Source organism: Sesamum indicum, linkage group LG1, assembly GCF_026168435.1.
Source record: "Sesamum indicum cultivar Baizhima isolate 11 linkage group LG1, ASM2616843v1, whole genome shotgun sequence".
In the NCBI taxonomy this organism is placed as follows: Eukaryota; Viridiplantae; Streptophyta; class Magnoliopsida; order Lamiales; family Pedaliaceae; genus Sesamum; species Sesamum indicum.
In genome coordinates this window covers 13362115-13483701 of record NC_142657.1, presented here as the reverse complement: position 1 = coordinate 13483701, position 121587 = coordinate 13362115, and the positions used below count along the sequence as shown (strand labels likewise).

At 35.7% G+C, this 121587-nt stretch overlaps 17 protein-coding genes, 2 long non-coding RNA genes and 1 other non-coding gene across 46 annotated transcripts; 9 read left to right on the top strand and 11 right to left on the bottom strand.

Moving 5' to 3' along the window:
• Window positions 1-2282: 2282 nt before the first annotated feature.
• LOC105160040 (DEAD/DEAH box RNA helicase family protein) lies at window positions 2283-13581 on the bottom strand. Of its 3 annotated transcripts, none has more exons than XM_011077314.3 (18): window positions 13426-13581; window positions 12608-12697; window positions 11804-11886; window positions 11641-11719; window positions 10682-11245; window positions 10485-10597; window positions 9940-10174; window positions 9166-9329; window positions 8367-8448; window positions 7264-7353; window positions 6149-6382; window positions 5553-5624; window positions 5317-5469; window positions 5100-5243; window positions 4327-4485; window positions 3701-3784; window positions 2876-3448; window positions 2283-2585 (listed from the first exon to the last, which is right to left on the bottom strand). In XM_011077314.3, the coding sequence occupies exons 2-18, from the start codon at window positions 12644-12646 to the stop codon at window positions 2493-2495; spliced, it is 2961 nt and encodes a 986-aa protein (XP_011075616.1). In that variant the 5' UTR covers window positions 12647-12697; window positions 13426-13581; the 3' UTR covers window positions 2283-2492. The 3 variants fall into 3 exon arrangements, with proteins under 3 accessions (XP_011075616.1, XP_011075609.1, XP_020551678.1); XM_011077307.3 differs by lacking the exon at window positions 13426-13581 and adding an exon at window positions 12092-12197 and having other exon boundaries at window positions 12608-12703; XM_020696019.2 differs by lacking the exon at window positions 12608-12697 and having other exon boundaries at window positions 13426-13567.
• A 2134-nt stretch (window positions 13582-15715) lies between these two features.
• On the bottom strand, window positions 15716-20834 carry LOC105160034 (mitogen-activated protein kinase 9). Its single transcript, XM_011077299.3, has 11 exons — window positions 20168-20834; window positions 19005-19413; window positions 18792-18919; window positions 18574-18633; window positions 17793-17942; window positions 17516-17671; window positions 17293-17430; window positions 17134-17207; window positions 16628-16726; window positions 16277-16539; window positions 15716-16163 (listed from the first exon to the last, which is right to left on the bottom strand). Exons 1-10 carry the CDS (start codon window positions 20174-20176, stop codon window positions 16278-16280), a joined length of 1485 nt encoding a protein of 494 aa, XP_011075601.1. The 5' UTR covers window positions 20177-20834; the 3' UTR covers window positions 15716-16163; window position 16277.
• A 166-nt stretch (window positions 20835-21000) lies between these two features.
• On the top strand, window positions 21001-21870 carry LOC148789474 (uncharacterized). The gene is made up of 2 exons (XR_016064651.1): window positions 21001-21335; window positions 21532-21870. It is a non-coding gene; the product is annotated as an uncharacterized LOC148789474 (long non-coding RNA).
• A 1462-nt stretch (window positions 21871-23332) lies between these two features.
• On the top strand, window positions 23333-25556 carry LOC105161938 (L10-interacting MYB domain-containing protein-like). 7 transcript variants are annotated; one of them, XM_088878584.1, is made up of 5 exons: window positions 23333-23708; window positions 24219-24356; window positions 24444-24511; window positions 24596-24803; window positions 24891-25556. In XM_088878584.1, exons 1-5 carry the CDS (start codon window positions 23613-23615, stop codon window positions 25041-25043), a joined length of 663 nt encoding a protein of 220 aa, XP_088734710.1. In that variant the 5' UTR covers window positions 23333-23612; the 3' UTR covers window positions 25044-25556. The 7 variants fall into 7 exon arrangements, 4 of the variants coding, with proteins under 4 accessions (XP_088734710.1, XP_088734708.1, XP_088734705.1 ...); XM_088878582.1 differs by having other exon boundaries at window positions 23334-23589; window positions 24444-24803; XR_016064650.1 differs by lacking the exon at window positions 24219-24356 and having other exon boundaries at window positions 23335-23708; window positions 24619-24803.
• Window positions 25557-28919: 3363 nt separating this feature from the next.
• LOC148789473 (uncharacterized) lies at window positions 28920-30145 on the bottom strand. Its single transcript, XR_016067337.1, has 2 exons — window positions 29991-30145; window positions 28920-29895 (listed from the first exon to the last, which is right to left on the bottom strand). It is a non-coding gene; the product is annotated as an uncharacterized LOC148789473 (long non-coding RNA).
• Window positions 30146-33599: 3454 nt separating this feature from the next.
• On the bottom strand, window positions 33600-39644 carry LOC105160009 (uncharacterized). 6 transcript variants are annotated; one of them, XM_011077270.3, is made up of 4 exons: window positions 39346-39644; window positions 37333-38532; window positions 34879-37076; window positions 33600-33935 (listed from the first exon to the last, which is right to left on the bottom strand). In XM_011077270.3, exons 1-3 carry the CDS (start codon window positions 39565-39567, stop codon window positions 34926-34928), a joined length of 3573 nt encoding a protein of 1190 aa, XP_011075572.1. In that variant the 5' UTR covers window positions 39568-39644; the 3' UTR covers window positions 33600-33935; window positions 34879-34925. The 6 variants fall into 6 exon arrangements, with proteins under 6 accessions (XP_011075572.1, XP_088741699.1, XP_088741697.1 ...); XM_088885573.1 differs by lacking the exon at window positions 33600-33935 and adding an exon at window positions 38900-38993 and having other exon boundaries at window positions 34484-37076; window positions 39346-39486; XM_088885571.1 differs by lacking the exons at window positions 33600-33935; window positions 39346-39644 and adding exons at window positions 38900-38993; window positions 39185-39320 and having other exon boundaries at window positions 34484-37076.
• An 878-nt stretch (window positions 39645-40522) lies between these two features.
• Window positions 40523-44357, bottom strand: LOC105160000 (nudix hydrolase 25). The gene is made up of 6 exons (XM_011077245.3): window positions 44138-44357; window positions 43415-43465; window positions 42909-43001; window positions 42513-42607; window positions 40887-40998; window positions 40523-40798 (listed from the first exon to the last, which is right to left on the bottom strand). The coding sequence occupies exons 1-6, from the start codon at window positions 44201-44203 to the stop codon at window positions 40697-40699; spliced, it is 519 nt and encodes a 172-aa protein (XP_011075547.1). The 5' UTR covers window positions 44204-44357; the 3' UTR covers window positions 40523-40696.
• Window positions 44358-45908: 1551 nt separating this feature from the next.
• On the bottom strand, window positions 45909-54764 carry AST91 (sulfate transporter 91). Of its 9 annotated transcripts, none has more exons than XM_088880935.1 (21): window positions 54285-54764; window positions 54146-54194; window positions 53815-54022; window positions 53523-53694; window positions 52906-52971; window positions 52172-52285; window positions 51972-52088; window positions 51692-51818; window positions 51314-51600; window positions 51027-51217; window positions 50862-50950; window positions 50701-50777; window positions 49732-50614; window positions 49170-49278; window positions 48410-48560; window positions 48018-48076; window positions 47802-47898; window positions 47386-47460; window positions 47184-47295; window positions 46613-46883; window positions 45909-46343 (listed from the first exon to the last, which is right to left on the bottom strand). In XM_088880935.1, the coding sequence occupies exons 1-13, from the start codon at window positions 54582-54584 to the stop codon at window positions 50456-50458; spliced, it is 1956 nt and encodes a 651-aa protein (XP_088737061.1). In that variant the 5' UTR covers window positions 54585-54764; the 3' UTR covers window positions 45909-46343; window positions 46613-46883; window positions 47184-47295; window positions 47386-47460; window positions 47802-47898; window positions 48018-48076; window positions 48410-48560; window positions 49170-49278; window positions 49732-50455. The 9 variants fall into 9 exon arrangements, with proteins under 9 accessions (XP_088737061.1, XP_088737066.1, XP_088737059.1 ...); XM_088880940.1 differs by having other exon boundaries at window positions 49170-49262; XM_088880933.1 differs by having other exon boundaries at window positions 49736-50614.
• A 2954-nt stretch (window positions 54765-57718) lies between these two features.
• On the bottom strand, window positions 57719-57800 carry TRNAS-AGA (transfer RNA serine (anticodon AGA)). The gene has a single exon. It is a non-coding gene; the product is annotated as a tRNA-Ser (tRNA).
• A 2988-nt stretch (window positions 57801-60788) lies between these two features.
• On the top strand, window positions 60789-61593 carry LOC105159976 (10 kDa chaperonin, mitochondrial). Its single transcript, XM_011077215.3, has 2 exons — window positions 60789-61180; window positions 61304-61593. The coding sequence occupies exons 1-2, from the start codon at window positions 60933-60935 to the stop codon at window positions 61350-61352; spliced, it is 297 nt and encodes a 98-aa protein (XP_011075517.1). The 5' UTR covers window positions 60789-60932; the 3' UTR covers window positions 61353-61593.
• Window positions 61594-62915: 1322 nt separating this feature from the next.
• LOC105159966 (protein ESMERALDA 1-like) lies at window positions 62916-69633 on the top strand. Its single transcript, XM_088879798.1, has 10 exons — window positions 62916-63510; window positions 64579-64648; window positions 64954-65021; window positions 65127-65215; window positions 65655-65852; window positions 66824-67028; window positions 67106-67273; window positions 68510-68677; window positions 68767-68957; window positions 69061-69633. The coding sequence occupies exons 1-10, from the start codon at window positions 63151-63153 to the stop codon at window positions 69221-69223; spliced, it is 1680 nt and encodes a 559-aa protein (XP_088735924.1). The 5' UTR covers window positions 62916-63150; the 3' UTR covers window positions 69224-69633.
• Window positions 69634-70600: 967 nt separating this feature from the next.
• On the bottom strand, window positions 70601-73391 carry PFS2 (Homeodomain-like superfamily protein). Its single transcript, XM_088879799.1, has 5 exons — window positions 72817-73391; window positions 72441-72690; window positions 72014-72340; window positions 71861-71937; window positions 70601-71130 (listed from the first exon to the last, which is right to left on the bottom strand). Exons 2-5 carry the CDS (start codon window positions 72679-72681, stop codon window positions 70717-70719), a joined length of 1059 nt encoding a protein of 352 aa, XP_088735925.1. The 5' UTR covers window positions 72682-72690; window positions 72817-73391; the 3' UTR covers window positions 70601-70716.
• Window positions 73392-74342: 951 nt separating this feature from the next.
• On the bottom strand, window positions 74343-77904 carry LOC105159950 (fold protein). 2 transcript variants are annotated; one of them, XM_011077193.3, is made up of 7 exons: window positions 77611-77904; window positions 76432-76735; window positions 76242-76297; window positions 76043-76121; window positions 75814-75952; window positions 75097-75210; window positions 74343-74909 (listed from the first exon to the last, which is right to left on the bottom strand). In XM_011077193.3, exons 2-7 carry the CDS (start codon window positions 76599-76601, stop codon window positions 74718-74720), a joined length of 750 nt encoding a protein of 249 aa, XP_011075495.1. In that variant the 5' UTR covers window positions 76602-76735; window positions 77611-77904; the 3' UTR covers window positions 74343-74717. The 2 variants fall into 2 exon arrangements, with proteins under 2 accessions (XP_011075495.1, XP_020547739.1); XM_020692080.2 differs by having other exon boundaries at window positions 76432-76681.
• A 15901-nt stretch (window positions 77905-93805) lies between these two features.
• LOC105159942 (uncharacterized) lies at window positions 93806-97029 on the top strand. Of its 2 annotated transcripts, none has more exons than XM_088875503.1 (7): window positions 93806-94310; window positions 94941-95182; window positions 95281-95415; window positions 95592-95708; window positions 95788-95973; window positions 96208-96349; window positions 96694-97029. In XM_088875503.1, the coding sequence occupies exons 1-7, from the start codon at window positions 93899-93901 to the stop codon at window positions 96858-96860; spliced, it is 1401 nt and encodes a 466-aa protein (XP_088731629.1). In that variant the 5' UTR covers window positions 93806-93898; the 3' UTR covers window positions 96861-97029. The 2 variants fall into 2 exon arrangements, with proteins under 2 accessions (XP_088731629.1, XP_011075478.1); XM_011077176.3 differs by having other exon boundaries at window positions 93807-94310; window positions 95293-95415.
• Window positions 97030-99065: 2036 nt separating this feature from the next.
• Window positions 99066-99981, top strand: LOC105159933 (kirola). The gene is made up of 2 exons (XM_011077165.3): window positions 99066-99337; window positions 99413-99981. The coding sequence occupies exons 1-2, from the start codon at window positions 99151-99153 to the stop codon at window positions 99691-99693; spliced, it is 468 nt and encodes a 155-aa protein (XP_011075467.3). The 5' UTR covers window positions 99066-99150; the 3' UTR covers window positions 99694-99981.
• A 2351-nt stretch (window positions 99982-102332) lies between these two features.
• LOC105159925 (protein C2-DOMAIN ABA-RELATED 7) lies at window positions 102333-104118 on the bottom strand. The gene is made up of 4 exons (XM_011077153.3): window positions 103757-104118; window positions 103575-103670; window positions 103199-103466; window positions 102333-102695 (listed from the first exon to the last, which is right to left on the bottom strand). Exons 1-4 carry the CDS (start codon window positions 103862-103864, stop codon window positions 102568-102570), a joined length of 600 nt encoding a protein of 199 aa, XP_011075455.1. The 5' UTR covers window positions 103865-104118; the 3' UTR covers window positions 102333-102567.
• Window positions 104119-105475: 1357 nt separating this feature from the next.
• On the bottom strand, window positions 105476-106788 carry NDHL (inorganic carbon transport protein-like protein). Its single transcript, XM_011077141.3, has 4 exons — window positions 106328-106788; window positions 106117-106224; window positions 105933-106027; window positions 105476-105703 (listed from the first exon to the last, which is right to left on the bottom strand). Exons 1-4 carry the CDS (start codon window positions 106574-106576, stop codon window positions 105556-105558), a joined length of 600 nt encoding a protein of 199 aa, XP_011075443.1. The 5' UTR covers window positions 106577-106788; the 3' UTR covers window positions 105476-105555.
• A 488-nt stretch (window positions 106789-107276) lies between these two features.
• Window positions 107277-114710, top strand: LOC105159907 (ARM repeat superfamily protein). 3 transcript variants are annotated; one of them, XM_011077129.3, is made up of 10 exons: window positions 107495-107735; window positions 108753-108819; window positions 109064-109414; window positions 109510-109725; window positions 109944-110593; window positions 111404-111506; window positions 111601-111654; window positions 111740-111843; window positions 112872-113098; window positions 113810-114710. In XM_011077129.3, the coding sequence occupies exons 1-10, from the start codon at window positions 107635-107637 to the stop codon at window positions 114445-114447; spliced, it is 2511 nt and encodes an 836-aa protein (XP_011075431.2). In that variant the 5' UTR covers window positions 107495-107634; the 3' UTR covers window positions 114448-114710. The 3 variants fall into 3 exon arrangements, with proteins under 3 accessions (XP_088739977.1, XP_088739966.1, XP_011075431.2); XM_088883851.1 differs by lacking the exon at window positions 108753-108819 and having other exon boundaries at window positions 107277-107735; window positions 112890-113098; XM_088883840.1 differs by lacking the exon at window positions 108753-108819 and having other exon boundaries at window positions 107278-107735.
• Window positions 114711-114804: 94 nt separating this feature from the next.
• CRR3 (chlororespiratory reduction 3) lies at window positions 114805-116235 on the top strand. Its single transcript, XM_011077107.3, has 3 exons — window positions 114805-115189; window positions 115375-115514; window positions 115924-116235. Exons 1-3 carry the CDS (start codon window positions 114942-114944, stop codon window positions 116046-116048), a joined length of 513 nt encoding a protein of 170 aa, XP_011075409.1. The 5' UTR covers window positions 114805-114941; the 3' UTR covers window positions 116049-116235.
• A 303-nt stretch (window positions 116236-116538) lies between these two features.
• Window positions 116539-121376, top strand: LOC105159900 (putative clathrin assembly protein At2g01600). 2 transcript variants are annotated; one of them, XM_088883859.1, is made up of 15 exons: window positions 116539-117029; window positions 117143-117212; window positions 117557-117654; window positions 117782-117920; window positions 118083-118210; window positions 118731-118823; window positions 118966-119016; window positions 119277-119342; window positions 119449-119514; window positions 119660-119740; window positions 119838-119918; window positions 120049-120228; window positions 120362-120437; window positions 120550-120665; window positions 120818-121376. In XM_088883859.1, exons 1-15 carry the CDS (start codon window positions 116907-116909, stop codon window positions 121169-121171), a joined length of 1722 nt encoding a protein of 573 aa, XP_088739985.1. In that variant the 5' UTR covers window positions 116539-116906; the 3' UTR covers window positions 121172-121376. The 2 variants fall into 2 exon arrangements, with proteins under 2 accessions (XP_088739985.1, XP_088739989.1); XM_088883863.1 differs by having other exon boundaries at window positions 116541-116926.
• Window positions 121377-121587: the final 211 nt, after the last annotated feature.

Genomic DNA, 121587 nt, shown 5'->3' with positions numbered 1-121587 from the left:
ATTAATAAGTTAAAAGAAATATATTTTTAATTTTGGGTTTAATTTACTAATTAATAATTGTTAGATTAAAGCAAGCAGCAGCAGGGGGCAGGGGGCAGGGGGCAGGGGGTCCCCTTGTTAATTTGAGCCCGATTTGTCGGTTCAGAAGTCAGCTGCTGAAATGATTGGCAATGGATACACCCTTACAACTTTAATTTATTGCCCTACCCCTTCATTTCATGATCACTGTGTGTGTGTCTATGTGTGTACATATCTACCTACCTCTATAGTAGCTTCATATTGTATGTATAGGTTATATATATATAGTAACCATAATTAATTCGCTTAATTTAATTATTACTATATATAAGTACATAATTGTTATCATTGATATATGAAAGAGGAAATTGGAACACCTCTTTTTGCATTAACATTGATGTCGAGGTTATTATTTTTCGTAATATTTGCTTCAATTGTTGGATTGTTTCTTAGTCTTTTTATGCGAATTAAATGTTTCTGTTTCATATATAGACTAATATATTTTTTTTTTTTGGAAATTCTGCTTTCAATTATATGTCTTGTTTGAAACGCTCATGAGTCATCATGGACGACATTTTTCTAAGCAATTTGCAACTCTTTTGGTACTCTGATGCGACATAAGTTTTACTTTTGGAAAATTAACCTACAATAAATATAAATGGACCAAATTAAGTAGTAGTAAAGTCAATTTAAATAATATAGAATATTACTAAAAAAATCATAAAACTGCAATACCATTAGTATAATTAATTTATGTTAAAACTTAATTAGAACCCCATGTTATAATAAGTTTGATTCTTCAAGACTAAGTAATTAATAATTTTTCAATAATGCATGACTAAGTATGGTCCGCATCCACCAAAGGAGAAAAATACTGCTCCACAACATCCACAAATTAAACAACTAATCCACTCTATTTAATTACCAAAAAAATGAAAGAAGAATAATAATTTATTCATGTGTAGCTCATTCATATAATTCTCCTAACATATATACATTCATAGAGTATGTTTATGTATACACCAATTAAATCCCATGTAACATTAGTTCGATTAGTATATGTACAGACACACACTTTTTGTTGTCATATATACTCAAGTTGAAATACGATTTTGTAATATTAACACATATACTTGTTTCGTGATTCATTTTTTGTGTGATGCAATGAGCTATAGTAATGGTATTCAAATTTTTATTTGACCAAAATAAAGCATGCAAGTATTAATTGACGAAAAAAATAAAAGAATTAAATACTTATCAAGTGCAACATTATTTTATTAATATGAAGGTTTGAACAAAATGTTGACAGTTTGAACAGAAGAAGGAGCATTCTAGAAGAAACTGAAGCAATGTTGACCCTCAAGATCTATAAAAATGACCAAGAAATTAAAAGGAGAATTTTGTAGCCAACAAATTAAGACCAATTCGTGGGAGTCCAACTTTGGTGGTTCTGTTGTTCAGATTGAAGATGCAAGTACCACTGCTACTTAGACCAAACAAATATTTCAATCTTTAATTTGAGTCAAACAAGGAATTCTATTTTCTTTCATTTTTTTCTTGGCCAATTTATTAATTAACTGTGAACCGTACAAACTACTTTTTATATGTTTTAAAACTAATGTGTATTTCCATTTTCCACTTTGAAATCCACCAAATTGCTATTTCACGAGACAGGGAAGGGTGTGTGTATATATATAATATTATAACCCGTAGAATAGAAACACACATTAATGTGGGTCCATGTTCACAACAAGGTAAGGGACACCGGGGCCCACATTGAATGCCATGGTCTTACACAGTTTTCATTTGCCAGTCGGCAGCTCACATCTGTAGTGCCAGTGGATGGCAAGTGGGTCCTCCTGATTTTTCATTCTTTGCTTGATCAGGCAGCTCAAAAGCGTGATTTTCGGTTGACGGCACAAGACAAATAGTCGATACCTTCTTCTAACCTTGCCAAAGCCATATCGCATTTTTGCTCCATAGCTGCTGAATTTTACACTTTAATAATGCTGATGTTGGTATTAAAAAGTTGTGTGTTTTTAACATGCTTTCAACACAATTAAGAGACCACGACCCGGACCAGACCCAATATTGCTGAATAAGCTCGGGTAGGTTGGTGGTTTTGACCCATTTTATTTACCCATCCATATTATACTTTTGTGAGTGTGTGTGGGTGGGTGGTGTTACTTCAAAATGGATTGGAAGACAGGGTGAGTTGGAAAAGCACCAATGCCATTGGTAAAACTAAAACAGCACACCCCACATTTGAGGCTGAGGGCAAACACACACTAATGGTAATTCTCATCAATTTTACATACAATCCATTAGCATCAGATATAACCAGTAATCTTGAAGCTCTTTCCACTTGCTAATACAAACAATTTACAGAGTATACTCGTCTGCTTTCTTCCTTTACTATTATGTACAACATATGTCCTACAGTTTAACATGGTGGTGAAGCTGTACCTGATGCATCAATCTCCTAGAGGACACAGCGGCTGTCGCATGCTAAGCTCAGCTTTCAGGTCCGGAAATTTCTCCAGATCATGTGAAGTTTCCAAGACTTTCTGCAACCACAACATATAATTCAATTCATTACAACAGATTGCTTTTATTCTTCATTACTTTTTCCACATTAGGAGAAGGAGGACGACCATGCGTAGAGCTATAGTGTCATCAGGGTGCAATAAGAATAGAGAAAGTTCATAAATAATTTTGGTGTCTGCAGCAAACAATATCAGAAAAGAAGAAACAATTGAAGAAAATATATCCACCAAGTATTGAGAAGACCAGCATCTGGAGAAAAGTTTCCCATAATGTGAAACTTTATAACCAAGGAATGAATTTTCATACTCACCAGTGCCGCATGATGTGCATCCTGAAGAATATTCCCATCTACCTCTAACCTAGCCACAGGAAACTCTGGCAGGTGACCTGACTGTTTTTTACCTAGCAAGTCACCAGGTCCACGAAGGACAAGGTCCATATTTGCTAGGTAGAAACCATCCGATGACTTCTCCAGCACCTTCAATCGTTTTAGGCTAGAGCTAGTAGATGCTAATAATATACACTTGGATTTCCTCTCTCCACGTCCGACTCTACCTCGAAGTTGGTGCAGCTGTGCCATCCCAAATCTCTCAGCATTCATTACAACCATCATGGATGCATCTGGTATATCGACCCCAATCTCAATTACTTGTGTCGACAGCAATATATTTGTTTCTCCAGATCGAAACATCCTCAGAGCTTCTTCCTTCTCATCACTTCTCATTCTTCCATGTAACAGTCCACATTTATAACCAGAAAACTTCGTCGAGATAGTTTCAAGATCAGCTGAAGCAGCACGGAGTTGAGGCAGTTGTTCAGACTGCTCGATTACAGGATAGACGAGATATACTTTCCCTCCTGCTTCTAAGTCCTCCAACATCATCTGCAATAGTTAAACCACTTAATGTCTAATATGACCAGAAAAATGAATGCAGTAAGAGTGAAGAAAAGGTGCCAGGCTCACTAAAGATATTTGTATAAGAAACTAATGTCCTCTACAACAATTAGAGAGGTAGCACATAGCCACATCCATTAGCATTAATAACACATACTCCACGGCGTATTAAGGTATTTGTACTATTTTAGACTTAAATCTGCTCCATGTTGAAGAATGTCATTGTGTTATAGAGTTTACCTGATAAGCCCTCTCAAACCCAGCCTCGTTTCCTTCAATAATGTATGTCTTAACTGGTGTTCTTCCCGGAGGTAAATCAGTAATCTGTCAGGTTCATGACATATGACAAAAATATAAACATTCACCATCATATATAAGAATTGTGAAATGAAAAAAAGTAAGCAGTGCTCAAATCAAATACGCATAAAATCATCAGGTAAAAACTCCTGATGAAACTAAAATTTTATAGTCACAGCGCTCTGCTCCTTATTGACCAATTCAATTTATAGTATTTTATTCTATTTTATTTTAATGTATAGGAAGGTAATTAAACCAGGGAAACAAGTTTCTTCAAATGCAAAAATACAAGCACCGTCCACAGTCAATGCACTGTTCTGCCAGAATTTAAGGAACAAAAGAAACATCTTCCTTGGGCCCTTAAGAATTCGTTATTAAAACATTAGATAAATGTATCTATAAGAACTAGCTAGTGCACAAGTAGAATCAGATTCAGGTTTACATCTTCCATGTTAATCCCTTAATAAAGAGCAATGAAAGTAGTTTAGAGAAATGATAGCTCTTTCACAGGCATTTATGAAATCAGTAACAGCTATTGATGATTCAGACCAGACAAAAGACCCACATACCTGAGTCAGAGACATGTCTCCGTACAAAGCCAGGGCAAGTGATCTTGGAATTGGTGTTGCAGACATTGCCAGAACATGTGGAGCCATGGCAACATCATTCTTTGCAGAGTTATTTGAACTAGTTGACACCAGTTGGGAAGTTATGCTGTTAAAATATAACTGCAAAATTATGAGCTTTATCAAAAGCATGAATATTATATAGTATAAGTCGACTTCTCAGAACATCCAACATGATCAAGAAACAGAATAACTTTTTCTGTTATCAAGAAAAAGAGGGTAGATAGAGGAATGAACACATGAAAATAAACACTAAGATCATAGTACCCAGAATTAACCCCCACGCCACCGCACCCTGGGAAACAAATAAATGATATAAGAGGCCATGCACATCATTTTCAGATTTTGTAAATTGATTTTTACGATAATAGCTCCTCTATAAATGCTTAACATAAAAAAAAATTAGAAATTAATAAAGATGGATCTTTCAAGGTTAGATTGATTCTGATTAGTGATTGACATTCTTTCACAAGAAAAAGAACCTATGCAGCAATCTCATTCCGGATCTCAAGCTCTAGAATCAGTGCACCAGTTTTACATTGGAAACTAGAAAACTGGTATCACAATCAAAACTTAGGTTAACATGAGAAAGGACGGGGAACTCAATTTCTACTAGCAAAATAAGTTGTTTCCTCATAAACAAAGACATATATACACACAGCCTATATTCTATGAATCCAGCAAGCGTTTCACATAGTCCGGAAGCCAAGAGCTACCTTGCTGTTGAAGCGTCCTCTTTGAACGACACCAAAACGATGTTGCTCATCAACAACAGCAATACGCAAAGCTGAAAATTCCACCTTTTCAGCTATTAAAGTATGAGTTCCAATGACCATAGAGATATCTCCAGTTTGAAGACCCTACGAAAACAGTTAGTATAAGATGAAAACATTGATATGCTAGGAATAAACAAGGACAATGTGGCCTTACTACCTTTCGAATAAGTTGGGCTTGCTTTGACGGGGTAGAGCCTGTCAACAGAGCAACAGAAGGTTTTTCATTGGTCGCCTCTATTTTCTCAAGTAATCCAAGAAGATGCTCATAATGCTGGAAAGCTAGAAGCTCAGTTGGAACCATAAAAGCTGCCTGGTGGTAAGTAATACAGTCAAACATACACTTAATTTTGAGTAAGCAATGCTAAACATAAAGTAAAAGCAGTAATTGATCACCTGATATCCGGAGCCAATTACCTCCATGCATGCTAGAAATGCTACCACAGTCTTACCGCATCCAACATCACCCTGATGAAGGGAGGAAAAAGGAAGAAAGAGAAAAGAGACAAACAAGAATCCTTCAGACCTTATAGCTGCCAAGGGCTACTAAGTGATAGTTAAGCAAATGGTCTCACATCTAGCAACAGTTTCACTTACCCTCAGATGCCAGCAAGCCTCGTATCTAACTATACGAGGAATTGCCTTGACTAGGATTACAACGGGAAAAGGCAAAAAGTAAGGCAGGAGATTGAATATTAACTGCTCAACTAGGAAGCATCAAAATATTGAGCCTAGCTACCCATCAAAATGATATTTGAACCCCAAGATATGTAAGATGCTTGGACAAAGTAAACCATTTCCTTTACCTTAGAGGCAGGTTCAATAGCCGTAAGACTGGAAGTTGGATTTTAGGATCAGAACAGTAAAATAGAAAAAAGTGCAGAACCTACCTTAATGGTGGGATCAGTGCCCTTATAGATAGGGAGTAGGATTTCAGGAATCAGAAGAGGAACACAAAAAAATTAACTTCAATGAAAAGGATAAGTCCAAACCTGTAATAGTCTATTCATTGGAACTGGTCGTTTTAGATCCCATATTATTTCTGAAGTGGCACGCAGCTGACTGGATGTAAGTGTATATGGGAGAACCTTCATGAATGTTTTGGTGATACTTGACCATTCTTCCATAAATATTGTGTTCAACTCAGGTTTCGTGTACCTCTTCAGTAATCCATCTTTTTCTACCTTTGTACCAAGACCCTCAAGCATTTGGAATAACCTTCCCAACTGAGAGGTAAACATTTAAGAGAAATATATTACAATAATCTGGCCAACAGATGGCCAAATAATGCTGTGCATCAATATCAGCAGAAGAGTTTGAAGTAGGCTTTAACAGATCTATACAAAGGGCAGAAAGAATAGCAAGAAACATTTCATAAAGAACTACGTTATTGCATCCAACTCATCAAGTTTATGTACTTGGTTGACTCATGCATATTAATTCTGCTGGACTAGTGATCCTTTTGAAAATAACAGATGTGAGAACATACCCAAAAGCCAGCAGTAATTGACGTTTTCCCAAAATTTTTCGCAAACCTCTCTTGAGATGAGGAGTCTTTTTTGTGTAATTCCAAATGTTAAGTAAGTCTCTCCTTATTTTACTGGTGAAACTGAATACTTGAAATTCAACAGATCCTCTGTTTTCTTCGTTTTCTTTTTGAGAAATAACCGAACTGAATGAATTATTGACCAAAAAAAAAAATTCCCCCTTCTCTTTTTACAGATATGGATTTTACCGATCAGTAATAATAATGCCATTAATTTGAATGTGGTATATTCTAATCTGAATTTTTTTATGAACTCCTAATTTTCTGAATTCAAATCAATCAATCCAATTTCAAGATAGGGATAGAAAAGGGTTGATACATTTTCGCATTGAAGAATTTAGACCTAAAATGAAGAGGGTTCTGTTGATTCATTTAGAGATCTAATTGAGATCGATGATAACTTAGATGGAGCAACTGAGTCCTCGGATATCTTTCAATTTCCAAATTCCGTCATCTTATGCGAGACAGTAATACAGACTTTAGCATAAACCAATAAGAACATGGCTCAGTAGTGACCGTGACAAACAGTTAGAAATGGATAAAACAACCTGTCACCATTACCTGAAGATAAAAGAACTCATCAAATATAAGCCTTCTGCGAGCTAAATCAGCCTCGTTCAAATTAGCTGGCTGGTGAATTCCAATATATGCCTGCGGTCATTTACCAAAAAAAAGGAACTTAGGATTTCCAAGAGTATCTACGCATTAAGGGGGATGGCAGTTCATGCACATGTGCTTATGAGGCTACATAGAAATAAAATTTGATGGAGTGAGCGGAACTAGCAAATTTAAAAATCAAATAGGTAAAAGCATCTCCAGAAGAGGTTGGCAACTTAACACATAAATAGGTCTATCCTGATTTTGTTGTTTCTTTCAAGAGGAGTAATAACAGATTCCATAATGTAGGGTAGCATTTATAATTACAAACATCATCACCAGGGCTAAAACCGAGAAAGCTAGTGATTTTCACATCTGTTCTTGACCCCTTGCAAAGCATGGTTTATACTTCCTGTTCATTCACCAATGATCATGTGTAATTATTATAAAGTCATCGCCCAAGCCTGATGATGATATATCACCTTCATATAATATGCAGGAGCAATGAACTGAAGCGGCTGCAACAGGTGACAGGGAGGGAGACGGAAAAAAGATAATTATTTTGCCCCTTTTGAAACACCTACTAGCTTATAAATGGGGGAAGAATTCAAGAAAATAACAGGACAGCTACATGAAGCACCAGTTGATAGCTGAAGGATACACTTTGAAAACTAAAACAAACTTTAAAGCTAGTTTGCATATGTCAGATAGGAATAAAAGTCCAAAATCCTAAGTACCATCTCCCATAAAGACACAATGCCATTAACCTAGCTTTAATTCTCTTTTATGGCTTTTGGTTCTTTTAGCATCCCAACTCCACAACCAAGGGAATGTGTGGTGCCGAATTAGTATCAACAGCATACAAGGGATGATCTCTTTGCATGCACCAATCAGAAAAGGTACCAGCTTTCGTATATTTTTTATTTATTTTTAAAAAAAAAAGAAAAAGAAAGACACAGGATATGCCCCAAATGGCAATAAGTGTGATATCATTTCATCTAGAAACACCACTCAGTAATATTTACGAACAAAGAGAAAAAATGTACATATAAAGCCAGCTTACGTACATCAGAAAGGGATGGAAGGCATATATCCTGAGTAACATCTTTAGGGAGAGGATCAAGTTCGACTGGCAATATCTTTAAAGATCTGAAAAATGCACAAGACCACTGCATTAGAGAATGAACACATATTTTAACCAAATAAGCATATATTTTTAAAACAACAGACTCAAGAAACATTACTGCCATATCTACCATCTTTGCAAAAGCAGCATTAATAGAAGGCCATTGAACACACTATGCACATGGTGATATAGCATCAACATATGATCATTGGACACAGTATAAACAGGATGCCATGTAGGGACAAACTGGAATCCAGCAATAGGTGTTTATTATCCCCGTCACTGGTTATATGGATACTCCTCGTTACTTCAATAACACCACAATTAAAAATCCTTGATTTGTCCACTACCATAGGAGTCAAAAATTCAAGTTCCATTAATTAATAAATCCCTAGTTCAGAAAATAGAATCCTTCTCCTTTTCGCAATCTTTAAGTATTTAAAATGGCTAGATTCATTTCTCAACTAATATCTGAGTCTCATCTATAAATCAAATTAGTTCCTGAAACTATAAGCAAAATAATGGCTAGAAAGTCCAAATTTTGACCACTTACCAGGCATATATTACTCCTGCTGTACTATATAGGACAAATAGAAATGCCAAGAAAACTAAAGTGGAAGCTAAGACAAATCATGAAACACCAACTGCAATCGACAAACAAGTAGCCAACCTAAGGATAGATAAGTGGAAGCTAGCCACATAGAAAAGTTGATAATGAGATAATGGTTCATGATGCAAACCTTGAAATAATATCCCTAAGAAACTCAGGGTTAAGACCTTTTTTTGAAGGATATATTGGATAAGGCCTCCCTTTTGGATAAACACATGAGTCGTCTTCACCTTTAAGCACGTCGATATTGTACTCCCTCATTTCAAAGTGATCTTTACCGCGCATTGTCCGCACCTTTGAAAATTCATAAGTTATGCATAACAATCAAAACTATTGAGAAATAATTCCCAAGCCATCAAACAGAAAGAGAGGATAAAAGGAAAAATTAAAAGACTGAAAAGAAAAATAGACCTCTACAAGAAACAACAAAACATGAAACAAAATCAAACAAATGTGTCTTTTCTGTTATAAGACTTGCTGGGACTAACTCAGCTGTATCAAAAGTTATAAGTCATGACTGTGTCTGAAAGTGTTTATAGAACATATAAAACAACCAGCCCATGCAAATCACTGGAATAAGCTTAAGATCTAGCCACCCTTCTAACTTTTGCAAGATATGGAAAGTTCAAATGTTTGGAAAGTAGAACTATTGACCCACCATACCCTTGATCTTCTTCCCCATTTAACAGACAACAAAGTCATTATAGATGTATTTCATCTCAAGCACCAGTTAGCTTCTCAATCAGAGGGCATCAACTCCCACAAGACTTTATAATTGACCAATAACTACAATTTCTCACAAAATTCATCATTTAACTAATTTGAATTCAACATGTGCAACAGAAAGTTTGCTACTCTAAGAGCTTCAACGGAGAAAAGTATATTGAAATTTAAGAATACCCACCTTCCCACTGACACAGACAATATCTCCCTCCCTGTGCTTTTCCTGAATACTTCTTAGAAAAGGTGAGCATGTGAAGCGGGTACCACGGAAAAACTTCTTCAAATGCAAATATATTGTCCTTTTCTGTCTTTCTTCAAGTTTGTTTGGCGTGCACTCAGGATTTGGGTCAGCATCTGCAACCTCACAAGCCACGACTACCTCCAGAAATGAGAATGAAGAACTAGCCCGGATTGCTCTGAATGAAAATGGTTGCAGCATTAAAAATCAAGTTTAGCACTGTGGTATAGAACTTTATGGAAAAATGTGTGGTACATTAAATAACATAATAACAAAAAGAAAAACAAAACAAACAGAGAGATATGTGGTTTGCAGCATTGATTTTAATAAACAGTACAATGTTAACAAACTAAATCTACATCATAATTATGAAAATAGTTCAGTTTCAGTTGGAGCACCATAACTGGAAAGGCAGAGTAGACATATTCAACAATAAATACTTCATATGAAGGACGAGATAGATAAATCAGGAACAGTAGAAGCTTTACCTTGATGACATTATTTTCCCCACAAAGATCAAGTACTGTCCATCATCAATTTCCATCTCAGCATTCTGCAAATCGACATAGGTGCGAGGAAAATGATGTAGCAGTTTCCGCAGCTACAAGCAGACAAGCAGATCCATCAGACATCCACATCTAAAATGAAATGCAATGGTCTCCAAGTATTTCTTTAGATAGCGCACCGTGTGAAAACCACAGTTTTCTAGCTGACTGAGCTGGCGTTTGGTCAGCCCAGTTAAGCAGTTGATATGTTTATCAAGAATTTCTGCCACTGAGGTTGCAGTTTGTTGGGTCACAGAGCCAGCATTGCTGCAAGGTTTATCTGCAGTCAGTTGTAAAGCATTTCTTGTCTCCATCTTCCAATCAGGTGACTGAGAATGAATAAAACATTGGTCGACCTTTTCTTCCAGGATATAAGGGGCATTCATATTCGACATCTCTGAATATATAGACTGCAGATTTTGGTACAAACATTTTGGATCCACCCAATTTGCATCAATATGACTGGGAATACTTCCTCCAAGAATTTGAGGCACCAGTGATTCTGTGATTTGAGAATAGCACGCAGGTCCATCATACAATTCCACGGTTGGGAAGCAACCCAAGGTAATGGAAGGGAATTGTTTGCATGCCAAGGCGGCATCAAACTCAAAATTTTCGCCTTTAAGATTCTCAATGAACTTTTCTCTAGATCTACTGTTGCCAATTAATTCATCAAGACCACTGTAGCCCATAAAAGCCGATTCCTACAAGAAAATCAAGTTGCAAGACCATGTGAAACCCCCACCATAGTAGGAAAAACCAAATTTCCAAGGTTTCAAAGCAAACACCCCAAATGAGCATTTCACTACCATAACTAGTTATATACACTATTCAAAAACAAAGTCCTGTGACTTTTCTATCTATACAGAAAGAACAGTATCAACAAGCAAATACAAATATCACGAAGCAAGAACCCGGTTTATTTACATAGATTGCAACAGAAAGAAAGTCATTGAAAATGGGAAAAACTTAAAACAAGTGCTGCAATAGGTCAAAGTGATTAAGTCAGCGCATTATCAAGCTACATAAGCTTTATATGTGTACATGCTATGAATTGCCAGACCTTGTCTAGCATCTTTGACTGCTTTGAGACACTTACCTTTTCACAACCATCAACACCCTTCAACAACTTTTCTGGAAACTTATGCTTTGATCGGAAGCCTGATGATAAACAAAACCTGCATAGAATTGCAGAAATTTCAGAAGATATCCATGCTAGATCATTAAAAGGTATAAATATAACTTAATAAAGTCAATGATACCTCAGCCTTCTGCCGAATATATTCCTGTATGCTCTCTCGGCTTCAAAATTTACAGCATGTCGCAAGCATTTCTCACCGAAACCCTGAGAAAAGGATTTTTATTTTGGAACCTGTGATGCTTACTTAATAGCTTGGGCAGAGAGCCAACTGAAAATTCTCATAAGAAAATTTGAATCAAAATAGAACCAAACTCAGAGAGTAGTATCCAAAGTAATTACTGAATCCTTTTCATTATGATATCAAACTGAGAGTTTATTTTATTAAGGACATTAACAAGGTGATATTGACCTCTTTCAGGCTAAGTTCAGCTTGGTTGAGCACCGATGCAATACATGAACAATCTGCTTGGAGCCCAATATGGTCTATTCTCATTTTCTATGGATAGACTAATGGCCTACAAGATGAGGCTCCATGTCATATTCTTCTTAACTACGCCAAAAGAAAATTATTTAAACAATAAGGTAACACTAGCTTTAAGAACTGTAAATGTTAGGAGGTCCAAGAAAATCTCAGATATGAACTTTCTCAATAACATGATTTGATTATTTATAAATATTGAGATATTGGCATTGGTGTCTTGAATTCCTTGCACTGTTATCCAACAATGAAATATTTTCAGATTATATTTGTTTCTTATCCATGCATAGCCAACTTATGATAAATGTTCACAATTTTAACCATTAACTTATTCCTGTCCTCACTATAACAGTGAAATACATTAGAGCCGTTCTCTGTTTTATTATAATTTCATGTATTAATGGACATATGCATCAAAACATAGTGAAATATAGTGAACACCCATACCATGCTGCACATATGAACAGCTAATGTCGTCACTGCCATAAAAGGATTACAGCATTAGAAATAGCTGCCTAGATGATACAGCCATGAAACCTGTAAAACCTTGTCTTAGTCACTTTACAATGAAATGGAGCAGAGCTTATTCTGAAACATACAAACCAAAATGATAAATTGACTTAGCAGAAACTAAAAACAGGCAGCATTTACTGATATCAGCACTAGCCGCCACAGAAAAAGCATACAAAATCCAAACCCATAACTCAATTGGATAGGAAACACAAGTAAAATTGACAGCCAGCTGTCGTTAGTAGCTTATTACAAATAAAACAGTCAATACACCTCAGTCGGCAAACTTCAACCACAATTCTTTGGACTCAATCAGGCAAACAGTATTGATGCTATCTGCAGTACCCTTTGCTGTGAGATGAACCAAGATTTTCGGATGCAAAGAAAAGTTAGATAAAGAACTCTATAAATGGACGGTGTAACCAGAAAATGTAACAGGTCCCAGTTTGCGTAGTCAGGCAAACCACACATAAAATTGCAACTATGGTCCGCCTAGTTGCTCCTCCCTGATCACTCTTGAAACAACTTGGTACTGCAGAAAGATCACTAAAAAGTAAAACTCAGAGCAAAGGCTGCTCATTTCATATGATAATTGCTGATATAACACATGGTAAGTCAGCAACAACTCCAAAGAGTAGCAATTTTCCGCAGGTAAATAAATTCAGCGAAGGTGAAGCAAGTCATGCAAAATGAAGAATGAATATACTCAGTAATGGAGTTCAATTAGGCACATCAAAGAAGAAAAAAAAACCCACAGAAATATCAGAATCGCCGTGGCAGCCAAGAGTTCAGAAATAAATCCTTCTGTTGAAGCTCAAATGACTGTTGAGAGGGACTTCGCCTGGAGGATAACGGGTTTGAGAATCGGCAAAGAAATGGGGCAGTCGTTTAATATGTTCAAATTGAGAGCAAATATATCTTTTCGAAAATTGTGAACTACCCCCTATTCTTTCAGAAACTAGCAAAAAGAACCCATTTTTCACAAAATTATTAGATTGCCCCTAAAGGGGACAAGAGGGAAAGTAAATAGCACTGAGTATAGGGATGTTCAAGCAATTATCCCGTTCACATCACACTCTCTATAAATACAAGCCCAAGAACACACATTGAACACCCACAAGTGATTAGGGTTTTTTAGGTTGCGCCACCTCCTCAGCATCTCGATCACCATCAAAATCCCGCTCTAAACACCCCCTCAGTCCGTCGCCTGAATTTCTTTGTTTTCTTCCATTTCAAGCAATTACTTTGTAAAAGAGATATGGGCTGAAATGCAAAAGGGGAGAGCTTGAGCAAATTCCTTGTTCGTGGCTCTGAAAATACCTGCAGGTTTTCTGCGGGCTGCCCTGCAAATTTCCAGCCTTGACATCAATAATGGCATCATAGTACGGGTTTCGTGCTTTCAAATGGGTTTTTTCCAGTGGAAAGTAAAGATTTTTCTTGGCCTATTTTTGGGCTGAGCTTTGCTTTTTGCAGACTGCTCATTTTGCTGATCGTCACAAACCCGCCTCCAAACGCCATTACATTCACTAATTTTATGAGTTTCTTTCGATTTTTCATTGGAATTTAGAATGCATATAGTATTGGATATTGGATTTCTGGCGGAAAGGACAATATTTTTAATTGATCTAATGTTGATTTTTAGTTGAACTCTAGACCCGAATAGAGCATCTTATTTCAATTAAAGACTCGATTTATTTTAATCAATACAATTAACAAACATAAGCTCGTACGAGTCCTGGATTAAATGCATGAAATAAGATCGTTCATGTGCGGAAATTTGGTTCTGCCTAATAAGATCAACTTTCGAAAATTGGTTCTGCTTAGTAACATGAATTGTTAGGGGTGCATAATTTTGAGTCGCCTAGATAATGTGAAGCTAAACTTTGATATCTCAATGAGAAATAAAATTTACTACAAATGCCATGTAAAAGGAACATTTTTGTGGGTCAAAGTCTCAATGGCGAAATTGAGTACACTGCTATTAGTAGAAATGGCAATGGGTTTGGAATGGGTCTGCCAAAATTTTGGATCCCAGCAATTAAGAAATTTTTGAATTTGGAATTCGTCTTGCCATAGACATGGGATCTAGCAGGTTCAACCCAATGAATTCGAGTTTAATATTTTAAAAATATAATTTTTAAAAAATAATATCCTCATAACTTTATGAATATGAGATAATAATTTTATTGGAATGTCAATTGTGTTTTTACATTTATATATGCATGTTTTTAGATTTTAAAATATGTGTTGTATATAAGTTAAAATCTCTATAAATTATTTATATTATTATTTTAATTTATAAAACTACTAATTCTATGTATTATGTGTAACTATAAATGAGATATACACATTCTTCTTTAAATATACATTCACATATATAATATAAAATATATATGATTGGGTTCGAATCAAATTTTGAACACTAGAACGGATTAAGACTTCAAAACCCACCCCAAACCAAATGAATTTAGATTCTAGTCCGAGTCTAAGCTAGACCTATTGCTCACTCCTACATAATGCTATAACATTATTTATGTGAGTTCCATTTGTAAGATTAATGTAATTTAATGAATATGAATTTTATTGTTATATTCTAAAATTCACTACAATTAAATGTATTTATTTTAAAAATTCATCATATACTAAAATTATTAGTCACTATTTCATATTTTAGTTTAAGATGATAGTGAGATTAAACAAACTCCCTACTATTAACTAAATTTTTTTTATCATACATTTAATTCCAATTTCTTCTTTCACCTATTTAATCCATACGAGAAAGTAAATGGAGCCAAAATAATTATTATCTTTGATCTTTCATATCTCTTGTGAACGAAATGTAATAATTTCAATAAAATTGTTAATATGATGTATGAAAATATAGATTCTATATTAAAATAAAGATGGTTAAAATGATATTAATATGTGACTTCTAAATTCTTATCTTGATTGTTTATTCATATTACGTTGATTAAACCATGTAAACTATTACAATTATTTGACTCTATCCACTCCTGGATATTGAAACATGATGGAAAAATCAGATGAAATCAAATGAACTTCATAAATATACACAAATTATCCTTTGGCTCCTGTACTCGTTCTTTCCCTGCTCTTAGAAAGAGAGTCAACCCATGTTCTTGAAACGAGTTAGCTGGCGACAGCGAAATGGCTATTCCTGGGTCTGCCTCAGCCAAGTCTTGATAACTAGAAATTAAGAACTTACAACTGAATGCATGTTTCCAAACAAATGTTAGGTGATTACAACAGTAAACTTGTCACACAATTACATAAAATACACACCGTCTAGCTCACAGCAAGAAGAAGATGATGAAGAGAAGAGAAACAAGAAAAGAAAGCTTGAAACATTGTGCCAGGCATAGCTCAAGAATCTCGAGCATGTTTGTCTCACAGATATCTTTCTACCTGGAATCTTGGTAAATATAGATAAGGGAATGAAGCAACTTCTTCCACTGTTTGAGAGCATCTACACCTGCTCACACAAGAATAGAGAAGGGTTTATCAGTAACAAGATCCAAATCTCAGAAAAACGGACGATTCATAACACTATGATTTTAATCTTATATAGTAGACAGGACAGCTAACCTCACAAGTACTCTGCTCCTTCAACACCAATACATTTCGAAGCACTAATGCTATCACTTCTTAACAAGCAACGCGCGCTGCAGCTTGATTTCCTGCAATCATTTCTCTTTGCTTTTGTGCCTGTATTACTAATTTCTGATGCTTTGACATCCAATGACTTTTTTGGGCTGACAAGGCATGGCCGTGGAATAGCAGCCACTGTTTGATTTGTAGAATCACTATTTTGGTCATGATCCTCATCTATGAGCCCACAGACCCGCTCCCTGCAAGCAAACAGTGATGGCTGTTAAGCTATTGATGTACCAAGAAAATCAAATAAACAACCTGTAAATCGATTCCAAAACCCCTCACCTGGGCAAGGAGGCATAGCGCCTTCTCAGTGGAGGCTTGTCTGCTTTACCCGGCTGTCCCTCCAGACGGAAAAATTGTTGCTTAAATTGGTCAACTCCACTGAAACACCAAAAGGTTTGATTAAGAGGGCCGACTAGATAGGAAAGGAATACAGATTCACTTTCAACAGATAAACTCACGAAGTGAAACAGATTGTATTATAACATGGTAAAGTAATGAGGTTGAAGCAAATGAAAATAAACAGATGTTGCACAAGTAGGCAATCGTCATGATCCAACATTCTTCTTTGCATAAACCGAATGGAAGCATATATGAAAAGATTGAACAGAGTGACAATATCCGATGTAAAATACCAAGGAACCATCATAAGAGAAAAGACAGACTTGAATGGAGGAAAACAGAAGAAAGTGAACAGAGATGATTTTATTTGATGAAGAAAGATAACCAAAGCGTGTGGATTTTTTATCTCAAACCCGACTTAATAAGGATTGTTTTAATTGCCCGACCTTGGATACATAAAGTGAATCTGGTCCACGCCACGGAGGTACTCCTGGAGCATCTGGGGATGATACTCCAAGATCTGTTTGCTTAATTAAGATACAACGTAAGTACAACTAATTTATGCAAGGATAAAAGCGTCAAGACATTACTAGTGATGCTCGTACCTCCCTGTAAATCAGCTCCCTCACGTCGTCTTTTGTTAACTTTCTCCTTTCAAACTCAAACTCGAACTTCGAAATGTGCTGAGTTGACGGCTCATCTTCTACATTTGCCAGTCCATAAAAATATGGATCTGCCAATGCCTGGAGTAACAAACAATCGCAAATGTCAAGAGATGACAACGAATTGAGTGAGAAAACAATGAATACTTGGTTACAGTAATCTTACTTCTTCAGCAGATGGACGATCTTTAGGATCAAATGCAATTAAACGTTCAAGTAAACGAAGAGCCAAGGGGTCAATATTTGGGAACCTTTGGGATAGAGGTACAGGTGGTTTCTTTTTCATGCTACTCAAATATCTCCGAGCCTTTTCATTTCGAATCTGCACGTACCAGAAAAACCCAATTACTCAAATAGTTTGTGCAGCATGAAAATCCAATCTCTAGAAACTCCAAGGTGTTTCTAAGAGATGAGTTAGCTGAATGATTACAACAGGAACAAACCCTTGAAATGGCTTCAGCAGAAGGTGAACCAAGAAGATCAGTTATAAGATCTAATTGGTGGACAACATTCTTCCCAGGAAACAATGGTTTACCAGTGAGCATTTCTGCAAATATACATCCAATGCTCCAGATATCGATAGCAGGGGTATACTGCAAAAACCGCAAGTTTTAGGAAATCTACTACATAACTTGCGCATAAAAAACAATTCTATCTGTATATTTCAGAGACTAAATTTGATTTAAGAACCCGTTTCCTACTTCTGCAACTGATCTAAACACTCAACCCCAGAGTGATCTTTCAAGATTGTAGGAAATCCAGGGATTATTTCAGCTATTAGTATCCACCAGAATACATAGACCTGGCAATCGACTATCTTAGAAAGGTAGCTTACATTACTCAGTACACCTAAAGTGGATACCGACAAAAGAACTCATATAACCCCTTACATTCTCCAGCAAACCAGGTGACCAATGTATCATTGAAATGCAAGAGTGAAATCAAAAATTCATATGAGCCATTAGCAAAGTCCCAACAGAACTAATGTGAAGAGAGAATAGAACAAGCATCACACAACCTAATAAATGGTAAAAGCCTACTTTTTTCTGATAAATTTTGATAATGATGGAGATTAACCACCATGCCATATATATGCATCCAACTAAAACAAAGAAAACTAGTTCAATCTACAGCAACATACAAAAAGTGGTATAAGTAGAGACCAAAAGTGACAAAGCTCAAACATGTATTTGAAAACTCTAAAGTGCAAACATGGAAACTTACTTTGGAGAAAAAGGAACCACAAAGTTCAGGAGCACGATACCACCGAGTTGCCACGTAATCCTACAGATAATCAGCATTTCAGTAAAAGATTACAATATTGTAAGCAATATGTGTAATAAGCAACAACACTGAGATTACTGCTCCGCAAACTAAGAGAAAGATGGAAAGATTTAGAGAATTCAATGTGAATCCTTCACATCTCTACACAAATCACATACAGTCCAAAAAACAGCAGATGGGGCATCACCAAATGATGCACGAGCTAGCCCAAAATCACAAATCTTTAACTTGCAGTCTGCATTAGCAAGGATGTTTTTGGGTTTCAAATCCCGGTGGAAAACATTTGCTGCAAAAAGGAATACTAGTAAGTCACATTAACTGCACAAAACCACAAGGAAACTAAGGAAATATGAGTTGAAAAAGAAGCCTACCAGAATGTATATATTTTAAAGCTCGAAGCAACTGATACAAAAAGAACTGATGATGCCCAGGAGTGAGATCATCATTTGTCCTGATTACATGGTGAAGGTCTGTCTCCATCAATTCGAACACAACATATATATCCTTGAATTCTCTCCTACATGGGGGCAGCATAATATGCTTTATTTCCACAATGTCTGGGTGCCGAAGCAACCGGAGGAGCTTGATTTCTCTAAGAATGCGAGTCGCTTCAGATACATGCTCAAAAATACCACTGATCTTCTTTATAGCTACCTTTTCTCCGGTGTGAGTATCAACTGCAGCAGCCACCACACCATAACTTCCCTTACCAACAACCTCTTGAATCTCGTATAAGTTTGCTTCACCATATTCGGTGAAGAAGTCCTTGAAAGGCATGTTCTGACATGCCAAAAATAATATCAGCAATGAATTGCATCTAGATAGGAAGATAATGAAGTAATTTCACATACTGACTAGAGGAAGGAAATTGATACTAAGATATTATTAAAATAACAGGAAGCAGTGAGAAAAATGATTTCAGTGACAATGCCCAACATCAGAGTTCAATCTATAATGACATAGTCTTATTTGTCATGTAAAAATGTTCTTGTTGAGGTTCACTTTTGAAGTGAAAATTTCAAGGTTTCATAACCTCATTTGCTTAGCTAGTTTAAGTTACTCCAAAACGAAATATTATATGGACAACCAGACACAAAAAGAAAGCCAACTTCTTCACCCCTCAGATAGAACAGAAATTGCTAGCTTCCAAGGAAACAAGTGTCCTTGTATATAAGGTAAACTCAACCAGATTCCTTTTCTTTTTCTTTGTTGAAGTTGCCCCGTAAAAAAATCTCAGGGATCCATTTTCTACAGATTTTATAATATTGAAACATGAGAATATAAAAGCCAAGCAATAACACAATGAAAAATTTCACCGCAAAGGAGACAACTAAAGAATCAACAGGGGAAATCAAAACCAGACATGTATAAATACCTCACTTATATTAGACTTAAATGTGAAAAAAAAAAAAAAAGAAAAGAGAGAGAGAGAGATAGCCCAGCAAAAGAGGAAAAGGAAAAATCATGAGTCTTAAGCCAGAATTCAGAAAACTTATCTAAACCTCATAAAAATCAAAGAAAGCAAAATGCTCACCTGAATCATTCGCAAATTTCCTCCAGAAGCGAAAACAGAATATATATGTCCTTTCCAAGGCCTCCGGAGAATGGCAGCTTAAAAGCAAGGACGAAAGCAATTCTCACAACCCACTAAAATATTGCTTGTATTAAATAACCCCTTCACATACAAATGAGTTGACATTAAGGAAATAGTCTTTTAGATGCATAAAAGGGCAGAGTTGATTATGTCAAGATTTTGTGTCCGTAAACGACTCATAAACCCTATCCCAAGATCCCTCTTTTCCCCTTTCCTGCTCTTCAGAGAACAGGTGATCTACAATTAAAGAAAACTGAATACTTCAATACTGTCTATCCACACATCATACTTAAACGATTTCAAGATTTGATCTTTCCCTGATTTTCTGCGAACTAGCAAGTTACTACGAAAGAAAATTGACCGCCAAAATTCTATGGCCATATAATAGTCAAGAAGAATGATTTCAAGATTTCTTTTCTGCACCTATTTTGATCATATGCAAGCTGCGAATGAAAGAGATATAGATCCCGACATATGAATGCTTGTGATTTGTGACTGTCGGTGCCTTGGTATTCACTTATATTTGTGAAGTCGAGAAGAACCCACGAAAAGAGGAAAAGTAAAAAATAAAGAAAGAGCCAATGGAGCGTGAGGATTTTAATGGTCAATAAAATATGGCCCAGAAAAATAGATACATATACACCTTCCCCACTTGGACTCTGTTAAAGTAAAGGACAACAAAATTTGCATTCAATGCAATTAGTCATCAGTGCTTTGATATGTGAGCCTTATCTTATCTGTTCACCTTTGCTGTTATTGCCCACACACACCCCTACACCCTTGTGTCTGTGTGTGTTTTGGGAGGAGAATAGGGCAAGTGGGCTGGCCGCTGACCATTTCGTCGGTGGAGACGTTTTGATAAGCTTCAGCTAGCTTACCCTGTATCGGCGGCGGCGGAAGAATCTTCTCCCGCGTTTGACTTGATTAGCGTATAGTTTCCATAATCAAGTATTCTACTCAAAATTGCTTTAAATCTGTTGTATTAGATAATATATAAAATTCTAACTAGTGGATCTTCTAATGCAAGCCCGTGAATAGATCAACAAGGAAATTGCAAAAGAAATTGTGAAGAATGAAATTCGTCGTTTCTCTTGATTGCACGTTTAAGGTTTGATCTACTTAAGAACACAATAAATATCCTTGCTTTTTTTTGCTTGTGTAAAGGACAATCAGATGAAGTATATATCACTGTATGGATGATAAAATCTCTGTTTCTCTTCGTCTATCAATCATGCTTTCATTTCCATTTCCATGCGTGTCTATTCCCTCCTCAGTGGTGGCGTCCTCTTACTTGTTTTGAGCAGATATCTTTTGCCACGACTTCCACGAGTCGCAACTATATCACCAGATTCACAAGAGTTCTCCAAGATGATCTTTTAACAAGGTTGAATGTGCCCATGGCAAAGCATTGTATTCTTTTTCCAGAAACTGGGATATAGATTCTTCTCTAGAACCTCCTTTCTCATTCAACTCTCGAAGAGCCCTTTCTATCATCTGAAAGCAGTAAAAGGAAGAACGTACACCGCACTTAGAAACAATTCCAAGTTTCCAACACAAAATGCATGCTCTCTGTGTTTATAATATATATAGGTCGATCTTTACTCTGTGGTTAGGAGATGGTACATAAGTTCTCTGTTTTTTCACAGATCTATAACTGCAAATTGACCATGAACTAATACGTACATGCTTGGACTGGCCATGCATAAAACGTTAAAATCCATGCACATTCACAAGTTAGAGGGACTAAACATTCATAAGAAAAGCATCTCCTTTTTAACAACATAATCCAAAGACTTGAAGATGAAAAGATTTCAAACACGATCAATATCATGACTTGCATCAAATGAAAATACTATGTTTGGTTTCATTTTTGGGTAATCACTGAGGCAAAATACACTCAATATTTGTCTCTTTGTTTTCACACTTTGTTTGCGTGTTTTTCTATTTATATATATATACACACACTTATGTATATAAATATAACATAAAATATATATGATTTGACAACGGATAACGATTTTATCTTTTGAAAATACAACTTTAAACATAGAAACAAAACATAAAATATCTCCAATATACTCTTATTGATCTTTATTGTTCTCTCACCAAAACACAAAACAAGTCACTCCAAAAACAAAATCAAACACAATGAAAGACATACGAAAAACAATAAATTAAGTGTAAAGTCCCACAAACAGAAACAGAAACACAACACATATCCGGTGGAAGAAAAGAATGATGGTGCATCGTTACCGCAGAATAAGGAGGGTGGTCAGGGGTTTTATATTGAGAAAAGAATTGGTTTAAGCGACTTGGGACGTGGGTTTGGGCAGGTGCAGTTGAGGGGTTGCTTGACTGGGCCTCCTCAACGAGTTTCAAGATAAGTGCTCGAAAGTTTTCCATGGCGTTCTTGCCAGACGTGGTTTGCTTGACTTGATTTATGGAATTGTGGAAAAGGGATTCGCTGTTTAGATGATCTGATGAAAAGGGCTGAGGTGTTTGAGCGTCCATGATTAATTTGTGGAGTAATGTTGGAGAAGTCTTGAAGTTTAGGAGCAGCCAGCAGTACAAATATATATTAGAGTCCTACTCCTACTCCTACTCCTGCATGGGATTAACTGTTTGGAATAAATAATGTTTTTACTCTTCTCTGGCGCTCTTTTTTGGTTGAACATGGATGACATATTTCTTTACCCAATTTTTGTGTTGGAGCTTTCTATTAATGATGATCCTCGTCCGACTATATATATAGGAAAAAATTATTATTAAGAATTATGTTTAGTAGAATCAAACCAATCATAAAATAAGTGCTTGTGATTAGTTATTTTTTCTGAACTGTACATCAATCATAAGACAAGTGTATTTTACTTATGATACAATTAATTCAAGTTCAGGTTCGACCAAATCAAGTTCGGGCTATAATTTTTCATATATAGTTGATTATAATTAAATTTATCTCTTTATCACCATTCGTAAGTTTTTTATGATATAACCGTTTGGTTGTGTTTCCAGTCAGTTTATTTTCACTTTTCACCATTTGGATAGTTGTGATTTTGTTTGGTGATGCAATTCTTATGGCATTCCTATTTTGTATACAAATATTTTGAAATTGTAGCAAACTTGTCAGCCATGTTTTATCTTAGGCCCGCCATTTTGTCATAGCCTTCAAATCAATTAAGTGTTAGTTTCTCTCACAAAATGTCTTTCCATGGAAGACTCTCAAAACCAGCTTGCCTCCTCCGTCCTCCTCCTCCGACCTGTCTGAACGTCCGATGTTCAACCCATTTTTCACCAGCGTCGAGTCCTGTAGTTTGAACATCAACATCCTTCGCCGGAAGAAAAAACTCACCACTCTAGATAAAGTGAGCTCTCTTCTACCTCAGAAATGGTCGAAGCAAATTTGCTGATCGAAGCAGTTTTGCTGGTGGTTGAAGCAGATTCGCATTACACAATATTTCGTCTGCCCGTTGTTATTCTGAAAGTAATTTTGTCCCGTTATTGGTGTATAACAAGTTCCTAATCTACAATGCACAATTTGAGTTGTTTTTCCATTACTTTGTTATGCTTGACTTTGCCAAAATTCATTCAATTTCTTGTTGCTTGTTTTTTCATTAGTTGTTGTTGACATTGTTCTGCCCTGTATCTCTATTGTTTTGTGGCTGATTTGAAGTGGAATTGGAAAATGGTGCAACAACTTTTGTGTGCAGATAAATTGATGAAACTCTTGTAGAAAACCCATTTAGTTGCAGTGTAATTCATGAAAAATGTTCTTACTTTTGAGGTTGCAGTGTGTAAAATGGATTTGATTTATAGTGCAGATTAGATAACTAGTTAGAGGGAATAGTCTAACCATGTACGAGGAATCAATGATATTAAATTTGAAGGGAAGTAACCATTAGCTATCTCTGTACTAGTCGTAATCTGTTTATCCTCATTCAACATTTACAGCTGATGATAATAATCTTTCATTCTTTGGGCGTAATGAAAACAGGAACTGAAATTCATCGCGAAATGTGAAGAACTGAACCAAAGTAATTTCGAATCAGGCACCATACGTACTTTCTGTTTCACACCGAACAGAACCTCTGTTCTTTTTCCTGTTTGTTGTTGCCTTACTCATTATTCGATGGTAATTGCAATTTATGGAGAATATACGATTAATTAATTTGCTTACTTTAGATGTTGAGTAACATAAGTTGTGATTTTAACACGGCAGATGAGTCGAAAGAGGAAGGAGCCATGCACCACGTCTTCGGAGCCAAGGTCAAGAATTAATGATGCTAGGTGGGATTTTCCACGGGTCTCTTTATTCATTAAATTGATGTATGACCATTACAAGAAAGGACAACTTATCTCATTTACATTTAGTGAGCAAATTTGGTGTGAAATAGGTGTTGAGTTGTATGAACGTAATAGAACACAATACACCGTGGCGCAACTTAAGGGCAAGGCCAACAGGTTTCGGATGCTTTGGCGTCAGTTTTATGATTTGGTATATAAACGGACTGGCTTTGGTTGGGATCCAACTACGTATACTGTCACTGCCAGTGAGGATCGTTGGACTGAATGGATAGCGGTAATCGTACATTTCTCATTTTACTTGTAAACATATAATCATTTTCATTTCTTATCATACATCAATTAATTATCAATGATTGTGCAGGCTAATCCGAGAGAGTTTGGCTTGAGAAAGAAGAGTCTTCCTCATTTTGATTTATGTACTGAGATGTTCTCTACTTCTGTAGCCACAAGCAATATTGCCCGTTCCTCCGCCATACCTCATTTCAACAACAATGGCGATGATGAGTTGATGTAAGCTATCCTGTAATGGATCCTTCTCATGCACTCTCCGCCGGAGTTGTGAAGTATCTAAGAACACCAAGAGGAGTGAAGCGGAAAGGGGGGCAAAGTGATCGCTTAAATAGAATTGATACTTGCATTGATGCCATAACGGCTTGTAATGAGGCAAAAACTCGAAAGCTGGCAAAAATTTCCAACGACGATATTGAAAATTGCATGCTTGCGCTTTCTAAAACGGAGGGACTTCCGCGGGATTTGTTCTTTGCAGCGCAAGATCAGTTTGTGTTAAAGGTTAGACGCCAATTGTTCCTTCTCATGAGTGACGCGGACAAACATGCGTGGGTTGAGAGACTCGGCAAGTAACCTCTTTATACGATAACTTGACTGCTAAACCCACTGCTTAGAATGATTTATGAATGTATTGACATTAGTTCATGTTTTTTTAACATTTTGTAGTCGATTGTTGTACTTGGATTTCTTAATTAACAGTGCAATAGTTGGGAATCTGAATATAAGTAGTTATCTTTAATTGTAATCCCATACATTTGTTTAATGATATTGGGGGGGGGGGGGGTAATAATAGGTTTATTTGAACAGGATTAGCAGTTATCACCATACAATTGTGGACACACTATTATACACGAATTTAAGAAGAACGCTTGATTAATTTTAATTTATTACAGTACACAATGACCCTTTAAATTAGTTATTTACTGAACCTTACTGTACATTAATTAATTATTATTAATTTTAAATTATTTATTATAATTAATAGCATATTTCAAACCAAAAAAAATATGTTGTCATGATTTCGTGTAATACTGTACAATATGTGATATTGGGAAATTTATTTAAACAACTTTTAAATAAATATTTATTCTACACAATAATAATGGGAAATAATAATGAGATTATTAAGTTTTAATTATTTATTTTAATGATTAACACATTCTAGTAATACTTATTTTCGGAAAAAAGGTTGATGTCCATACTTTGAGTAAAATTGCACATTATGATTGTCGATAATTTATATTAAATTTATCATTTCATCATGCACAATAAATTTATATTTACACAGAATAAAAATTATCATTTCACTAAATTCATTTTTATACACAATAAATATATTAATTTATCATTTTATTAAATCATTTTTATATACACTATGATTTTGTGTAAACAAAAATAATAAAAATATTAAATTTCTATTTACAGATGTAAACGTAGGGTCCTTCTCAAATAGCAAAACTACCATTAACTTCACTAACTTGTTAGACAAAAGAAAGTCAAACCCCATGCATGAGGTAATGAATACGTAGGTCAGGCTAATTTTGTTGGAAGATTTGCAAAATCCAATTTGTCAGGTCAATTTTTGGTGCTTATTCTCATTATTCATTCCTCATGTTGGGAATTTTTTGTTAACAATAAATAAAAAAATATTTTAATATTTTATTTCATAACAATATAACCATTTGTTAAAAAATATTTATTGCACTTTGTCATCGACCCTCTTTCTTATCAAGTAGTAACTGTGGATGCACAAAGCCCCAAGTGGTGGTAGGTGCCTTCAGTTAATTCATATTTGTATTAACCTATAAGTTCCACATCAAATTATTTAATTGTGAAGGTTGTCTCCATTTCTTTCATAATATTCACCAATACCTTTGAGTAGAAATAGAGAGATGGATGAATCAAGTACCAACACTACCTTGTCTCCTCCTTCTAGGACCAATTTTCCTCATGATACTGGATTATCATGGGCCATTGGTTCTAGTAGTGGGGATGAAGAGACAGATTTTTTCAATATGTCTTCCGATGAGGAAAAACACTTCGTGTTACTTTTTGACGGTGTTATGCCCTTCATATTTTCGGACAAAACAACCACAACATAGTTCTTTTCTGCAAGATTATGATTGGGTGAGCAAGCTTACGTCGGGACACCCAAATCAAATCTTTAATATGATATGGATGAAGAAAGAAACATTCCAAATTTTATGCTCATTCCTACAAGACAAAGGTATTATATTAGAGTCGCAACGGTCGCGTGTCTCTGTTATGGAATCGGTGGCCATTTTCTTGTAAACTGATGGTTTAAGTGAGCGTCAAAGAAAGAGCTGCAAGCGTTTTCAGCACTCGTTGGAGACCATTTTCAAGCACATGAAACGTGTTTGTCGGGCTCTGTTATCTTCTTGCACCGAAACTAATTTGTCTTACCAATTTCAATCATACTCATCTTTCAGTACAGCCGACATTTGTTTCCATATTTTAAGGTTATGTATACATTATTTAATCCATCTTGCACTAATTTTTCCTTTCATAACATTTCAAATTTATACTTTAATAGGACTGTGCTGGGCAATTGATGGTACAATTATACCAGCAAGTGTTACTGTACGTTTACAAAATGCATACCGTTCACGACATGGGATATCTCACATAATGTTATGGATGTTTGCGATTTTGACCTAGTGTTCACATATGTCAGCTGGATGGGAGGGTAGCGCAAATAGTGTCCGTGTGTTCATGGATTGCCTGAACAATGACCCGGATTTTTCTTGGCCACCAGATGGTAGTACTATTACATTCGTAATAAATTCATTGTATACGAGAGGCATATTGTATTTAAACCCTTATTCTAGGGTGATAATAAATGGTTACGTCTCTTGTGATTTCAGATAAATACTACTTAGTGGATTCCTCTTATCCTAATTTTTCTGGGTTTTTGCGTCGTACCGAAAAGATTGTTATCACATTAACTCGTTACAAGGTAACAACTGTTAAAATCGTGGTCCGAAAGAATTATTTAACCAGCGTCATTCTCAATTTCATAATATAATTGAGCGGGCATTTCGTGTGTTAAAGAACCAATTCCCTATTATTAAAGGACCTATGCCCTACTATAGTTTACATTGTTAGCGAGATCTTGTCATTGCTTGTTGTGGCATCCACAACTTTATACGAAAATTTTCCATCAATGACCATTTTTTTTACCATGGGGAACTTGGAGAGTTTGACAGTTATGACAATCTAGCAAACAACAAATTTCATCGTTTGCCTCAGCAATAGCAAGAAGATATTGACACGCAAAAAGCCTTCCGTGTGCAATGACAGGCCATTTGTGGGATGGGCGGGGGACCATTAATGTATAGTTATATGAATAGTTGTATCTGCTATCCGTTAAATCTTAATATTATGAGTTATACAAACAATCTAATCGGAATAGAAGTAACTTTATTCTAAATATAATAATAATGGTATATTTGCAATAAAATTAATCGAAGTAAGCATTTAGAACAACTGGTCATGTTTATTAAATCTTCAATAAGAAAAATATGCCTGTCTCGATAATCTTATCTACTTTTGCGCCGCTAGTTACTTTTATTTTAAGGATATGTCATATTCTTGTAAGCTCATTTTTCTTCATTTAGCATTATTTTAAATATGATAATAATAATAGTATATTAGTTTTAAAAGTAGCTCTTGGAACATACTCAATACTTGTACGTAATTTTAAAATTTAATACATTTATTAAAGTACTGAAGGAGAAAAGATAAAATAAAATAAACGACTTATAATATTTTTGTGAATAATTCTTGTTAACTTTAAATATTCATGAATATATATAATTATTCATAGAGAAATTTAATGAAATGATTTTTTTTTGCAGGATAAATCAACATTCTCTGAAATAAAGTCGAATGACATAAATACCCTTTAGTTTTGTAAATACCCCTTCAAAAGGTATTTGTATAAAATTTTGCTATTGAATAAGAGTGATATTTTTAATCGCAACTCCTACCAAAAAGAGCCTCTCAATTAAAATTGGGTTTGTGAGAATATACTAGATTCAACATTTCTCATACGTAAACAAACTAAACAAAAAGATAACCATTAAAGCATAACATTAAATTTCATTACCATTAAAGCATCACATTATATTCCACCCTACTATGAACAAGGTACACAGTGCTTGCAAACCAGGGGTGCACGTGCATAGCAAATGCTGTAGCGCAGTCCACTACAAGCATACCATTTGCTGTTTTATGAAGTTATCCAACAAACGACCCCTGTTACCACAAAAGAAACACATAGTACTAAAAGATAAATATATGCAGCTCATTGGCAAACTTGTCACATTTCTAGCAAAAAGAACTACAGCTCAGGACAACCGATGCCGCATTATAGAAAATGTTTCATCATCAGCCTTAAGTTGGTGCCTCATCAGGCGCTGAGGATTTTGGCGAGGTGCTGCCATCATTCTGGGTAGAAGAGAATGCAGTAGGCGGAGGATTATTAAATTCAGTGGTTGGGACTCCAGGAATTGGGAGAACAGAGTCTACCTCAGTGTTAGAATCATAAATCTCTTTAAAAAGCGTATCTAATGACAAAGAGTCGCTTGAGCTATCAGAAATTGGGTGAACACAGAATCAAAAATGATAGTTACAGGCTCATTAGACGGCTGGGGATCAACCAAACCTGGATTCGCACCGAACATATCATTACTAGCTTCTTCATCATTGCTGATCCAGATGATCTCATTTTCCTCTTCCTCAAACAGCATGCATAGTTGATCCCACAATGGCTCGTAAGCATTCATATAGCATCGGGCTAGCTTATTCTCTTGTTCATTTTTAGCGTCGAATGGTTAAGACTAATTAAGAAAATAAGTAAAAGGAATTGTCAGTAAGAATAATAAACACAAACCACTTATCATGATTAAACAAAAACCTGACAAATTTGTTCCCAAACCCCATCTTCAGTTGTTACTTTGCGCTCATACACATTCCAAACAACGCCAGTGTGGTTTCCAACCCATTGAAATGTGTAGTACCTCTCGTGAAACTTGTCCAAACGATTGTAACCTTAGCTGTAAGTAACTCGAGACGCGTAAACCTTATTTACGTCAAAAATGGCAGAATGAACAACGTGCATGTTATTTGCGGCAGGACAAAAAATACCTACTTTTTGAGGTCGAGCAATGCTTGGACGAATGTATTCTCCATCTCCCTCGTCCATTTCCAGCTATAGAACATCTAGGGCGGAAAGTAGTACCCGTTTGGCCACATGATGAAGCTGCAAAAGAGAACAAGGTTTGCAGAAGATTAAAATTAAAACACAGCAGCAGGGAGTGACTTTGTAAGGTTGCATGCAACTGCTATTTATAGAGATATTGATGCACAATGGTTGCATGGATAATAGATGCAATTGTGGGGACTTGGTAGTAAAAAAACACACTAAAAGCAATCTGCTAGGAGTAATGAATTGCAGGTTGTTGGCAAGCAGCATTGAAGGCCATACTCTCGTCTTGCTCACTCAACCAAATGTAGTGATTATTCCTCAAGTGGCTGCAACAGTGAGGATTGAAGGGGGAAGATTTGCAAACATTGTGTCAGGCCAATTTCCCTCGTCCTCGCGGGAATGATGCACCTCTTTCTAATTGACTACTAACTCCCAACCACCCGTTCCACTATTAATGAATATATATCATGATTTATGGCAATTGATATGAAGAATAATCACATCAATTTATTGTCAATTGTCACTCAAAAATAGTGCAAGTGGACAATTGCAAAGTGGCTATTAATGATTTAATTATATTATATTATCAAAATAAATAATTATGTATATCTTTTAATACATAATGGGTTAAGAATTGAGATATAAGACGTGTTTTTTTATATTTAATTTTTACATTTTTTATATTTTTATGTGTACAATTAAAAATATATAACAAATAAATTATATTATATATAGTCATTTTACTGGATTGTCTATCGTAATTCTTACAAGAATTTCATGTTCATGTCCGTTTTCATATTGTAGCTCTTCTTTTTGTTCAATTTTTAGTTGCCACTTTTTGTTGGAGGAAAATGAAAATGTTATCATAAATTTAGAATAATTAAGTTAATGTATAATTACACAAGTTTTATCAAAGTAATTATCCAATGATAAGTTATTCCAAGGAACGGGACATACTCTTTAAATTTAAAAATAAAAGGAACAAATTATAATTATAGATAAATAGACAAAACTTTAGTATGATTTATCGAAGTACATTAAAAATAGAAGGATCAAAATTCCACAGAAAAATTAACTTAAAAATTTCAAACCCTTTCAATTAAGGGTGGTCTAAATGAACGCAACAATAACTGTAAATTTAATAGATGTATAAAATAAATTCCATGTGTTAAAACCCCAATATATATTGTGCATTTATAAATTGCAGAGATGGTATACAATCAGTTCTATGTGTTTACAGAACTCTGATACATGTAGAGAAGGAAGGAAAGCAGTTACCTAGCAACCTGTCAACTGCTACTAACTAAACCGCTATTTCAGTAATAAAGTCGCAGTTTGGTTAAAAGAGACTTTATCTATCAAAGGCTGAAAGAAACGAAAAACAAAAACGTTCTTTCACTAAAAAGAGTTGTTAGTGCTATTTGCGCCTGACAGCAGCAACTTTCTTCTTCCTTAGTTCTTCAACTGTTCATCATCGTCCACAAGCTTCAAACTTGTGTAGTTTTCAGATCCTTGATCAGCCTTATTCTTGTCAGTAGCTTTTAATTTTACAAGAAAATAAAAAATATATAATAAAGAAATTATATTATATATAGTCATTTTAGAAATTTATGTACAAAACAGTTCTTATATCTCTTATCTTCATGCTCTAATTATTTTGTGTGGGAAGGAGCAATGCACATCTTCACCTGTAGCCCATAAAAGAAAGGAGAGAGATGTACCTCAAATGAAGCAAAGAATTAAAAACTTGTACCGAGAGAAGAAGAGAAAATATCATAATTTTATAATATCTCATATTCAATGAATTTGGTCGACCCATATAATTAATTTCAGTAAAAAAAAAAAAATCTAAGCCAAATATATTATTAATTCTCACATCTATATACTTAGGTCTAGAAATAACTAATTCAAACATATTTTCAATTCTCACACAGATAGTGTAAGTGGAGAATTGCAGAGTTGCTATTAATGTGGATAATTTTTTTTTATTATCCAAATAAAATAATTATGTGTATCTTTTAAGAGATAATGGGTTAACAATTGAAATGTAAACCATGGTTTTGTAGGTTTTATTTTTAGGATTTTTTATATTGTATTTTGTATTTTTATGTGTACAATTAAAAATATATAACAAAGTTAGTATATTATATATGGTCATTTTAGTGGATTACCTGTCGTAATTCTTAAAAGAATTTTTCATCTTCATGTTTGTTTTCATATTGTTGCTCTTTTTTGGGTTCGATTTTTAAGTCGCCACTTTTTGTTCGGCGAAAATGAAATATTTTCATAAATTTAGAATAATTAAGTTAACGGTATGATTGCACAAGTTCTATCAAAGTAATTGGCTAATCATAAGTTATTCCAACGAACAGGAGATAACTCTCTAAATTTAAAAATAAAAGGAACAAAATTGGACGGACAAATTAACTTCAAATTTCGAACTCTTTCAATTAAGGGTGAGCATTTATAAATTGCAGAGATGGTATTCATAAGAATTATCTTTTATTATTCAAATAAAATAATTAGGTATATCTTTCAAGATATATTGGATTACGAATTAAAATGTAAAATATACTTGTTTCAGGTTGTACTTTTTTTATACTGTATTTTTTAATTTTACAACAAAATAAAAAATATATGATATTAAATTATATTATATATAGTCATTTTATAAATTTATGTACAAAAGTGTTCTTGTATCTCTTATCTTCATTGTGTGCCAATTTGTATGGAAAGGAGCACCGCACATCTTCAGTTGTAGCCCATAAAAAAAAAAAAAAAGAAAGAAAGATGTACCTTAAATAAAGCAAAAAAAGAAAAACTTTTACTGAAAAAAGAAAAGAAAATGATAAGAGGCAGTTCCATAATTTTATAATTTCTCATATTCAATCATTTTGGTCAACCCATGTAATTTATTTCAGTAAAAAAAAACATCTAATCTAAATATATTTTTAATTCTCACACCTATATACTTAGGTTTAAAAATAACTAATCCAAACATATTCTCAATTTTTACACAGAAACTAATAAAATATTTCTATACAAATAAAATTGATGAAAACTGAAATTAAAAATGAAAACACAACCAACCGCAGCTCGAGATTTTCACCAAATCTTCAGTAATTAGTCAATTCCCTAAAAGATAACACAAGTCATTCACTTTCCTTTTTCCACTTCGTTTCCTTCTATATGTATCTCCTCTATACACACACACACAAACTCACGCATACATATATATATATATATGTAATTTTTAATCCTTCCGTAAACTTTTATATATATGTTCTTGTATAATTGATTTGAGATGAAGTTTTCTTGCTTGTCTGTTTCTTGAGGGTAATATTCTGAAATATATTAAAAGGAATAAATATATAATATTAATTCTGTGACAAAAGCATTAGCGGCAACTATATATAAGCGCCTTAACATAATTTCCAAGCATCCCTGCAGAATAACCAACCTGATGCATACCTCAACACTTAGTTTGAGGATATCCCACATAACAAAGACTTGGGAATCTTGGAAAAAGTTCATTTTATGTAGTAGCATCACTTAGATTCCAAATGTGAGCTTTCTTCCATGATATTAAAAAAATTGCTACACCATCACATGCAACATATTGTTCTGTTTACCAGCCTAACCTCCTCCTTAAACAGAGATCATGTCTCAGTGTCTGATCTACATGATGACAGAATTACTGATAATAACAGTGTGAAGCACTTGATCTATCAGCCAAAATGCCAACCTGAGGCGAGTAGCTACAACTTCGTTCCAGTTAGTCTTCAGAAGGGAAGCTGCTTTCCACCTTTCTCTACAGCTGGCTGTGAAAATTATGCACCATGCTCACATCAAACTAGCTTCCATTTGCATCACGAAGAACTGGGCCCTCTGCATGATCATAGACAGAGCATCAGAGCCATCTGAGTGAAAAGAGCACGGCTATTCTTTTTTCTGGATATTAAAACCAGTGTTACAAGTAAAATGCTTATCACACATATTCAAAGTCAAGAGACTCAAACACAGTTTGCAAAAGGTAAAGAGAGATAGAGTTTGAGAGATGGCCCCCAGTGATTGCCATATTGGATACCATATCCTTCTAATTTGATCTGATGGACGTCATTACAAACAAGTATTTTTGGTTTTGTTTTATTTCTTCTATAACGCCTGCAGATACAGCATTTCCAACTGCCATGAGATACGCAGTCCACAAGAAATTGAAGGACAACCGTGCACATCCACAATTTAAGATTTCTCCTTCAAATACCTGAAATAATGTCTAAGTAAATTGCGAATAAACTAAAAGATGATATTGTACTGGATGCAACCAGCATATCCTACTGTCAACAACAGGTATTTCCTGCCTGTAAAAAGTGAGAATCTTGATCACAGAAAGCATCACATATGGAGTATTCTCCATTGCTCTTTCGGTCAGAGAATATAACTGCAGAAATGCTTCATTCAATTATTATATCTACATCACACCTAAATACACAATTAAGATGGGAATTGTGTATGTACAGAAAGAAGACCTTATGATGGGTTCACCATAACATTCTTTTATCTGCTTCATGTTCTACAAGCAGTGAGAAGTAAAAAGAACATAGGAATCAGATGAATAAGAAATGAAGTTGCCGATGCAGCCACAAGCATTGCCTGGAACAAAAGCAAATCTGTACCCATATGACCTCCACAAGTAGCCATGACGCCTCTTACCAGAAAACTTAAATGGTTGCCATTTGCACCTAGAAAACTGGTTCAATATTCTAATTTTATGGTTACCAGAAAATTTATGGGGATGCCACAACATTGAACTTTTAATTATAATGAATACCATGCTTGGACACCAAACTTTTACGCATTCCTCAAGTTCCTAGTCAGTCAGGGCTTTAAGCTTCTACGAGCACTCAGTTCCTGCCGCTTCTGAAGCACAGGCCTAGCAGGTCCAGCTCTATTTGCAATTCCGATGGATTCAGTTTTGGAAGGCCTTGGCCTTAGTTTACGCCGCTGATTATTTTCTGAAGACCTCTCTTCGCTTGAAAGATCAAATCTCCCTTCTGTTTGATCTGGCTGGAATTTGGGGGGGCGGGGCCGTAATTGTCGACACTGTGGCTTCTCCATTGTTTGCTTATGCTTTTGCATGGACACTACTATTGATGAATCTTCAACTGATTTTTCTTCTGTGGACATCTCTGCACTTATCGCATCTGATTGATGCTCTGAAACATATTTCCTGTCTCCACATCTATTTTGCTGCTCCAAGTTTCCCAAGATATTCTTCTGTTTGTTTTGCATCATTGATCCAGAGGTCTCTTCAAAACAAAGGATCACCTTTTGCCCATTTTCAGCATTACCTTCCACTTTTAATGTCTCTGTCCCCATCCTTTCAGATTCTTCCATTGGTTGATCATGTTCAGCTATTGCCACTGGCTGTTCTGAAAAGGAACTCGTTATGTCTTGTGTTTGCTTAATTTGATCTTCATTCTGCTGTTTATGAGGATGTTCGTCAGCTTGTGTTTTCCCAGAGTGACAGTTCTCTTCATTGTTCTCTTTCTCAAGCTTCCTCAGTTGATCACAATGTTTGAACTCATCATTCTCTTTTTGGTCTCTGTAAAAAAAAATACAATGTAGTTCTTCAGGTTGATTCTGCTCAATGATTGCTTCTGGTTGTTCAATCTGCAGATTTTCTTCTTCAAGAACTTCAAATGACTTCTTGATATGAGTTTCTTCTTCAATCAAGGGGCAGTCTCCTCCAGAAATGCTTTTTTCTCCAGTTACTTCCCCTTGTCCCCCTTTGAGTTGATCTTGACGCTGAATCAAATTAGATTCTTGTTTTTGCGGCTCACTAAGTACCAGATGCTGAACTTGTTTCCTGATCGCCTCCTTTAGAACAGGGTTTCTACTATGCTCATTCCCTCCAAGCTGTTGTTCCCTGAGGTAGTCATCAACATGGTATTCTCCATTTTGCGGGTCAACATTACTCCTTATGCTAGCTTGATGTTTTGAAGTCTTCTCACTGATAACATCCTGTATCCCTGCTTTGTGATTCAGCCGATTGACCCTCTCATCTTTGTCTTCGTTCAATAGAATTAGTCCCGCTATTGCTTCTTTGTTCTCATGCAGCTGTATCTGTGCATGGTTTTGCTCTTCAATGCAACTACCTTGGTCTCCTTCTAAATGGTTCTGTTCCGAAACCACCTTAGCTCCAGGTGGTCTGCCAAATGAACTCTCTTGTATCTGCTGTTCGTTCAGATCATCAGTGAATTTATATTCTTGTTCTTGAGGTTCAACGTCATTTATTGCATACACTTTATCAGCTGGGATTTGCTGATTGATTTTATGATGTTGCATTCCTTCAGCGTGATCTTGTATTTCAATCTGTTCGTTTATATTTTCTTTGGATTGATTTTGCTCCCCAGTGTCCAGTTTGTTTTCCTCCATCAGAGCTCCTGTCGCAGTTGCCTCTAGTAGTTCCACGAGCTCCCCAGTTTCTTCAATCTGCAGACCTCTCTTACGAGGTCTACCCCGTCTCCTCCCAGTGTGAGGTGTATGCTTTGACTGAATACTTCTCTTTTGCACTGTAATTCTTTTGCTCCCCTGCTCCTGCCCCTGCATACTGATTGGCGTTTTCTTATGACAACAAGAAGTTGCATGAGGTCTAGGACTAGTATCTCCACCAACATTTTGTTGCTCTGTTCCAATGTTTTCTTGACTGACTATGTTATCTTGTTGCTGAGGCTCAACATCGATCACCATATTGCTTGGTTCTGCTTGCCCTTCAACACTTACTGAATCGTGGTTTACTTGTACTTGAAAATGCTCAACTCTTTGAAGATTCCTCCTAGCTGATTCATCATCTACCGTTACATCTTGTATTTCTGCTGCTTCCATGATTTCCATATACACTTCTTCAATTAGCTCGTCCAGCATGTCTTTCTCATGTGGTTCCACTCGACCGACATGGCCAAATTCTTCTTCCATCATGTTTACCTTCACAGCAGGGGGAAACTCACAGGTCAACCATTCTGGAACCTGACAATTAATATGACTTCAATAGAGCTACAGAATTTCTTTTGGTTCTCAATGTACAGATAGATATAGCAGTTCATTTCGACAACTTAGTCAATAGGGACCACAGCTATAAACTATTAAGATCCAATATAGTTCCATATAACCCTATCAGTTTCAGCAGTTAAGTGCTGATTCAAAAGCTATTCTACTGGAATTTTAAACAGGACAACACATTCTTTGTCAATTAAACATTTAAATAAACAATTTCTTTCAATACCATATTCTCATCATTGATGAGGCAGACTTCAGTGCTGCGGCGATAACACTGGCCTTCTTGTAGTTGACTTTGTTCCTCGTTCTTTCGTTTCTCTTCCCCCATCAGAGCTTCTCTCTGAGTTGCCCCCTGCAGTTCCATGGTCTTTCCATTTTCTCTCATCTGCATATCTCTCTTACAAGATCTTCCCTGTCCGCTCCCAGTCGGAGGTGTATACTTTGAGTGAATGCTCCTCTCATGAGTCCTAACTTTCTCACTCCCCTGCTCATTAATCAGTTTTTCCCTACATGACCAGGGAATAGTACTAGGTATAAAGATATCATCACCACTATCTACCTTTTCTTGTTGCAGGGTCTCAATTATTTCTTCATTAACTCTATATTCCTGTTCCACAGGCTCAATCTCAATCACTGTAGCACTTTGGTCTACTTGGCCCGCAACATCAATTGAACCTTGATTCCCTTGAATATCTTCATCAGTCACTTCATGTTCTACCATTATATATTGCATTTCCATTGCTTCCTTACTTCCCATGCACACTTCATCTTCTGCTTGAGTCACATGCACTTCTATCATCATGTTCTCCTCGCAAGGCTGATCATAGCTGCAGTCCCAACCTCGACCTCGACCACGACGGCAACCCCTACTGCTAACTCGACCACGACCTCTAGCCCTACCCCTACCCCGACCCCGGCCCCGACCCCGACCCCGACCCCGCCTTCGGACTTCTTTATGCTTATGATGAATCTTTATTCCTCTAGCACTTTGTTTCCGTCTTTGACTCCATTTCCTCTTATGATTCTTTTTCTTCCTCTTTCTTCCTTTCCCCTTAAGGCTAAAACTACTAGAGCTAGATGAGGAACTAGATTCATATGTGGAGCTGGAGCTGGAGCTGAGGCTGGGGCTGGGGCTGGGGCTGGGGCTGTAGCTAAGGCTAAGGCTAGGGCTTGGGCTATTCATATACGTAAGGGTTGGAGTACGTTTAGAAGTGCGATTCAGTGTGATGCTTGCTTTACCAATCAAATAACACCCACCATGAACCTCAACAAGATTACCACTTTCAGAGAGCTGCTTCAGATGGTCCTTAAGTAAAGCAGCATGAGACCAAGGCAAGTCATGGTATTCTTCTAAAATAAACTTGGATATTGCCTCCTCATTGGAACCGCCTTCTTCATTCATCTGTTTAATTGCATTCTCAATCATCTGCAGAAAAAATAACTTACAGATAAGAGAACTTGCAAATGAGTTATTATTCAACAGCTCACAAGATAAATTATGGGACATCTATCAGTATTTGCACATACAAGAAAAGGAATTCAAGAAACAAAGGTCTAGCATCCATCCTAAAACCAACTTGTGTCAATATAAGTGGCCCCGAGGGACATATGGGTCTAAGAATTTCTTCATCGAACCAATATGTGGAAATCATCTCAGCAAAATATTTTCAGAAATATATATATACATATATGTATCATGTAAAGTTACAGATGTAACAGATAGGACATGGTACAAGTTTCTAACTAGCCCAACACAAGTTGCATATTGCTGAAAATAATGGCATTTGACTAACCATCCCAACTAAAAACTAGGAGGACAAGCAAAAATCAGCCCATGACCCAAAAGAGACAGATAAGGGTTGAAGCTGGGACGCCCCCGTCGCAGTGCTGAAAGAGAACAAGAAAATGTATAAAAGATAGATGAGAAGAGAAAAGTGATTTTTTATTTTTTTTTCTGGGGGTGGGGGAGGGGGGAGAGATATTGAAAGATGAGGTAAAATGTGATAGTAAATTGACTTTCTACAGCCACAACCAAGCAAGAACATGGACATGCAATCAGTGAAAAGAACCCAAAATACCATCATCTGGCTAAAGCTTTCCTAAATCAACAATCAGCCCCAAGTATCAGCACAAGCAGAGCAAGATATCATCAAATGCATGCTTCAGACCACAGAGCGCAGTTTTGAGCAGAATGAGCTAGAAAGAAAGAAAAAGGGGAAAAATTTTGAGGAGCAAGTACCCAAGCATAAGGTGGGTGATCAGGGGTGTGAATAGTGGGAAAGAAATCTTGAATGCGCTTTTCGATGAAAGTTTTCTGTGGAAGGGTGAGTGATTTAGCTGGGGTTGAGGCTATGGCGCACTTCATTAGCAGTGATTTGAGGTTATCCAGTGCATGGTGGTTGCCGGGGGCCGTGGTCGTTGCAGGTGGAGGTGGTGATGCTGGTGGTTTGGGGCTGTCCATTTCAGAGTGGAGTTTCAGTTGACTGTGTGTGTGTGTGTGTGTGTCAAATTCTTGTCTTGTTTCTACTTTCTTTCTTGTGGAGCTCCACTTATTTATTATTTTTAAATGTAATTTAACTTGAAATTATTAATAATATGGAAATAATAATAAAAAATTTATTTTTGAGATTTTATTATTTTGTTGTCAAAAGCCACTCTGCTCTTCATCGTGTGATTCTTCTAGTGGGTAAAAAGCATTTCTTTTTTATATTGTGGATTTGTGTTTTGGAAAAAAAATAATAATAATAAATTGAAAATATGTAGTAATCTAATGTGTGCTTATGTCTTTTCAGTATCATTACAAAGAGTATGGAAAGAATAAGGCATCTCAAAATGTTGATGATTGTTTGATTGAGTAGGAAAGGAAGCTATAATAATTCGATTCGATCAAATTAATTATAAAATAAATGTATTATAATAATTAGTTATTTTCTTGAATTATAAATCGATCGTGCCATAAATATATTGCACTTACAAGTATAATTATTTCAAATTTATTGTGTGATTGATGTACATTTTAAATAAAGTGATCAATTACATAGCAAGTGTGATATACTTACTTAAAATTGGTTTGATTCGACCAACTTGATTTAAATTATTATTTTCCCCTAATTAGTTATTAATGAACTCAAACTCACCTTATATTTCCTGTTAAATCCCAATCTTCTCCCAAGTATTAATCAACCTTATATTCTATTTTAGTTGATCACAATCGTGCTCGTCTGTCAATTCCCTTGAAGCAGCGTTGCAAAGTCGTGTTTCAAATGTTTATAGTCATGCCTAATTTCAAGAATGAACATGTAAATCAGCTCTTCTTTTTTCATAGCCCAACACAAACAAGTTTTAACAGCAAGACAAATCCAACTGGAGAGATCAACTAAAATAGCAACTTTGACGAGAAATAAGGAGAAAAAGCATTAGATTCTTGAAGAAACATTTATTAGAAATAAACACCTAATCTGAAAGTTTCGATCCCCATATACATTTACAACTGAGTTCAAGTACTGCTGCGACTATAGCGAGTCCATGACAACGACAAGAAACAAAAAGAAAGAAAACCTGCAGACGACCACATGCTGCGTTGTTATTATTCACCATTTTGTAGAGTAGCACTTTGTAGCTTTTCCTGAATTGAAGTGAGGCCTGAAGGTTTTCATAACTTCCTCATAAGTTGGCCTCTTGTAGTCCACAGCCTGGTGGAGGCCAAAATTGAGGGAAATGTAAGCTTCTTGATAAAGATAATGGTAAGTCCAGGATTATTTAGAAAGAACGAAAGAATACCTGCTCGATGACTTCTTCTGGGGTAGCCCATTTCCATTCCGAGAATTCTTTATCTGTTTCACCATTAGCTAAGTTGATCTCACTCTCATCTGCTGTTAGTCTCATGAGAAACCTGTCAAGTACCCCGAGTTATTCCTCATCCTATTTCTATTGGTTCGGACCACTTGAAAATGGCACCATTAATCACCAATGTTAACTTAATTAAATTAGCAGAATATGTGCTTGCAGGCATGGTATGTTTTACAAACTGCCGAGGCTGGTATCTTGCCATTTGAAGTAATGGTTCTTTTCCTTTTGTCAAGTAGTGGACAATCGTTCACTTTTAAATAATAACTTCAAAAATAGCATTCTGGCATGAATCCTGAATATGCGATTTCTTGCACAGGTTGATTTAAGACAATGAATGCAAATGAGAACTTCAAACAACAAGGCTTACAATATGCCAAGCTGAACAAATTAATTTATCCTCAACTCACAGAGATCAACAACAGATGATGCTTCCTACTGGTTGTCATGGTCAACTAAAGATGCATAATTTGTATTCTTACGTTTTCAGGCCATGGCTTAAATCTGCCTACTCATTTGAAGCATTCAACTGCTTTCTGAAGATGGTTACAGCTTTTAAGACCCATTAGCTGATGAAATAAAATTTCAACCAGTATATCAAATACATTACACATTTACACATTAAAAGAAAAGTTCTACATCAAGAAGTAAAACTTTTACGTAAATAAGATCGTGGAGGAACTTTTGTTTTGTAGTAAATATAATGCTTAAAATTATTAAAGAAGCAAACCAAATTCTGTCTGTTTGGTCCTAATCACTTAATCATCTAGACCAAAACTCGCATGCTTTTGTCAGTGGTTGCATTCATGGAACCGAAAGTATATTTTATTCTTATACATGAGTTGTGCCTCCTCATCGCTAGAATGGTAACTCTAATCCATTGGACAGAATATTAGGTTCACCATTGGACAGTATATTTTATTTCAACACATAAGGAAGTTGTTGATTCTTGATCTTATCAGAACTATTCTTTTATTATTACTATCGTCAGCATAATTGATATCACAGACATTGGGTCATGTTACATAAAAGGAGAGGAAGAATTCTGAATAACTGATGCTCAATAAATCAATAACTAAGTCCTGGTCGTTGTATAACCTGGCTGCTTTGTATCTCAAACATTTTTTTAGCAACCATGAGGCTGGATATGTTTTCTACTGGCCAGTTTATATCAACTAGAATCCAAACACACAAGTCTGCTTTGTAGGTTATGAAATCCAAACTACGTCACGGTCTCATAGGAGTGCATCATATGAAATGCCAATAAAGGACCGAACTTAAAAGAAGGAAGTGAAATGCATGGGTGCCAAGAAACAGACACATCTTGTTTCGACAACACACACGTTAGCAAAATTACAAATTCACATTTATGGTTATCAGATCACAGCCTGTAAGAATCATAAGCAGTTAATCATCTGGCCGGCGGAAAGATCACATGCTATAGTAATTTCCTGACATCATGTCCTTTTGGGGATTCCATCTCAATGAAAGTTAGCATGCATGCATATACTATATAGCATGGTATTGATGTCATAGAACATCAGTCAGTGACACACTAACCATTTTTGTGCCTGTCCATGCCATTCTCCTCGCCAAAGACGATTCACTTTCGCCTTCACAGCAGGGGGGAAGTCGTAGGTCAACCATCCAGGAACCTGATAATTCATAAGATTTCTTATAAATAGATACACAGGCTGTTTTAGTTTGCGAAGCCAATAATTAACATGGCAGTAGCTGAGTTCTTAGTCAAAGAGCGATCACACGGAAAACAAGCAAGTTTTCGATATAAAAACATTGATCTCAAACATGAATAGAAAACATAAGTGGAAAGAATGAAAAGACCAATTTTGTTATAGCCGTTGGCACAAAAGCACATAGAAAGAGAATACAGACATGTTTGCAAGCAAAGCAAACATCGAAGAAAGATGACGGCAGCAAACATCATATGAGACAGACCTCATCTATTATTTCAGCAGACAAGATTCCAGTTTCTTCCCTCAATTCTCTGATTGCTGCAGACCTTGGGTCCTCACCTTCTTCAATACCTCCCTGACAAGTATGTATATGGAAGTTCATTCTCTAAGTAAATATGATAAAATAGTAAACTATTACAAGTCAAATCTATATGAAAACAGGAGCATAATGCTGAAAATGATAGTGTGAATGGTCGTGTACCAATTGCCATGCTTCGTCTAGCTTTCATCACGACGAAGCATTTGAAATTTGAAATGAAGTTATATCTTTGAGACTTAACTACTATAAAATCCATTTTACCAGCCATTGCCACTCCATGCAAAAAAGCATAAAATACCAAGACAAATCCAGCATTTAAAAAAGGAAGAAATATTCAAATAAGGGATTCTTATGGTAGTTTGGCATACAAAATGCTTGTTAAGAATCACTGCACAAACAAATAAAGATGGTCACAGATTAACCCTCTTTCCAGCCACCAGTGACATTACCTGAGGCATCTGCCATGCTCCAGGAACATTCAGTTTAGAAGCCACAAACACCTGGAAGCAAATTGCACAAAGTTATTGAATTTGCTTGCAGATCCAATTGCAGCTTTTATCAAAAAAATAATCACTCCACAGCAATTTTTCATTTTCAATCCTCATTTATTTGAGTTGTCACTCCTACGCCAAATTTATGCTTAAGATAAATCTAAAAAATTCCTATTAAATACCTGGTAGCATAGATCTCCAAGGGCAAAGAGAAAAAAAAACAACCAATTCAACCACTAGTGTAGATTAAATAAGAAAGATAAATAACAAGAAAAAACAATACCAAAAAATGAGAGACATGCTCAATTATTATATCACCAAAGAGTCTGTGAAACCTGAAGCATGATTTGAATAAATAAGTTAAGAAATTATGGGATTAACAAACAAGAAGCATACTAATCATATTAGTATTAGAAGAAGTAAAAAAAGATTGAGGTGCCAATTAGATAAAAAAGCACAATATATATAAGAATATGTTTATTTTAGCTTAAAAACTACAAGAGAAAAATGAAAAAAGAAATCCAGCCATGCCCTCATTGTTCTTCTTAATCACACTGAACCCGGAAAGAAAGACAGCATTTTGATTCGAAAATTTATGCGAAAAGAAAAAGAAATATGTAGTGCTAATTGATAACCGCATGGAAAACAAATCAAGAAGGCATATATGTATTATTTTGGTACCATGTTATCATCATTGATGAGACAGACGCCGACGTTGGGGCGATAACCAGAGGGCAGACCCTCCATTGATTTTTTAGCTCTCTAGAAATTCAGTTGGGAACTGAAACTCAAACTCAAAGAAGAGGTGAGAGGTGAGAGGTGAGAGAATTTTCTGAGAGAGAATGCAAATCACTATCAGAATATCACTTTAGCTCAAAGTCAAACACATTCATATGCACTGTGTTAGTGTGTGTACTGTGTGTAAGAATGAGGTGATGATGACGTGGAGTGCGTTGAGACTTATACGACTTTTTCTGCTTTTCCTCCTCTGTGCTTATCGTGCGCATTCAATTCAATTCAATTCAATTCTGCTTTTTCTTTTCTTTTCTGTTTTTCTTTTTATGGGTTTTTAAATAAATGATATATATTTACATTACAACATATATATATATATATAGTGGAGGAAAGATTTGGTGCTGAGGAGGTCAGATAATGTTATCCTGAGATGTCATTCAATTGTCCTAAATCCTAATGATGGATCAAGATTTTCTAATTCCGATTCACAGTTAATAAGAGTGCAGGAGGTACAGAAGATAATTCTCCTTTTCCAAAGTTGAAAATCAAAACTCGTTTATGGGATAAACATCAAATAACATTGTATTCTCTTATTATTATGATGATAATGTCCATATCCCAAGCATTTATTAGTTATAATAGATCTTTTTAATTTTTATTTTTGACAATATATAATCTTTTTTTTTTTTGAAAGAAAGAAAGAAAAATCGAGTCAGTTCAATATTACAGAACCAACCTTGCTACATATGTAAGGGTTTAATTTAACTATGATTAGTGATAATAATTTTGGTGTTTGGAGTTTGTTAATAATCCACAATAATTAGTGGATACATATGAAATCTCACTTATGCTTTTGGCATGATTTGTATAGCACAATGAAGTTTGCTAGTTTCAATCAAAGGCACAACTTTTTCATATGTGTAATGAAGTGTGGATATGCACGCGCGGCATCCAATCACAATGGAACTGGGGGAGAGAGAGAAAGTGAATAAGAAGAAGAAGAGGAGAAAAGGGGAAAAGTGGGCAGAAAGCGTTGACATTTTGAGGAGTTAATGGAAAGAAGAATCTTATACTCACTCATTGCCCTTTTTCTCTCTTCATTTTCATTATATATTAATCGATGATTGTAGCAGTACTGTGTTTTTAATTTATTAAAATAAAATAAAAAAGATAGGAAGCATATGATGGATGATGGCCTCCTACATTCAGGTGCCAACCTTAGATTCTGAAAACTCTGCCTTTTCTTTCCTGTCATTGTTTTGTCTTCTTCCTATACTACTATTGCTATGCCAAAAACTCTTCTCTCTATGCTTTTTTTGTTTTTTTATTCATTAACATTTTAAATATTTGAATATTATTAATTTTGTTTTCATAGATTAATTCAACTTGATGTAAATGTTATACCTTATAGTAATTATCTAGAACTATTTTTCTTATTTCTTATATGCATAATTGAATCTAAAATTCAGCTAAAACTCTTACGGTTATTGGTCTCTAACGTGAATTATATTTGCCAAGTTCCACAGTTTCATCAATACAAGTTTGTATTGTTGATCCTCCCAAATTACACAACTTCAATACGTAACTTAGAAGGTTATATCCCTGCTATTTTCTTATATGCGGACAAAACTGTCTCCGAAGTTTGAATTCAGGGCTAAAGTTTAATATTTTTGAACATGCCATATCAAAAGAATGAAGAGAAAAAAAAAAAGAAAAAGAGAAAAACACTCGCCCCCTGGCAACTGTCAAAGAAATATATAGACTACCGTTTCATGCCAATTGAGAATCGTTTGCTATTAATACTTCTATATCAATTCAGATCACAGTAAACATAATTGTGGATAACCAAGTCACTACTCTACATGGAGTTCTTATACCAGGTACAAGAATGACAAAATTCAAGATGAATCCATAGTTCACCAAGTAAACTGGATGAACAGTGTCCACAGCTTGTCAATCTTTTCACTAGCCAAAAGAGTATCACCACCACCAAATCAGAGAACCAGATATATGAGCTGCAATAGACCAACTTGTTGCAAAGTTGTCCAGGGAACTTGATGGCAAAGTTATGGGCTCAGGTGATCCTTTGCTTTAGCAAACTACACAGTAACGGCACGTAAAATGATGAACAGGATGATCCACAGGCCCATCACTGCAAAGTTATATGAAGTAAGAAACAAGGGGAAAGAACTTTGAATGTTTTAGATTCTTATACTAGGGTTCATGGGGTTGGAGCTGAGAAAAACTAGAAGTTTGAATATAAGTATCTCTAACGGCAGTAGAAGGCTTTCAGCAACAAAAAATACGTCATTCTAATACAGTAAAATACCCATGCTGGTTGTGTGAGGTGTGTTTACTGGCAAACAAGCGACAAACCTAAGCCAGTCAATTACTAATATGAAAGATGAGAACAATTCATACCATCTCTCTTCTTATCCTTGATTCATGTCACCCTTGCACTTAATCCAGGGATGCGGAGACCAAATTCATGCTCAAACCACACAACTTGAGAAATCAGTTATGTTGGAGTGCTCAAGTGACTTGAATGGTACAGAGATATGCACAAGAACTCAAAGCCTTGAATCTTGTGGAAACGCTAATGCTGTCACAAGGACCATATGTGCTTCCTCACAAAAGTCTGCACCCACATACTGGCAGGACTAATAATCAAAATGTCCCCTTGAATTTTCCGCTGCATGATCATCAGTTGTGATGAAGTCATAGAAAGGAGCCAAGAATATTTGAAGATAACTTCAACTACATAACTTCCTATAATTATAATACGTATTGCTTAATCATAAGAGTGGCTCAGTTGTACTAGGTATTCTCGGTCACAAAAGTGGCTTAGTTTTCTCCTAGGTGAAAATTGCCGCATTTGGTGGCGTAGCTTGCTCTTGGAGGCAAATAGCTCAACAATTTTGCATTATTTTATAGTTTACTTTCACAGGGAAACAAAAGTAAACCCATGAAAAAGGTGAGAACATGTTCTTACAATGCAAGTAGCTCTCCCTAAGGTCATACATTTAAAGCAGAAACTGGATCCAGGACAATGTGTGTTGAGCTTATCCTTTTCCATGGAGAAGTATTCCACTTTCCACCTTTACCTGTGTATGTAGAAAAGAACTCAAAACTTCTATTGCCAGAAACATTTCCTCATACAGAAAAATATGTTGCTCAGAACTCAGAAGACTAACATCGGATTGCTGTGACAAAAGAACCAGATCTGCTTTGGTAGTTCGGGAGAATCTACAAAACCCAAAAACCTCATCCTGGAGTAGGTCAAATGAATTAGTAAGGATGGTAAACTTATGAAGAAAGTCAATAGGTTAATTTCAGTAGAAATTTAACACATCTTTTTAAAACTAGCAGCTGAACCACTGATTATCTATAACATATTGCAGACAGATATGTGAAATAGAAAATCAATGAATATTAACGAATAATGTCATGAAATATTCAATTGCAATCTACGTACAAACATAGGAAACAAAGAAAATGCAAATATTGCGAGAGCATGTTCATAATCACAACCCATGAGATAAGATTCTTTTATTGTATTGGCAGCAAAGAAACTTTTTTTTAGTCAAGTACTGTTTCAAAGAAACGCTACATTTTCCTTCGGTAGTGAAGCTACAGATGTTGATTCATTTACAGTTCAAATCCTTCCAGGGCCACTTCCCACGGAGACCAGAAATTTCCCATCAGGCCTGCATGAGATAACCAAGGGCAATTAAATCAAAAGTTCATTATAGATAACGTATTGCGTCCCGCATTGAAGTGTATGAGTTAGATTATATACCAATTACATGGAACTTGAAATCCATACCTTCACAGAAGTATGAAAATTAGCCCCATCAAGAGTCGATTCCACCTTGCCATCATGTACTGCACCATGTAATATAATCAGAAAACATACACAGCAGTACTCTTCTTGGGTGAAGATGCGTTTAGTTTCACATTCCAATTTTCTTTGAATGGGTAATCCTACAAAATTTTAACCCCATTCGATAATGTACTAAAATATCTACAAGCAAAGATGCAGCACTTGAAATTTCCGAAAAGAAAAGGCAGAATCTTTAGATTAGTTGCAGATATCATGTAAGTTCTGAACCTAAAATTGTAATATAGTTCTCTCGAGTTAAAAATAGTCAGCTGCATTGACATGTTATGCAGTTTATCATCCAATAGCATGGCATAATGATGCTATATTTCTTTTACCTCACCACCAACAGCAAGTAAGCTCTCCTCATTTTTAAAGGGCCTTGCCAACTGCTGTCCAACATCTTTCAATTTCTCCAGGGGTTTGTCAGATGATTTATGACACATAGTACGCTTGTCTGTGCTTGTGGCAGCATCCCATTCAGACCATCTGCATATCATTCCAAATAACTGTGAGAACATAACTAAGCTTCATCAGTAACTTGTATGAACAAATATATTGGGCGGGTGTTATGGTACCTAACAATATTCTGTATTTTTATAAATAATAGTATCTAACAAGAAGTGTGTTTTGGTTCATTACATCAGTATTTAAAATTTTGGCTGCACTTATCTGCTTAAGCATTAAATATTTAGAAAGCATAATCCATGAACAATTAGGGGCCTCAGATTATTTAATGAGAAGATAGCTCGAACACTGGTAGAAGAATGCATCTTAGCATACATTCCGTCCCACAAAGAAACTAGCCAGACCAGCGAAAGAAGTAAAGAAAAGAATTATCATGAATACTCTCTCATATGTGATATTATTTCACCTTGAATGTCCCTGTATCTACAGAATAGTGCAGTGGAAAACACACCAATATAATTAATATGCTTGTTATATAACTGTCTGAGCATTGTGGAATGGAGTCACCATCCCCCACAATTAGAGACGCCACATGATAAACATGAGGTCAATTCCTCCAGGACTTGGAAAGATACAATTCTAAGATTAGACATGAATGTCAGCCTCAACGCATGATAGGGGAGAAAGTACCTGTAACTTTGGGCAATGAACAAAGAACACGTTCTCCTCCCGAAAGCACTGCAATTCTGTATGGCAAATCACTTCCAGTTCCTATGCTGCCACCTTATAAAGATAAAAACTGCAACATTTATTAGTTAACTCTAAAAACTAAAGTAACAGTTTCAATTTTTCACCAGCATTAGAAATGCAATGGCCAGACAGGAGATGTACAGCATACTCTATACCAGAAAAAGCATATTCATACTTAACCTCCCAATACAGAAAAAGTAAATGTTCGAATCAGCAATCATAGCTACAAATCTTCCTTTAGTTTCCATGCACTACTTATTTTTAGTAACAACAAAATCTTGCCTCGGTTCTCTTAGAGACTGTATGAATTGAAAATTGTAAGAGCTTCTCATAAGGTAATAACTCCAAACTTCATGTTGTTTGAACAGACAGAAAAGAAGCCAAAATATGGCAATATATTTCAGCCAAAGTTAAAACCAATCTCCTAGCTTCAAATTTACAAAGATAGATCAAATACCAATAAATGAAACATGAATCATAACCACCAAATATTCATACATACATACATACGGCCTTAAACTATTTGTATGCGCATGGGTATATTGATCGGCAAGCTTACGGGCTGATCTGAAAGGGAATTGGATTCATAACAAAGACAGATAGGAGAAGAGCACTAGTAATGCCGGTTCGACCTTCTCCATCACCCCAGGCAAGCACGACGTGGCGGTTAACGGAGGAGGAACCGGCAGATTCCAAGGAACAATCTTGTCTTAAGGCGGCGGTGGCAGCAGCAGGAGGGACGCCGTAGTTCTGGCAGCTTGATTCGTCGCTGTTTGTATTGTCTCTCGTGCGAGTGTGTGGTTTTGACTTGTGAATTGAAATTCAGTTGCTACAGTTTTCACTTCTCAGCTTACGAGAGAAGCGGACCTTTTATGACCCGATTATGCTTTTCCGGGCCGGGTTTCCGAATCCGGATCAGCTATACAACAAAGAGAATATTTAGGCCGTGGGCTCAGTCCATGCCCAAATGGGACATTATTCATTGAGATATTCAGCCCAACATGAACTTTAGCGAAAAATATTTGGGCTTAAGCCCATGGATTTGTCTTACAACATACAACTTAGAAACATTTTGCATGACATCTCAAACTAGTACGTTCTATAGATATCTATACTCACAAAAGATCACACGTAAATGTTTCCTTGTCATGGAAAGCTTTCATTTTTCTGCCAAAATGACAAAAGGAAAAGGAAAATTATTGGTATAATTATTAATAGGCCTCTCATCATACATAACTAGATGAATGGCTCTTCACTGTTGACACAAGTGAAGTTACTGCTTCCCCAACTGTCAAGAACAAACAATCAGGTCTTGCTAATTCTTTGGCATCGTCGGCCCTTTGCAACTTTTCTATCACCTCACCAACTGGATTCACCAACACAAGCTGTGAACAAATTGCAGCAAAATCAGAGTTATAAAAAAAGCATTGGGAATTTACTAAGTGAAGTGAAGTTTTTTTGTATGACTTGCCTCCAAGTTCTTCTTTTCCAGTGCCATCTTCAAATCTTTGAAGAAGGAGACTCCATTTGTATCGATTGCGCTCACAGCTGGAAAGGATTATTAATTAACTCTATAGTGAAATAAAAGATCATGTAGACATTGGAATCACTTTTGCTTCTCTGTGAACTCACCAGACAAATCAAGAATCACAAACTTAACTTCAGACTTCTTTTTAGCATTTGCATCTTCTGTTTCATATTCTTCTATCCATCTTGTAATCCTGACAAACAACAAATATGTCAAAGTAATGTAACATGGGAAAAATTTCTAGAAAAATAGGAGATTGAGCAACCAACCTTTCCTTAAGATAAGTGGTATTAGCAAAGTTAATTGGAGCTTCAATACTCAGAATTAGGAATCCAGGAACGCTGACAGCTTCTTTGTAGTGGTGAAGATTGCGATAAATATCTGTACCGGGTATGTTTCCCAATATCACAGTTTTAGGCCTAGTGATTTGTAGCAGAACCTTGAAAACAGATATTCCCACCTGTACATTATGGCCATCACATTTAGCTTGAATTACCATTAAAGGGAGAATAAAAAGAATTCTTCTGTAGTGATAGTAAAGAATGAGATAATTTACAGCAATGGCTAGGCCCTCCTGGACAGAGATGAAGAGGACTCCCAAGAATGCACATAACATCACAAGAAAATCAAATTTGTCGATCTTCCAAATTTGGCAGGCAGCAGGAATATCGATAAGGCCTACTACTGCAGTGACGATGATTGCCCCCAACACGACGTTTGGTGTGTACTGAAAGAGCGGCATGAGGAAGAGGAGCGTTACCATGACCGTCACTGCCATTATTATGTTAGAAACTGCAGTTTTGCACCCTGCGTTGTGATTCACAGCCGATCTTGAAAAAGCACCTGTTTTACCACTCATTTCAGTCAATTTATCTGTCCATCCTTCTGTGGTAAACATTATTAAGAAGAGTATGAGTTTGTGGTAAAAGTGCACCTGTTGTGACATAACAAGAAGTGGACGAGCCAACTATATTCATTAGTCCGATAGCAATCATCTCCTTGTTTCCATCCACCTGATAGTTCTTCAATGCTGCAAATGTCCTTCCAACCGCAATTCCTTCCTGTTTCACAAATTCTTTGTTTAAATAAGATGTAAAGCAAGCATCATGAACTTTAGAGTTTTAAACCAATCCTCAATGATCCGAAGATAATTATTCTTAACATATTATTCGGTTCTTGAAGGAAAATTAAGTTGAGGTGGAAGAGTTGCTTACTGTAAGCGAAATGATACCAGTGATGAGACCTGTTTTCATTACAAGTCCCAAATAGCTACCATGAAAATGCAGCATGTTCCATGAAGGGGGATTCAAGCCTTCTTGTAGTTTCCCAATCTGATTTGAGAAAAACACATTATTAGAAGAGTGGAAGAGAATGTAAACAAGGATATAGAGAACAGAGGAGCGTGGGAACATACGACACTGATGCCATGATTTTGAGCTTTGAATGCAAAAACCAGCAGAGTTGAGAGGATAACAGAAAGGAGAGGTGCTCCAGCTGACACCCAAAATAGCTTTGGTTTCTTCATGCTCTGCATTATACATCAATACACAGTAACATCATAATTCTATTGGTTCATAAGCTTTCCGATTTTCTTGGCACGAGTTTCGATTCTGGTTTGTAGCAGAAAATCATGAATATCATTCAACTCGTTGGTCTTGGCCAAATCTCTTTTTAGTACAAATCTATATCAGTTCCAACTGCAGTAATTAAGGTCTTTGTGTTTGACATACTTTCTTCTCTTTATTCGGAGTTACTTACTAGAAACTGACCATCAATCACCAAGAATTATCGGTTAAGTTTGATCCAAAATGATAGAGGCAGAATTACAGTTTATGGTGGACAAAGAAACAGTTATAAATAAACAATTTTACTACAGATTTCGTCTCAGTTGGTTCACGGGTTCAAGAGTTGCAAATCTAGAGGTGTCCAATCCTCAAGTAATTATCTAAAGTGATTATTGCAAAGTAATTAAGATATTTAGGATTTGAATTATGCCAAACTACATAGTATAAAACAAATTAACGACTATCCAGATCTCATATATATATTAACTGGCCCTTTTGGATTTCACCATTGTAAAATTTGTCCAAACAGCGGAGCACCAGAGGTAAAATAAAATAGCGTAACATGAGAAAACCGAAAACGTACAATATGTCTAGCCAGAAGGAGGAACACCAGAAAGCAAAATCCCATGAGAATAGTTTCCCACGACCACTGCGCAACAATCAGAGATAATTGAAAATGTTAGAATTTAATTATGTGTTCTTATCCATTGAAAAGAAAAGCAATTATTACAGAGATGAAAAAGTCACAAATATTTATTTCAGACAACACCAACGTGTCAGCATGTGCATAAGTGTCTTCATATACTTTTTTTATTTGTTCTGTTCTTTTGTTTTCTTGGCAAAAAGGCAATAAAATCAACTTTTAGGCAAAGGGGGACAAAGTAGAATAGGATCATTTTGGTCATACGCTAGCTTATATGACAAACCCTTTTTCTTTTTTTAATAATAAAAAATAGTGGCCGTAATTTAGCCATAATTAAGATTAAAAAAAATGTAGAAATTCAGGATGGATTATAAGTATGTATGTTGAGAATTATGTGTGTGAGTCGAAGATATTTGATGAGTTGAATTAAATAAAATGTTGTTGGTAATTAATGTGATGATGAGATAATTAAGAATAGTTAGTTAGCATGCAGGTAGGTACCATTTTATTCTGCATCTGAATTAAAGAATTAAAAGTGAAGAAATTAATTAATTAACCTCATGTGTGTTGTGGAAAACAGAAGTCAAAACAGGAACTATGCCCATTTTCTTAGTGAAGTGAGTGATGCCAAGAAGGCTCTTAAGCTGCTGAAGAGAGACAATAATGGCAGCACCAGCCATGAATCCGATGAGAGTTGCTTTCGAAAGAAAGTCGATGATAAATCCAAGCCTGGACCAAACACATTAAGGAAAAGCAAATTAGTGTGTGCAGTGAGGTCAGGTGGTCTTTATGAGGCCTGGGAAGAAAGAAGATATCAATAATTAATTAAGGATGAAAGAATCAATCAACCTTAAGAAGCCAAGAGAAGCTTGAAAAAGCCCGGCAAAAAAGGTCGAAGAGAATGCGAGTTGAAGAAACAAAATGGGGTCTTTAGCAGGTGAAACTACTTGTCTCAGCATTGATCCCATTATCAGAGAAGCAATCGAAACTGGACCTACTGCAAGATCTCTTGAGCTCCCAAGAACAGCGTATATTAGGGGAGGCACAAAACTTGAATCTGAATAGAACACCAAAAAACAAACGTAAACGATTGATTAAAGCAGATCATATATGGTTACTTGCAAACCCTTTTAATTTAACGAAAATTCAACAACAGATATATCAATGGTTGGTTGCTTACATAGACCGACGATTGGAGGCAAATTAGCCAGCTTTGCGTAACTTATACCCTGAAAATGTAAAATATTTATGAATATAATTATTTGTAATTAACCATATACATACAGTATGTATATATTGTTCATAAATAGAAAATTAACCTGAGGTATGGCAAGGCTGGCTATGGTGAGACCAGAAACAATATCAGATTTGAGGAGTGTGAGACTATACTTGGGACCCCATTCAAGTATGGGAAATATGTACTGCGCTCCAAGAATCAACTTTACTTTCCATGACTGGCCCTTGAACTGGCGCAGAGGATCATCCGGGAAGAAGGTTTCTTTGAGGCGTGTCCTCAGTTTCTCAAGGGTGCTACGGTGAGGAGGCGGAGCCACACGGTGCACCTCCGTCTCCATGGCTATTTCCACCGCCTCACGATGATCAGAACTGTTTGGTTCCATTATGGACTGAGTGCGTATGTGGGATGGGATATATGGGGTGGGGGGTGCTGCTGGAGCAGTAGTTCTTTGGTTAATTTGGTGTCCTATTTATTTTATCGAGGTTGAGGTTCCTCAATCAGACATTCAAAAAGACCGCTACTCTACAAATTAGTACTTGCCAACTTGCTTGCTTTATATACAAATAATTTGCAATTTGCATGAACATATATATACAGGTCGGGGTAAACACATGTGTATTCGTGTCTGTCTGTGTGTATTTATATGTGCATGTTAATCTTTATTTATTTAAACTATTATAAGGGATTATTTAATGATATATATTGATGATCGAATATGATTAAATATTAGTATAAGAAAAAATAAAAAGGAGAAACGCAAGTCAAAGAGGATGTGGGAAAAAGAAATAGAAAAAGCAATTATGATGGGATGCAAGTGTTGGGTAAGAGTCAATTCTGTATCAAATGTGTGGCTATTTTGCTCTTAATTCCTCTCTAATCTTTATTACCTCTTTCTTTTTGTTATGATCTTAATTTGTAAGAATCATTACATGCATATTAATTATTACACATATACATACCAACACTGCAATTATAGGCTAATAAGTGTGTTTGTATTTGGTAAAGTAGAATAAAAGGTGGCAACTACCTTATTTAGTTTCTTTTTAATAATTTATTCATTTGTAACAACATATTAATTAATAGCCTCAACTTCTAATTATATAGTAGCGAATATTATATATATATATATATATGTGCGTGTCGGATTTAATCCGAATATTGTTGTACGTAGTTTAATCATATTTAAACATGATAAACTCTAATACAAAAATTCATTTATATGTAGCTGAGTATGAAATACTATATATAAAGCACGGATAGGATATATAATAAATCAATGATTTAATATGAGAATCTCTCCATGGGCCCGAGAGAGAGAGAAGGCGGTAACAATAAGTACGTAGTCCATGGAAATAAAATAAATAAATAATAATTGAATTTAGAATATTGGAGAGTGGGAAGTCCCAAGGTAGCTTATAAAGTTTGCATAAAACTGGTCTGCTACGTATTAAATGTGGCTATTAACACATTTATGTGGAGAGGTGAGGTGAGGTCAGGTGGACGGGACTACTACTCTTCTCTGCCTAGACCCCTGCATCTGCATGCCTTTCGGGAAGGAACCACTCAGACTTGATAAATAATTATCTCCCTACTTAATTTATATATATATATATATATGATTTTATTAATAAATTGCGTCAGGATCACAGTCCCAGTCCCACTTTCTAGTTTATCCATTATCGATCATTGCTCATAAAATACACTGAAAAGTTGCTTTATTATGAAGAAACATTCATGCTTTTATTTCAATACTATATATTATTATGTGGTTAGAACATTCGCTTTGATGAGTATATTCAGGAATCTCGACTGTATCACTGCATGGGATTGCCTAAATTATATATAAGATGATGATGCAAAGAAAATTAATTGACACTTTTTTTTTTAATTTCTTATTTATTTGTATAAATTTTCAAGCTTATTTTATTTGAAGTTCTAGTGATGGACGCAAGTATAAACGTAGCGTGTCAACCCTCTACTAGATTATACGTACAGAGCAGCAAGATCATGTGTAGTGATCGATATTTGTGGTTAGCTCAGCAGAGTACTAGTTGAATAGAAAAGAACAAGTGTTAGTTCCCTTTCATTTAATCATTTGCATCATCATCTGCCTATCAACCACAGACGCACGATGAGGTTGCAAGCAAGCAGTAGTCGATGATGATGATGATGAGATCAACAACATGGTCGTGGCAGCGATGATCGATCTTAAATGTCGTGTTCAATCCAACAGTTAATGTGTCCGGATTTGGGCACTACGTGCTGTATACATTTTTATGAATGCAAATTGATTAATGGAATCATGGATCATCAAGTTCCTATAAAAATACTAAACTAATTAGTTCACATGTCTAACCAATTAATATTCCCTGCTGATTACATAATATTGGTTTTTGGCATTATACGTCTAATGCTCACGGGCCTCTTCATCACAACACATGATCATTAAGATAAAATGTTTTTCTTTTTTTTTTTTTTTTGAGTGTTTTGGAAATCATTCAAATTTTCAAGATTGAGACAAATGAAGAGACATAGATGTATATGTATGTACTCATCTTTTACTTTTTATATAATCTTTTCTCCTAACTTGGGGGTGGTCAGACCTAACTTATCATACAACAAATATTTATTACATTTTGAAATTTTATTGATAACCATGTTAGTAGTTTTGGCTTGTTTTAATATTATGGTCAAACGAGAATTCATTAGAGAAGCGGTTAGTAAATTCACAATATTTGTTGTGGTCTCAAAACTACTAATTATATATATATATATATATATATATTCCAAGTGATGATGAGTCCCATGTCCCTACATGAGTAAAAAGAGGCAACTTATAAGAAAACCTAGTCCTTTGCTTTAGTTTAGATATATCCCAATTAATTCCTACAGTACTACACTTTTACTTTTATAAGAAAAGCTTCTTTTTTTGTAATATGATGAAGAGTGGAGGTTTGTTTTGAGGATGGAAACAAAGTAGATAGAGATGGGTTTCAGCTTCAATGGTAGATAGGGTGAGTTTCATTAAAGCCAATTGGGGATCCAATGTAAGAGACAAAGGGATGGAAAAGTGAAGCAGATGGATGGATGATTCTGATCACAATTAATTGTAATTAAAATGATGGAGCAGAACAAGTATATATGATGATGATGATGGGGAGTGGGTGAGGATAAACATAGTTAGGGAGCTTATCATCATCACCAAAGTTCCCTTTTTGAGTTGAGGAATTGGAGCCACTCAACTCATATATCCCTTCTTTTGTTTGGCCCACAGCACTCACTATAGTAGAGCCAATGCCATGGACGGATATGTAGTATGTACCCCCTCTCTCTTGTGCTTGCTGTGCCTGTGCCTGTATGAGCGTGATCGTGCATGGACGGTTTGAACAATAATTGAAGCATGCTTACCAGTACCACCGCTTATCTTCAGAGATTTAGGTTCGGTTGGCGTACTGGAATTTTGTGGTGCTGACAGCCAACCATATCAAAATAAGAAAATAGCTAAAAGACTCATGACGTGGTCGGCAGGATTCGAACCTGCGCGGGCAGAGCCCACATGATTTCTAGTCATGCCCGATAACCACTCCGGCACGACCACCTGTTTTGTTTACAGAAAGGGTTTGTTTCATCATGTAATGTTGAACACACAGTATCAATGCTAATACGTTCAAAACGCTGATAGGTTTGGGAAAAAATGGAAAAAAGAAATGTGGGTCACGTAAAGATTCGACGCACCAAATGAAGGGTCCACACGGAGAAGATTCTGCACTGGTATGCCAATGCCACCCACAATCAAGATTAGGTCTCAACTCAGAGTGGAAGGCTACGGAATAAATTGCATATTCTAAAGTCCAAAAGGACCATGCAACGCAGGCGCACTAAAACCGTATCTCCATCACATACATACATACCTATATATTCAAATTTAAAAAATATAAAAGGAGTGCATGTGTATGTGTGTGTCTGAGGAAACCAACAAGTTGATCTAAATGAATTGTTTTTGTTGAAAGAAACTTGACGAGTTGACGTCAAATAGCACTTACTTTGTTGACTTGTTTCTTCTCCCATTTTCATATCACCCAATTCTGTTTCAAGATCTCGCGTATCTTTAAGGAAGAATTCAATTCCACCAAACTGTTTAATTTCTTCTCCCATTTTCATATACTCTTTTCTTCCTTGTTTCCATAAATTTGCTATTGTTGTGTTTCTTGAACCACCGAGAAGATCGAATCAAATCTCAAATTACTTGATCTAATCTAGATCATAATTTTATTTTCTAAGGTCTCAAAGATGTGAATTGGGCAAGAGAGAATCAAAGTGTAAAGATTTTTTACAGTTAAAAAAATATTCGGGACCTTATTAACAAACATTACTGAAAGCTGTCGTCAATTAATACTAAATCGGAACTTTTTTAGTCCAAGTTAGGCACCAATAGGTCAATATCTATATATATATATATAGCAAAACGATATCCATTTCAAGCATTTTATATGCGAGTGGAATGGAGTGGAGTGGAGTGTGCAAACTGCAATGTGTATGCCTTCCTCCTGCTTTTATATTTAACCTTTTGCCTAATTGAGTGGAGGTAGGAGACAGTAGGCAGGCCTCAGCTAGCCCTGACCATATTCAACCATATCTGCACTCTTTCAATTTTAGTTACTTCTTTTCGCACCATTCCTACTTGATTTATTATCTACCAACGGGTAAAATATTTCAGAATCTTGGACCAATCTTTGTGCATGCTGACGACACGACATGACGGGTTGAACAATTACCAATTCTAAATTGGCAACTTCTTTTTTTAAGTGAAGCAATCAAATTAATTATCTCATTTAATTTGAAACAACCAGTACAAAAGTAGTCCATAATTCTGACTCGGTTGGACTTCCAACTTTTATACTGAAATAAATTGTAAAAAATTATTGGCTCTAAATTATAATTACAAAAGTGAAATGTGAATGGTTTGGTGTGGTGTGGTGGTAGTGTGCCCTCCCCAGAAAATGTGGCGCAAGAAAGCTGGTTTAGAAACCACATTTATTGGAAGCTAATGATTTCACATCAGTTACAGAATGTCCCAACTCACACATGCTTTACTGTTACATATATGCTCCCTTCGAATCAACATTAATTCTGAACAACACATAGTTGTTCATATTCTTATATCAGCATCATTTTATTTGTGATTGTAATTTTGCTCCACTTGATTTGAGTCAAAACAAAACATTTCAACGAGACTCAATAAACTAACTACTAATGTCCTTATTTTTCCTTGTTTGTTAAAGACAATTATGCTCTAAAGCGCAATTATACAATACACGTGGCTCAATCTTGCTCGCCTCTTTTTTGGTTTTGCTTGAGCTGAATGTTTCGAGACACATTTGTTTTCAATCAATTTTCCTCCAAATAATTAAGCATTTTTTCCTTAAGAAAATATGCAATCATCAGTTGGATACTAGAATCTTCTCAGGGTCTGGGAGATGATGGGAACATTGAATTTGGGAAGAAAAATGATGGATGTTGTGGTGGTCATTGTCAGGGGGAGTTGGGGGGATGGATAAGTGAGTGTATGCCGTTGCCATGGGCTTTAGCAGAAGATACCATTAATTATTCATTTGATTGTGCACCACTCTTATTGCATATTCTTTGATGGTCCAAAAGCAAAAGCGTAAACCTCTTCTATTTGGATTTTACTTTGGTTATGAGGGACGAGGAGGGACAAGTAGTCAATATGAATCTGATTATGGTATGGATGCAGTTGGGCAACAACAACTTATGATTGAGCTAAAAGAAAAAAAACCGAGTGGTCCAAGAATGCCGTCCACAGATGATGGGGAACTCTTGGTCCAACCCCTTTTTCATCGTGTGAGCCTCAGCAACTCATGGAGAGGGTGGTGAATATGGTAACTGCTGTTGAAATTCCCACGCCTCTGCCTCTCAATAATTTTGTTGCAAGTGGATGTCAATTTATGAATTTACTTGTAAGTAATCATTGTTTTTGAAGATTTTTATTTAGTTTGCAATATAAAGATATATCGATAACATGATGCTCTTGTTGAATTTTGATTAGATTATGTCAAATCATGAATTCTAACTCTAAAATTGCAGAAATCTCTCATACATTTATCCCAAATTTTGGAGACAATTTAAGATTTTGCATGTCTTATGAACATTGAAGAGATTATGGAGTAGAGAGATTAAATTTAAGCACATGATTGTTAACTATGGTATACATATTTATTTCCTGACCATTGGTTTAGAATTACTTGAACAATTAGACATCATATTCCTTACCGAAGTAGACAGTTGCGAGGCCCGAAGTATTTGAAGTATGGATAGAAGATATGGTGTCAAGTAGGTTAGTGGGCTCTAAATGATGATGGAGAAGCCCCTATGAACATGATGAAAAAGTTGATGCCCAGCTATTTGAAACAAACCATATGTTCTTGGGACTTTTTAGAAATGTCCATCTTGCAATATTAAATTGTGAAGACTCAAAACTAAGTAAGAGAAACAGCCCAGCAGCCCTTTTCTTTTTTTGTTTCTTGGCCCAAATCAAGTTCTTTATTACAGCTGTAGAACCCTAAACCCCCTCTGGAATACAGCCTAGAACCTTCCACTTAAAACTCCCTCTTTCTATTTGTTACCACTCAGACTCGCTCACGACGAGATAGTTTGTTTATCTTGGTAGTGAACTGATCTTCTGCGTCTGCAAGTTGAATCCCGTTCGGCAATGGCTAAACGGTTGATCCCAACTCTGAACAGAGTACTTGTGGAGAAAATTGTGCCCCCTTCCAAAACCACAGCTGGTATTCTCCTCCCAGAAAAATCATCCAAGTTGAACTCTGGTAAAGTGGTTGCGGTTGGACCCGGGCTGCGTGGGGAAGCAGGGGGGAACCATATCCCGGTTGCTGTGAAAGAAGGCGACACGGTTCTTTTGCCTGAATATGGGGGAACACAAGTCAAATTGGGCGAAAAAGAGTGAGTGAGCTTTTTCATGATCTTGCAAGATTGCTTTGTCATTCACTGTGTTTTGCTTTCTTGGTAGGGTGAACTGACGGCTAACTTAACTCTCCGTGTTGGGGGAATGGAATGCATATGCAGGTACCATTTGTACAGGGATGAGGATATCTTGGGGACTCTGCACGATTAATCAATCCATAAAACAACGTTAGGAATGTCGCATGGATTGGATTGAATTGGGTTTCGGCTTCATGTTTGTTTCTTGAGATTAGTTGTAGGTGTTGGTGTTTCAAGTGTAACTGATTATTGAAGTTGTTTTGCAATCCAATGATCAATGAGGAATTCTGTTTTTGAGGTCGTTATCTTTGGTTCAAATTGCTGTGGCAGTTTGTTATTATTACCTAAAAGGAAAAGCTGCGCTTTTGACATAATTGATTGTGATTGTGCTCCTCCCAATTCTCATTCAACTGTTTATGTTTGAATTTTGAAGTGTCGGGTTTTCCGTTTGATCGTGTCTGATGGACTTGGTGGTGAATTTGATTCTTTGATTAAGTGTATGCATCTAGATTACTTATCAGATTCTTTTTACTTCCATACGGATAACTCTCTAATGGATTCTAATTGATGATGATCGCAGTATATAGACATCCTCCTTTTTCTGTGTTGTTCAAGTGGGATTAAAAATTGTGTTGACTATAGGGATTAATTAATATGCACGACGTGGGAGACAATGTTTTTGTATTGTAGCTGAAGTTGAATTGTGGTGGGAACAGTAATAAGATCCAGATTTGGAGTTGCAGTTAGGAGGTGTCTGTGCCACTTCCATTGATCTACTACACATTCATAAGCTAATGGATGGAGATGTGTTTTTTTGAAGCTACACAAGTGGCGATGTATGGTGTTGAGTTGAGTGGTTGAAAAGGTACCCTACTCAAGCAAATAATTGGAAGGCAAATGCAAAGAAACTGAGTGGATTGAATTTTGATCTTGAAACATTGATATACTAAAACTAATTTCATGTTAAAGCCCTAATTATGTGCAGAGTCATACAAATTCAACAACTACTACATTAATTCTCCAAATCCTTATCTTGTGTTGTGTAAATCAAGCTGTGAGAGCCTATTTTATTTTTAATTTCTCCATTTGAAAAGAAAAAAAAATGGATGGAAGTGGAAGAGGAAGTTGGAAGGAAAGTAGATTCGAATTACAAGTGAAGAAGCAAAAGACAGAAAAGAAAATAATAATAGTAGTAGCAGTACAGGCTGTTTGGTTTTGGTATTGATGTTAGTGTTGGGTAAAATGGCGCAACACGAGGCGTGACATATGTGCCTTCACCACGTGCTCTCCAACTCCAACTCCAACTCCAACTTGGCAGGGGTGCTCCATTGTTGGGATTTCTTCCATCCTTTCTTTAAGCTGTCAATAACCTGTATGGTCGCCCTACCATTACCATTACCATTACCAATACTATCTATTATATTATTATTATTATTATTATGATGGTGGTGGTGTTGTTTTAATCTTTCTAATCTAAACTTGTTCGTATTAACCTTTTCACATTTTCCTCCTCATTTCCCATATTTAAATTTTGGCAACAATTTGTTTGTTGTTCATATCGGATTGAATTGATTTGATCTGATATTATTATTATACATTGAAACTGAAAACGAGTCCTCTTTAGAACTGTCAATATCAATTCCCCAGCAGGCAGCAGTAGTTGTAGACTGTACTGTACTCCCAAACACGCCCTAATCCCCCACTTCCCTTCCATTCCAATTCATCATCCCTCACTCTCACTCTCACTCTCACTCTCACTCTTCCCTTTTGCACGTGCGCCCCTCTCTCACGTCACGTGTCCCCACCCTCGCTATCTCTTCTCCCCTCTCCCCTGAGTCCCCTCCCCCCTTTTTATCTATTCATCACGATTTGTATCTTTTCGCGTAAAATTCGTCCTCCCTATTGTTACTATCATGTGAAGAAACACAGCGATGCAAGCGTACAATAGGCTCCCAAGCAGCGGAAGTAACAGTCCAAGATCCCCCCCCGCCTCCCCCCTCAGCCGCTCCCCCCGCCGTCAACGCCCTTCCAAACCCGCTCGCTCCCCACCTAATTCCCTCGCCCAGCGCCTCGCTTGGACCCTACTCTCCCTACTCCTCAAGCGCCAGGGCCTTTTTCTCTTCGCTCCCCTACTCTACATTTCCGTCATGTTGTTTTACATGGGAACGGTGTCGTTTGATGTTGTTCCCGTTATTAAGCATAGGCCTACCCCCGGTTCCGTTTACCGCAGCCCTCAGCTCTACGCCAAGGTCCGCCGCGAAATGGAATCTGATAATTCCTACGGTGATACGGTTAGTACCCCAACTACTAAAATTCTCTTCCTCACACTTTTTTAGTTTTTTTCCTGCAACTTACAATCCTCTCCTGCTTACTCAAGGTGATTTTAAGCTGTAACTCACTTTGATTATTTATTTATTTGTATTCCTTCTCTTTCCTGGTATTGGAGTGATTGTCTCCCAATTTTCAATTATGTGTAAAAATGAAACCTTGCAACTCTATGGATCTCGTTTTATTGTACCTTCCAAGTATTTCAGATAAATTAAGGGCATCACTATGCTGGGAATCTGACTGAATGCAGTATAGCTTTAGTTAGGCGTTGTTAGGATCTCTGGTTTGGTCAGCTCTCTGCTACTAATATATTGTTGGATTTCATTCACTATTTATACTTTATTCCATTTTCTGGGAGTCCTACTTATCTCTGTTGAAATATATGTTTATGCATTGATATCTGTGTTCAAGAATCCCAAATAGAATGCTTGCTTTCTCATTTAACATGGTAAAAGTCTGCAATCAAGTTTGGATCGATTTCAAGGGCCTTGAGAATTAAGGATTTATAAAATGAAAGAATGGATTTCTTATGTTGAATATGCAAGAATGAAGAGAAAGTACTTAATTTGCATAAATATGAGGTTTAAAATGGTGAGTCTGCGAGATATGATTATACGAAATGCAACTGGACACTTGACCAATAACAATATTTGTTTTTAATTTTTCTGGCCCTAATCCAGTCTAACAACCCCAATTGATTGTGGCTTAAGTCGATTACTTAATATACTATTCATCCATGACACCGTATAAAGTATAATCAAGATATGCTGATCATTGTTAGGCCAAATCATTTTCTATGTCTTGAAAAAATTAAGTCTGGCAGAGTCGTTTTTCTGTTTATAAGTTGCTAGATGGAGTTTATGTGGGTGTGCCTATTGAATAAGTCATATGTGAAAATTAGCATAGCATTATCAACAACAAGCATAATTCTTTTCAAAATAACAACTTAACCTTTCATATTAATATGTATCTGTTTCTGTTAATCATCAGTTTGTTGCTATTAATATAAGTTATCTTGAACTTCTGTACAGATATCAACTATATGGAAACACTCTTATAAAGGCCGAGAATGGAGACCATGCATCAACAAGTCCTTGCAAGGTACAGATTTTCTTAGAGTTTCTTTGTTTTCTTCAGGATTGCTGTCTTCAATGCATCATTGATCTTCTTAGGCTTCATAATTCAAACGATAAAACTTAGTTCTATATTTTCATAGGAAGAGGGGCTGGCAAATGTAATAAGACAATTGTAGGCTAGACGTTTGCCCGAATTATATTGTTCTAGACGTACGTGAGTCAAGTGGATATATTCCGGATATCATGCTCTTTTGTCTGTCATTGTATTCTTCATTTTGCTGTTACTTCAAACAAGCTTCAGAAATTATAAAACATACTTTATCATTGTAGGTCTACCTGAGTCAAATGGATATATATTTATTGAGGCCAACGGTGGTCTGAATCAGCAGAGAACATCGGTACATATTATGTGTTACCATTGTCTATTTCTTATGATTTAATAACTTCGTATTAGTTTGTGTGATTGGCAACATGTGCTCTCTCACTGGTTTTGGTGTTTCCAGATATGCAATGCTGTGGCTGTGGCAGGCTACCTTAATGCAACTCTTGTAATTCCAAACTTCCACTTCCACAGCATCTGGAGAGATAGAAGGTGGGTCACATGATTGTTGCTGCCAAGCGGTGCATTAATTGACCGAAAATATATAGCAAGGATCATGCTTACTGGAACAAATATGAAAAATTTATGCGTACAGCTGTGAGAAATGTTCTGATTGTAAATGATTGATGGCAAGGGAAAAATATGCATTATTTTGAGGTGAAAGCCTATTGGCTGCCTGCTCCACAGTCTGTCTGTGGGTCAAGTTATGATTTGGTTAATTGGCTTCTTTAGTCGATATTAACAAAAAATGCAATTGGTATTCACCTTGAGGTGTCTTCAATCTTCTTTCCTCTTTTGTCATCATGGCAATGAATTGGTTTGGATTTTTCCCTTTTAATTAAATAAATAATCATTGCAGAATTTAACTTGTGATGTGACATCCTTTCATTAAAAAGAGTAGAAATGACTGATACTGGTTTTTGACATGCAGCAAGTTTGGAGACATATATGATGAAGGATTTTTCATCAAATCCCTGCAAAATGATGTTCGGATAGTTAAAACTGTTCCAGGGTACATAATGGAACGATTTGACTATAACTTGAGCAACGTCTACAACTTCAGGATAAAGGCATGGTCATCAATCCAATTCTATAGGGATACAGTTCTTCCGAAGCTGCTTGAGGAAAAGTAGGTTCGAAAGGTTTTCTGGTTTACATTTCTCTAACCTTTTTTAATCACTGCAATGGTTAATCAGCCTGTGCAATGCATTGGAGATTTCCGATAATACAATTCATTGGACTTATCCTGCAAGTCACCTAGATGATTATTTGCTTGCTCAGGGAAAACATTTGACTTGTATACCCACTTTTCATAGTTGCAAGTTATACAATGTATATTTTAATTGATATCTTGTAGCAAAAATTACTACAAATAAGTCGTTCTTTTTCCTTTTCCCTTTGTTCTATTGTCGGATCTTTTTGCACGTCCATTTGAGTTTTTCCTTTTTTTTGACTAACATGGTGCATAATTTATATTTTAGATCCTTCTAGTTCTATGCTATTCGTGATGTTCCAATGGCGATGTGCACAATATGACTATTGTATAAAAGAATTTACCAAAGTGGTGGATTGATGTTTATCCTGGAGTGCCTGTGTTCACTTTGGTCATTGCCTTGAATACATTAAGACCAATTAATATTGCATTTTGTTTTGAATTTATCACCCTTTATTGCTTATAGGCCAGATATCACCATTCTGCGTGATATTTTTTCTGTTATGATTCTTCTCGTTATCGATTCCTGAGCATCTTTTTTACTTATTTCTTCAGTTTCAAGCTTTCACCTTTTTGTAATTTGCTAACTCAGGGTGATAGAGATTGCACCCTTTGCAAATCGCTGATGTAAAGGAATTTAACATAGTGGTGGATTGGTACTTGAGTGCCTGTGTTTGCTTATGTCATTGCCTTCAATTTCATTGCCATCCTAATTTTGCATTTTGTTTTGAATTTCTTCGCCCTTTATTGCTCATAGACCAGATATCTCTGTTTTGTATAATATTTTTTTCTGTTGCTACAATTCTTTTTATTATTGATTCCTGAGAATTTCATTTACTTGTTTCTTCAGTTTCATGTTTTTACTGTTATGTAATTTGCTAACTCAGGATTATAAGGATTGCACCATTTGCAAATCGACTGTCATTTGATGCTCCTCCAGCTGTACAACGGCTTAGATGCTTGGCAAATTATCAAGCTCTAAGGTTCTCGAATCCCATATTATCTCTTGGTGAAACTTTGGTGGCAAGAATGAAAGAACGCAGTGCAAACAATAGTGGCAAATATATATCTGTGCATCTTCGCTTTGAGGAGGTTAATCTGGACCAATATGAATTTGATTGTATCTGTACTCTTTCAAAAATTCAAGAATTAACTATGTTCTTCTATAGGATATGGTAGCTTTCTCTTGTTGTGTATATGATGGTGGCGAGCAAGAAAAGACAGACATGGATGCTGCCAGAGAAAGAGGTTGGAGAGGAAAATTTACTAAACCAGGTCGTATCATACTTCCGGGAGAAATCAGATTAAATGGAAGTTGTCCCTTAACACCTTTAGAGGTACTTTTAATTAGCATTGTCTTCAGTTTCCTTCCCATTCCATTCCACCCCTGCGAGTTTGTTGTTTAGAAAGGCAGAATTGCACGTCCCAGTTTTGACTGAAATGAGAAAAATGTGCATATTGACTGTAAATATGATGTTGGGTGGACTGGCATGAATGGTCAACTTGAGGAAGATATTATAGGAGTAAGCTGATTCCAATGAGGCATATGCATTAAGTATGATTCTGACATTTTCTTCTCTTTGATTAGCCTAAGGTTTTGATGTTTTGTTGGTTTCCTCTTTCAAAGATGCTATAGAATTCATGTATTAGGTAAAAATGCCCGAAATCATTTTGAAATATGGGGGGAATAAATGGGCTAGGGTCTTCTTGGTTCCTTTTTGGTTGACTTCCGGACGTCCTTTTCTGAGTGGCATGCTATTTCATACTTTTATCAAGTTTATGTTGTAACTTTATTGAACTTTTTCAAGGTAGGTTTCAAAATATAATGTGGTTCTTTTGCTAATATTTTTTTAGTTATTTGTTTGGTTACTTAAGCTTGTTTCTCAGTACAAGCTAGTGTGCTGAGGTACTTTGAACGGAGAATAAGCAGGTGTTTGGTTGCACATAACCAGAAGTTTGAGTTTAGCCATTGCGACTGAAATACAATTTGCACTGGGTTTGGGTTAGTAAGAGTAGTTAAGCAGGTTCATGACTTGAAGGAGGTCTTACATGACCTACAAAAATCTGTCCAGATGATGTTGCTGAATATCTATCACAAAGACTATCTTATGTGAAATCAGTTTCCTCTGGTGTTATGTTAATCACAATATCTTATGTCGAGTGAGGACGTATAGAGGTGGTGGACATGGGTGCATTTGCGAGCCATGGCTGTGTGTGAAAATTGCATGATTCCAATGTATAACTATTCTACATAGATATAACTGCTCTTTCAGGAAGTGAATTTTTTTTATATATGATTATCCACTCCCCTAATCCCATTCTGGTTTTCTTTGTTGCTTTCTTTAAATAGTACAACTATGTTGATAGCTGGTTTGTGATTTACAAGAATGTTAATTCACAATATTGATCTTCCCATGATTGATCTACATCCTTTTGTTGAGACCTGATATTCATGTTTTATCTCTATATTTGATTCACCTTGATCTTCTTGGAATTACGTTACATCTCTGAATAACGAGGATTTTCTCTGCATAATTTTGAATAACTCATAACCCTTATGTTATGTGGATCAGGTAGGTCTGATGCTGAGGGGGATGGGCTTTAGCAAAAGTACTTCTATCTATTTGGCATCTGGAAAGATATATGACTCTGAGAGGCATATGGCTCCTCTTCTCGAAATGTTTCCGTTATTGCAAACAAAAGAGACGTTGGCATCTGCTGAGGAACTAGCTCCATTTCAGGTCTTAATCAAGAGCTATCTTTTATCTATGCAATTAGCTTTCATGGTCTCAACCTATAATGTGTTTTGACTTGAGTTATTTAATTTCAGAATTACTCATCCAGAATGGCTGCTATAGACTACACTGTTTGTCTTCACAGTGAAGTGTTTGTAACAACTCAAGGTGGAAACTTTCCACATTTTCTTTTGGGGCACAGAAGATATTTGTATGGTGGACACTCCAGGACAATTAAGCCTGACAAGCGGAAGTTGGCTTTAATATTTGACAATCCAAGTATTGGGTAATGAATTTTATTGGGAAATCTACTTCACAAATTCTCTGTACTGGTGGAGTGATATTGCAAGTTCATTAATTTTATGCATTTGGTTGGTTCTATCTCTCAGGTGGAAAGGCTTCAAGAAGCAGATGCTAAGTATGCGAGCACATAGCGCTTCAAAAGGTCTTCAACTGAAGAGACCTAATGACTCGATATATTCGTTTCCTTGTCCAGATTGCATGTGCAAAGCAAATAAAACTGAAGATTCAAGATCATCATCTGTGACGTGATTGTTCAAGTGCAACCAGCGAGTTGGTTTTGTTTCTATTATTTGTCTGCTCGTGGCATCTAACCCCAAATCTTGATTGTGATTCTTTCATTTTTTTCCTTTCCTCTGGAGAGAAGGCATTTTTGGAGTGGCAATGTTGATTTGTTGGAAGAATGATTCTTTGCCTGGTACAAGGGGTAGTTGTCGATTAACCACAATGCCGGAAGAGGACTCAATGTTTACTGGAGAGGCGTTAATTATACATGAATTCTTTGTGTGAGGGACTGTATCTAAGTTGTGGATAGACTAAGGAAGAGGGATTTGGACGTGATGTGTCCATGTTTGTACTGTACATTAGTTGTTTCAGCTGTATAATATGGTAGAAAACAGGATGGATGTTATATATCAAGCGAAAATTCTATATTTGGGTTCCATTAGTTCCATATTCTGGCTTTTATATATTTATTTATTTTCTGTATTTGTGGTTTTCAATCCACTCTTAATTCCTACTATTCCGATTACATGCCTTTGGTGTTATTTAAATGACGTGCTCTGTTTCCATTTGATGAATGCAATTTTTTCTTTACTTTAATTATAGAGTTGTAGAAGTTTCAACAAATGATAGAAAAGGGTTAAGAAATTTTCAAAGCTCTGACAAATAATATGAAAGGGTTAAACATTTCAGGTTCTACGCACTCATTTAACAATAACCTCAATATTGTTGTTACCATTTTAAAGATTTGGCAACAATGCAGAAGCTTACTTATGAACAATGGAAAACCAGAACCAGCAGGCGTCCCGAGAAATGGTAAGGAAGTACATTGATTAAGATAGATGCTTGCTCGAATTTAATGTTGAGGAAGTGGATTGATTGAGATACATGCTAGCTGGAATTGAATGTTTTGGAAGTAGCTGGATTATTTGAAATGCGTGAGAGCAGACTTGAATATCAAATGGTCTCATGCAAAAAGAGGTAATGGGATTTAATTTGTTGCGGAAAACCCAAAGCAGCAGCTATGCGAGAAATGGACTAATCTGTTGACTTGTTCACTGACTGTGTGCTGTGGTTCGTTTTGTCTAGCTGGGACAAGGCAACCCAGAGCGGCAGACACAGACAGACGACAGACTGCCAGCTGCCACCCTCTTATGTCCTGAGGCTACTGCTTCTGCTTAGTAGCTATTGCTCTTCTCCTTTAGATTCTGTCTAGATTTCGTGGTTGGTCCCTTGGCATCAACCTATGCATCCTAAGTGGTGTTCTTTTTTTATAATTATTCCAAGAGGATTAGCAGTTCAATTGATCATATGTAGTAACCATGATATACTTCACATGGATTTTCATATATTTGAGATTAATGAAATATATATTGAAGACATTAATTAAGCAATACATGATGCAGATAGATACAAATTAACACGAATGTAACTGAAGTAAAGAAAGTCACAGAGTAAAGTACATCTTCAATTTGCTACAAACTAGCACTTTAATTACTTGGATGAAGAGAGGAAAGAAGGCTTCAATTTTTTGTTGGAAGAAACTCAATAAACTCATTAGGTCTTAATTTGGTTTCTGTGGTTGAGACATCATGAATCTCTGGCTCATGAAGATCATTGCTCCTCCCAGTCCCAATGGGAAACAGCTCAAGAGTTTGATCATTTTCTTTTATCTCATTCCTAACAATATAATTGTGATGATCAAGATCCTTGGGGGGCAGTAATAAGCTGAGGTTTAGTGCAGTAATTAAGGGCTTTGTCTTTTCTTGATCTGCAGTAGTAATTGGTTGGACAGAGAAGCAAGAAGATAAGTCCAATCGGCAGGAGGTTTGAATTTTGTGTGGTGTTGTGGTCTTCTGCTGTAATTCCTTGTGTGTCCACCCATCTTTATTACAATATTCTGCTATCACTGATCCGTGCATTGATACTGCAGAATCCTGAGCATTATAACAATTAATAAAAAAGCTGAGTGAATTTTGCACTTCTCCCAACACATTCTAAATTAACTTATCATAGCAACACCCCCAACAGAAAGTATAGAATGCAGCCTTTTGGCCTCAATTCTTTTTCCATCATACAAACCTTTTCCTTTACTTTTTCTCTTTGCCTTCCAACTTTTTGACCTTCATACCATATTATTGCCCCATAATTTTTGCCTCTGCTTTTGTCTTGTAAAGTATCAATTAAGTCGGATGTTGAGTTTTGTGCAAAGATACTACTAATTAAGTACATGTTTGTATTCATTCTCAAACTCAAATTCTTATTTTCTATTATTAATTTGAAAATATATATTTTATCACTTGTCAACAAAAATAACACTCGCCTTTATCATATCCACAATTCAATAAAAATATGGAGGACCCCCAATTAATGTTCTAAACATATTATAAATTCTAATTCAATTTGTAACCGGAAAATATATAAATTAATTTTTTTTAATACATTAATCTAAATACATTTGCATTCCAAGAGGAAAATCGTGTGGAAGTACGTTCAACTTTGTAAATATACATCGTCTAGAAAATGATGAATTTTTTAGAATAGAAGTTGGGGGAAAAAAAGAAACAGAAAGCAAAAGGAGTGTAATTAGCATGCAAGAGATCTAGCTATCAGATATATTAAGTACTAATTAGGTAAATACAGGAAAAAACGTATAGATATGTATACCTCGGAATGTGTGGTGCAGTTTGAAGGGTTAGGCAACTTCTTATGATGTTCAATATCAAAATATCTCCGCCTCAATTCTGCAAAACACGAACGTTTTAGTTTATGTAAATTATACATTAAAAATGTGAGTGGTGATTGAAATTATATGATTACCTGGAGGTGCAGATGCAAGTGTTTGATGGTGAATCTTATTTGCAGGTAGAGGTATGAGCTGAAGCTGACGACGTTTTTTCTGCCTCTCCCTAGCTTTGTGGTTCTGAAACCAGTAAAACACATTCTTGCCTTCGATTTTACCAAACCTCCTCAGTTTTGCTGCAATCTGCTGGATTTGATCGGCAGATGGAGTTCTGATTCCACGCCTATACATTTCTTCAAGAGCCTGCACTTGCTCTCTGGTAGGGCTCCATCTTCCACTCACCAAAGGCGCCGTCTTAATTATCTCATCATCCCTTTTAACGCAATAATCATTAATCACACAACCTACAAATTAAACATGCATGACTAGCTGGCCAGTATCAGAATCAGCTGAAGGAGTATATATGTACCACTACCTGCAAATTTAGTATTGAAAATTAATTACCTGAGGTATTAATCATGCTTATGGGATAATTCCATGTAAGGATATTATTAGGGTTTCGAATGCAACAAGGGAGAGTTGATGTAATTGTAGAAAATGTGCTACTGCTGCTCTTGGTACTGTTGGAGCTACTAATTGGCCTTGGCATAAGTGGCCGCAGCTTCGGGCCGTCGGTTGACGCCGACGTTGACATCCTCATCAACTCTTTGCCATGCTCATGATTATTACTCTCCATCATCCACATCCCCTCTCTCTGTATGTGTGTGTGAGATAGAGTTGTAAAACGTTAATTGCTAGTAAAATATACTAATAATAAAAGATAGGCGCTAAGTCTGAAGAAGAGAGAACTCATGTACGTATAGGAGGGAGGGGTATTAACATTGAAGGGTATGCATGGCCGGCATTGGTTAATGATGCATGAAAGTGTAGATTTTGGAGGTGTCGAGTAGCTTTTAGAAATCAGTGAAAAAGAATTCTCTAAGGTTAAAGAAATGTAGACAATAAGGTTTCAGAGTTTCAGAGATAAAGACTTGACAAGAAAACAAAGGGAGGGAGAACGGATGGATATATAATTTTCTTGGTTTTACAACAAATTAAAGAAGAGGAGCATGTAATATATATGTATATATATATATATTGTGTACAGGTATAGGTAGGTTGACCCGCATGATCCATTAGCTATGTGTATATACACGCGTACAGTACATGAGTACGCACAACAACAGAATTGAAAGGGGGACAAAGGGCCAGAGAAAGAGAATTGAATAGAGATGAAACAAAGGGAGGCGTGAAATTCTGGGAGAGATGGATACTTTACAGCGACTTGACAATGATGATGAGATTATGACAAGTGTGTCATTACGGTCCTTTTAATGTCTTTATACCATGCACCTATACATTCTTCATATACCACACCGCACTAGGCCCCCCACATGCAACTTAAACATCAACAACCCCCTCTCTTCCTCTTCACAATATTCCAATCTGCCCCCTCTCACACACCCACTCCAAGAGGGCAAAAGACTTTGCCTTCTTTTTCTTGATTAATAATGCTCAAAAGTAAGTAAACCTCTCACTCAATTTCTTATTATCATCATATATTCCTCCAACCTGCAGCTGCTAGAATTTACTTCTTTGTCTCTTCAAGAACGTAGTTTAATTGAGACCTAGCTCTTCATTTATGGCGTTTCGTTTTCATTACTGATCTTTGACTTATTAGTCTACTAGCTAGCTACTTAAGTGTTTAATTTGTGTTGCAGATTGCATCAATATTTACACCATGATTTGACGCATTATTGGAGAAAGTAGGGTGCCTCACATAAATTACATTTCATTGTGCACTCGTGCGAGTGCTACCATGTACATCATTGTTATGACGTCTCTTTATTACTCATCATGTTTATCTCCAACTACTAACTATATACATTAACTCCATCCTTTTCCTCTTATGTTTTTATTATTGAAGAATCATTTCGGCGCTATTATGTCAGATAATATCTGTTCATGCATATCAGCTTATTAGTAGTACTTTTCGCTATCGCATTTATAATGGATGGTTGAAATAATAATTAACTAGACCTCCCCCCCACGTACCTGTTAACTGTTAAGTGTGAAATATGCATCTCATTACAAGTGCATTCAAGCATTCAATCAATACTCCTACCCACAGGTACAACCAGAAACTGACGCTATAGGTTACATTACACCCGTGCCTGCTTGCCAGAATTCACATACAATTAGTATTACTGATCTCATCAGTACCCTCAATAATGCATTCGATAATAGAGAAATGGTTTGACTGATGAGTTCAAAACGATTGTTACTGTACTGGAAGGATCTAAATACACCCAGCTCTTAATTATGTGCAAACAGTTTATAAGACTATATTCACGACTAAGAGAAGAGTTACAATCTGAACCATTAATTAATTAAGAAGATAGGAATTAGTATCATTACATGAATGGCAGCTAAGTCCAGCTACTTAGCTGATACTCTTCCCCTTCCAAAAAATGATTATTTTCAATTAAAGGCAACGCCAGATTGCCATTTCTGCAAGTTTAGAAAAATCCAAATGTACTACTTACCTGAACTATATGCTAATATAGCATTACACATTGCAAATCCCTTTCTAGATAGCTGTAGAACCAGCTGGAATGCCAGATGCTGTTTTGATGTGGCATATCCTCTAATTGTCATACCTATAAATTGCAAACTTGGAAAATGCATGTGGGAAATGTAGGTGTTTTCGGCAAATTGGTGAGGATGATTTGGAGTGTCTAACTACTCGAGGAGCTTGTTGAGAGTGCTTACTCCAACAGCGGCAGCAAGGTGCCAACCAGCATGGAGAAATGGAGTTTGAGGGAGCAGGTCATCAGCAACGAAAAGTGCTCCACCTAACAATGATGACATTTTATGCACATTATGGGCCATCCTCAGCTCTGGATCTTGAAATGCTCTCTTTGCAAATGCAACCTGATTGTGTAAAGAGAGAATTCAAGTTAAAAGAGCTTGTTTGCTCTGGACCCGAAAAGGTAGAAATAACACTTGAGAGACCAGCATGATTTAAAAAATTCCCAGCTTATTATAAAGAATTTTTCATTTTCTTCTAAATTCACAAGGTAAGTTTTGGGGCCTAAATGATTAGAGATGGCAATGCTACCTCCATCATTCCGGTGTGAACTGCTGAAACCATTACTGGCTGTATCGGTAGAAAGAACGCAGATGCTGCCATCAGCAATTTTGGGTTCTCATTCCTAAGCGCTCTTGAGAGGCACTGAAAAGGAATTAACTTGTCAAAAGTCTGCCAACAGAAGCAAAAAGTTCCATACTCTGGAAACTATCAAATGTGAAGAAGATATATTTTACAAAGACACACTAATACATAGTTCTTGATCTCTCCTCTTGATATGATAGAGATAAAAAGAAATAATCAGTGAGCCCTTTGCACATGACACAACCCAATTTCAAGCAGATAAGCATCCAAAATGATAATAATATAAGAAGCAGCTTATTCATCTTACAAGTGAATAAGACAACTGAATGGTTATTTATATTACAAGTCATGACCTAAACGCATGCATGCTTCACATTCGAATTGACATGACTCCAAACCAGAAACCTTTGGTGGGCAAGTCCGAAAAACTTTTTGTTTAGTGAAATCTTGCTCAATCATACTAAAATTAAAGCAATAATATAGATAACAACCATAAAATAAATTCAATTTTCTGAGTATTCCATTCTTGAAAATTTGCCATGTCAAGCAATTGAGATATAGTACAAGAGTGATGTTTCGAAACTAATTTTCTGGAAGTCCATTCTACAAAACTATTAATAGGGAAGCCCATAATACATAGAATGCCTAAATTATTTGACTCACCACCGTAGTTGTGGCTATCATAGTGTAGTCAGCCCATCTAAGGTACTTCCTCAATTTCCCCCTTGAAGCATGGTAAAAACTTGATGCAATTCCTACTCCAATTAACGAATTGGCGTAGATTTTACAATTAAGATTTTTCCTGCATCAGAACCAAAGTATAAGATATAAAAGTAAGAGAACACACAGCTTTTCACTTGTAGGCAGCTTAGACGAGAGGTATAATTATCACCTTGGGGCCTGGAGTCCAAGGGCAATAAAAGGGAGTGAAGTAAGCACATTGGCAACTGTTTCAGCAATGTTTTTATCACCTGAGAGGAGCAACTTATTTATTATGGCAGAAACAAGAAAAATAACAATAAAAAAAAAAAAAAAAAAAACAGAAGACAGATACTTTATTAAGACCAAGGATAACTTAAAGTCTGCAGTACCAGTACGACAGCAATGGATGGGCCTCAAACAAGCAGGTCTTTGATGCCAAACTTTCCTGATCAGCAGGATATATATATATTACAGTTAGCGAAGTGCTCCATGATAAAACTAACAATAACTACCCTTGAAAAGGTTTTGCATTATATGGTTAAGAGAAGTTTAAAATCAAATGCTAAGCAACAAACTCACTGCACTATTAGCCGTTGTTTGCTCCCTGTATTGGAGGGTCCATAGGCCGACTCATTAAAGTCCGCATGTTGTTTTATCTCTTGGAATGAAAATGGCGAGTGAGAAACCACATGCATGCCATGTACTCCATTTAAGGCGTTACTAGGCTTCAATGAACTCTCGGGAGTCATATGTTATTTGGCAAACAGTCAGTCGAATTGGACTAACTGCAGAAATAACATATATACAGGACACAGGAAGGGAAGAAGGGCTGCACAGTTGTAGAGTCACGGATTAATTGCAATCCGAAGTTTTTCTACCAAATCTGGACTTGCAAACAAGTGAAAAACACTAGTAATCAGAGTCATCAACCAAGTCTTCATACAACATCTGACACAGTGATAGAGATACATAGACAACCATTTCCAGACTAGGATAGTCCCTCCTACACAATAAAGGCGCATTATTTACAGAGGCTGCCTAATCAAAATTTGAATTTTCTCAACAGTAGTCCCACTATTTTGCTCGTACGCAGTCGCAGAGAATCTGACTTGGGTCTGTCCATGTTATACTTTTGAGGTAAAATATAGGATTTGTCTTTAAAAATTATCTTTACAAAAAATTTCCAGATTGGGTTGAATCGTGAAGAATTTGCTTTTCCAGATTGGGTAAAAAATCATATTCTTGGACCGGCGATTATAGTTTCCAGCTGGATTCATGAATAATCAATCAGAAAATCCAAATGGAATTTTTTTTTTCCCATTTCTGGTGTTGGAGTCTGCAGCTGAAGTAGTGGAACAAGTTTAACAACCAAACTTCAACAGCAGAACCACCATTAAGTATGAGGAACAAGACAAGCAAGGTGGCAATTTACATAATAGAAGTCGGAGGACAACTGTGAGTGATCATGCCCATTCAAATGACAACTCAAACGCTGCCAATTGCCATACCTAGCTACAAAGTTCATACAAGACGAGACGCATTGGACTTAAATAAGTGCAATAATGCATCTAAGATCAGAGCATTTTCCCCCCAAAATAATTAAACTTGCAGAATATATTAGCAATCAAATCAAAAATAAGAAAGAGATTGAAGAAATAACATATAATAATACGAAGAAGAATATATAAAAAGGATGAATGTTCAGTTTATGACATCTGAGGGAGGGAGAGAAAGAGAGAGAGAGAGAGAAGATATTACCTGAGAAAATGGACTAGTGTGGCGATGCGAAGTTGGAGGAAAGAATGGGAATCTAATAATTAAAATCCATGGTAGTGAAAATTAGGGCAAAATTAAAATAGGGAAAAAGATGCGAATGTGAAATAGAGAATCTTCCTTAGGAATGGTTGAATGTGCGGCATATTCCTCCATGTTCCAACAATTCCAATCCCAACTCCAACCAAAACACGGCCTCTCAAATTTTGTTTTTTCTTGCTTTGATCTCTTTGCTTTCATTTCATTTCGTTAACTCAACATCACTTCAAAGTAATCCTCATTCTCTTCTTTTCTTTTGATGCAGCTGCATTTTCATTTGTCATTTGATTTTTTACATAATTAATTTGTAAGATAAATAAATAATGAAGTGTGAACAATCAGTTTCTTTTAATTTTTTTTTAGATAATTATATAATGACACTAATATCTCGAACAAATTGATGATGTATTATTTAATATCAATACATCAATATAACTAAACACTATAAAATAAATTACAATATAAACTCATATAATGTGAAACAAATACCCATACATTCGGTTATACTCGAATTCATGACCTCAAAGTTGTGAAATTGTTTGTTGAATTTCAACTTTAATCACAAAGCTAAAATATCATTGATATAATGAGTTTGATGGTTGCGATTTTTAGGATGATTCGATCGTTGATAACTAAAAATATAATGCGCACCCATGATAAATAATTTATTTTTTTCAATTGATTATTATGTTTAAATGTGTGTGGACAAACTTTTCTTTTTTAATTTTACTAATAAAGATAAATGAATTACAAAAATTTAATTTATCTCCATATATCGAGTAATACTTCAATTCAAACAATACATTAATATGACTAACAATGATAAATAAATTATAAAAACATTGAGCAACAACTCAATTCGAGCAAAACATACTAACAACAATAAATACATTACAATAGCTCAATTCAATCAACACACCAACATGACTAACAACGACAAATAAATCAACACTCACACATTCGATGAGACTCCACCTCGTGACTTCAAACTTATTTATAAGATACCAGCCTTAATTTTAATCAGTATGCTAAGTCAAAATTGGCTGCACAAACTAAAAATAACTACATATTTTGAGAATGTGCAGAAAATAATCCCTCACTCAACCGCCCAAATTAGGATTCATTTGATTCAAATGCTCAACGCCCCCAAAATTACTTTTTCATTTAATTCAACCAAACTCCTAAATTCTATTTCAAACTAATAAGAAGAATAATAGAAAACCTTCACATCAAATTGCATGGGAAAGAAGAAATTCTTGGACTAGTTTCAAACGTACTATATATTTATTTAATGTTTCAAACCTAATCTAGTTATTAGAGTATATATGTATAGGGGATAGCGACTGAAACTGAGATATGTAGAGGGTCGTATTGTTAAGATTTTGGTAATGAGATGTTAGCATTAACATACCAAAAAGAGTGAGAAAAGAGGGGGTACAGAATACAAACTAGACACACAGAGTATTATAAAGATAGTTAGAGATGGGTGGAAAGTGGCAAGTCAAAGCCTATCTACCATGCTGCCTATGCCACTGCGCCTCCGCCCTCATTCTTCTAATTACTTCACACACATTTCCAAAATGAAGCCCAAAATCGATGCACCCTTTATTATTATAATAATTTTTTTTTTATCCAAATGAATTTTGAAAAGAATTAAATTATTTATTAAGTAAGTATAATATATTTATCATATAATTTATCACTTTTATTGAATTATATACCAATAAATATATAACACTTATTATATAATTAATTCAAATAACTGACCAAACTCGATCTGTATTAGAATTTTTTTATTAAATAATTAGTCAACATAAACACACCCAACCCCAAACAGATACCCCATATATAATACTACCTAAACACATTAATATATCATAAACTTTAAGAAAACAAGTTGATGAAATATACATACACATGCAGTATATATGTATACGTGTAGTCCGCAGACAACGGCTATTAATACTCGACAGTCCCACTCTCGCATCTTCCTTTCTCCAACCACTAAATCACATTTGTATATCTATATTAATATAAAAAGTAAAAAGGCTCTATATTTATAAATAGAGATTAATGATACCATTTTATTAATTTTTTGTTAAGTTAAAAATACTTTTTTAAACTAATAAGATGACTATCTTATTTAATTTTTTAAATTATAATTAATTAATAACTTTTTTTTAATTTTTTTTTAAAATAATATAGTAATTTGTATATTTTTTCTTGTTTATAATATATTTTAATATGTAAAAAAATTATTTATTATATTCACACAAGAATCACGTGTCACAACGTTTAAAATACAATAAACAGAGCCCAAAACTAACATGCATATCCGGACCTGCATTGTTTGTTTACATTACAATTAACACAAAAAATTAGAAAAAGGTACAGAGAATTCCAACTTCCGAGATTCAGCCAAGAAGAAAGTAAGATATGTATAAGAAGGTTCCAGGAATCAAGGGTCAAGATCATGTGACTAGACCCATAAGATAAGGAGAAAGCGGTATTAGTATGTCTCTCTCTATCTCTCAATCTCTCTCTCTCTCTCTACACTAGCTAGGGTTTATTAGAGAGTTTGCCATGATGTGTTTGTGTTACCACCTCATATTTCACCATCCATTTTTCTTCTACTGCTACTATACTTTGTAGCTCCAACATATCTATCCATCTTAGCTTTTTACATAAGGTGTGTTCTCCCTTGCCTTTAATTTAGTGTGTAAGCCCCCATATTATTAGCTACCTAGCAGCGTTATTTTTCTGGTGGAGCAAATGTCATTTTCTACTGAAAGTGAAAGAAAGAGAAGGAGGAGAAAAAGATGGGATTTTTGGGCAGTTTTTTCTCTTGGCTTCCTCTTGATTTTATCTCAACTTTGTTTATTACCATCCGCGCGCGGCGAGAAGATTAGCTCCGAGAGACGGTGGTCAGCTGCAAGAAAAGCGCGGTTTTATCATAATGGGCGGGGGTGGGCGCCTCAGCATCAGCAGCACCATGCAATTAGAGGTTCATCACAAGTGGTAGAAATGAGAAGGGATCAGAATGAGAAGTCAGACGACAAGTTGTATGAAGAAGAGAAGAGATTAGTACACACAGGCCCCAACCCTCTTCACAACTAAGACGACTTAATTACGAAGATGAAGGTGAAGCTTTGCTACCATGGATTCTAATAATGGAATTCATCAATTCCACTATAGCTACAGGAAAAAAGACCGTCGTCTACTGTGTATGTTCCTTAATCAATTCATCCATCCATCCATCCATTTGTTCTTTTTTCCTTTAATTGTGAATTAGAATTAATTGTAGCAAGGCTTATTAATTATTAGCAGTGAAGCTTTTTTTTCCGGTGATGGATCATCGCTCTAATTAAATGATGTAGTGTGCAGTTATGAGTGAGGGCGAGTACTGCAGAAAAAGGAAGAAAGAAATATATAATTAAGGGCAGGGGCAGGGGCAGGGGGGCGGTGTTACGTACGTAGAGAGCAGGCAATAGTAACTAGTACTATAAATGCTGTTGCTTCTTTTTCTCCTGGCCCTGTACGTACCTTGCTCTTGCTGGTGATGAATTAAACATTAATTATTACTAGTACTGCTGTTGTTGTATTAATTGCTGCAGTAACTCATCTTCATCTACTCAATACTCATCCATCCACCTGCACCTCCACCTCTTTTTAGTATTTCATTCTTTTCCTTTTGCAGCCACAAATACAATTCTTTCTTCTTCATAAATCACATATACTTTCCATTCTTAAATTAATTGATGAAGACACCGCCACCTTATCATCCAAACGCCCCTCTACTCGTACATGACTACTACCACCTACTATACACACTACTTGTATATATATATAAAAGACATGCAGTTTTAATACTTAAACATGAGTTATGAATTGTTGGACGACGAGCATGCATTGACACACACACACACACACATATATATATATATATATATGATAAGATAATCAACATTGGTATTAATTTTATAGTATAGAGATAAACATCCCAATTAGGTGTTAAATTTGGAGGACAATTTTAATTTTTGAGATATAGTAGTGAGGCAAGGAAGGTTGTTAATTTAGCGGGCATGCATCTGCATGCCTATTGTATGTAAACTCTACACTGCCAATCCTTTTCACAGGTTCATCGTTACTAAAAAAGCCAAACAAAATTAACTCACCCAATATATATTCAACTTAATTTGATTAATAATTGATCATATATACACTTTGCATTCATTCTTAGCAAGGAAAATTAGTTATTCACCTCATGATCATGAATATTGATAATTAGATGGAGTTTATTGGGGGAACAATATCGATATCATGAATAATAGTTAATTTGAAAATTTAGGAAATTAAGGTGTAGATGGCACATGGGGTGGAGAGGAGAGTAGGGTTGAATTGTTGATTATTCCTAGGGGGAGGGGGGGCTCTCATCTGTTTCTATTGACTTAAATGCTCCTGTTTTCTCTCAAAAGGAGGATGGGAATGGGATGCCTGTCTCAACAAGCACGCATTCTCAAGCCTTAATTAATTGCCTAAGGCACATATCCACACATATCTATTAATTACACATTCATGACTTTATTTTCAAATTGATTAGCTACCCACCGTTATTACTTGCTTACAATCATTCATCAACTCCACACATAACTACTGAATCACTTCTCTTTTAACTACCTACCTATTAATTTCTTTGATTTCTTTTTTTATAATTTTGATACTACTTACCTACTCAAGTAGTGCAAGTTCCAATTTTGAAAAATTGTTATTGATATAACTCATGTTCTAGATAGTCCTTTGAAGAAATGACTAAATTATTTATTACTAAGGAAAACTATGAAAATATTTTGGGTTAAATACAATGTACTCCTTTGTTTGATGAAAAAGTGCAAAAAAAATACAATGTACTCCTTTGTTTGATGAAAAAGTGCAAAAAAAAAAAAAAAAAAAGACTCTGTGAAAAAATAAAATATAATTTACTCCCATAATATTAAATTGCACTTGTTTTTTTATTACAAGGGTTTTTTTGTACTTTTTCATTAACATAGAAGGTAAATTATATTTAATCCTATATATATATATATATATGGTTCTTCAATATTTACGCTACGCTTGTACTAATTAATTAGAAGCCACCTTTGGCTTGGCAAAAACACGTATCACCTATTTAATTAAAATGCATGAACATTAATTAATTTTGACGTATTCCAGAAAAAGCATAAGCAGCAGTAACATAATATGGCATAGTATAGTTGTTTTTCTCTTTTTTGAACATAACATAATATATTAGATAAAGCAAAGCAAAGTTTCTATAGGGACGGAGAGTACATGGACTTTTTACATAACATAATTTGTCATTTTCCATAAAAATAAGCAAAAACAAAAAAAAAAACGGGCAATAGTAAAAAATTTCATAGACTTGAGAAGATACAGTATGGTTGGCTAGTCTGTCTGCCGTTTGATTGAGCTCCTTGCAGCAAAAGTGAAACTGAACTTCTTGAAAATTAGAGAAGCGCCTTCGGCAGTCCCCGAGCAGGTTGTCCATCGTTTTGAGTGCCTGAAGTGGATCCTTGGTCACGCTGTTTAACAGAAATTGTGAATCAAATTCAACAATAAGAGTGATATTTCAAGTGTGAGGGCATGTTGGAGTCCCATCCAAAGTGCACGTAATTTTGCTTTGTTAGTTGAAGTAGTACCGAGTGGAGAATCTTGAGAAGGTAAAAGGAAGGCCTAGATATTTATCTCTTACTTCTATTTTTCTAATATTGAGGGTTCTTATGATATTTTTTTCTCTCAACCTAGGAGTGTTGGGGAAAAAAAGTATTTTTGATTTATCCTAATTGGCAATAAGGCCTGAGCATATTGCAAAATGATCTAATGATTCTTTAATGTTTATTGTTTGTTTATGGGCTGCTTTACTGAAGAGAATACAATCCACTGCAAAACATAAAATTGGAATTGGGGACCTTCTTTGCCAATTTTAATGGGTTTAATTTTTTTTAGAATTTGAAAGGGTAAGTAAGTGTTGAATAAGGCGGTCCAAGCACAAGATGAAGATATAAGGAGATGATGGGTCTCCTTGGCGTAAGCCTTGCTTTGGTTTGAACTGCGATGATGTAGTCCCATTAATACTAATTGAGTACGTGAAAAATTGAGTGCACGTCCTTATTCAAGAAATTATTTATTGTGGAAAATTATAGCTTTTGAAGTGAAGATTCTATAAAAGACCATTCAAGTTTGTCACAAGCTTTTTCAAGATTAAGTTTAATTGCTATATGACAGCTTGTTGAGACCTCTTCGCCTGTATTAAAGTATCAAGAACCACAAAGATGTGCGGGGTATACCTGCTAAGAATAGAGCGGGCTACCGTAATAAATTCTGGCTAAACAACACCCCTACAATTCTAGACAAGTATTTTCATCAGTGGGTTTAAAGGCGGTGCAATTAGGGATAGATAGCCATTCCTCCTAATTTGGTTGTCCGGTGCAACATCTTTTATTCCATCATGTTCTATTGGTTTAGATGATGGACGCTTGACATTGGAAAAATGAGTATGTGGAACTGAGTCTCCCTTTCCCGTTCTCGTTCAAATGCTTCCTGTTCTTGGCTTACGTCGACCAGGACTCTAGGATTGTTGATTGGGTTCATGAAGATATGTGGTACCACATGAAATGGTTGAATAATGAACTCGTACTGGCCGAGGGTGGTCATGTTGTTTCTTGCTCTCATATTTGTTAGATGCATGTTGCCTCCGACCAAATTTTCTCCCTCTTTTGCCTGGACTGGTGATTGGTTCGGCAGTGGTGCAATGGAATTGGAATATTGGTTCAAAGCTAGAAGGGTATTGAGCCTTGGGATTAGGTGATTTGCTTCCCTCCTATTGAGTTGGCCATTGACCGATGGAAGTTGATGGCTGTTGAGGGCAGATCAAAGGTGATATAATCTGGTTGTTGTTAGATGGTTGTGCATTCTGTGGGGTGGTCAGGTAGAAAGTTGGGCTCGGTGGCCCTTGGTTGTTTGAGTGGTTAGATTCAGTGGCGCTGGTTCGTGGTAGCTAAAGTTTGAATAGTTTGGAGTAAGTGGCAAATAAGATTTAATGTGGGTATGAGCTTCTATATAAATAGGGTTACACGGTTTCATGCAAGTTGTTTGTACTTTGGAAATTATAGCCAACTCTTCAGTTTCCCTAAGTGGGTTTTGATGAAAATATGTGGATATTACCATATTAGCCTGATTGATTAGAGTTGTAGGAAAGGTATTTAGTAGGTGATTTAGTTTGTTTATTGGCGGGACTCAGTTAAGGGATGGAGAAACCAGCTGACGCGTAGGTATGGCCTGGGTTATTTGCATGGCTGCCACCTCAGCAACCAGTTGGACGTTAGTATCTGGACGTGGTCGAAGGAGAGTAGTAACCATTTTGTCTAATCTATGGACTGTTTGCGTGTTAGACTGTTTATCTATCTTTAGGGCTGATGTCAGATTGCCTTTGTCTACACTTTGTGCATGCGCCAGGACATAATCTCAGTCACTTGATTGTAAGATTGGAGAAGGTGTGCTTGTCTTCGTAGACTTGATGGATGTCGATTTCTGTACCCAAATCTGAGCACTCCTTTTTTGTGAAGGGGCTTAGTCAATATTTTTCATTGGATTTGTTGATTGTGTATTTTTTTGACTGATCGTTCTCTTTCGTGTACATGTAGTCTGAAAACCTTCGGTGATTGGTGTTGGGGTTGGGGTTTGCTCTGTGTGGTCTGTTTCTTATAATCTGGCATTCTTGAATAAGCGAATATGATGTTCACTATGATGCGACTTCTTTATGTAGTTCGTCCCTATGCGTTTGAGACAATTACTTTTATTATGTTCTATTATCCCACATGATTGACAGAAATCATTCTTGAGCTCATAAATGAGTAGTTGGCTCCATGCTCCCATGTTGATGAACATAGGCAATGGTTTGGTAGTGTCTATTTCAAGGCAGAGTCGACCATATTGTTCTCTGGAAGCAGCTCCAGTGTGAGCATCCACCTTAATGGGTCTTCCAATCAGTTTCGCTATTTCGAATAATGATTGAATATCATAGTACTCTATGGGTAGTTCTGGGAGTTGTACCCATGTAACCATGGTTGTAATTTTTTATGTAAAAAGTCTGAAGGGGTCCATTGAGATACTATTATATAATCATTAAGAAAGAACCATGGTCCTCCATCGAGAGTGAGAAAGTAATCTTCTGGATTAAAAAATCTTCCTTGTCCTAGCTCTACGGTAGTGATGGGGTTTGTAGGCTTCCAAATCTTCTGTAAATGACTATCTAATTGATGGTGAGATTTAGGAATACCCGTGATCTGGATAATGTGGGCCTGGTTCCATGGTTTCGTGATCTTTTCAATAAGCTCCTTAGAAATTTATAAAAATGAAGTATTTCTGGTAGATGGATTACTTTCATTGCAAGTATCGTTGTATTCTGGTTCATTAAAATCACAGATCCAATTTGAAAAATAAATACGAGGGAATGTCTGCATAAGTTTGCTCTTGTACGGATAGAAAAAACTCAAATTCAGAATTTTTTGATGAATTTTGTATTGTTGGATTCATCCCTTGTGAGAAGTGAGGATAGTTTGATGATCTCTGGAATTCTTTATCTGGAGGTTTTGGAGGAGGAAGTTGAGATTTGAGCAAAGGCAGAGAATTGGACGAGAGCATTTTTCCTTCCTCAAAAAGGGCAGAATCTTTGAAAGAGAAGCCTCCGATAAAGGAGCTGGCATAGTATAGTTGTTGTGTTGTTTCGATACCACCTTTTTGTTAAATAATGTTCATGTTCTCAAGGCGGGATCTAAAAAGTTGCTTTTAGAAACTTCCTTGGAATTCCAATTTCCAACCAAACCCATCGACATTGTTTTGAGAATAGGGAGCAGTCTCTCTCTTGAAACTAAAGTTTGCCACGTTGTCCAAAAGAGATTCCACAAAGTGAGAAATTAGATGCGCAAGCCGACTCGACCATCTCTTATTTCGTGCAAGAAAAATCATCATATCTACTTCTCCACATATATAAATTCATGAATGTTTGCTAACAATCAGATTTTACGTAGTGTGTATGTGGGATAAATATAATATTGGTTGTCAAATAAAGTCACTTATATAATTTGAAATTGTAGTTTTGATTTTTAAATTGTTATTTTTTTAGATGTTTTCTCAGTTAATAAAATCATTAAACTAATAAAAGTTTCATTTCAAGAGGCAAAAATAGTCATTTTTCATTCATTTTGTTTTACTTTTTAAGTTTTAGTCTAATACATCTATTTCTCCCCGTCTATTTTCAAGTTTCAAGAAAGAAAAATAAAACCCTAAAAATGGATTTAAGCAATAAATTATCTTATAATCTTAAAATATTGTCAATAATTTATTTTTTTTGTGTATAATGCAATACCTAAAATATATGTATTAAACAAAATATTGACTTTATTATATTTATTTTATTGTCTTTATATCATATATATTTTATCTATAGATTAAAAAAAATAAGAAAGACAAAATAATCCAATAAAGTTAAGATTGAGATTATATAGAAAATTTGTTGAGATTATATAGAAATTTATTGCGTAACTTTATTTTTTTTGATTTTTTATCTATTGAAGTTTGACGAAAAATGAGAGAAATGAGTAAATTGGACCAAAATTTGAAAAATACCACAAAATTGAAGAAAAAAGATTATTTTACCTCTTTAAATTAAACATCACTTAACTTTAATAATTTTAGTAACATTAGAGCTTAAAACGTTTAAAGAAACAAAAAACAACAGTTTGAGAATCAACACTGCAATCTCAATTTATTTGAAGATCAAAATTGCATAAGAAACTTAATTTATTTAAGGGCCAAAATCATAATTATTCCTGTGTATGTAATGTATATATGTACACGTTAGCAAATACATATATACATAATACATATCTACATAAAAAGACCATAAAATGCCATGATAAGAAATATGTATAATTATATTCTCTTTTCCTGATATTTGATATAATTATATTTAAATTTTTTATAGTTTAAAAAATTATATTTAGTATTTTCAACGTTAGTTTTCGTCTAATAAATAGGTTATTTTGTTGATAAAAATTCACTGAATTTATTGATATTAACAAAAAAAGACAAATAGAAATTGATATTTACTCCCAGTTCTGATTTATTGCAGGTTAAACAAACCTTTTGTAACTAAACTATCCTTATACGATGAAAATATACCTCATCACATGCATTAACATGTGAACATGAATAAGAGAAATTAATTTGATCATAAAAAGATTTAATGACCTGCAATGAATTAATAATAAGTCAATCGGGAGTAAATACGGATTTCTATCCAAACTTTTTTTTGTTAATATCATATAAATTTGATGAATTTTAATTAAAGAAGGAATTTATTTATTAAATAGAAGCAAACCTCATAAATACTAAATAGTAGAGCCACCACACATATGTGTAATGATATCTCCATCTTTCATGTTTTAAAAACACTAGCTACTAATAATTTTGTTGGGCTTGTAGATGGTGCCAAACACCCTGTCAAGAAGACAGGAGATGTGTGGCTAACTATGTGCTAGATAATCAATCTTTTAAGCAAGAAACCGTAGACCAATGGTTGAATGTTGTAACAAGAATGAGACTCAATGTAACCACTGATAATATGGAAATCTGACATAGAAGATTAGGCCATGCCTCCACTACAATCATTTTCCTTTGTCAAAGAATAATCAAAAGGATATTGGTTTATGTGAAGTTTGCCCACAAGCATAATAGCATAGACTTTCTTTCCCTGTAAGTGAATCCAATTCAACCAGTGAATTTGAATAAGTGCATGCAGATTTGGACCCTATAACCAATATTAATTGTCTAATTGCACTTATATGTTAACTTTAATCGATAATTTTAGTAGATGTACTTGGACTTATCTTAGGAAACGCAAAGTTGTAACGATATCCATTCTTATTGCTTCTAATAAGATGGTTCAGGCCCAATTTACTAAAAAGATTAAGAGCTTTAGAACTGATAATGATACAAAATTCTCGATTGAAAAATGTCAGCAAATTTTTAAGAAAGTAAGCATCTTTACCTACTTTTGCAGAAGATACAGACTTAGAACCGTTATATTCACAGACTCCAGTTGACATAGAACAAGAAATAGGTTTTGATGCAACTCCTCAAAATGACAAACCTATAAACAGTACCACTTTTATAAGATCTTCTAGAGTTACTAATAAATCTGGATACTCGCAGGATTTTGAATGTACACTTTCCACATTAACTTCTGATTCTCCTTTGATAGCTTTCACTTCTTCTGCATATAGTTATTTTCTTGCCTCTATTAACCATTTGCAAGAACCAAGAACTTATGAAAAGGCCAGTCAGCAGAAGGAATGGAAAAGAGCAATGCAGATTGAGATAGATGCTCTTGAAAGTAATCACACTTGGGATATTGCACCCCTACCTCACAAAAAAAGGCTATAGGATGTAGATGATTTTTAAACTTAAGCTGATCAGATGGATCTATAGATAGGCATAAGGCAAGATTGGTTGCTAATGGTTATAATCAAGTTGCTGGGATAAATTATGTGGATAGTTTCTCTCTAGATACCAAGTCTGTAATAGTAAGGATCATACTTGTAGTAGTTGCAGCACATGTGTGGCATATACATCAACTTGACATTAACAATACGTTTCTGTATGGTTTCTTAGAAGAAGCAATATGCATGAAACCTCCACAAGGATATGCAATACCTGCAGGTCAAGTATGCAAGCTTAAAAGGTCATTATATAGGCTAAAACAAGCATCAAAGCAATGAAATTAAGAATTTAAGTTGCAGGCTTATGGTTTGTTGTAGGAGTGGCAGATGAGTCGAGCCGCTCGCGAGCCAGCTCGAGCTCGAGCTCAGTTATGGTTGTTCACCAGCTCGCAAGCCAAATATTTTTTTTTATTTTTTATATATATTTTTATTTTTAAATTTTTTATATTTAATATTTGATCAATTTTATAATCAAAATTGACCATATATTATAATTATTAATAAATATTATACATTTTATTTTGAATAATAATAAATTATGGTATTTTTATTTATACAAAAATAAATTTAATCAACAACTTAGTAAATTATAATATTTTTTATAATTAAAATTATTTTTAATATGAAATATATAAATATATATATTTGTATTACGTCATACATTTTTTAAATTGACAAGTAATTCACTTATGATTTTTTATTATTTATAAATTTATGTCAAAATTTAGTAATTCCTATGAATTAATCTAAAAATCATAATAATAATAATGACGATGATGATGATGATGATGATGGTTGAGCCATTTTAATTATTATTTTATTATATGTATAATGAGATTAAAAAGTTTAATCAATAATTACGATTTCTTAAAATTCAGACACCCTATTCATATGAAATTTAAATATATACAAGACTGTGTCTATTAAATCATATCAAATGATATGATTTAAAATCACATAGTATGATTCAACGATACACCGTCTTGAATGATCACTCTTATGTTTCGAGTACGATATCTCGACATCCGTATATCCAATAAGTCTAAAATTTTACCAAATGTATTTTTTTGTAAGTTTTATCATATCTAACGGTCTGATCTGAATTTTGATGGCCCGATTAGCCCATGTTGTTCAACAATGTAAAATGATAGTTACATCAATATTATAGTAACATTTATAAATATATAAATTTTGCAGATTGTGAACATATATTAATTTCAACTATAAAATATTTTTATGTATTTTAATTGCATTATTTCAGATAATTGATACTTTTCCAATAACTTTAAACTATTCAGAATAATTTTCTTTTTTTGTTCAATTTACTAATTATATTACTACTAAACTAATCAGTAGTTTATATTTATAACAATAAATTAGAATTTCATACTATATTTTGGTATATTTATAATATAGTATACATTATACAATCTATTTTATTACTTATAAATTTATGTAAAAAATTGGTGATCCCATTATTTAATCTAATAATAATAATAATAATAACAATAATATAGTGTGCATTATATAATTTATTTTATTACTTATAAATTTATGTAAAAAATTGGCGATTTCCATAATTTATAATAATAATAATAATAATAATAAACAAGAAAACAAAAAGTTCAAAAAAAAAAAAAACAATTTGAGCTCTAGTTTGAGCTCGAGCTCGACATATAGGAGTTGAGCTCGAGCTCGAGCTCGAATTGGTGAGCTCTTCTAGCTCAAGCTTGAAATTACAGAAGCGAGCTCAAGCTCAAGCTCGACTTGTTGTCACCGTTAGTTTCGTGTAGTCAAAGCATTTTTTAGGATTGGAGATTGCTAGATCAGCCAGCGGCCTTGCCATTACGCAGACAAAATACATCAAATACATTGTTGCTAACACAGGCTTAAGCAATGCCAAGGCCACCACAACCCCTTCTTAATAGCGGTTAACCTGTTAACCGCTTCTTGCAGTTCTGTAAATACTGAAGCTCCAGTTCTTGAGCTGATATAATTTTCTCTCAAGCTTTATGAAATTCTTGCTTCCCCAATGGCTTTCCTCTCAACCCAAAATTATTTTTGTTTCTTTGCACTCAACCACTGAACCTGAGACCAAGCTGACCAACACCGGTTCGAGACCTCATTGACCAAAATACCTACCAGTGGAGGCAAGAAATTCTCGTGGACTTGTTCCTAGATTCAATCATCAAAAGAAATAAAAAAAAAAATCCAAAATATTCCAGAATGTACGAAACCCCCCCGTCCATTTGCCTCTCCAGGTCAAGGAAGTTCTCTGCCAAATTGCGATTTTGTGCAATCCAGCTCTCCAAATCCTCCCCAAACTAGGAGGATGAACTCTTAGGAAAAAGAATCTGGTCGCTTAACCTCCATAATAGATTGAAGTTGTTTATCTGACATATTCTTTTTGACATGTTGCCTACTAAAGGTAAATTGATACAATATTTCCCCATCTCCAACCCTGAATGTTTTTTTCTGTGATTGGCAGGAGGAGAATGCTGACCATCTTTTCCTATGTTGCCCCTTGTTCAGAGCGAATCTGGTTACTCTCTAAATGGTAAGTGAAACTACACCTGTTGTTCCACTTGTCACTTAGAGAGTGGTTTTTGAAAATCTCAAGTCCTAGCTCCAGAATATCAAACACGAATTCATCACTGCAGGGGCCATCACCCTCGAGCTCATTTGGAAGATACGAAATGACAAGATGCATGGGAAAGACCCACAACCACTGGAGAAAGTTGTTGCCTGTATCCTCAAGAACTCAACTGAATATTGGAACGCTCATGAATCCGGTCTTGTTAAAACTAAACTCCACCCCGACGGGTTGGATCAAGGTTAACACAGATGTCGCACTCAAGGAGGGAAAATGTTTTGCTAGCGTCATTAATTGTTCGAGACCATTACTCAATTTTGACTTGTGCAGAGACAAATGAAATTTTTGTAAACGATGCATCACTTGCTCAACTTTGTGTAATCCGAATTGCAGTAGAAATACTCCACAGAACTAATGCAGATTAGGTCATTTTTTAGTCAGATTCTCTTGAAGCCGTCCAATGGATCTCCAGAAACAGTGAGAATGCAGATTATGCAGCAAAAATTGAATTATTAAAGAATTTTAGGACCTTAGGCCCAACTGGATCTTTAGGAAAATCCTGAGACACTGTAATAGCATGGCACATAGGCTGGCTAAATGGGCTCATGTTGTAAATTGGGACAGCCTAGTACCCCCCTCCCCAAACTTCCCCATGTATATTTTTTGTGACAAGGGCCCAAACGTCCTTGATGCTATTGTTACTGCTCAATGGAATTTCTACAATATAAAAAAAAAAGAAAATCATAAATTTATCGCTTTCCTAATAGTCAATTTTTAATAAAAAGAAAAAGGACATGAGATCACAAGAGTTTGACAAAAAAAAGGATCCATACCATACGTGTCCAAAACAGACGTGGCTTCTCCTAACTGGTTCTCTTTTCCTAATTGTTACTACCGTACCCTTACCACTGCACACAATTCCCTAAACTTACAAAATTAGCCTCACAATTTAGGAATTCTCCAAACTCAACTCCATGTTTTTCAAGATTTTAAGAACACCCACCCACTAACATATGTTATAGACACTTAACGGAGGACAAGTCACTTGCACTTAGTGGGCTATAAAAATAAAATATATATTGTCATTTCTCTCCTTCTCCAAAATCGTTTTTCCAAACTCTTCAAATTCCATCCTAATTTGCTGATAATAGTATCAATATTCAAAGATTGAAAATATAAAAATTTAAAGTTGTTTGATGTGTGGCACTGCAGTCTTAGAGTTGTATCAACAATACCAACTCCAACCTAATTTGCTGATAATAGTATCGATATTCAAAGATTGACACAATATGAAAATCCAAGGTTGTTTGATGTGTGGCACTGCAGTCTTAGAGTTGTATCAGCAATACCAACTCCAACCTAATTCGCTGATAATAGTATCGATATTCAAATATTGACACAATATGAAAATTCAAGGTTGTTTGATGTGTGGCACTGCAGTCTTAGAGTTGTATCAGCAATATCAACTCCAACATAATTTGCTGATAATAGTATTGATATTCAAATATTGACACAATATGAACATCCAAAGTTGTTTGACGTGTGGCACTGCAGTCTAGAGTTGTATCAACAATACCAACTCCAACTATGGTATGTATATTTCTTTTATTTATTTTTTTGGTTAAAATAATGAAATTTATGCTTAAATAATAATAATAATAATAATATATTGTTATTACTAAACACATGAAATATTTTGTCATTTGTGAATTAACTTTATTGTTTTTTTCTTATTTTCTTTATCTTTGCCTAATGATTGTGAACAAGAGCAAAAAATGCAATATAAGTAAAAAAATGGTTAATGACAGGATTGACAGCCGCCATTAAGTATTTAATGTTTGTTAGTGGTGGGTTGTTTTTTTGCTATGTTTGGAATCAATTTTGTAATTTTTAATGAAATATGAGGATGAATTTTAAATTTTAAAATATAAGGTCAAATTTAAAATAATACTAAAATGTGGGATTATTTTGCAATTTTGTCTCACCATTCATATGGGAAGAGAGATCTTACAGTTTGAGAGAGAGAGCTCCTCAGACTCGGGCTCAGGCTCAGGTTCAGGCTCACCTCCACCAACCAACACCAATGGGAATGGTTGCACCATTCCCATGGCGATGGCACTTCAACTACGCCACCACCACCACTACTTCTCTCCGCTCCTCCATTTTCCCATCACTCTCTTACCGGAAACCCCCTCCTGTTATCCCCTCTTCTAATTTCCACTCTTCTTCTTCTTCTTCTTCTTCTTTTTTGTGTGGTTGTGCTGTTAATAATGGCAGAAACAGATTGGGAAAAGAATCACTCCAAATAATTAAGGTCCACACTGATTCTGAAAATAATGAAACGACTAATTCTTCAACAGTCGGCGGTGCATTAAATGGTAAAGTATTGAGTTTCAAGTCGTTGTTTGGAAAGCGGGCATCTTGGCGAAGAATACTACTTGCGTCGCGGAAAGTAAGGAGCCTCCTTTTGCTAAATGTCATCACGATTATTTATGGTAGGAATTTGAAGTTTGTGATTTTCTTGTTGGTTTTGATTTCTATTGTTTTTACTCATTCCATTTTTCTTGCTCTTTCAGCACTAATCTTCATTGTGTAATTCAGCCATTAATTTCTAAATTAATTCCCTTTTTTCTTTCAGTAGACATTTTATTTTAGCTGTGGAATTGGTGTTCATTAAATAAAGTTAAAGATGAAACAAAGAAATCTTCTTATCGATGAAAATCATCCTCGACGTTGAACAGATAGAACATTGACCCCGCAGCTAAGTAATAGATGAAAGTTCAACTCAAAGACATGAGTTTTATTCTTTATGTGAGCTGGGGAATGTCTATGCACATTTTTTAGAGCTGAAAAAGTGAAATGTTTTCTACAAATTTATTAGATTACCTGAAAACTTGTGGAAAGGAAAGATTTGCCATCTAAGAAGTAGAAAAACTATTTGTTGACATCCAAAAAGGATATGGCAGAATCTCAACATCAACTGTGCTATAATTATAAAAGGATGCAATTAGCTCAAGACCACGATGTGTAAATGGTATCAAGTAAAACAATGTCTCAGTTGAAACTTCTGGTAATGGTATTAAAAGTTTGATTGACTTACGATATATATGCCCATTTTGCTGCAGCCAGTAACATTCCAGTTGTCAAGGAAGTTGAAGCTATTATTGATCCTGAGGCCTTCACTGTTGTGCGATTTGCTGTGGCTGCCATTCCATTTATCCCCTTTATTATCCAGGCTAGAGATGATGTTCATACTCGTAATGCAGGGGTAGAGTTGGGATTTTGGGTCAGCTTAGGATACATCCTGCAAGCCCTTGGGCTTCTCACATCTGATGCTGGACGGGCATCATTTATTACCATGTTTACTGTAAGAACAACTCCTAAATTTTGTATGGATCTATGAACTGTCACTGTTGCTGATAAGACATTTTTGTTCTAGATTGTGATTTAATTCTTCTAACTTAGGATAATGTTCAGGTAATTGTTGTCCCCTTGATTGATGGCATGCTAGGATCTGCTATACCTGCTCGTACCTGGTTTGGCGCTCTCATGTCTATAGTAGGAGTTGCGATGCTGGAGTCCAGCGGATCGCCTCCATCTGTTAGTGTCTTGTTGTTATTCCTATAGAATTCTAGAATAGGTTGTTCTTCACATGGCTTCGATTTAAAATGATCTGAAGCTATTATTTCCTTGAACTTATCTGTAACTACTCTTTTATCTACAATCCAAATGCATTTACCAAAAGATTTCACCTATTTTGTTATGGATGTTTACAGATTGGAGACTTGCTAAACTTTTTAAGTGCAGTTTCTTTTGGGATCCATATGCTTAGAACTGAACATATTTCAAGAAGTACAAAAAGAGAAAATTTCTTACCACTCCTTGGATATGAGGTAAAGTCGTAACTCGGTGATTTTGCCTACAGATTACTCTTTATAGTTGTAATGCAAGTCCAATTATTGAATTGTGTAGGTATGTGTTGTTGCCCTTCTATCAGCTGTTTGGTACTCTGTTGAAGGCTTGTTTAGTGGTGGTATCCAAGAATCAAACCCATTTTCTTGGACGTGGCCAACAGTTCTGGATTGCATTTCAACATTTCCTTGGATACCAGCACTTTATACTGGGATTTTCTCAACTAGCCTTTGCTTATCTGTAGAGGTATGAAGTTCTGCTCTTGCCAACAGGTCTTATTCAACGTACATAAAGTTTTCTTAATTTAAATTTCTAGTAGAAATGGAAAAAGGCTTATTAAACACCTTCAATTGTTACCGGTTTCTTTTGTCAGATAATATACACGGTATAGATATGGTTAACTTTGCTACCCAGTTGTCGATTCAATAATTAGAGATTGAAGTCTTTGTTATCTAAGTTTGATCTAGAATTACTATGCAGATGGCTGCAATGCGTGATGTTTCGGCCACAGAAACTGCAATAATCTACGGGTTAGAACCAGTATGGGGTGCTGGATTCGCTTGGTTTTTACTTGGTGAGAGATGGGGTGTCAGAGGATGGATTGGAGCTGCTCTTGTGCTTGGTAGAAAACCTTTGTCATCTTTAATGAGTTTAATATCCGATATACTATTAAGTACCAACTACCAATTATTGAATCTGAAAATGTGCAACTCTTGTGGAGGTTAATTCTGAACTTAAGGAGTCTTGCTTTCAGAACTACATCTTGTTTGACAATTTCAAATCCTTAAAGGTTCTGCTTCTGTAATATAATTTAAACACACAAATCTATTCTACTAATAAGTTGTCTAGTGAAGTGGAATCAAGAAGTTGTACTGGGGACTGAACGTTTTGCATTTGTTATTTTACTTGTTGATAATTCTCTTCCAGAAAATACTAATAAGTTTGTGTCCCCAATCTCTCGTGTAGGTGGAAGTTTAACAGTGCAGATAATGGGAGCAAGATCAGAGTCTTCATCAAGAGAATGCAATCCTGAAAGCAACAAGTTTGTTATTTCAGATAACCGGAATGGTTTCTCCACGTCTCCAGTTGTTGTTAACAATAGAAAAGAATCATCTGACTTGATAAAGAAGTGAATGTTATCGGTCTGAGTCTAACCATATATAGAGCCATCAGAATCCTCTGACCTTTCTTTCTTTACATCAACTGATGTATATTTTGAAGAAATATTGGAGTATCTTGTGTGCAGGAAAGGAACAGCACTCTTCTTATAATCACAAGTGAACAAATTTATTCTTAACTCAACTGTTCTGCTTTAGGTCTCGGGCCTCTGGCTCCTTTCAATTGAATCTTGGCCAGCATACACAGGTACAAAATTCACGATTCATTAAAATTTGATATTAAAATGGCCAAAACTATCACTGTTAATGGGTCGGATCTTATTATTATTATTCTGATGGATCTCGAGAGGAGGTTTAATGATTAAATGTTGATTGCAATAATTTGTCTTCCACGAGATTCTCAATAATAATTATATAAATTGACGTTCACCATTACCAATGTGATATGTCGGTTCATAATTTGATGTTCATATTAATGTATGTTTCATCATTTCAAGAAAGACATAATAGACGTCAATCTCACCGGCTCTGCCTACTCAATCTTGTCAGATGTCTCTACCATTGTGGGCAGCAACATAATTGATCCATTGGTCAGAAGTACGACTTTCCTATATCAGCTTTTTGCTGGAACTGAGATATTATTGATACCGAAATTTTTTGGCAAAAAGAATTGTACAATTTTAGAATAAACTTTTCAAAAGTTGTGGTTGAAATTTATACATTTGACTTTAGACATAGAAAAATATTTATGTGTATATATATATAATATGAGTAATAATTTTAAAGATATGTTCTGATTTCTCACCAAATAAATAATGAAATTATACTTATTATTCTAATACAAGTAGTAATTTTGAAGATATGTTTGGATCTCTCACCAAATAAAAAATAAAATTATACTTATCATCATGTAACAGAATTTATTATTTAAAGATAATAATAATGGGGCCATTTCTTTTCCGATGAGCATAGTAGCATGGACAAAAAAAAAGGTCTTGGGATCCTCTATTCCCCTATCATATTTCATCTTCTATTGCATCAAGAAATCGATTGATAAGAGACCCGGGCAATGAAGAGCAAATGCTAATACAATATATGGGCAAGAGAGAGAAAATTAATAATCCTTGCTTCCACACACTACAGGGTATTATATTAGAGACTGAATTTGACGTTATTTTAACCAATTTAATTTAGTAATTAATAGACTAACTGTACTTGCTCAATATCTAAAATTAACTTGTCTAGCATACTTGAGTATAGAGTATCGATAATGTAATGAAAAAGTATTAATAATAAATGGTTCAATTTTTTACTATTATTCTTAAAACTAGTAGTGAAACTTTTGTGATATAAGAATTACTATTTTAAAGTAGAGCGTATTTATCATCAAAATAAAATTTTTAACTTAATTAAAATTCTTATTTTAAACTATATTATATATGATGAAGAGCTTTTACTTAAAAGAAAAAAGTACTTGCGATTAAGTGTAGTAAATAAATTCGTATAGGACCAAAAATGTTAACTCTTTTAAATTACAGAACTAAAAATACCAATGTCTCTTAAATTACATGATTAAAATTACAATTTAATTGGGTCATGTGTAATTTTCTAGCCAAAGGATGATAGTTGATTTCATTATTATGTAAGTTAAATTATAGTATACAAATTTGTGATATTATAATACCTACTATATTTAGTTCTTCTTCCAATACAGGCAAAAGGAAAAGATTATATATTTTTGTTAACAACTTTTATAATTTATTCTTTTTAAAATACTTAAATTTATATATTTCAAATCACATATGTACATATATTTAATTTTTTTTTCTAATTTCATTATACTGAATACTACGTATTAAAATTGATTAAAATACATAATTTAATATTTTTATATATATATATATTTTATTATTCATACGCTACATGGAGTGTAATGCAGCGTTAGTAGATATAAAATATTATTTTAGTGAAGATGGGTCGCAAATGAAAAGAGAAGAAATAATTCGTCGGCATGGCATCAATTATTGATGAAAGAGGAGATGAAATATGATATGAGAATAGAGGATCCCAAGCCACATAAAACATTTAAATAATCCAAAATAATTTCATGGCATTATTTTCATAAAATATTGGGTGTGTGGTTGAAGAGAGGAGAGTGATGGAAATTGTAATCATATATGCATCTTCAGATCTTGTACTATATAAAGAGGTCAAGTGTGAAGCCATTTTCTTGCCTCATCAGAGATACATCACATTAGTTGATCACAATATCCAATATCCAATATCCAATATCCAATATCCATCCATGGGGCTAAGTGGGAAGCTGGTGTCTCAAATAGACATCAAATGCGATGGAGACGTTTTCCATGAGATCTTCAGAGAGAGACCACACCACATCTCCGGCATGACCCCTCATAACATTCAAAACTGCGATTTGCATGAAGGCCAATGGGGAACTGTCGGCTCTGTCATTTATTGGAACTACACCCATGGTACGTACCTAGCTACTTGTATTTCATTCATTTTATATATATATATATACATGCATGATGAATGAATACGTACAGATGGTAAGGAGAAGGTTGCGAAAGAGATAATTGAAGCTATAGATGAGGAGAAGAAGTCGGTGACATTCAAAGTGATAGAAGGAGATCTTATGGAGCTGTACAAGACTTTCAAATTGACCGTTCATGTGGACACCAATGGGGACGACAACCTCGTCACTTGGACCCTAGAGTACGAGAAACTGAGCGAGGATGTTCCTGACCCCCACACACTCATGGAGTTCTGCCTCAATGTTACCAAAGACATTGAGAAACACCATGTCCCTCACCTTCATAATCAGTAATTACATTTACAAATATTTTCGTCACGTCCGAGAGCTGCCCGACTGCAACTATATATTTCCTTCTTATTATTAGTGCAAGTACTGGTCATCCACATGCAGATCTAGACAGCTCTTTCAGAAATAAGTATGCTATTGCTGTATGTTTGTTGTTGTCTGGTCAAGTGGGTGATGGTGTGTGAATAAACCAGAGTGGTCGTGTCTCGTGTGTTGACAATTTCTTTCTTGCTTCGGTATGAGGTATTTGTATAATAACGACTTATATATATATATGGGATTGATGATTAATTACACCCAACTCTTAATTTGTTTTCCTTTGCAGTAGCGAGTTAAGTAATGATCACTAATCAACCACGCCAATTAATTAAAAATGTGAGTGAGTGAGTAGCTATTGATGACTGCTGCTTTCTATATATTTTAATTAGAGGAATATATGATCTTGGCTTCTTGTTTCTGGGCATTAAATTCAAACCGTTCGAGTTTTACCTGCTTGCGTAATTAATATTGGGATAACTACACTCTCCCTCTATCAAATTTAATGTAATTATATATAAACTTTTTATAGTGCTTTTTTAGCTCGCTTTGTTAGTTCTTGTGTGTTATATAGACTTTGGTGTATCCCTTAGCCTGTCGAGGGAGACAGCCACTCATTGAGCACTGTTATACTGTACGATTGTACTGTTTATTTAATAAAGGGCAAAAGACAATTTTCGTCCCACAGCTATAGGCCATTTTTGTTTTAGTCCCGTAAGTATCTAGGGTTTCAATTTGGTCCCGTAAAACTGAAAAATTCGCAATTTCAGTCCAAATTTCGCCGGAAAATTTTGTGGGTCGCCGGAAAAAGTCACATGCGATGCATGTGACTTTTAAAATTGGGGGCTCGATCTTGATTGGTTGGAGAAGCTGATGTGGCGCATATGTGGCGCATACATGGAAATTAAAAAAAAAAACGACGAAAATCGAGTTCGCGACCGTCGGCAAAGGCGGAGGATGGCTTTCGTCAAATCTTTGCACAGAGGTGACCAAAATCGATGGGACTGGTCTCAAAAGATTCGCCAGAACGAGAGGCGTTCAACGATGGTATTCCGAGCAGGTGGTTCGTTCAGACGAAGGAGAATACGCCGGCGGAAGGTGCAGTCGCGGCGGACGACGACCGAGATCTTCAAAACGATGGATCTTTGCACCTAGTTGATGAAAATGGATGAGACTAGTCCCATTAAAACCGCAGTGAGGAGACGAATCCAATGGTACCAATCCGCGATCGTGGGTCGTCCTGTCACCGGAGAATCGACAGGAATTGTCCGCGGCGGTCAATTTCAAAGCCCAATCGCTGTCGTGGTGGGATCTCAAAATTGGTTGAGGGGTTTTGTTCTCCTTGATATGGGGAATCGAATGGTATATGTGGTGGCTAGAAATTCCAAGTAACGGCGGCGGAATTGAAGAGAGAAGGTGGCGGCGACTGGCGGGCGATTTTTAATCCACGTCAGTCGTTTTTTTTTTTTTTTAATTTCCACATATGCGCCACATCAGCTTCTCCAGCCAATCAGGATCGAGCCCCCAATTTTAAAAGTCACATGCATCGCATGTGACTTTTTCCGGCGACCCACAAAATTTTCCGGCGAAATTTGGACTGAAATTGCGAATTTTTTAGTTTTACGGGATCAAACCCTAGATACTTACGGGACTAAAACGAAAATGACCTATAGTTGTGAGACGAAAATTGTCTTTTGCCCTTTAATAAAAATTACATTTACCTAACTCATTATAGTTTAAAAAATTATATTTAACACCTCTAAAATTTGCTTTTATTTAATAAATAAGCTTATTCGTTAGTCAAAATTTATCGAACTTGTTGATATTAACAAGAAAATAAAAAAATAATTATATTTACACCCCCTCGTCTATTGCATTTTTACACAAATTACCCTTGTCTTTTCAAAAATTATAAAATTCACCCTTGGCAGCCTTTACAATTTCAAAATTTAATAATTAAATTATTCAATTAATATATTAATAAAATTAATTACTAAATTAAGATTTCAAATTAAAAAATTATCACACTTTTATAATTATTTCAAATTACTGAATTATCACAGAAGTTTTGCATAAAAGAACTTAATATTTTGTAAGAAAAAAAATATTTTATATCGTTCATTCACAACACAAAAATTGATTATGAACAATAATACGACCTAAGAACCTACCATTCATATCTTTCATTACATAAAGGAACGCTGTTGGCTAACTATTACCTTACTAAATAAACAACATAATTAGGAACACATCCTCAATATTTAATTTATCAATAGAATTAAAAACTAAAAAAAAATCAATTTCTAACCATAATGTATATTGACTACTATGACATAATAAATTATATTGTGTTGCCACTAATCAAACAATAATTACAGATTTAATAGTCCAATAACAAATATTATTGACAAAGAAAGTGCCAGTCATTCAAAAATCGAATTATTTGTAATAAAACATAGAGAATGAAAGTAGAAATTACAATTCCAGAATAAAAAAAAAAAAAGAAAGAAAGAAAAAGAAGTATTGGCTAAACATATCAAAGAAAGAATACATCAGAAAAGAGAAAATATTATTGCTGAAATGAGACACATGGAATTTGATGTCTTAAAGCTGAAAATATGTCTTGTATTTATACAATATAAGTTGCCTAATAAAGCTAGAGAAGAAGGAAAAGTTTTGAATCAAAATCTACTACTACTACAACTACTACTACGTAATACATAAAAGATGAAAACATCATAATTTAGATAAAACATATAAGTATAAAAGGAAGTAAAAAGGAAGCAAAGATGTCCAGAAAATTGATCCAACTCGTCGGCATTGATCAGGAATGTGTATGCTGCACTAGTCGTGTCCACGTCTAATTCTGTTGACAAATCTGTCATGCCATGTTTTCTTCTTAAAAACTGCCTTCCATTTTGCGTCTTTTGGCTCTATTTTCATATCCATTGCTTCCTCATAATCTTCTAAGTCTGAAATCATAATTATCACATAAATTATGAGAATTTATAGGATGCATGTATAAAAGGGGTTGAATTAATTTACAATTAATATGTACCAAAATTTATAACAACAGATTATCAGTCTCTCACATATAGTAAATTAATGCCTCGGCCAGGTGGCCATTTGATACAATTGAAATAACTGCCTCTTCTCCTGACTAATTGCCACACAAAGCTATACAAGGGATTATATATATAACAAAGAGTGAAAAAAAAGGGTTTTTACAGAATAGCACTTTATGTCAACAATAACTGGGTAGAATGTAGATCTGGGTGATGAAACAGCAAACTGGTGCTTGGAGCTGGACTCTATATATATATATATATACACTTGATGATATATATAATTACAATTAGATAAGAATGATATATAGAGAGAATCATAATTAAGGAAAATATATATAGTAATTTAATAATATTGGTAGGTAATAATGTTATAAATAATAATAATAATAATAATTATATGAGGAGACCTTCCATCCATTCAACTTGAACCTCAACTTGGCCACATTCAACATTGTTGAGTCTGAGAATCATGTCTTGTGTCATTTTGCCTTGGTTCCATATAACACAGCTCTCATCAGCAAGGCAGTTGTGCCTGTCCGGCACAATCCTATCTACTCGAGTCCCATCTGGCAGATCTTCCAATTCCATTCTCACACATTCTATTAAAGGTTTTATGTCTATTACAGCAGTTCCCATGTTGTCATCATCCGTGAACGTGTCTTTGTCAAACACTTGCTGCATCCGTCCATCCATCCATCCATGCATCGTCATCAAATTGTAATTAAACCATGAAATCAATTTAACAAAAACATAGGAGAACATACATATAAATTACGTTTATACCAGAATGATGGGAACATTTAGATCCTTAATATAAATGGTGAGCTCCTCATTCCAAATAGGATTGCAGTTTCCCTTCACCACTTTAGTTTTCACCTTCTGCACCACCAAACATGCACGCACGTATCTTCCAATAATGAATATCTTTAAGGATGTATAAATATGAATGAGTCAAACTAATTTACCTGAGTACCGCAGGAGACAACACAATAAGGATCACTGCTGACGGTGTCGCGCACAGCAAGACCAATGCCTCTACGAATTCGAATCTTCACAAGACCCAAAACATCCATTTTCCTTCTTCTTCTTCTTCTTCTTCTTCTTCTTCTTCTTCTTCTTCTTCTTCTTCTTCTTCTTCCTCTTCTTGAGCTAGCAATTAACGTTGATTTGAATATTATTATTATTAATGGAGAATGGGTATACGTACGTACGTAAATGTAGAGAAATGGGCTCCTCAACCTCAGGACAACAGATATTTAAGGAGAGCTATATATAGGGCGATGGACATATATCCCACAATTACCTTACCTACGCCCACCACCCATATACTATACCTATACGCCCATAAGCCCCATATATACCTACATATATATATGTATAAATATATATATATATATATATATATATTTATGTATTAATTCCACGTTTCTACTTGATTTTATCATATCCCACCGTACGTGTGACAAAATTAATTATACATAAATGACCGCATTTCCTTAAATTGTGGCCCAACCCTTCAAATCTTTTACATACATGCATGAGTTTGTTTTCTTCATCATATTAATTAATTCTTATTTAGTATTTTCTTAGTTATTATAAGTTATTCAAGTGTTCATCTTCACCCCCAATATATTATATATATACATTATTGGAGATCTAGAGAGCAATCAGCAATCTGAACCACACATATCATTTGTACAAGGATGACAAATATTATCTCAATTGGCATTAACATTTTGACCAAAAAAAAATTTAAATCTAATGTTTGGTCCGATGATCAATATTAAATGAACTTTTAAGATAAGTGATATTTTCATAAGTGAAAATGAATGAGTTTAACCGGAGAAGAAGCATAGCTTAAAAATATACAAGCTAAGCTTGATCATAGGCAGCACGCGGTCTATTTCATTTATATCAGATATGTATTGTGAAGGTTAATTTTACACATTTATTAAACAAAGAAAACCAATCTAATTAAGCTATATATAAAAAAACCCACAAGCCCATAATTGAGACTTCCCCAGCTTGCTACTATTATATATATTTATCTCCATTTCCGGCTCCTTGCATATATAGCATACATGAAATTTCGGACTCCAACCGATCCAATTCTCTCCCATGGAAGCAAAGCTGCAATAGTTTCTTATTTATTGTTAATGTGCTTAGCTTTAAATCCATGGTGGCTTAGCTGTTGAGCTGCTATATTTGGTTGTGCTTCCTGATGGAAACTGAGGTAGTGTTGTGTGATCATATGTGTGTATGGGACAGTCTTATATCTTGGTGGCATTTCTTGTAAATCAATTGCATGTGTTTGGCTATCTTCTGCTCTCTTTCCCACTGCCCCCTGTATATATATATAGGAGTTGGGTTTTGGCCTTTGGTGCTGGAGACTTGGTAGGTAGAGTCCCGACTTCCAAGCTGATCTGCGCAGTATGTTTTTTGCCGTTGCTGAATGCTGACTGGTTCTAATGACCTCTGTTTAAGAGGAATTGAAGTTGTATTCCTTGGTGAAATAGCTTCATTTGATAAACAATACTGGGAGAAACTAGTCAATTGCTAACTCTAGCTAGCTGGCGCTAGAAACAAAGATAGGATACGAGTCTTGGAGAAAAGTGTGTTTCCAGTACTGTTATATAATTATCAGTTCTAATATCATCTTTCATCCAAACTAATTAACACTGGAATGGAGCTGAAGTAGAAATGGTTATTAGATGGATTCGTGTAGACCGTTTTGAATTGCTTACACTTGCAAAACGTCCTATTCCTATTCATAGTCTTCAGGTTGAGCCCAGGGGTACTTCAAGAATCCACCTTTAATCTGAGAAGGATCTTGTGGCGTGGACCAAGGATACTTCATGGAGGGATCTCTGGGGAACTTCCTGAAGTTGAGAAATGGTGCCCAAAGCAACACCCTGCCCACATATATACTACGTGTTTAAAGAAATAGAAAACCTGACTTGAGGTAATCCAACCTCATTCAAACAGTCCATAAAAACTGATTAATACCAACATATATAGATAGCATTTGGAGTTTCGGATGAATCAAACCTTACCATTATTAGTTGCTACTACGTGTAGTATTTGTTGCAAATAGGTTGAGTAACAAATGAGTTGTTGGGGAAGCTGTAAAGTGGCACTTACCCTGGATAGAAGATGAAAACAAACATGAACTGCACATACATTTCCAATAGGTTCCTCTTGTACCATCTGGTCCTAAGCCAGTTCATGATGATGGGCTGCAGCAAAACAGAGTTGAGAATTGCATTAACCCAAACCCGCCCAACATTAATACATACAAGTTAATTACGACACAGTTTTCACTCACTGGAAACACAATGAAGTACAAGAAAGCTGAAATTCCGGATTGAATCAAAATCCATATCAAATCTTCTCCTTCATTTACACCTGTCACAGCAAAAGCAGGCTGTGCAACCTGTTCACATCACGTGTATAGTCAATTCTCAAAGAGGTTAAAGCTCAAAAACATGGAAGCGCAAAGAATTAATGGTGCAGCTGGATAGGATGATTCTACGTACAGTGGCCAAAACGCCTCCAACTTGAACTGCCAAACTAACAATTTTAGCTCTGGGGTCTTGGATTTTGTTTGTAATGGATGCGTGTGGCTGTGATTGAAAAGAAGTTGAGACCTGTTTTCTCGAGGAGGAGGAGGAGACATACTGATTCTGATTCTGTTCACAAGAAATGGAGAGAAGACGATTCTTGCATTTGCATTGGAAGGGAGGGGACAGAGAAGGCAAAGCCTTGAGGATGTGGAAGCTGCTCATTTTACTGACCCAACTGCCAAAATTTCCTTATCTTTCTCGGTCACAGATGGTACACAGGACAACAAGGCATGACGCAGAGTTGTTCTGGTTCCTAGTCCTAGTTTCTACCACAATCACTGGTTTTGCAACTGTTTCATTCCATTTCAGCACAGGCAGAAATCAAAAAATAAATTGTTGCAAAGAGAAAATAAAGATACGGCCCAGAAACCCGGATAAGATTTCTCCATCCCACCTCTTATTTTTCCTTTTTTTCTTATCTTTTCATAATTTTGAAAATTAAATTTTCTACTATTCATCTGCTAATTTCTGGATGTAATAATTAATGGTTGACCACTGCATTATTTCTTTTAAAAAAAGAAACTTTCTTATAATTTCAAAGAAATAAATTAATTATTAAAGTAGCAAATAATGTAAATATGGTCTTTAAAAAGATACTGTAAATGTGATAAACAGTTCTTTAAAGAAATTCTTTTTAGTTAAAGTCAAATCATAAACGAATTATCCTATGGTTCTGGAAATTTCGAAAGATCAATTTTTATATTAAATAATAATAAAGAATACTCGTGTCAACAATTTCTTTCATAATTTATTAATAATTATTTTATGTACTATGAGTGAGCTCTCTCTCGCTTTTTTCTTTTTCATGGGCATATATAGTTATTATTCATTCATATATCTTTTTGTAAATTCTCCCCGCCCTAATATCCTGATGCTACAAGAACAGGGCAAGAGGTATAACTCTAGAAACAAACCTTTGTTTTATTCCCACAAAAAAAAAAAAAAAGAAAGGAAAATGAAAAACAAACATATCTTCTCTTAGGGAAAAACCCATTTCATGACTCACCGTCCTGCTTAAACCCTCGTTTCTGTTACTCTTGAATCAGTTTTTGGTAAGATTAACAACATGTCCGTGGCCATCCCAAACCATTTCAAATTCAAACCCCCAAATTTCATGAAACCCTCTTTACATAATCATACGTCTGCCTATATTTTTTCAGTTAAAAATTTAAGAAAAATACCATGTACCCAGCAACTTTTTCTTCCCCTTGGGGATAGGAATGCCGTACCATTCTGCTCTAAGTTCCCTGTGCCGACAAGGGCTTGCAGTCATGAAGGTCAAGGTGAAATTTTTGCTGCCAAAGAACAATCTTCAGCTTCTGTAAGCACTCTACTCGTTATAATTCCGTTTGGGTTTTTCTCATTTTGGTTTTCACTTCTATATATGTTTTTGATGGTTCCGTATATGCATGTCACTTAGGCCACTTTTATTATGTTGGCAATTTTCATGTTTGGAATTATGATCATTAAAATGTTCTGGGGAAGTATATGTTTTTTAAAGTCATGCTGCCATGAGGAATGCATGATATATCTTCTTACCAAATTTATCGGGGACTATAAAACTTCAAATTTGTTCAGATGAATTTCTTTGCAGGTCAAGTAATATGGCTTGTTGCTACTTTTTATTATGGGTTGTTCTTTTTTTTTTTTTTTTCCTCCCTTAAATTTTAAGTTAAAATTATTTTACCTTTGTCTTAAGGTCTTCAGCTTTAAGCCTTATGGAATTTGGGTTGTCTATGTGATTGCTCAATAATACTTGAACTACGGCCAACAGTTTGTAATATAGCACACTTGAAGTGCTTAATAATGTATGTTTGTGTTCGGGTAATGATCTGTGTCTATCTCTCATCCATGGTTAAGCTTGTTAGAATCAATCGAATTTAGCAGATGCATCCAAAATTATTTATTGTGTGGTTTTTGTTCTACAAGTTATGTAATTGAATAGCTTTTCAACATTCTAATGTCATATCAGAACCCTACTATTAGTATAATTTGTTGCATAATAGGGATTATAAACTCCTGAACATTGTCAGTTTGCATATGTGGTGTATTTTCTATCAGCAACAAAACATTTGAATCTGCTAGAAGGTTTCCTCGTGCACTCTGTGCATTTATCTTATATACATTTATCCCTCTCTTCTCGACATTGGATTTTTTAGGATTCTAGCAATTATGTGTACCTTTAAGTCATTGATAAGTATCAATCCTGAAATATTTTAAAACAATTTATACCGTAATTCTTTTGTGACTTTTGTCCAAACCTTATACGCAAGTAGCATCAAGCATGCCTATGACACATATTGGGGAGATAATGATCTCTTATTGTACTTCCATTTAGTTCTTCCAAAGTCCAGATGCCACTGTGTTCCTATGATCATATACCGGGGTATGACATTTTCAGTGAGGTTAGACTCTGCTAACTGTCCTCCGTATTTCCTTTTTAAATAAACTGATTGTTGAACAGCTATAGCACTTTCTTTAGAAAATTGAAACTGGTACAGCTAACCCCTTGTATTTACCCAAAACCGTTTTGTAGTTGGTTGGGTTCCTCGCTGTTAAGAGTCGAGTTTTTTGTAATATTTGGGAAAAGAAGTATGATATTCTTTTGGCTACCTTATAATGATAGACTAATTCTCCCATCAATTTCAGGATGTTGAGACATTGAGGGACGAATCATCTATTTCAAATGATGGTTCCATCGCATTGTTTATTCGCATGCTTGGGGTAGACAATGATCCTCAGGACAGAGAACAGGCTGTTGTCGCTCTCTGGAAGTACTCACTTGGTGGAAAGCACTGCATTGATAGCATCATGAAGTATCGTGGAACTGTCAATCTCATTGTGAACCTTTTAAAATCAGAATCGGATTCTGCATGTGAAGCAGCTGCTGGACTTCTGAGGGTGATATCATCAATTAATCTGTACAGAAACTTAGTAGCTGACAGTGGTGCAATAGAAGAGATGACCAGCCTGTTGACACGTTCTTCCTTGTCTTCTGATGTAAATAAAAACTTAACATACTACCATGTTTTGGTACTTAGCTGTTTTGTTTCTTGGGTTCATGACTTAGGGAAAGCTTGAATGAATTTCTGCAGGTGAAGGAGCAGAGCATATGTACTCTGTGGAACTTGTCTGTAGATGAGAAGCTCCGTGTGAGAATCACTAGCTCTGATATCCTTCCTCTACTTGTCAAGTTCTTGGAGGATGAAGATATCAAAGTTAAGGAGGCTGCTGGAGGAGTTTTGTCTAATTTAACGTTGAGCCAGTCAAGTCATAAACTAATGGTTGAAGCTGGAGTTATTCCGAAATTGGTGAGGCTCACTTTGCTTCTCTGGAATCACCATGATTAATGTATCTTTCATTTAATGCATGATTTTACTGCCATAACAGATTATGAGGTGTATAAGTGGCCAGGCAGCTGTTTCATGCATATCCTTTTTCCTCAAGGATTGTATTATAGCAAAATGCTGGTCATGCCTAATCATGTTCCTGATCCAATGAGAATTTAATCACTACAAACACAATGCAGGCGAATCTCTTGAACGCTAATGAGGAGGACTCTAAAGTCATTAGGAAGATAGCAAGAAATGCATTATTGGAACTTGCTAAAGATGAGTATAATAGAATACTTGTCATGGAGGAAGGTCTGGTTCTGGTGCCCTTGGTCGGTGCAGCAGCCTATAAGTCTTTTAGACCAGCTTTGTACTCATGGCCTTCTTTGCCTGATGGTACAAAGATTGAACAGAGCTCAAAAGGGCCTTCCAGATATGGTGCAGCTGAACTGCTACTTGGATTGAATGTTGAAGACAAGAATGTGGAATTAGAGGAGGCAAAGATGAATGCAGTAGTTGGACGCACACAGCAACAGTTTCTTGCTCGTATGGGGGCAATTGAAATTGAAGATGATACTAAATCTAATGGTGAATGGTCTTCCGGTCAGAGGGTGACGCTTTTGCCATGGATGGACGCTGTTGCACGTTTGGTTTTAATTCTCGGACTTGAAGAAGAATCAGCTATTGCCAAAGCTGCAGCATCAATTGCTGATGCATCCATCAATGAACATATGCGTACCTCGTTTAAGGAGGCTGGTGCCATCAAGCATCTTGTTCAGTTTATTGATCATCCTAGTGACGCTGTTAGATTGGCCGTGATTCGAGCTTTGGACAGGCTGTCCATCAGGTAATATGTACAGATTAATATGTGAGATAAGCAGTAATTTTAGGGAATTTTGTATGGAAATAGGAACATGAAGAATCTTAGAGACAAATGGAAAACTTATAAGATTTTGTGGAACTTATTGTCTGGTCGGTAGGGTTTCCTTTGTCTTGGTGGATAGACAATGACCTTCCATTCTTCTTGGTGTTCTCATGCTATTTCTTTCAGTGCCTAGCTGTTCACTTCTGATAGATTTCTTAGAATGGAGAAAGTGGCCTGAGAAAGAAGACCAAATCCAATGGAAGGGATTGGGGTTTTTGTGGTGCTGACCTTTTCTTAGTTTTCAGTTGCATATATACCCGTCTAGAATGATACATGACCACATCCATATACACCTATGCAGGCATACCCATAAAAACATTTGTATATTAGTGAAGTAGTCTATATGAGTTCTCTGGTATGCATCCCTGAAAATCAGTGTAGATTTGTGCATGATTGTTGAAATTGTGTTACACTTCTGTGTGCTGATGTGGGTGAGGATGTCTGAGTATGTTTCTGTTTCTTCACATTAACTAATTTGCTTAAACATTTTATCTTTTCATGCATCAAAGTACATGTAACTATAGTTTGTTTTTGTTTATAGTCCTAGTATCTTCATATAATCTACTATCCTTTCATTTCTGGCCTATTCGTCAAGGTACGATTTGTTATCTGTCCATGTTTTAATGAAGGGTTATCACAAATCAAGTTCTTGGATGATTTTTGTATACTGTTGTTGGACTTTATCCAGTGTGAATTGATTATATTAAATCTCTGGAGTTGTTTGCAATCCAGCAATAATGTCTGTCGGACAATTGAAGCAGAAAATATTTTGCACCCTCTCACAAATTTGCTGAAGCAGTCAAAGTCAGAGATCTCTCATAGCTTGACAGCAATGGTAGTATTTGAATATATTTCCCTCAAGTGCTGTTACTTACAAGTTTCCAATTTGTACACTGAAGTTAGAAAAAGAAAATTATGTTGATCTGCAGATACTGAACATTCTTACTCGGATTTTAGACCCTAACAAAGAAATGAAATCAAAGGTACATGGGTTTTATCACCAATATTAAAAGCTTTCAGCTGATTCCTCTTATATGCAACAGTTTGTCTGATATTTCTGTGTTTCAGTTTTATGATGGAACGGTAAATGGGTCAAATAAAGGATGGGATGTGGTGAGGCATCCAGCATCAGCTCATGGGAATGACATGATCCCCTCAGAACTAGCCTCCAGGTTCTTTCTTGTTTGAGCTCATATTAGAATGCAATAGGCACTTCAGTAAGATTTTCATGTCATTCTGTGTGTTTTAAATAAGTAATGCATCTGTTATAAATATGAAAAAATCGTATTATAATTTCCTGTAGATGGCATTAAGATATGATTTGGCGGTGGAGGATCTCTTAAATGGAATTCTTTTGTCATATCAATGTGTCATGTATTTCTTACCATGTATAAGGGTTGGCAGAATTACTTGATTTCCACAGTTGATGTTCACTGGTTGTATTGGATATAATTGGCCCGTCGAAATATGAGCCTTCTGCAACTGGTCTTTCTATTCTTTGGCCGAGCAAACTTGTAATATGTAGCTTAAGAAATCATTAAACTATTGTCCATATTCCACTTCTTTGTTTTGTTGTGTTAGGTTTCGTTGGAACTGATTATGAGAACTAGAAAAATATTTGTAACTCCCTTCTATATTGATTTTATTCATCAGTTTGAAAGAAGCCCTCCAAATGATATTTTATCCAATTTCTTCACATTTGAAGTTTTAGCAATAGATTCATCTGTATTTTCTTTAGACAGACGACTAATCCACATGCTATTTGTTTTCTTTATGGACAATACAAACACTGAGTATATATTCTGTCTTTTGGCCCCTCCACTCCACCTTCTTTCCAAAAAAAAAGAAATAGTGTACTTTGTCTTCATTGTCTGGGCTTGCTGATGCAAATATGGGATGTTTGTTTGGCATTGTATACGGAGCTTGTTAAACTTACTGCCAGAGAATGTCTCTTTTCTGTCTTGTGCACTTATTTGAGCTGGTTTCTGGCATTTATGGCTTAAGATTGTTAATGAGAAAGTAAAGTACCATTTTTTCTGGCGCTGGTCATCACAAGTTATTAATATGCTTATGAATTAATTGTAATTCAACGTGCTAGCAACATCAGGATCTTGTGAAAGTCTTTGAGCAATTCTGTTTTTCCTTTTGCATAATCTATTTAGAACTCCTCTTTCAATGAAAATGATTGGGAGTCATACAGAAATAACCACTTGGACAGAAGACAAACCATTGCTGGAGGAGACCCTGTTGATTCGACTTTCCTCTCTTGCCTTGTGGATATCTTGAAGACATCAATCCCCGATTTGCAGAGAAAAGCTGCTTCGATCCTAGAGTCCATTGTGGCGATTGAAGCTTGTGTTGAACAGCTTATCTCAGCTGATATTGAATCAGGACTAGAAGCAGTTTTTCGACAGAAATCTTTAATAGGTATGAAAAATAACTTACTGCTACAAAGGCAAGATGTGCTAGAACATGTTTGGAAATAGGAACTTGAACTAAAATACCTTGTCTCTGCCTTACCGGTTTATGTATCATTTTGAGAGACCTAGCAAAGTGCAGGAACTACCTTGAGATTTAACTGATCTTTTCTTTTATTTCATTGTCTAGTAGTGTACATGTGAGAAAATATGACGAAGTTTAACATTTGCCTTTCTTTCGTTTGTTTCATTGTCCATGGGTATACATGTGAGAAAATGTGGAGAAGATTTACATGTACTGTTTCAGCCTGTTTAATTGCTTTATTAGTCCCTTCATTTAGAAACAAACTTTATGTAAGGTGCCTTGCAACATTTTAACAATTCAAGATCTCTACTCATCAGCTAAGAAGTTAAAGTTCGTGTGTAGAGAGGGATTACTAATGGAATGACCATATGTTGGAAGCAGAAATATGACGCGAGGATAATTGCCATGATTTGTTTGATGACTTGTAGAAACTAATACTTGTTGACTATTACAAACTGCTCAAGTAACATACCTAAACCAGATTCCGTTTAAGTTGTTATCATCGTTTAAATGGGTAAATAGTGTCTAAATGCCTCTGCTTTTTAAATACTTAGCAACCTTGATTTATGCATTTCCATCCATCGCTTCTGAGTTTTCATGTATGTAATTCCTAATTTTATTTGAACTGAATAGCAGAGATGGAGTACAGGACTGAGGGTGACAAGCCAGACTTGCAAATTCTGGAATTGGAAGAAGCCGGTCTAGCACTATCCGCAGCATCACGGTTACTTACAAAATTGCTCGATTATGAACAGTTTCGCCTAACTGTGAATTGGCATCAATTTACAAGGTTGCTTCATGCAGTCCTCATATCTAGCATTCCTCTTCAGAACAAAGAGTGGGTTGCTGCTTGCCTTGTTAAACTCGGCAGCCTATCTGGTCAAAATTCAGACTTTGAGAATCCAATTAATATGGAAGTGGCTCTTTATGAAACGATTCCAAGGTTGATAGAACAGATCAAAAGTTCATTTTCCCCTGAAGTCCAGGAAGCCGCTGTTTTAGAGCTGAACAAAATAATATCTGAAGGGATGATAGATTCAACCAGAGCCGTCGCCTCTGAGGGAGGAATTTTTCCATTGGTGAAGCTGATGGAAAATGGCAGTGACCGAGCTGTGGAAGCCAGTTTAGCAATACTCTATAATCTAAGCATGGACAGCGAAAACCATGCAGCAATTATAGCGGCTGGAGCCATTCCAGTGTTGAGGAAACTTGTGCTTTCACAAAGATCGCAATGGATGCGTGCTCTTCGCTTGCTTAGAACGTTACCTACTTGATGGAATAAGATCATAAGTCAAAGAAGTTGGCTGTGAATCTTTTTGGCCATTTTTGGTCTACATGATGTACGAATTCAATGTGAAATTTTGTCATTGGAGGTGGACTGTATCTCTCTACTTTAATTTGATATATTTCAGATGTAGAAAATATTGGCACTGTAGATGGGATAGTTGTCATGAGGAAGGGCGGTTACATTGTAGCAAGTGGAAACTTGTATTAAAAATTTTAGCTATTTATTAGATTTGCAAAATTGGTTCTTTCATCTCTTGCTTTACTATATTAGTTGACTTGGTCTGGACTGGAACCATATATCTGGAGTTGAGCAGGAATAACACCATCACTGGATTTGTAGCCAGGCGTAGATATTTACTCATGGCTGTGGTGTGGGTGTGGCCCTCTTTTTATCTTTATCAGAATTTTAAATACCTTTGAGAAAAAACTAATAAAAAAGGAAGCTTTGTTTGTACTTTCAGTTGTACGTATCAGTAGTATAATGGCTATCCTCAACTGCCACTCCATTGCCAAACCTCAAATTCTGGCTTCTTCTGCTCAACCTAATGAATCTTCTTCACCTTCTCTTTCTCCTCATCCCAATCTCAAGCCACCTATTCGGCTTCAAAAAGCAAATAGCAGAAAACTTCAAGAAAAGGTCTACCAAAAACAGGGGCCGCAGCAGCCTTCTGTTTTGGAAATTGAACGAGCAATTGGTGCTGGCATTTTTCGGGACAGGGACACCAACAGGCAAGCAGAAGCAAAACCCTAATGTTTTTATCTTCTCATTTAAATTCTATGAGAACAAAGAACAAGATTCTCAAGGCAGAATTAAACTCTTCTTCCCTTTTTCTTTGTTTTAGATTACTTATAATGATTTTGGTTTCTTGAAAAAATTGTTGGTTGTGTTGTCTGCGGCTGTCCCCAATTTGCAGTGAAGCAGAAGAGAAGGAGAGTATGTTTGATAATATGCTGAGGAAATCTGTGGGGAAAAGTGAAGGGTCGGTGGAGAAGAAGCTAAGGGAGACTGGGGAATGGCTCATTGAACGAACGGAACGGACTTCTCGTTCTGCTGGTAATCTTCTTTTTAACCTTTCATATGGCTTTCATATGTGTGAATGGGTTTCTGATTTGAAGATCTCCATTTGAATCCAAGTTGATACACACGCCATTTTGGCAAAAGTTTCATTGCATGGGGAGATTGAATTGGTATCTATATGCCTGTAGTAGCTTCCTTCTTGGTTTCAAGTGTTAAGCTGAGGTGGAGTTTTATATCCTTGTTTTTCTGGGATTGATTCAGAAAGCTTTATGCAGATTATTAGCCTTTGTATGTAAGTTTAAGGTGATTCCAATCATTCTTGAAAAGGCAGTGTCTTGATTTTCATTACAATCAGCAAAAGAAAACATGAGGTGCAGTTGAGTTGGTTCTTGTAATTGCATTAGAAACAAAAGTAACTGAGGTGGATTTGATTTGTGGTTTGCAGGAAAGCAAATCCTGATGGGTATGTTTGTATGGATGATACCAGTGTGGATATTTGCATTTACTGTAGCTTCTGGGATGGTACAGCTGCCCTTTGACATACCATTTCTGGAGGATCTCATTTCATGAAGAATAGTGTATATTGCCTTGCATCAAGATGCTGCTGCTTTTGTCTCAATCTTGGTTCTGTTAGCACTAAATGCTCGTCTCCTCCTCCTCCTCCTCCTCCTCCTGCCTCATACTATACAGAACAAGTGGTGTTCTAAATGTGTTTTGACTTTTGATTCTGCACCATGAATGAGAATGTGTTGAAATATGTAAAGCCATCCAAAACAGAATTCTTCCAGAAGTTCAATTCATTGAATTCAAAGTCAAATAAAACTATTAAATGCCAATCATTCAACGCTCATATTCAAAATCAAGATTTTGATTATGCAAAAGAAAAGTAAGTAATAACCAAACCAGATTGTTTGGTATGTAATGAGAGTCTTGCTACTGACAATACATGTACACTTTATTCTTAATGAAGAAAGAATCATCATCTTATGTTTACATGTCGTCACTTGTCATCATCATCCGACCAGAGCCATCGAAAACTCCTAGGAAAATATTTATTTCATTCAATTATTCACACAAGAAAAGAAGCAGAAACAAACACAGCGAGCGAATAGTACTAACCAGAACAGTGTCATACTTCCGCTCATTTCCCATTTCTTTTCATTCATCAGCAACAATCCATTTAATAGTCTTCGTTTCTCTCGAGCAACAGAATAGCAGGAGAGAGAGAGAGACAGAGAGAGAAAAAACAGTCGAAGAAATCATAGGAAAAATCATAAGAAAGGGTAAATCACACAGTGAGACAGACTCCTAATTTTCATAAAAGAAAAGAAGAGAAAACAGAGGCGATCTGCAGGGAAATGGGGACGCTTCAGACATGGAGAAAAGCATACGGTGCTCTTAAAGACCACACTAAAGTCGGCCTTGCCCATGTCAACTCAGATTTCAAGGTCTCTTTCCCTAATCTCTCTCTTTGATCATCAAAATATCTGCTTAAGTTTTTCTCTACTGGGGTGGTCGCGCGACAGTTTTAATGTGGCAATCAAGCACAAGGTGCATCTTTTAATCATTGGCAATCAACAAATTGAACTGTGAAACATGATGGTATTTTCGTGGGCTTTTCATTTTTTTTCTTTTTCATTATTTGTCTTCGGCTCTAAAAATAGGATGTTGATGTGGCGATCGTCAAGGCTACGAATCATGTGGAGCATCCACCCAAAGACAGACATCTCAGAAGTGAGCTTTTTCTTTTTGTTTTCTGTCAGTTATTCTTATCGTGAGATCCATTCGTTTGTGGTATGGACTTTCTTGAGTCTTCTGTTATTATGAAGGATAAATGGTTGAACAACTGCAGATGGTTTTTGGTATTTGGTTTTGGGAGAATTACTGACCATTCCTCTTTCTTTATTATCCCATTGGAAACTATGCGCAGTTTCAGTTTCCATTTTTTCATTACAAAATGTAAAAAGCACGAGCCTTTGCTCTTAGGAGCTTTGAGATTTACTGAAAATTTTATATAAACGAGTTCTAGTATGCAGACACTGGCATCAATATTATTAGTATTTGGATGGTTCTTGCAGAAATTATGGTTGCCACATCTGCAATACGGCCTCGGGCTGATGTTGCATACTGCATACATGCACTTGCTAGACGACTGGCAAAGACACACAATTGGACGGTATGAATCCTGATTGGCTTCACATCAATCTTTTGTTATGTGTTTGTTGTTCCTTCTTGTATCAGGTTAGTCTAGCAAAGGACTTAATATTATCTATCCACGGTTCCCCTCTTCCATTTCTTGAAAGGTTGCTTTAAAGACATTAATAGTTATCCATAGAACATTGAGAGAAGGTGATCCAGTATTCAGAGAGGAACTCTTAAATTTCCAACAGAGGGGTCGTGTCCTCCAAATGTCTAATTTCAAGGATGATTCAAGTCCCATTGGTAAGTAGCTGTCGCTTGTAGTTTATGCTCTTAACTCTAGCACCCTGTGCCTCTTGACTTATTCAATAAAATAACGCTGAAGCCTTGAATGAATGAGGAGTAAAGCAAGAAAATGCTGTGCTGTTAGACCTTCCATAATGCATATTTTCCTCTCTTTTGCAGCTTGGGATTGCTCTGCCTGGGTAAGAGCATATGGCCTCTTCTTGGAAGAACGACTAGAATGCTTTAGGGTACTTAAGTATGACATTGAAGCCGAGCGCCTTCCTAGACCAGCACAAGGCCAAGATAAGGTATTTTTTTTTGTTTTTATGGTATGTGTAAATATTTCCTCATCCCAGTAAACTGTGGGTCCATTCTTTTTTACACGCAATGTGTAATAAAAAATTACAAGATCACACTAGATTGTTTAAGTTGAACCTATTCATCAATAAGAATTACCTGAAAGAAAGTTGTCTCTATTATTTCTAGTTAGTGAAGCTCCAATTATTTGACTATCAATAGTATTTTGTTCTCTTTAGAATTTGATAACATTAGGATTTGGATGTTACTTATGGATCTCCAACAATCTGTTTCCCCCATTCACATGTATGACAAGATCTCTTAGGCTACGGATTCTGGTCTGTAAGTTTGAATTCCACCCTAGAGAGTACCTTTAACATGATCAGCAGCGAATTTCACGTTGGTATTATTGTCACGCCTAATTCATGTGAAAGCGAATGCCTGCTTTTAAAAAGCTGTACCTCAATTGCACATCATTGTTTATAACATATAAACTGAGAGGTATCTCTTGTTTCATTATTTTGTTTTCAGGGTTACAGTAGAACAAGAGACTTGATGGGTGAAGAACTTTTAGATCAGTTGCCTGCTTTGCAGCAACTGCTATATCGTCTTGTTGGTTGTCAGGTACTCTCTGAACCTTAACGACTATCATATCATTTGGAATAACCATTTCTCAGTTTCTGTCCTTTTCACCGTGTTGTAATTTCTGATTTTCTAAGTAACAATAATAAGTGAATACTGCATGACTGGCTATTACTGCGAACAGCCTGAAGGAGCAGCTGTGGGCAATTACATGATTCAGTATGCTCTCGCCTTGGTATGCATCTCTCTCTTCACCTTCCATCACCAAAATTGTGTCTGCATGGATGTGGTTTTACCTGAAAATCTGTAATCTTTACAAGTAAAGGGTAAACAGTAAATTTGAGACAAAATGGAATGCATTGGTGAGGGATGGAGAAGGATAGGCTGGAGGCAGAGAAAGGAAGGCCCTTTATATTTTCATTTTCTCTATAGCACAGTTGGTTTAAAATGTTTTTAAGGATGGCTTATTCTTCTGGCTCAATTTGTGAATTTTAGGTACTCAAAGAGAGCTTTAAAATATATTGTGCCATAAATGATGGAATAATCAATCTTGTTGACAAGGTGATATCAATATACTCCCAATGGTCTATATTTCTTGATCAATGCATGTCTATTTGCTTAATCATATTAAAAAATTGTCCTTTGCCTTTCCTGATTTTGCATTCAGTTTTTTGAGATGCCAAGACATGAAGCCATTAAAGCCCTAGATATCTATAAAAGAGCTGGACAGCAGGTAGGTTTTCTTGCTCTTCAAAACTCAATATTAGCTTTTTTCCATTTAGGCCTCTTATGTTTTCTGGAGCCATTACTTGATAAAACTTTAATGGACTTTCAAGTGCTTTCCAGTGCGTCATCATAATTGTTTGTTCTTATCACAGGCTGATGGTCTTTCTGATTTCTATGAAGTCTGTAAAGGACTTGAACTTGCCAGAAATTTCCAGTTCCCTGTCTTGAGAGAGGTAAGCAGTCTGTATAAGATTTGGTCTTCTATCTCTAATTGTTTTGGAGCTCCAGATGACATATCCATATATATTCAAATATTTTCTTGTTCCCCAGCCTCCCCAGTCCTTTCTAGTGACCATGGAAGAGTATATAAGAGAAGCTCCAAGAATGGTTTCTGTTCCAAGTGAGGTCTTGGTTAGTTATTTTATTCCATTGCACACATTATTAGTAGCGTATCTCTCCCATATGCAAATCGCATAGGTTTACCTTTTTAGCTCTACTACTCTAATACTCATCAAGAATATGATTTTTCGGACTATATTAGGAATATCCAGAAAGGCTGATGCTGACCTATAACCAAGAGGATGTTCCTTCACCTTCTAATGATACAAAAGTGTCAGAGGAGGAACCCAGGCTACCACCGTCCGATGAAGGTGCCGTGTCGACTGCTGAAGCAGCTGTCCCTCAACCTCCTCCAGCCAACTTGTACACAGATGATTTACTGGTCAGTTCTTTCATACTTGTTATTTTGTATAATTATTTTTTTTGGGGACTTAAACTTCTGCTATCTACAGTTTCCTGTTCAATTTGTTAATCCTATTTTATGGATAAAAAAACAAATAAATAAATCATTCCAGGGGTTGAACTGGACTACGCAAGATGCATCGGTGATTGAGGAAAGCAACACGTTGGCTCTAGCCATAGTTCCTTCTGGTTAGGATTCCTGCATGTTCATAGATTGTAAAAGAATTTCTGCTTCACAAACTTCTTTCTTTCATTATCTCTTTAATGTGGCAAGTATGATATTATCTTATGCATGCTACAGAGACTACACCATTTGAGTCTAATGTTTCCCAACCAAATTTTGACCCAACTGGATGGGAACTCGCCCTGGTTACCACTCCCAGCATCAACCTATCATCAGTTCAAGAGAAGCAGTTGGTACGTCCTTGTGCTATTGGTTGTTTTGTGAATCTGTTGATTTTTGTTTCTTTTTCTCCATCTGTTTGGGTTCAGGGAGGGTGATTTTGTTTTGCATGAGCAATTAACATACGTGTACCACAAAATTTTGATTTGCGGATATCGAATGGCAGGTTGGTGGACTAGATTCACTTACGCTTGAGAGTTTATATGATGAAGGCGCATATAGAGCTTCCCAGCAACCAATATACGGAGCACCTGCTCCTAATCCATTTGAAGTTGGTGATCCATTTGCTATGTCAGACACTGTTGCCATGCCTCCAGCAGTTCAAACGGTTGCAGTGTCTCAGCATCAAAACAATCCATTTGCCCCATTTCAGCCTGCTTATCCACAAGCCCAGCAGCAACAGCAGTTGCTGATGGGCCCACAAAATCCTTTTGGCGATGCAGGGTTCGTAGCATTTCCGGTTGAGCCTTCTGTGCACCCTCAAACAACCAATCCATTTGGGAGCACCGGCCTTCCATAATAAAAATGCACATATGCAGGATGTAACTTACTGGCTTAGTTACTTTTTGGTATATTTGAAATGAGTGAGTTTGATATTGTGAACGCATTCATCCACAGGAAAGTTTGTTTATTGAGCTTGAATCATATACTTGTCTTGAGTAGTAAAAATAGTTGCTCAGTGCTATGAAAATATGCAGTTCGTTGATGCGATACTTGATACGTCATCTGTTGTCAATTTGTTTAGTGTAATACGCCTGTGATTGTAGTTAATTCTTGTGGTTGCTTATGCTGCAAACTTGATACATATGTGTATTATAATTAGCATAGCATGATTTATGTAGCATATAAATAAAAAGTTGTTTTAGCAGCATCACTCGTGATATGAACATTTTATTGAGGCAAGTGTTTTCTTCCACTCCTTCCTCTTCCTCAAGT

Bases quoted from the DNA above. Each gene is read 5' to 3' on its own strand.
- LOC105160040 (XM_011077307.3), bottom strand. From the start codon at position 12,175: ATGAGAATAGACCATATTGGGCTCCAAGCAGATTGTTCATGTATTGCA. The intron at 11,887-12,091 runs GTCAATATCACC...TCCTTTTCTCAG, and splicing joins CTGAACTTAGCCTGAAAGAG to GGTTTCGGTGAGAAATGCTT. The intron at 5,470-5,552 runs GTGATCAATTAC...ACTTACCACCAG, and splicing joins TAATTGGCTCCGGATATCAG to GCAGCTTTTATGGTTCCAAC.
- LOC105160034 (XM_011077299.3), bottom strand. The intron at 17,672-17,792 runs GTTTGTTCCTGT...TGGTACGTGCAG, and splicing joins CTGCTGAAGCCATTTCAAGG to ATTCGAAATGAAAAGGCTCG. The intron at 17,208-17,292 runs GTACGAGCATCA...TTAAGCAAACAG, and splicing joins GGGAGCTGATTTACAGGGAG to ATCTTGGAGTATCATCCCCA.
- LOC105161938 (XM_088878579.1), top strand. From the start codon at position 23,613: ATGGTCGAAGCAAATTTGCTGATCGAAGCAGTTTTGCTGGTGGTTGAA. The intron at 23,709-24,218 runs GTAATTTTGTCC...TAATGAAAACAG, and splicing joins TGCCCGTTGTTATTCTGAAA to GAACTGAAATTCATCGCGAA. The intron at 24,357-24,443 runs GTAATTGCAATT...TTAACACGGCAG, and splicing joins GCCTTACTCATTATTCGATG to ATGAGTCGAAAGAGGAAGGA.
- LOC105160009 (XM_011077270.3), bottom strand. From the start codon at position 39,567: ATGGACAGCCCCAAACCACCAGCATCACCACCTCCACCTGCAACGACC. The intron at 38,533-39,345 runs GTACTTGCTCCT...TTTTTTCTGCAG, and splicing joins ATCACCCACCTTATGCTTGG to ATGATTGAGAATGCAATTAA. The intron at 37,077-37,332 runs GTATTGAAAGAA...ATTAATTGTCAG, and splicing joins TCATCAATGATGAGAATATG to GTTCCAGAATGGTTGACCTG.
- LOC105160000 (XM_011077245.3), bottom strand. From the start codon at position 44,203: ATGGAGGGTCTGCCCTCTGGTTATCGCCCCAACGTCGGCGTCTGTCTC. The intron at 42,608-42,908 runs GTCTGTCTCATA...ATGAATTATCAG, and splicing joins CTGCTGAAATAATAGATGAG to GTTCCTGGATGGTTGACCTA. The intron at 40,799-40,886 runs GTATTCTTTCGT...GGCCTCCACCAG, and splicing joins CAGAAGAAGTCATCGAGCAG to GCTGTGGACTACAAGAGGCC.
- AST91 (XM_088880935.1), bottom strand. From the start codon at position 54,584: ATGGAACCAAACAGTTCTGATCATCGTGAGGCGGTGGAAATAGCCATG. The intron at 54,195-54,284 runs GTTAATTTTCTA...TTACATTTTCAG, and splicing joins CCAGCCTTGCCATACCTCAG to GGTATAAGTTACGCAAAGCT. The intron at 52,286-52,905 runs GTACGTTTTCGG...TGTATAATGCAG, and splicing joins TCCTTCTGGCTAGACATATT to AGCATGAAGAAACCAAAGCT.
- LOC105159976 (XM_011077215.3), top strand. From the start codon at position 60,933: ATGGCTAAACGGTTGATCCCAACTCTGAACAGAGTACTTGTGGAGAAA. The intron at 61,181-61,303 runs GTGAGTGAGCTT...ATGCATATGCAG, and splicing joins GTCAAATTGGGCGAAAAAGA to GTACCATTTGTACAGGGATG.
- LOC105159966 (XM_088879798.1), top strand. From the start codon at position 63,151: ATGCAAGCGTACAATAGGCTCCCAAGCAGCGGAAGTAACAGTCCAAGA. The intron at 65,022-65,126 runs GTACATATTATG...TGGTGTTTCCAG, and splicing joins TGAATCAGCAGAGAACATCG to ATATGCAATGCTGTGGCTGT. The intron at 68,678-68,766 runs GTCTTAATCAAG...ATTTAATTTCAG, and splicing joins AGGAACTAGCTCCATTTCAG to AATTACTCATCCAGAATGGC.
- PFS2 (XM_088879799.1), bottom strand. From the start codon at position 72,681: ATGTGGATGATGGAGAGTAATAATCATGAGCATGGCAAAGAGTTGATG. The intron at 72,341-72,440 runs GTAATTAATTTT...TTTAATTTGTAG, and splicing joins AAGCATGATTAATACCTCAG to GTTGTGTGATTAATGATTAT. The intron at 71,131-71,860 runs GTATACATATCT...TATAATGCTCAG, and splicing joins ACTGCACCACACATTCCGAG to GATTCTGCAGTATCAATGCA.
- LOC105159950 (XM_011077193.3), bottom strand. From the start codon at position 76,601: ATGACTCCCGAGAGTTCATTGAAGCCTAGTAACGCCTTAAATGGAGTA. The intron at 75,953-76,042 runs GTGATAATTATA...GTTCTGATGCAG, and splicing joins CTTGGACTCCAGGCCCCAAG to GAAAAATCTTAATTGTAAAA. The intron at 74,910-75,096 runs GTAGCATTGCCA...TTACACAATCAG, and splicing joins TTCACACCGGAATGATGGAG to GTTGCATTTGCAAAGAGAGC.
- LOC105159942 (XM_088875503.1), top strand. From the start codon at position 93,899: ATGGGAATGGTTGCACCATTCCCATGGCGATGGCACTTCAACTACGCC. The intron at 94,311-94,940 runs GTAGGAATTTGA...ATTTTGCTGCAG, and splicing joins TGTCATCACGATTATTTATG to CCAGTAACATTCCAGTTGTC. The intron at 95,974-96,207 runs GTATGAAGTTCT...ATTACTATGCAG, and splicing joins GCCTTTGCTTATCTGTAGAG to ATGGCTGCAATGCGTGATGT.
- LOC105159933 (XM_011077165.3), top strand. From the start codon at position 99,151: ATGGGGCTAAGTGGGAAGCTGGTGTCTCAAATAGACATCAAATGCGAT. The intron at 99,338-99,412 runs GTACGTACCTAG...GAATACGTACAG, and splicing joins TTATTGGAACTACACCCATG to ATGGTAAGGAGAAGGTTGCG.
- LOC105159925 (XM_011077153.3), bottom strand. From the start codon at position 103,864: ATGGATGTTTTGGGTCTTGTGAAGATTCGAATTCGTAGAGGCATTGGT. The intron at 103,671-103,756 runs GTAAATTAGTTT...TTGGTGGTGCAG, and splicing joins TTGTCTCCTGCGGTACTCAG to AAGGTGAAAACTAAAGTGGT. The intron at 103,467-103,574 runs GTATAAACGTAA...GGACGGATGCAG, and splicing joins TAAATGTTCCCATCATTCTG to CAAGTGTTTGACAAAGACAC.
- NDHL (XM_011077141.3), bottom strand. From the start codon at position 106,576: ATGAGCAGCTTCCACATCCTCAAGGCTTTGCCTTCTCTGTCCCCTCCC. The intron at 106,225-106,327 runs GTACGTAGAATC...TGATGTGAACAG, and splicing joins TTGGAGGCGTTTTGGCCACT to GTTGCACAGCCTGCTTTTGC. The intron at 105,704-105,932 runs GTAAGTGCCACT...ATATGTGGGCAG, and splicing joins GTTTTCATCTTCTATCCAGG to GGTGTTGCTTTGGGCACCAT.
- LOC105159907 (XM_088883840.1), top strand. From the start codon at position 107,481: ATGTCCGTGGCCATCCCAAACCATTTCAAATTCAAACCCCCAAATTTC. The intron at 109,415-109,509 runs GTAAATAAAAAC...GAATTTCTGCAG, and splicing joins GTTCTTCCTTGTCTTCTGAT to GTGAAGGAGCAGAGCATATG. The intron at 110,594-111,403 runs GTAATATGTACA...TTTGCAATCCAG, and splicing joins TTGGACAGGCTGTCCATCAG to CAATAATGTCTGTCGGACAA.
- CRR3 (XM_011077107.3), top strand. From the start codon at position 114,942: ATGGCTATCCTCAACTGCCACTCCATTGCCAAACCTCAAATTCTGGCT. The intron at 115,190-115,374 runs GCAAGCAGAAGC...CCCAATTTGCAG, and splicing joins CGGGACAGGGACACCAACAG to TGAAGCAGAAGAGAAGGAGA. The intron at 115,515-115,923 runs GTAATCTTCTTT...TGTGGTTTGCAG, and splicing joins ACGGACTTCTCGTTCTGCTG to GAAAGCAAATCCTGATGGGT.
- LOC105159900 (XM_088883859.1), top strand. From the start codon at position 116,907: ATGTCAACTCAGATTTCAAGGTCTCTTTCCCTAATCTCTCTCTTTGAT. The intron at 118,824-118,965 runs GTACTCTCTGAA...TACTGCGAACAG, and splicing joins ATCGTCTTGTTGGTTGTCAG to CCTGAAGGAGCAGCTGTGGG. The intron at 119,515-119,659 runs GTAGGTTTTCTT...TTCTTATCACAG, and splicing joins ATAAAAGAGCTGGACAGCAG to GCTGATGGTCTTTCTGATTT.